This window comes from Salvelinus fontinalis, chromosome 20, assembly GCF_029448725.1.
Source record: "Salvelinus fontinalis isolate EN_2023a chromosome 20, ASM2944872v1, whole genome shotgun sequence".
NCBI lineage: Eukaryota > Metazoa > Chordata > Actinopteri > Salmoniformes > Salmonidae > Salvelinus > Salvelinus fontinalis.
This window is the reverse complement of record NC_074684.1, coordinates 14028866-14152721: the sequence shown is the minus strand read 5'-3', so window position 1 is coordinate 14152721 and position 123856 is coordinate 14028866. Positions and strand designations below refer to the sequence as shown.

Here is a 123856-nt window from a genome sequence, read left to right as displayed (position 1 = left end):
GAGAAGCCTGGTAAACTTAGTATGTTGGGGCCAACCCCAAGAGGAACCAGTTGGCTCAGGGGTGAAGTTTCCTCTAGGATCAGCTTCCCCGCCCCTCCCCAAATCCTAACCTTAACCATTAGTGTGGGAAATGCAAAACCGATCCCAGATCAGTGTCTGGGGGAGAGTTCACCCTAAACCGGGGATCATCAACTAGATTCAGGGGGACAATGTTTTTCGTGAGCGGATGGTCAGGGGGCTGGAACATAATTACAAATAATTTGTAGACAGTAAATTGACCGCAAGAAGCCAAAACATATATAATATTTGACGAAAACATAATTTCAAACCTTGCTTACATTTGTATATGATCACATACACCAGGCAGTGTCCATATTTCCTTTGACATCCATAAGGGCAAGTGAATAAGTGCAGGGAGACAATATATTATTGTAACGCAACCAAGTGTTCATCATAGAGAAGGGCTGAATGCATGTCTTATAGCATCTCAAAATGCCCCTATCTGTGTGGACCATAACATGTCGTTTAGACAGACCTATTTATCCAAGGTGACTTACAGACGTGAATAAGCATTTTTGTATGTCCCAAAAAAGACAAAAGTACAAAATAAAATCACCAGTTGGGGTACCTGCCCTACATCAACCACTCATTGGAGTGAAGTGAGGCAGTTTAGGATTCAGTTATATTTCTGAATACATTGCAGGAAGTTAAAATGTTATCCTTCTTATTCTTTAAATCCTGATTCAGATATATGTTCATGTTCCATGTGGATTTAAAATGATATGCAATAACCCCCAGATTTAGTTGGATTGACACAATTCTTCACATTGGATCAAAAACACCTGCTCCATGCTTTTACTATCTAGAAAATCCAACAATTTTGTATTTTTTTGTTGTATTTTTCACCCCTTTTTTTCTCCCCAATTTCGTGGTATCCAATTGGTAGTAGTTACAGTCTTGTCTCATCGCTGCAACTCCCGTACGGACTCGGGAGAGGCGAAGGTCGAGAGCCATGCGTCCTCCGAAACACAACCCAACCAAGCCGCACTGCTTCTTGACACAATGCCCATCCAACCCGGAAGCCAGCCGCACCAATGTGTCGGAGGAAACACCGTACACCTGGCTACCGTGTCAGCGTGCACTGCGCCCGGCCCGCCACAGGAGTCGCTAATGCGTGTGACAAGGATATCCCTGCCGGCCAAACCCTCCCTAACCCGGACGACGCTGGGCCAATGGTGCGCCGCACCAGATTCTGGGTCCTGGGCTCGGACCCAGAATCTCTAGTGGCACAGCTAGCACTGCGATGCAGTGCCATAGACCACTGCCCCGCTCGGGAGGCCCAAATCCAACAAATTCTTGCCTCTTAATGTTGGTGTGCCACAAAAAGATTTGAGCAATAGTTGTATCAGGCACTAAAATTAGAGACTACCATGACTACCTATATTCCAGAGCACAGATATTATCTTCTCCGCTGCCCAGGGTTCAAAAAGTGTTTGTTTACTTTCAAATGCTTTGAGCTTTGATTCAGCCTGCCTGAAGTGCCAGATGAGCAGGGTTGCACTCTTGGCACTATTTCAATGGTTTAATCACTCCAGCCAAGTTCAATCAAGCTCAGCTAACCTATTTGAAAGAAAGAAAATACTATTTCACTACTGTCTGTCAAATACCGAACACAATATACCAGATGGATACCCACTTTTATTACAAATGCTGATATGGTGTCGGACCAGAACCAGCTGCAAGCTACCAACCTATATCCCTCTTTAACGCTGACATCATGTTTGGTGACAAGGATTACCTAGCTTCTGATTTAGAATCTGGCAGAGCTTGGTTGACCTCGCGACCCCTATCTGGTACCTGGGGGTCTGCCATGCTTATCCCCTGCTGTGACGGCTCGTGGGCCCAAGTAAACCGTGCCTCACACGTTTCCTGTGTCCTAGTGATCACATTTAAAATAACAAAATGCTGGACAATGGGATGATTTTGCGGGACAGTGTAGTTTACATTTTTGGCAGAAGATCCCAACAATGATTGGAGAAGTGTTTAACATCACCAGTACCACATTCTTATGATATACTGTACATTGCCTTCAGAAAGTATTCACACCCCTTGACTTTTTACACATTTATTGCGTTATTGGCTGAATTTTAAGTGAATTAAATTGAGATTGTGTCACAGGCCTACACAAATTAGAAATTTGACTTTTTTTGTTATGCATTTTTACAAATTAATTCAAAATGAAAAGCTGAAATGTCTTGAGTCAATAAGTATTCAACCCCTTAATTATGGCAAGTGTAAATATGTTAATGAGTCAAGATTTGCTTAACAAGTCACATAAGTTGCATGGACTCGTTTGATATTAATAATAATAGCGTTTGATATGTGAATGACTACCACATCTCTCTACCCCACACATACAATTATCTGTAAGGTCCCTCAGTCAAGCAGTGAATTTCAAACACCGATTCAACAACAGAGACCAGAGAGGTTTTCGAATGCCTCGCAAAGAAGGTCACCTATTGGTAGATGGGTAAATAAAAAAGCAGACATTGAATATCCCTTTGAGCATGGTGAAGTTATTAATTACACTTTGGAGGGTGTATCAATACACCCAGTCACTACAACGATACAGGCGTCCTTCCTAACTCAGTTACCAGAGAGGAAGGAAACCGCTTAGGGATTTTGCCATGATGGCCAATTTTTTATTTATTTTTATTTGACCTTTATTTAACCAGGTAGGTCAGTTGAGAACAAGTTCTCATTTACAACTGCGACCTGGCCAAGATAAAGCAAAGTAGTGTGACAAAAAACAACAGCACAGAGTTACACATGGGATAAACAGTCAATATCACAATAGAAAAATCTATATACAGTGTGTGCAATGGTGACTTTAAAACGGTTGCAGAGATTAATGAGAACATTGTAGTTACTCCACAATACTAACCTAAATGACAGAGTGAAAAGAAAGAAGCTTGTACAGAATGAAAAATATTCCAAAACACGCATCCTGTTAGCAATAAGGCACTAAAATTTGGGAAAAAAATTAACTTTATGTCCAGACTACAAAGTGTTATGTTTGAGGCAAATCCAACACATCACGGACTAAAACTCTTCATATTTTCAAGCATGGTGGTGGCTGCATCATGTTATGGGTATGCTTGTCATCAGCAAGGACTAGGGAGTTTTTTAAATAAAAAGAAACGGAATAGAACGAAGCACCGTCACAATCTTAGAGGAAAACCTGGTTCAGTCTGCTTTCCAACAGACACTGGGAGCCAAATTCACATTTCAGCAGGACAATAACCTAAAACACAAAGCCAAATATACACTGGAGTTGCTTACCAATATGACATTGAATGTTCTTCAGTGGCCTAGTTACAGTTTTGACTTAAATTGGCTAAGAAATCTATGGCAAAACCTGAAAATGGCTGCCTAGCAATGATCAACAACCAACTTGACAGGGCTTAAAGATTTTTGGAAAGAATAATGTGCATCAATTGTACAATCCAGGTGTGCAAATCTCTTAGAGACTTACCCAGAAAGACTCTCAGGCTGTAATCGCTGCCAAAGGTGATTATAATAGGTATTGACTCAGGGGCGTGAATGCTTATGTAAATGAGAGACTTCTGCGTTTCATTTTCAATAAATTTGCTAATATTTCTAAAAACATGGTTTCACTTTGTCATTGTGGAGTATTGTGTGCAGATGGGTGAGAAAATAATATATTCAATCAATTATGAATTCAGGCTGTAACAACAAAATGTGAAATCAGTCAAGGGGTATAAATACACTGCTCAAAAAAATAAAGGGAACACTTAAACAACACAATGTAACTCCAAGTCAATCACACTTCTGTGAAATCAAACTGTCCACTTAGGAAGCAACACTGATTGACAATAAATTTCACATGCTGTTGTGCAAATGGAATAGACAACAGGTGGAAATTATAGGCAATTAGCAAGACACCCCCCAAAACAGGAGTGATTCTGCAGGTGGTGACCACAGACCACTTCTCAGTTCCTATGCTTCCTGGCTGATGTTTTGGTCACTTTTGAATGCTGGCGGTGCACTCACTCTAGTGGTAGCATGAGACGGAGTCTACAACCCACACAAGTGGTTCAGGTAGTGCAGTTCATCCAGGATGGCCCATCAATGCGAACTGTGGCAAAAAGGTTTGCTGTGTCTGTCAGCGTAGTGTCCAGAGCATGCAGGCGCTACCAGGAGACTGGCCAGTACATCAGGAGACGTGGAGGAGGCCGTAGGAGGGCAACAACCCAGCAGCAGGACCGCTACCTCCGCCTTTGTGCAAGGAGGTGCACTGCCAGCGCCCTGCAAAATGACCTCCAGCAGGCCACAAATGTGCATGTGTCTGCTCAAACGGTCAGAAAAAGACTCCATGAGGGTGGTATGAGGGCCCGACGTCCACAGGTGGGGGTTGTGCTTACAGCCCAACACCGTGCAGGACGTTTGGCATTTGCCAGAGAACACCAAGATTGGCAAATTCGCCACTGGCGCCCTGTGCTCTTCACAGATGAAAGCAGGTTCATACTGAGCACATGAGCACATGTGACAGACGTGACAGAGTCTGGAGATGCCGTGGAGAACGTTCTGCTGCCTGCAACATCCTCCAGCATGACCGGTTTGGCGATGGGTCAGTCATGGTGTGGGGTGGCATTTCTTTGTGGGGCCGCACAGCCCTCCATGTGCTCGCCAGAGGTAGCCTGACTGCCATTAGGTACCGAGATGAGATCCTCAGACCCCTTGTGAGACCATATGCTGACACATGCACATTTGTGGCCTGCTGGAGGTCATTTTGCAGGGCGCTGGCAGTGCACCTCCTTGCACAAAGGCGGAGGTAGCGGTCCTGCTGCTGGGTTGTTGCCCTCCTACGGCCTCTTCCACGTCTCCTGATGTACTGGCCAGTCTCCTGGTAGCGCCTGCATGCTCTGGACACTACGCTGACAGACACAGCAAACCTTTTTGCCACAGTTCGCATTGATGGGCCATCCTGGATGAACTGCACTACCTGAACCACTTGTGTGGGTTGTAGACTCCGTTTCATGCTACCACTAGAGTGAGAGCACCGCCAGCATTCAAAAGTGACCAAAACATCAGCCAGGAAGCATAGGAACTGAGAAGTGGTCTGTGGTCACCACCTGTAGAATCACTCCTGTTTTGGGGGGTGTCTTGCTAATTGCCTATAATTTCCACCTTTTTGTCTATTCCATTTGCACAACAGCATGTGAAATTTATTGTCAATCAGTGTTGCTTCCTAAGTGGACAGTTTGATTTCACAGAAGTGTGATTGACTTGGAGTTACATTGTGTTGTTTAAGTGTTCCCTTTATTTTTTTGAGCAGTGTACTTTCTGAAGGCAATGTATATTTTGTCATAAGCGCAACGTGATTGCAAAAGAGACAATTAAATTCAAATGAATGTGAAGTTTGAGTGAAATACAGGACAGATCAACTTAGTGGTGTTTTAATGTTGATAAAATGTGGGATGGTTTTGTTGGGGGACACAGGACAAAGGCCCAAAATGTGTGACTGTCCCGCACAAACCAGGACATGTGGTCACCCTAGTCCTATTATGGAGGAAGCGAGGGAAAGGAGGAGGGTGCATGGAAAAAAAGCATTCACTTATCATGGGATCCTGGGCCAAAGAGGTCTGTATGGTAGTAAAGTATAGGACCTGCAAACTCAGATGCTGCAACACTTCCCGCTAGGAAAAAACTGGTTGAATCAACATTGTTTCCATTTCATTTCAACCCCCAAAAAATCTTTGTGATGACATTGAGTCAACCTGAAAAACTGATTGGATTTGCAAAAAAGTAATCAATTTAATGGCATTTTGTGTTTTTTTCACCTAACCTTTAACCTAAATTCAATGAAACTGTGAAATGTTTTTTTGATTTCACATTGAATTCATGTTAGTTGAAAACTCAACCAAATGTAAATCAAAATGAATGTTGAACTGACGTCTGTGCCCAGTGGGTTCCCTTTACCATGCATTGGTCATTGGTTATTGGTTTTTGTGAAGTCTTTATCTATACATTTTTATGCAAGGTGATTTGTAGATTTGTTTCCACATAGTCCAACTGTAATGTAGTCAATTTCAAACACACCCATTATTTCAGCTCTGTTCTTCTCCATGCCTCAATGAACCATTTTTGAACTTCAGAGAGGATGTGAGGGTTCGCGACCGATTCAAAACAAAGTCAAGAGGAAGACAGGAGTAGTCGCCGCTTTTAGGTTGTCGCGGGATAGGATATCCTACGTGAGCAAATGTTTTTTTTCTGGTTTCAGGGAGGCAGCCAAAACATACCTAAGCAGTTTATTTCACTCTGTTCTCAGTCCTGGGGCTTTGGGCTCGAAGAGGTAATTTGCAGAATGTATATTCTTGCCCTCTGGAAACCCTTTTTGGCCAAAAATGTGGACCTTAGCAGTGTTAGGTTGAGAGAAACTGTGACCAAAATTATACATAGCACACATATGTTATTTGGTACCAGCCCACATACAGTATGTCATGACCACATATAATGTTGGATTTTCATTGATAGTTTTCATAATTTTCATTCACTTACTCATCAATGTAAAATATTATTTTCTCCCAAGCAATATTTGTCGGTATGTTCAGCCTATTATTTAATTCCATTATTTTACTTTTAGATTTGTGTGTATTGTTATGAATTGTTAGATATTACTGCACTGTTGGAGCTAGGAACACAAGAATTTCGCTACACCCGCATATTTAACATCTGCTAAATATGTGTATGCGACCAATAAAACTTGATTTGATTACTTGCCGAAAAATGTCTGTTGGTGGATCCGGTTGTGTGTTCCACATAATGGAAGAATCATGTACGTTCTATACATTACGTTTATATCTAGGGAAAAGGGAAAGGGGTATGACTGACCAGCAAACCCTTGTTGAATTAACTAATGAGTCAGTGTCAGGGTTATAAATTGGCTTGACATCCCTTTAGTCACTCCCTTCTATCCATGACATCTTACTAGATGAGCCCAAAAGTCAACCAAATCCACCTGCACCAGAAAGCCTATTCTCTCTTAGGGTAGGAGAATCTGACTGCTTTGCTCTATTCCGTTTCAGCCCCATGCGATGCTTAACAAACATTAAATCGTCTGCTATGTAGTGCTTTGGCAACCATATTTAAAAATGCCTAAGGGGCTCTTGAGCATTGTAAAATAGCGGGAAATAGCTGAATATTTTTGTTCAACTCAGTGGCCTTGTGGTTAGTGTTCGGCCTGACATTGGAAGGTTGGGAGTTCCAACACCAGTTGAGTTATACCAAAGACTAAAAATGGAACCTGATGCCTCTGCTCAGCACTCAGAAATAAGGAGATGGATTAGGGGTAAGGCCCTGCGACAGACTTGCGTCCTGTCCAGGGGATGTACTTGTATGCCTCATACTACAGAAACAGAATTGGAACACAGGCCTTATCTGAAAAGTCTGGTAAATGGGATATAAAGAACCTTGCTTTCACCTATCCAGTCACATGTAGAAGATAAATCACTGTAAGGGAGGAAGGAAGGGATGAATAATATCCAAAGTACTGGAACTGGCCTCAATCTTAGACCCCTTTAGAGCAAAGCATGGAACAGGCCCCATCCAGCAGTAACCACTAGTCCCTGCCCCCTATATAGGCACTTGGTGTAATCTGAAAGTAATTGAATTTATACATTGGTTTAAGAATATCAGTAGCATAACGTTGGTATTCCATTGGCATTGTTTTTACAACTGCTACACTGCTAATGCCTAAAATCGTTAAAAAATCGAATTAAAATCTCCATTAATTTATGACCGGATCTCAGGAATAGGTATTTATATCCTGTGACCAGCGGAAAACTATCCAACCAACTATGCAGTTGCAGGCATATTGCTACAGCAACAACGTACACCTCTGCATCCCAACATGACAATATGAGTGCATGATGGTAAGGCAAGGACATTACAGAAAGGCAATCCAGCACACTATAAGATTTGAGATGTAATTTATTTACAATTTATTTGCAACTGTGGATTACAATATACCACATTTAATCATGACTGTTCGCCACAGACTTTTAGCATCAGGGCCATATTCATAAAGCGGAGTGCTTTAGGATCAGGTCCCCCCTGTCCATGTAATCATATACATGGGTGGGTTGACAACGTCACCAACGTGTGCCTCACCAACAATTTCACAACCGCCCTCCCCCACCCTCTTTCCTCAATGATTAAAGATACAAGAGAGTCGAAGCAAGAGGTCATACATTCAGGCAGGGGTGCTCTCTCAACTCTCAAAGGAAGAAACCATGAAAAATGGATGAGGAGAGAAACCCACTTTACCCCCCCCAACCCTAACCCTGGGAGGGAGGTCTACAAACCCCCCACAGTGCCCAACACCCCTCCTCCTCCAGCCCCCACCCCAACCTCATAATCCTCTTCTTCACCACTGCCCCCCACCCACCTCCTCATCTACACACACTTCCACCAGTGAGCCAATGCTGCTGCTGGGGCTATCTGGGCACTTATTTGCATCCCTATCTGATGACATGATGCCGCTGGACTGGTGAGAGGAGAGGGTCGTGCCCGGCGGGTGGGGGGACGCCTTGTCTGGCACACACACAGCCTTTGTCAATCGTCTTCACGTACATACACACATGTGCATGCAAACACACACACTATCTCTCTCTCACACACACACACACTCCAGGCTCCCTTTGAGGTGCTCGATAAGGTGCTTGTGTGACTGAATGCAGACTGACGGTGGGGTGTTGAGAAACTTGTGCTATGACTCCTCTGTAGGAAGTGGTCACCTAAAAGGTGGTCGGGATTTCTCAAGCTGTGAGTGGATTGTTTGGCAAAGTGCCAGAACAAGCAATGGATGTCAGTGACGTTTGCCGAAGGAGGGTCTTTATTGCTTATTTCCTGTCAGACAAAAAATTAGAGGCCTTCGGTAAGTAACTCAATATCACGAAGTCACAAGTAACACACAGTATACTGCAAAAATTGAAGCACATTATCCACACTGGTAGCCTAATGCGCCGATATACGGAAGAGGGCGCTCTCAACTACATTAATTCAGCAAAGCCCACCGTCTGTGTGGGTCAATTTATGCTGTGATAAATCGATAAACTCGTTATTTTAGGCTATTTTAAAAACAGTAGGTAAAGCCCATGCTTAGAGTAAAGTTAAATCAATGTTGTGGGCTATTTGCCGAAAATTTTTATTCACACAGAAGACATTCATTCAACATTTGAAAAGGGAATTTAGATTCACAACAATTAGTCTAGTGCAAATAAATTGCATATTGCCCGTTGTAAATTGGCTGTGAGCGGCGGAATTAAGACGTAGTTCTACCCTGATAATACAATTGCAAACCTACAGCCAAAACCACGGTGGGCATATTATCCTGTATTTAGATATATTTCTCAAATGTTGTATTTAAATAACCTGTAACCTGATAGACATAGCCTATCACACACAATCGGTCTGTCTATGCGGCTTCTCAGTTCTCATTTACCCAAGCCATGTAATTCAAGGTTTTTGGAAATACTCCGCCCCCGGTGCCTTTGGTTGGCTCAGGGACGGCTCTTGCCAATTGCAAGCATTCGGATTTGTGAGTGGTTTGTTGAACTGCCAATCAAAAAGACTTCCTCAGGCGGGCTGTAGCTGGGAAACATATCAGTTGCTGTGGAGTGATTTGACGGAGGTTCTTGTGGCTGGACCATCACAACGCTGCGTCGGCTGCCTGCTACACACGCATGTAGGCTAATATTTCGGTGAATTTTGGAAATATACGGAGGAAAAAAGCACGCTGTGAATTTTGCATGTCAGGAGCGGAGAACTGTGTCGCCGGTCAACGGCTCTTTTCCGTTTTGGATCGCTTTTTCCCTATGATATACTAATTATTCGCAGGCATGTGGAATTGTACAAGGATTACGAATTGCCTCTCAATACTGTGCCTCCTATTGACGATATGGACGGAGGTAAGAGGGTTGTTGTCAAATATTACGCCAAATAAATGTTGATTTATAAACAATCGTTGTCAAAAGTTAGTGGGCGTGGGCCTATTTATTTGCCTATTCAGATATTAATCGATAATTAAATTACGCAGCCGTCAATTGAATCATGTGATCATGCATTGTAACCATGACGAGGTTGAAGTGTGAGGAATTGTTACTCTCCATTTTGCTGTCATGCACTTGTCATTTGGCTATATTTTAAATAGCCTAACGTTACATGTTCTAAGTTTCATTGCAGTTAATTGTTTCTAACGATATTAGCAAAGGATCCTCATGCATAGGCTACTACATAGATGCACTGCTAGCCAATGCATTTTCTTGGAAAGAAAGGCCTATTTTTGTAGGTTAATGACAGAACATGTTGTGCCAAAGGTAGGCTACATGAGTAAACACATTGTAAGATTATTGACCCAATTATCCCCCACCTATTAATTACTTGGTAAACAAGCTTATCAAACTCAGGGGATACTAACGTTATAAGGACACAACTGACGCATAAACCGACTAGCCAAAACGTGAAACGGAGCTTTACTTTAAACCTGACCCTAACTCGAACATAATTGTAATATATTCTGAAATTAAATATCGGTTTGGCCGTCAGGCGTGTCCTTACAGCCTTTCCAACAAATTCCCGGTGGTCGCGTGCACCACTATCGGTTTACGCACGCATATAGTAACCCGACCAAACACAGAATTTTCAGTAATTTTCTATTTTAATTTTATTTTTAGGTGTCCAAGTGCTCTGGCTATTTTGAGCTGCAACTGATTACTGTTCAGAATGTGAACGGTGAGTTGTCGGACGGGGAATGCTGCGACGGCACAAGGAACTCACAGGATCTGCGCTGTAGTCGGGACGAGTGTGATACTTACTTAAAAATTTGCTTAAAGGAGTACCAAACCGAGGTCCTAACCACTGGCTCTTGCACCTACGGAGTTGGATCTACACACGTTCTTGGTGGAAATATATTTTCTTTTAAGAACACGAAGAATAACCAAAACAAAATCAACGATGCTGGCAAGGTTCTTATCTCTTTTCAGTACGCATGGCCGGTAAGTGTACATCTTTCCTAATCAATCCACCACCATTTAATGTTTTAATAAGCCATAGTGTATTTTAGGATAATCCAATGTTTTATTGGATATTTGTCAGTGCCATACACAGTAGTATATGTCACTATCAGGCACTGGATAGGGTTCGTGTCGACGGGCTACATAATTTCCAAGGTAGCCTTTGCCACCGAAATACCATAGAGTTTATACGATTGTTATTCTAGACAAGAGTCATGATGCATTCGTGTGATTTGGGATGACTGCTGTAGCTCCCTGTTGCTTTCCTAGACCCGAATCCCCTTGGGTCCACGTCACAGCAGTAACCTCAATTGCAACGGCACTACACAAGGCTGGTGTCCCCTTCGATTATTATGTGGGTTCGTTATTCGGAGCGTCCGAGTGCACTAGTTTGTGACGAGCTCTTATTAAAACGAAATTACAGCTGCCTACAGGCAAGCGAGGCAGTGCATATAAGGTGACGTTCTTGATCCCGCTCTCTTTGCATAGAGCTCACGCAGCTTCCCCTGCTGTCTGAGTGGGTGGCAGGTGGCACCTTGGGCGCAATTGCGTGTGCCTCACCGTGTGTCTGTCTGTGTGCATACGGATTATGCAAGTGCATACTTATTTTCACCACTATGATAAGAAAACAGTTGTATTTGTAATGTAAAGGTGCATAGAGAATAGCAGTCTCAAATGAGCTTGTCTGCGGTTTCAGTAGGCCAATACCCCCCCGGCACATTTTATTAATTGGAAAATTAGGTTAATATTAGCATCCCTTACAAAACAAAACTTAATCTATTAAAAAGGGCAATTAACTCTCTCTGGCAATTCCCAGGCCTATCAGGATACTATATGTATTGCTCACTGTTTGCTGCAGACGAGAGCACAAGAAAAGGCGCGCCACTCGCTCACCATTAGGAAAATCATGTTCCATTTACTTATTTCCATATTTATCAGTCATGGAAATGAAAGGGCGGAGAACATGTTGGTTCACTATTTAAAAAGATGGAGAACAAGCTATAGGTTGAAACATATTTGAGTTTTGGTAGAGATGCAACCGAATAGTGCTAGCTAAAGCTACCTATTCCCCCCCCACCACAAACCTCACCACCACACGCAGATCTCAAATGTTTTTTTTTCTTATCCACTAACTTAATTCCCTCGTTTCCTTGATCATCCTGAGGGAGCTGAAAGGGATACATCTCAAGTCCCTATGCAACATGTATGCTTTACAACACAGGCAAAGAGACCTGTTCTAGTCCAGCTCCCCTGTCATTACCTTAAGTGCCCAGCAGCTGCTTCCGCGGACACCTCAATAGTCTCAAGTAGCTCTCTCTCGCTCCTCCCCTCCCTTGAAAACACAAGCTAGGTTCAACGAAACACTTGGAAGACGCCTCCTAGGTAGTTGCCCTCACAAGTATAGATTTGGACTGTCGGTGGTGTGGAAGCCACATTAGACTATTGATATGGGCCCAGTGCCCTACTATTCCAGTGGCAGATGTCACAGCTAGCTGGTCTATTCACTGCTGTGTGTTACAGGTTGCTCGCTGAAGCAACAAAGATAGTGTAGTGACTGTCAGCCGTGGCCAGATGTCCATTTGGAGCCTTGTTGCGGGCTGACGCACACACGGTCCATGATCTATGCCTGGCTTCTACTAGCCCATATAGCCTACCAGCAGTAGTTGATGAAGTTGCTCTTACTCACAGATCTTAGGTCAGCTTGGAGGGAGGGGTTCACTCTAGGGTGATGCACTGCATCAGCTATCAGATGGGGATACAATAGAACTAAGTTCTGTCACTTACTCAATTGATAAATGTTCTATCACCCCCTTTCTCTTTTTTCTCAATCTCTTCCCTTTTTACTTTATCAATTCCCCTATTCAATGAATTATCTTTCCCTCGATCTCTACTGTGAGAAAGGCTTCTGTTTGTCGATAGACTTCCCTGGGCCTGGCAGGGGAACAGTTGATCCAAGGCTAACCAGCAAGCACAGCCACACCTGATTGGGAGCTTGCCTGGGCCGTCGCCAGGCAACGGTTAGATAGGCCTTTAGTAAACAATGTGGCTCCCTCCCTCCCTCTCTCCTGCCCCCTATGGTGCTTTCAGTGGAGAAGGAGAGTTGTATATCCCAAATTTCACCCTATTCCCTATATAGTGCACTACCTTTGACCAGAGACACTTGTATGAGGCTCACCTGGGAAGCTAGGGTCCCAGCCACCATGTTGATTACACTACTGATTGTGCATTTAGCGAATTTAGAGAACAGATGGCTGCCTATTGGACTACAGTAAGGATGGAGTGTCTAGCTCATGTCCAAATGTGCTAAAATCATAATTTACGTTGGGTTGATGTGTAATAATGGTTGGTTTCAGAAGGGGTTGGAAAATGTCACTACTAGATCTGATTTACCTCTACGATGTGTGCAAGTCGCCTGAACCAAAATGCCCTATTTAACCAGGAAAAAGATCTAGGGTTTATAGGGCCGGCACAATCATGGAAAAAAAAAAAAATGTGTGGAACGAACATCTGACTGAAGACACGACGGCCGGCGTTCGTGTTGAGTCTGTTTCTGACGTAACATGGACTCTTCACCACATAAAACGTTGTACCTGTTGAAACAAGGAAGGTGTTGTAGAAAATCAGTCTTCCACAATTCAGCAGCACGTAGAAATAGAATGAATACAATGGGCTTGGAACCTCTAACCCTGGTAATTTGACTGGTAAACTTATGGGTACACTCGCAATGGCTGCCTGCAATTGTGATGCCATAATTTCCACGGTATGTACAATGTTGACATTATAATTAACTGATGTGGCTCATGCTATACACCGAGTCGATATTCACATAATGTATTCCCCTCGACCACACCCACAAATTGGGGACAACAAACATTCTTTCCCATTGACCCCTATTGTAAAAGAGCCAACTTCGTCGTACATTTTTAGTTATACAGAAATGACAAAACATGCCAAAAAAGCTGCTGTGTTTAGGGCTGATAGTCTGTTGGTCGACCGAGATTTGTTTAGACTAGCACTAGCACAAAAAAAAAGGACACCCGTCTGAGTGGACTAATCCATTGTGAAGGCCGTGGGGATGGGACAGTCATCACTCTTAAGACCTGCTCCTGAATTGTATATGGTTATTACATAAGAACAATGGTGCGACAGTAATAAAAATGATATTATGCAGTTTCTCCTGCATTGGATAGTGGTCACTGTCCACGGTTCTGAAACTCATCAGTGTGCTGTTGAAATTACTTTTCCTAGACCATGTTGCTATACTACAAAAGTATGTGGACACACCTTCAAATTAATGGGTTCGGCTATTTCAGCCACATCCATTGCTGACAGGTGTATACAATCGAGCACACAGCCATGCAATCTCCAGACAAACATTGGCAGTAGAATGGTCTGTACTGAAGAGCTCAGTGACTTTCAAAGTGGCACCGACATAGGATGCAACCTTTCCAACAAGTCACTTCGTCAAATGTCTGCCCTGTTGAGCTGTTCCCGTCAACTGTAAGCACTGTTATTGGGAAGTGGAAACGTCTAGGAGCAACAACGGCTCAGCCGAGAACTGATAGGCCACACAAGCTCACAGAACGGGACCGCTGAAGCGTGTAAAAATCGCCTGTCCTCGGCTGCAACACTCACTACCAAGTTCCAAACTGCCCCTGGAAGCAACGTCAGCACAATAACTGTTTGTCAGGAGCTTCACAAAATGGGTTTCCATGGCTAAGCAGCCGCACACAAGCCTAAGATCACCCTGCGCAATCCCAAGCGTTGGCTGGAGTGGTGGAAAGTTTGACGCCATTGGACTCCGGAGCAGTGGAAAGGCGTGCTCTGGAGTGATGAGTCACACTTCACCATCTGTCAGTCTGACGTATTCATCTGGATTTGGCGGATACCAGGAGAAGGGCTACCTGCCCCAATGCATAGTGCCAACTGAAGTTTGCTGGAGGAGGAATAATGGTCTGGGGCTGTTTTTCATGGTTCAGGCTAGGTCCCTTATTTCCAATAAAGTGAAATATTAACGCTACAGGATGCCATTGTAGATTCTGTGCTTCCAACTTTGTGACAACAGTTTGGGGAATGACTTTTCGTGTTTGAGGATGACAATGACCCCGTGGACAAAGCGAAGTCAATGCAGAAATGATTTGGTAGATCTGTGTGGAAGAACTTGACTGGCCTGCACAGAGCCCATCAACCCCATCAAACACCTTTGGAATGAATTGGAACGCTGACTGTGAGCCAGGCTTAATCGCCCAACATCAGTGCCCAACCTTACTAATGCAATTGAGGCTGATTGGAAGCAATGTTCCAACATCTAGTGGAACGCTTCCCCAGGAGTGGAGGCTGTTCTAGCATTAAAGGGGGATCATCTCCATATTAATGCCCATGATTTTGGAATGAGATGTTCGACGAGCAGGTGTCCACATCCTCTTGGCAATGACTTGTTTTAATTTATTTGTGTTTTTAATTTGGGTTGCACATTTTGAGGAATATTCAGAGGTGGGAATTAACGGGAACATATGGGAATTAGTAGTAATACCATTTCGATGTAGATGCTTTTGAATTGGATATATTTGTCATATGGAGACGAATATAAACCTTTTACTTTGTCATAAGTAGACATAATTGCAAATTATTTAATCCTTCCAATAGAAATAAAAAAAGCAATTAGTTATGAATTGAACTTTAATTGACTTTACTCTAAACATGGGATGATTTCACTGAACAACAAAATAAAGGGAATATTGAATGATCCATCGCATCTCCCAAAAACATATTCAACATACATCTGTAAAATGATAACCAAAGCTTTAGGTTCGAGACGATCTTCCTCTCATGCTTCTATGTCTTCTCCCTGGAGCTCCTTAATGTCTACCTCTTGAACATCAGACTGAGGCCTCATCTTCGCTGTCACTTTCCAACCTTGTTGCAGATGGTTTATTATTTGTCAGGCTCAAATTTGCCTGGCTGGCCACCAGTTTTTCAACCCGTGTGTGTGTTCCCAAACAAGGACCAGTTGTGATCTGAGGCGGCTGATGTTGGTGGTATTTGGAGGATGATGGAGGAAAGAGCTTCAGATCCACAAAGTCCCTTCCACCAGGTGGCTGCTGAGATATGTTGGCATGACTGCCATATTGCATCTCCATCCCAAAGCCCTTGCTTGGAAAGTGTACTTCTCTAGACTGCCAAGAATCTTGCCCCCATCCAGGGCAAGGTGGCGAGACACGGTAGTGATGACGCCATATGCCTTGTTGATCTCTGCACCAGCGAGGATGGTCCTGTCAGCATACTTGGGGTCCAACATGTATGCTGTGGCGTGTATGGGCTTCAGGCAGAGGTCCTCACACTTTTTGATGTATTTCAGAACTGCAGTTTCCTCTGCTTGGAGCAACAGTGAAGTGGGCAGGGCAGTTCAGATTTCTCCTCTTCTGAACATCAGACAGTTTGAGGGAGACAATGCCAATCTGTGCAATGGCTACTGCTATAGGTTTCAGGCTGCTTACCACTCTCCCAAAATACATCATCCAGGAGGATCCTCTTGATGGGACTGTCCATATCGGCAGACTGTGATATAGCCATTTCTTGGAGAGACTCCTTCCCCTCCAGGAGACTGTCAAGCATAATGACAACACCACCCCATAATGACAACGCTATTTGTAGCTGTATAGTCTGTTTGTACTTGTGATTGAAGAAAGCACTGTGCATGCAGAGGGTTGCAATTCTATTAAATGTGGGGATCGTTTAACCAAAATATGCCGTAAGTCCTACAATTGCTTTGTGTATCCCACAAAAAAAGGTTCACTGTTAGCTTATAACTTTAGCCAAAAATTCCCCAAATTCCCGGGCTTAACTTCCCATGGAAAGTTTCCGGAAATTTCCCAGAAGGTTTACGTCCCTTAGCAACCCTAGTTTTAATATATTATCTAAAAAATAAAAAATAAAGTTGGATATGCTCATACAGTTTTACCTTAGCGATTATTGGGTCTGACACTTTAACCAGCATATTGTTGTTGTATAACAATGCGGCAGAGGCAGCAACAGAATAAGGAGACGAGAAAAGAGCCCTTGCCTTAATTGTCTAAGAATAAGTGAGTAGATTGAAAACCAGTTTAATTAGGTCTATGATCAATAGCCGAACTGTTAAATGTGCCTGGCTTCATAAATCATCCATATACAGTATATCTACAGATCCTGCTTCTGTTGCTGGGTTGAATGTTTGTTTAATAGCAAACTGATTCCTTGAGCACCAAGCCTCAAGCAAACTCGTTGGATAAACAATTTCACAAATTCTGCTGTTAATCCTTTCTATGCTGTATTAAATGCTTTATGCTTTTTCTCATTAGAACAGCCTCTTTGGTATTATTTATAATTTAGTGTTTACACTGTTCCAAATTGTCAAATAATAACCTTTTTCTAGATCTCGTTATTCTTATGATCATCATTGTAATAAGTTAAGTCATTAGTAGGTTTAGTATAGCAGCCTTGTATAACCACCGTCAAGCTGTAGACCTAAGGGGACATCCTGTTTAGTCTTAATACCATAACTAATTTATGCCTATATTTCAATACTTTTATTTATGCTACTGTATCAATCATTCATTTCTTTGTCTTCACACAGCATACGATTCATTCATTATTTGAAATGCAATCAAGCGTTTTAGTTTTAAAATAAATCGACCCTTGAATAATTACCATAAACAATAAATGAAATGTTCCATTTTGGAAAATGCGTTCACAAATTAATGCGACTTAAGGTGATTTAATCATTTTAACAAAAAAAACAGAACAGACTCTCTGGTACGCATATTTAGTGTTTACATTGTTCCAAATGGTCAGAATTGTATATTGTAATCTAACAGCACTTGTTTGGCACACTTAATATGCATGCAGCCCTTTCTCCTTACCTTTTTAATTTTTCTTGATCTCCAGTATTTTCTGCAACTAGATCAATTTATTCCACACATCTGACTTCCTCTTTACCTCCTGAGCAACCAGTAGACATTCCCCATTTCGTCTTTCACATCCTCTGCATCCATTTTTGTTGTTACGGTGTTCAGAGTTTATAACCAATTTATTTGTTATGATATGCTATAGGTCAGGCCCTATTGGTCGTATGCATGCATGTGACGTGTCACACAAAGGGCAAAGTTTGAGAGAATACGGAATGTCTTCCTAAACAAATGAGTGATTTTGGTAACAACTTTTCAGACAAATGGCTGTAATATACGTTGCAGCTTCAGCAACAATGACAGTGCGATTAACACTGATGTTCTTTGGTGGTCTCTGCAACAGGGAGGAGAGCGAGACAATGGTTGCTAGTCACTTGCTTCCAGCAAGTCTGATCTTGGCCCGGCACAATCAAATCAATTGCGGTCGGACTCCTCTAGTCATTTGTGTCTTTAATTATTTAATCAAACAGTGCACTTAAAGCATCAGACAAGCTCAGTGCATATATTTGATGAAAACACATGTCTATATATGAAAAAATGTTTTTAAAAATAACGAACCTTTTGGTCGACCAAGATTTTTTCTTAGTCGCGGACAGCCCTAGTGTTGGTCAATGTACATGTAACGAGGTAAAAAAAAAATCCCGCCCTACGGTTCTCAATGCTCCTGATTTAGGGAAATGGAGCCTGTGAGAAGAGCCCTGTGGCTTCAGGCTATTCGGTGTGGGACACCAGATCCCCATATTTCCAAGTAGGCTAGACATAGATGTGTGTGTGGGGAAACCTTTCATCACTGGTAAGACGTTTAACTTGTTTAGTATAGTCTATTTGTAGCTGTATAGTCTGTTTGTTTACCAATATGCCTATCATACCGATTTTTATAACTAAAACGCTTTGGGGAGTGGGACTCAATCCATTTGCCATATTGTGCCATAAAATAAATATATTTTTAAGAATAGAGCACGCATGTGACAACTCAACAAGGTCAAATCCAATTCAACCTTATGAGGCGTATACTGTGTTTTTCTTCTCTATGCTTATGCTAGTCCCCAGATGTAATGTCAGTGGACGTCCAGACTCGGGGGCACGTTGTCGTGACGTTGCAGCAACGTTGTGCAGAGAGCTGTTGTTGATTTTGCCAGGAAGTTTGTCGACAGAAAGACCCGGAGAATCTATCTCTGGCTTTCTTTTTTCTCCTTTCCTCGACACAAACAAATCACTTTTTGTCTGCCAGCTCAAAGATTTTCACTCTTTCGACCCTGAGGCTGTGTGGGGCCTTTTGCAGCATCTTCCCTTGAAAGGGGAAGGAATAGACACACTTAAGAGGCTGCATTCTCCTCTCCCCGGCCATCAATGCACCCACCGGTCATGGGAGGAAGATATTTTTAGAAGTATGGCTGGGTGATATGACCAAAATTATCACAAATGGACAGTTTTACTTTTATTATAAGTTCTACATTTGCTTTGAGTAGTGCGTGACCCTAGGGTGGCAACACATGCATCCTAAGTGATTTCAATGGCTTTCTCCATTCTGATTTTGTTTTAGACGGTTCAATTTCAAACAAAAACATTTTGTTCAGCATTTCATTAGTTTCTGCGTTTCCACACTGCCATGTAGGGCTGTATGATATGGGCAGACAATCTAAGCCTTATTGTTCACCAAATGTTGCAATTGCGATTTGACTTGTGATTTAGAACAACACTTTGGAATCATGGAAATAGACTGATTATTCTAATTCTATAGTTAGAATATAATAGTCGGTGCTTTTTTGAAAGTGTTTGACATGACGACAAGTGAATGACAGGGTATGAATCAGTGTTGTTTCCTAGAACTTGAATCTTTGGCTACAAAGAATGTATTATATTAGCTACTTCATGTAGCTAACATTCATGCTTTGCGTATTCCTTTTTTGATTTAAAAGATACTATTGCACAAACATGCTGATTTAGGTCTATGCTATCACTGGTATTATCAGGCTGTATAGCTAATTACGTTTGCACTGACTCAGTACATTTATTAGCTAGCCTGCCAGCTAATTAGCATTAGCGGCTAACAAGATTTAGGCCCACTTGCTAAGAAAAGACAAACTAGCTGTTTGCAGATGTAAGAAACAAACTAATAGTGTAATTATACAATGCTAGTGGATTTAGCAAAGTGAAAACAGCATCGTTGTCATCAACATTGTTGCATTGACTGCGTATCACACAGCGTATCACATTTTAACAAACTAAACATTCTAAGACCGTTATATAGGATAAAGTAAAAACCGGATCAGTGCATCCCTAACTGTATAATACGGTATACCGCCCAGCCCTAAACCAAAGACACTCCGCCAATTAGCAAGGCCAAGTGCTCCAAAGGTGAACCATTTATGAAACGCCTTCCCAAGCTTCCCCCTGCTTTTTACACCATATCAGAGGTTCCCAAACTGGTTTCAACAGTTTTGTTTTTGTGAACCACCAGGTCAAGACCCCACAATATACCATTCATTAAACAAATCAGTGAGATTATTTGGGCATGCTAATTTTAGGGTACATTGACTTCTTCAATTGATCTTTGGTTAAATGTTATTGTTTTATTGTACATGACATTTTAGCTGATGCCGTTAACCAGAGTGACTTACGGGAGCAATTAGGGTCAAGTGCCTTGCTCAAGGTGCATTTCTGCAGATTTTTCAACTAGTCGGCTCAGAAATTCGTAGCTAGGTAAACACATCTAAAGCTTTGATTGCTGTCTCTGCTTGTCCATAAACTCTCTTTGGGCAAGATGGTGTGGGTCTCTCTCGTGCATATGTGTAGGTGTTTAGTCTGTGATTGCAGCAGGTAGCCTGTGTTTCTCTATTCAAACACAGGTCGCGTGGCCTCCTTTTTCTTCCTCGCTCTTAGAGTGCATCCAAATTGCACCCAATTTTCTTTTTTTTAATAGTGCACTACTTTTGACCAGAGCCCTTAAAGGGAATCTGTGGCTATTTGGGACGCAACTTGGTAAATTAGTTGCGTGCAGGTGCTGCGGTCCTCCTTACCTATGTAATTGAAATAATATTGGGCCTCAGCTCGAGGTGGCCTGGCTGCCGCATAAGCACACACTAGGCATGCAGCCTCTTGCACTAGCTCCAGGGTGAGTGTCCCCTATGTACAGATCTAGGACCAATCCTAACCTTTACCATTAATGGGGAAAATGCAAAACTGACCCAAGATCAGCGTCTGGGGGCAATTTCACCCTACTCTGCTGGGGCTCTGTCAGGAACTAGTGGCTAAACATGCTGATTTAGGCCTCGCGAGGCTGGTAAGGTAGGATGTATTTTGACCATGCTTGCTGCAAGTTTAGATAGCTGGCCACTAACCGAATGAGCAAATTAAGTTGTGGATGGATGAGCTTCTTCCCATTGGTCTGTTTTTGGTGCACACCTGACATTTTGCACGTTTGGATCTTTCTGAGTGTGAGCAAGGTAGGGCTGCTGCAGTACCTGGGAATGTGGGGCTGTGCAGAGATGTTAACAAAATAACTTGTAATGCCAGAATCCCACAATATACTTAATGTGCACGTCCATACTGCAGCGGCTGTAGCCTAGAGCAGGGATGGGCAACTTTGATGGGGGTGGGGGCCACAAAAACTAAACTCATCAGTGGCTCCATAGTGTATGTGTAGAAGGTGGAGAACACCAAAATGGGACTGTACTATCATAATTTCCAAAGCACGTTCTCTATCCCCTCCTCCCCGGCTTGTGGGATGGCTGCTTTATCTGGTGCGCCCCAGGTGCAGTATGGGAGATGTAGACCAGCTTGGCTGCTCCTCTGACGACAGGCAGGCCGAGATGTGCTATTGACCTGGCTATGAAGGGTGGTACTGTTTTAGCTTAGTTTTTAGAGCGTTGCACTTGCAACTTCAATATCGTGGGTTTGATTCCCGCTGGTGCCCACCCATACGGGAAATGTATGCTTGCACTGTCGCTTTGGAGAAGTCTGTTAAATGGCTTATTATATACTAAACAAAAATATAAACACGTAGTGTTGGTTTCATGAGCTAAAATAATAGATCCCATTTTCTATGTGCACAATAAGCAAATTTCTGTTTGTGCACAAATTAGTTTACATCCCTGTTAGTGAGCATTTCTCCTTTGCCAAGATAATCCATCCACCTGACAGGTGTGGCATATCAATAAGCTTATTAAACAGCATGAACAATACACAGGTGCACCTTGTGTAGCTGTAGCCAGAGATTTGAATGTTCCTTTCTCTACCATAAGCTGCCTCCAACGTCGTCCTCATCAGGGTCTTGACCTGACTGCAGTTTGGCTTCGTAACCGACTTCAGTGGGCAAATGCTGACCTTCGATGGCCTCTGGCATACTGGACAAGTGGGCTCTTCATGGATGAATCCCGATTTCAACTGTACTGGGCAGATGGCAGACAACGTGCATGGCGTTTGTGTGGGCGAGCGGTTTGCTGATGTCAACATTGAACAGAGTGCCCCATGGTGAGGTTATGGTATTGGCAGGCATAAACTATGGACAAGGAACACGATTGCATTTTATCAATGGCAATTTTAATGGACAGATACCGTGACGGGACCTTGTCGCCCATTGTCGTGCCATTCATCCACCCCCATTACCTCCTGTTTTAGCATGATAAAATACGGCCCCGTGTTGCAAGGATCTGAACACAATTCCTGGGAGCTGAAAATGTTCCAGTTTTTCATGGCGTGCATACTCACCAGATATGTCACCCATTGATGCTCTGGATTGACGTGCACGACAGCGTGTTCCAGCCAATATCCAGAGACTTCACACAGCCATTAAAGAGGAGTGGGACATCATTCCACAGGCCACAATCAACAGCCTGATCAACTCTATGCAAAGATGTTGCGATGCATGAGGCAGATGGTGGCCACACCAGATACTGACTGGCTTTCTGATCCATTTTATTACAATTTACTTAGTTCTTTATATGAACCTTAGCTCAAATCTTTGAAATTGTTGCATTTTAATATTTTTGTTCAGTGTATTAGGTTGGTTGGGAACAGCTGATGGTTAAGGTGGGCTGCATCACAACCCATGGCTAACCAGTGCACTCCATAATCAGACATTCTCCTCGTCTCGTTTTCCTCCGATGTCTGCAATCTAAATGATTTAGAAGGGTGGTAAAGCATCTAGTTAGGATTCAGTCTGTCATTCAGACGCATTGCTCTCTCTCCTAACCTGACTCATATCAGTGCAAATGAAGGGAATGAGTGGAGGAAGCCACTTTGGCCCGAGGCTGTTGAGATGCACCCGGTCTGAAACTGGTATTAGTCTATATCATTGTTCTGGTCTGTCAGGGGGTTAATCAATAGTCTCTAGTGGATTCCTCTCGTTGTTTCCTTAAAATGGGTAGGCCCTAAATTGTATGAATATCTTTACATTTTGGTATTAAATTATATAAAATAATCTACGTAAATCCTTGCTCATACTTTTTATTAATCTGGAACTTGGGAGTTCCCAATGACATGCATTTGACTGTTGCAGGGCTTTACAGTGCTACCATTTTACTCACATATGCGTCTGAATATTTTTCTGTCGACCTGGAATTTTCTCTTTAGGAATGCGCCTAGAAAAATGTAAGGATTCTAGCTTTATTACTCAAATATTTTTAATTGTGCTCCTAAATTTCTTTAAACGCCTACATTTTCCAAATTAGGTGTACACAAGCTAATTGTAAAAATAGGTCAGCATAGAGCCCTGGGTTGGTTTATGATGCCAAAATGATTTTCGGGGCAATAAAATAATGAACATTGTCTGTGGGCGCATGTCAGTGTATATTTGCGTGTGCACTTCCCCCCTTCAGTTAGGTGCTTACCCTTGAACCCTACACTGGTTTATTAGGACCCCAGAGGAGGTGTTTTTTGTATTGTTGGTGCATGGCTAATGACTTTGTTGGCATAGTAGCGGCATGCTCAATGGGCCGTGTGTTTACACACAGCGGAGTGTGTGCGTGCCGGCCAAGTTCTCAGCGTTAAGCGCCACATCTCTTGGCACACTGCTCCAGTAAATGGCCTTGTACAAGAAAAAAAAGTAGACAAGGATATATGGCCAGGCACTAGGGCTGCCATTTAGCCTCTATCTCGTGAGTCGTAGAACACTACAGATGGCTCTTTTTTTGTAATGTTCCAGAACGGGGTTAAGTATGAACAAAACAGCTCATAAATTGGTGGAAACGGGAAGGTAGGCTATTATCTGAACTTGTCCATGCTCGTTCTGTTGCGTCTTGCTCCAAGGTGCTCTAATAAACATGACCCAGCATTTCATTTGTCCTGCGGCTGAAATTAAAACCAGTTGGAATTTATCTTTTGGTGTGTGTTCGTGGGAGGTCTTGGGCCCTATAAAATCAGTTGTATTTTTTGCCCGATTCAGTTTTCACTCAATCTAAAAATGTTTTTAGAAAAACAACAAAATTGGATGTTCTATAAGTCCACAACAATGCTTAAACTACAACAGCGAGAGAGGCTGGTGCTCGTTTGCTGCAGCTACAGAAGAGCCATGTGTGCCGGAGCAAGCAGAAAGAGGGAGGGGGGGGGCGCAGTAGCTGACTAGGCTACAGCCAAGACTAGCTAACTTGTAGCTGCCATAGTTACTCATTTGCATATATATATAAAGTGTAACTATGGCAGCTATAAGTTAGCTAGTCGTGGCTGTAGCTGAGTCGGCTACTGCGTCTCTTCCCCTCTTTCAGCTTACTTCTGCAGCGAATGAACGACACCCTCTCTCCTTTGCCAGCTGCTCTCCCTGTTCTAGTTTAAGCATTGTATTTAAACCCCTTCAAATGTTTGGTTTTGGATATTTCAGCCACACACGTTGCTGACCGGTGTATAATATCAAGCACACAGCCATGCAATCTCCATAAACAAACACCTGCAGTTGACTGGCCCTACTGAAGAGCTCAGTGACTTTAAATGTGGCACTGTCATGGGATGCCACCTTTCCAACAAGTCAGTTCGTCAAATTCCTGCCTTGCTAGAGCTGCCCCGGTCAACTCTAAGTGCTGTTACTATGAAGTGTAAACGTCTAGGAGCAACAATGGCTCAGCCGCAAAGTGGTAGGCCACGCAACCTCATATTACGGGACTGCTGAAGTGCGTAGCGTGTACAAATTGTCAGTCCTCGGTTGCAACACTCACTACAGAGTTCCAAACTGCTTCTGGAAGCAATGTTTTCACAACTGTGTGTCAGGAGCGTAATGAAATGGGTTTCCATGACCAAGCATCCGCACACAAGCCTAAGATCCCCCTACACAATGTCAAGCATCGGCTGGAGTGGTGTAAAGCTCGCCGCCATTGGACGTTGGAGCAGTGGGAAGGTGTTATCTGGAGTGATGAATCACACTTCACTTCTGGCAGTCCGATGAACAAATCTTGGTTTGGCGGATGGCAGGAGAACACTACCTGCCCGACTGCGTAGTGCCAACTGTGAAGTTTGATGGAGGAATAATTGTCTGGGGCTGTTTTTCATGGTTCGGCCTAGGCCCCTTAGTTCCAGTGAACAATGACAATCTAGTCAATGTTGTGCTTCGTGGCAACAGTTTGGAGAAGGCCCTTTCCTTTTTCAACATGACAATGCCCCTGTGCACAAATCGTGGTCCATGCAGAAATGGTTTGTTGATCTGTGTGGAATAACTTGACTGGCCTGCACAGAGCCCTGATCTCAACTCCATCGAACACCTTTGGGAGGAATTGAAACGCCGACTTCGAGCCAGGCCTAATCGCCCAACATTAGTGCCGACCTCACTAATGGTCTTATAGCTGAATGGAAGCAGGTCCCGGCAATGTTCCAACATCTAGTGGAAAGCTTTCCCAAAAGGGTGTAGGCTATTATAGCAGCAAAGGGGGGGGACCAACTCCATATTAATGCCCATGATTTTGGAATGAGCTGTTCAACGGGCAGTTGTCAACTACACTACATACTTTTGGTCATGTAATCTCATATAACATTCAGATAAAACAACTGTTGGTTGCTCGTTGTAGTCTGCTCGTTCTAGTCTCCTAATTTCTCTAACTTTTTAATTCTGTAATTTTATTGCATTAGTAAACTACACATTTAGCTGCTTTGATTGGCCAACATGAACAACAAACTACACGTGAAGGCTACTGGTCTTTTTATGGGGGGCACGTCATAAACGACATTGAAAAGTTTTTTTTAAATTAATAATTTGTAATGTCATATCGTTGTACAGTATGTAACAATATCACATGGATATCTTCATTTAATATAGAAAAAGCGTGTTCAGTGAGTCATCCTGCCAGGCATAGGCATAGGCTACATTTAATTGAAATTTTTTGTGAAAGCCTTTCCATCTCTACCAGAGGATGGTTATTGTTAGCATCATTGCTAACGCTACACGAAGTGTAGACATGCAGTACAAGTCAAGTTTGGACACCTACTCATTCAAGGGTTTCTTTATTTTTACTATTTTCTACATTGTAGAATAATAGTGACGATATCAACTATGAAATTACATATGAAATCATGTAGTAATCAAAGTTTTATACCAATCAAAATATTTTAGATTCTTCAAAGTAGCCACCATTTTGCCTTGACAGCTTTGCACACTCTTGGCATTCTCTCAACCAGCTTCATGAGGTAGTCACCTGGAATGCATGTCAATGAACAGGTGTGCCTTAAGTTAATTTGTGGAATTTTCTTTATGCGGACAATGACCAACACACCTCCCAGGCTGTGTTAGGACTATTTGACCAAGAAGGAGAGGGAAGGAGTGCTGCATCAGATGACCTGACCTCAACACAATTGATGTGATTTAGGATGAGTTGGACTGTGGAGTGAAGGAAAAACATCAACAAGTGCTCAGCATATATGGGGACTCCTTCAAGACTGTTGGAAAAGCATTCCTGGTGAAGCTGGTTAAGAATGTCAAGCGTGTGCAAAGCTGTCTTCAAAGCAAAGGGTAGATACTTTGGAGAATCTCAAAATATATATTTTGATGTAACATGAATCCATGTGTTATTTCTTTCGTTTTTTTGGTCTTAACTATTGTAGAATAGTTCAAATAAAGAAACCCTTGAATGAGTAGGTGTGTCAACTTTTGGCTGGGACTGTGCGTGCGCGCGCACATAGGCAGGGGCATTCCTGTGCCGCTTCAGTTGCAGGAAAATACGATTCAATGCATTTTGTTCGTGTCCAATGATTAACTTAGGCAAATGAATAAATGTTCTAATAAGTTCAATAAAGTTGTTGAATTCAGTTTTAATGTCTGGATTCCGTTCCCGGGCGAGGTGTAAAGAGCATGTCAGCTTCTATGGACCTCAGTCCGCCTGCGCCTCCAAGGCCCACAATGCCCCACCACAAAGCCATTGTTTGCTTTGTCACAGTAAAATCTTAGCAAAAAATGCCAATTGTGGTGGAGGAAATGCGAGCCGCATCAAGACGACTTCTTAACAGAGGGGTCTTTGGTATTGTGCAAGAGGTGGGGTGCTGTCTCGGGGCTGGTGGGGGTTGTACAATAAAGACAGAAGCAGTGTTTCTGAAATGGTCCACGCAGATTTGTTGCAAGGAGTGTTGTCCGTTTTGGTGGGAGGGTTAGCCTACCCCCTGGGGAGATTGGTAGAGGGACAACATAGCTCATGTTGGGGGTGGGGGTTCCTGGGAAGAACCCCAGAGGTACAAAAGATCCTGTTGCGTTTAGGGTCATCCTGTCTGATTTTGGGGGGATGGACTTTCTGAAGACTAGTGAAAGGGAGCTAACGAAGCCTGACAGGCACCCTCTGCAGCATCAGTAAGGGGAAGACTGGGGGTGGGATGCAGGAGAGCAAATGTCACTGACGTTGCCTGTTCGCCTGAGAACAGGCCTCTGCATTTTATGACACCCCCGCCCTCTTCTCACCACCGCTCCCCTCCCTGTCATTACTCCGGCTTAAAATCTTCTCCTACAGGAGAGGGGCGCTTTGACCGTTGTCATTCTTTGCCTAGACCTGGTAGTTGACCTAATGTCTGTCTCTTGTGACGGTATTAACAGCTGAAGGTTTGCAAGAGTTTTGATGTCCCGTAACCCAAGTTCAGAGATGTGAAGGGAAGATGAGACTCCGCATTGGTCCCTGGTGGGTTTTGGAGACCTCAATGTTGCAAGGCTGGATGTTGGGCGTAGCTGTCCACCACCTGGTTGCTCCCACAGCAGGGACCTTTGTGCCCCCCCCCCCCCCCCCCCCCCCATGGGAGGAGAGGGCACTTGGGAAGCGAGTGATGGATCGAGCAGCAGACTTTGTCCCTCTGACGAGTAGGAGAAAAGGATAATGCCCCCCCCCCCCCCCCCCCCACACACACACGTGAATTTCGTTGGCAGTTTGGAACAAAGTCTAGACTCCAATGTCAGTTGTTTTCAGTCGCTAATGTTTTTGACCCAGTGGCTGGTACTGGCTCCTTCCTTAAACTCTTTGCACAGTGGCACCATTCAGTACAAACCGCACTCATTAGTACTATACATGCCATGAAGTCGCATACTGCCTATGGAAGTACATGGAGGGCCAGACTCCCTCTATCCTTGGGAGGACAGGTTAGGGCTCATAAATAGGCCATGAGGGAGTGCGCCTTGGGGCTTTCTGCTCCTAACTTCTCACTGATCAATTGCTTAATCAATATTTTTTCATATTTCAGATTCTTCAAAGTAGTCACCTTTTGCCTTGAATGCTTTGCACACTCTTGGTATTCTCAACCAGCTTCATGAGGTAGTCACCTGGAATGCATTTCAATGAACAAGTGTGCCTTAAGTTAATTTGTGGAATTTCTTTCCCTAATGCTTTTTGAGACAATCAGTTGTCAAGATATACAGAAGATGGCCCTATTTGTTTAAAAAACCAAGTCCATATGTTGACAAGAACCGCTCAAATAAGCAAAGAGAAATGAGAGTCCATTAATTTAAGACCTGAAGGTCAGTCAATCCGGAACGTTTCAAGGACTTTGAAATGTTTCTTGAAGTGCAGTCGCAAAAACCAAGCCCTATGATGAAACTGGCTTTCGTGAGGACCACCACAGGAAAGGAAGACCCAGAGTTACCTCTCCTGCAGTGGATAAGTTCATGAGTTACCAGACTCAGAAATTCGAGCCCATATAAAATGCTTTAGAATTCAAGTAAGACACATCAGCTGTTCAGAGGAGATTGCGTAAAATCAGGCCTTCATGGTCGAGTTGCTGCAAAGAAACGACTACTAAAGGACACCAATAAGTAGACTTGCTTGGGCCAAGAAACATGAGAAATGGACATTAGACCGATGGAAATCTGTACTTTTTGATCTGAGTCCAAATTTGAGATTTTTGGCTCCAACCACCGTGTCTTTGTGATGCAGAGTAGGTGAAAGGATCTCTGCATGTGTGGTTCCCACCGTGAAGCATGGAGGAAGTGTGATGGGGTGCTTTGCTGGTGACACTGTCAGTGATTTATTTAGAATTCAAGGTACACTTAACCAGCATGGCTACCAAAGCATTCTGCAGCGATAAGCCATCCCATCTGGTTTGGGCTCATTTGTTTTTCAACAGGACAGTGACCAACACTCCTACAGGCTGTGTTAGGACTATTTGATCAAGAAGGAGAGGGATGGAGTGCTGCCTCAGATGACCTGGCCTCCACAATCACCTGACCTCAACCCGCTTGGGATGAGTTGGAATGCGGAGTGTAGGAAAAGCAGCCAACCAGTGCTCTGCATATGTGGGTACTCCTTCAAGACTGTTGGAAAAGCAGTCTAGGTGAAGCTGGTTGAGAGAATGCTTAGTGACAGGTAAAGGGTGGGTACTTTGAAGAATCTCAAATATAAAATGTTTTGTAGAAATTAGTAAAAATAATTTAACCTTTGAATGAAGTGTCAACTTTTGACTGGTGGTTTTTACTGCAAGAATTTCTTTGATCATTTGACAGGGGTACAGGTGTTTTCCTTTTGTGGCTTTTCTAGCTTTAGCTGTGTGGTAGTCTCGTCCTGGGCCCAAGAAGACTACATTCTTTACCATATCTTCCACCAAACGACATCATTTAACCTTCTCAGAATCAGTAATTGGCCATGCAGTGTCCCTCATTTGGGCGTAGCTGAAAGCAGTTATCGTTTTGTGCATGCCCTCTTCCGCCCGAGGTTGCCTCCCTCGTTCGTTTGCCTCTCCCAGAAACCCATGGACTCAGCCCTGGTAAAACCGAAGCCAGGATTGACATCACAGATTAATGAAGATTACATGCACAGCTATTATTGGCCACCGGCTGAATGGATGACCTTGTGTCCCCTGGAGGGCAATAAATCATCAGAGGGGGGCTGTCACGCTAATTCTTCTAGGGGGTGGGTGGCAAGGCAAGGGTTGTGTGACGGGTGGGCGTCTGGTGTGAGGGGTGCTTTGCAGTCGATGGTTGGTGGAATCCGGGCTGATTCTAGAATCCTCAGTCCCTTGGAAAAACTCTTCACCTGGGGCTTAGCAGGGAGCTAAGGGATGTCCCCCAGCTGTTTTGGTGACTGTGCTTTACTGAAGGGGGGTTGTCATAGTAAGTCTGCATATTTTCCTGATGTTTCTCTTGGAAAGGACAAAGCAGGAAGTGGTCTCTCTCTCCCTCCATCTGTGAGGGCAGTGGTTGACAGACTTTAAAGAAACCAACCAAGCTCTCTTGCCCTTTCACACACCACTTTGTGGCTGCAGACGAGGCGTGTGACAGAGCTCTCGGAGCGCAGAGTGGCATGCACTGACAGGGTCATGGCAACCTTTTCAGGGGTGGCCATGGCGAGGGGATTTAGGTCAGCCTGAGCTGACACTGGGTCACAGAAAGGAGCTTGTCCTCCCTCGCTGTGTCCCAAATCAGCCTGAGATCAGGTGATCGATGCATCACAAAGCAGGGTAGAGCACGCTGAATTCCAAATCAACCCCTAGCCACTCCTGTACATCTGGATGTATGTATCAAGCTACTCAGAGTAGAAGTGAAGATTTTAGTATCAGATTTGCCTTTTAGATCATAATGAATAAGACTACATGGACAGTAGGGCTGCATGATATGGGCCTTTAAAAAAAAAAAAAAAAAAAAATAATAATAATAATAATAATTTTAACAAATTGCGATTTGACTTGTGATAGATCAAAACACTTGCGTGAACTGTTTGGAATCATAGAAAATTAATTATCTATACTAAGAAGCAAAGTGCAAAGCGGCATCGTTCTTGTTTGGAACAGTCCTGCATTTCACCTAACAGAGCAGGATGCAGACTTAGTGAATGTAACAGCGAGGAGGAGGAACTGCGCTGCTTGAGTGACAGGGGTGGGGCTTGGTGTGTGGGGAAACAGCTGCAAGAGGGGGGGGAAGAGATGATATGGAGTAAATTATAAAACGGATGTAACGTGGCTGTTCAAAGTATTGCATGCAATATGGATCTCTTGCAACATGGATATTGCACATGTCAATACTGTGATTTCGATGTGAATTAGATTAATTGTGCAGCCCTAACGGGGGAGATTATTCTTCATCGCCACTCCTAACTCTGAGACGCTTTATGAATATGGCCCCTGAAAGAAACAGGATAGTTGGAAGCAAGATGGCGGCATTACCATCATTCTTAACTATCCAATCGTCTGAACTCTGCAGATGTGCCTGCAAATGGTGGACATGCTAGGGGCCGCTTAAACCTTAGGCATTTTTCAGATCTGAAAGAATTGGGTAAGTTCTGTTTAGCATATGAGAAGCCAAGGTGTAGCTACTACCATATTGCTTATACCTCTCCCAATTATTTCAGATATAGAGTGCCTTCAGAAAATATTCACACCTTGACTTTTTCCAAATTTTGGTACAGCCTGAATTTTAAAATGTATTGTTAAGTATTCAACCCCTTTTTTATCAAGCCTAAATAAGTACAGGAGTAAAATGTGCTTAAATTGCATGGACCCCTTCTCTGTACCACACACAAGGTCCCCTCAGTCGAAGTGAATTTCAAACACTGAGTCTAACACAAAGATCAGGGAGGCTTTCCAGTGCTTCGCAAAGGAGCGCACCTATTGGATGATGGGTGAAAATAAAAAGCAGACACTCACCATGCTTAGAGATATTATCAATTATGCTTTGGATGGTGTATCAGTACACTCAGTCACTACAAAGAACAGATATCGTTCCTAACTCATACACCCAGAGGAAGGAAACTATTTAGGTATTTCACCATGAGGCTAATGTGGATTTTCAAATGGAGGTTAATGGCTGTGATGGGCTAACTCAACAATACTAGCCTAAATGAGAGTGAAAAGGAAGCCTATACAGAATAAAGAATATACCAAAACATGCATCCTGTTTGCAATAATCCACTAAAGTAATACTGCAAAAAATGTGTCAAATTTGTATTTTTGTCCTGAATACAAAGCGATATGTTTAAGGGAAAATCCAACACATCACAGCATTCCACTTTGCATATTGTCAAGCTTGGTGGTGGCTGCATCATGTTAGGTATGTGCTTGTTATCGGCAAGGACGAGGTAGTTATTATGGATAAAAGGAACTGGAGTAAAAGTAAGCACGGGGAAAACCTGGTTCAGACTGCTTTCCAACAGACACTGGGAGACATTCAGCAAGACCATTTCCTAAAACACAAGTCCAAATATACACGAGTTGCTTACCAAGACAACATGAATGTTACTGAGTGGCCTAGTTACAGTTTTGACTTAAATCATGTTGAAAATGGCTGTCTAGCAATGATCAACAACCAACTTGACAGAGCTTGTATAATTTTAAGAATGGACAAATATTGTACAATCCAGTTATGCAAAGCTCTTAGACTTACCCCAAAACACTCACTGCTGTAATCGCTGCCAAACATGTATTGACTTGGGGTTGAATATTTATCTAATCAAGATATTTTATTTTTCATAAATGTATGTATTTTTCTTCCACGTTGATAGTGTATTGTGTGGGTCATTGACAAAGGACAGGCAGTTAAATCAATTTTATTTCCATGTTGTAACATAAAATGTGTAAAAATTCTTGGTTTGAAATACATTTATGAAGGCACTGTACATCAAGTGCCTAATAGGGATGAAGGGTTGATTTTGAAATGTAAAAAATATATATTTGGCCTCCCGAGTGGCGCAGCCGTCTAAGGCACTGCATTGCAGTGTCACTACAGCCCTTGGGTTCTATCCCAGGCTGTGTCATTACCGGCTGTGACTGAGTCCCATAGGGAAGTGCACAATTGGCCCAGCATTGACTGGGTTAGGGTAGTGTTTGGCCAGGGGGGGACTTGGGTCATCGCGCTCTAGCGAGTCCTTGTGGCGGGCCGAACGCCTGCAGGCTGACTTCGTCATCAGTTGAACAGTGTTTCCTCCAACACATTGGTGCAGCTGGCTTCCGTGTTAAAAGAGCGGGTGTTAAAAGCGCAGTTTGGCGGTTCATGTTTTGACCTTCGCCTCTCCCAAGCCTGTTGGTGTTGCAGCGTTGAGACAAGATTGTAATCACAAAAGGGGGTAAAAAAAGTTTTATTTTTTAATTGTTGACTTTCGAGGTTTTGTCAGTCCCTTGAATACGCAACTTTTTGATTAGGTTTATTTGTGTAACCACGCCAGGTCTGGGCTGGCGTGGTTACACGTTGTCAGGCGGGTTGGACGTACTGCCAAATTCTCTAAAACGACATTGGTAGAGAAATTAACGTTTACATTTTCTGGCAACATCTCTGGTAGACATTCCTGTAGTCAGCGTGCCAATTGCACACTCCCTCAACTTGAGACTAATGGAGCATTGTTGTGACACAACTGCACATTTAAGTGGCCTTTTATTGTCCCCACCACAAGGTGCATCTGTGTAATAATCATGCTGTTCAATCAGCTTCTTGATATGTCACACCTGTCAGGTGGATGGATTATCTTGGCAAATGAGCTTTCCTCACTAACAGATGTTAACAACTTGGTGCACAACATTTGAGAGTTAAGTGTTTGTGCATAGAACATTTCTTTGATCTTTTATTTCAGATCATGAAACATGGGACCAACACATTACATGTTGCATTTTATATTTTTTCTTCTGTGCTTTATTCATGATTAAAATAATAATTATAAAGCTCCCTCAACCCTGCCACTAGATGCTGATCTTGGGTCAGTTATGCTTTTCCCCCGTTAATGGTTTAAAAAAGGGATTTAGTAGGGATGATACCAGAAGTAAATTAAGTTCTTTATGAAAACATGTTATCATCCAGAGTCACTATTTGTTTTCTGAACTTTCTCACACAATTGTACATTCAGCAGGTTTTTAGAGGATCAAAAAGTTAGATCTTCTTCGTGTTTTCATTTTTGCCATAGAAAAAAATATTGCGACACTGGTCTTGTCACAGCCCTAGGAATGGAGTGAATGTTGATCCACATCTGTATCCAGGGGAAACTTAACCCTGGAGCTGTTCTGATTAAGTCTCAAGGGACCTAAAGCACAATATTACGCCTAGGCCTACATAACCTCTTACCACTCAATCGCCACCGTTTCTCAACTCCCCAGCCCTTTAATTTAAGGCCACTTCCCTACAATCCTCTTCTCCCACCAGCCAACTCCGCCCCTCATCCCCTGGTGTGGGAACCTGCACCTGTGGCAGTCTTACCCCTCTTTGAATTCTGCCCCCCCTCCCCTGCACCATGCTGTTTAGTCTGCTCTCAGCCTGTAGCCCCCCCCCCCCCTGATTGACAAGGTGTGAGCCAATTAGACCTCCCTATTTAGCATAAGTCTGAGTGGTGGACTTCCTTGTTAACATAGTCCTAATGCTTTATTGGTCAAGGGGTGTAAGGCGTGTCTCGTTCTCCAAATCCCCCTATACGGTTTTAAATCCTGTAATCCTCTAAGAAAGGGTCTAGGTGGGTGGGTGTCGAGCATCCAAGGGCACTTGTGCATGAGAACTATGGTCCAAGGTTTTGTTGTGCGTGTGAACCTATATTCTTACTAACACACTTTAGAACAGCAGTCTCGTATTGTGGTTCCCAGACTTGTTTCTAGACGTGTTTAGGTGTCTTATGATCAGCAGCAAGCGGCTCCTATTGCCTGGGGTGCACGACATGGGGAGAACATCAAGTTCATCTCACTTATAATGGTGTGTGTGTAATGCACTTGCAAAGCACTTAACCCTAATGTGCTCCAGGGGCGCCGTACTACTATTGCTGACCCTGTAAAACAACACATTTCATTGCACCTATCCGGTGTGTGACCATTGTTTTTTATATTTTTATAAATAAAATGTGTATCCTTGTGTGCCCACAAGCATGTGGGTGGGGGTATTGGTGTTTGTAGGTATATTGAGCCCTCAAAGTGTGTGTGTGATGTTTCTGGAATGTGGAGCACCGGTGTCTCTTTGGGGGGAGGGGGGGTTGACACTGTTGGGGACCTGAGTCTTTGTTCCATCGCTCGTCCACACTCCTCCTTTATCCCCCCCCCCATCCATCCATTGCGGCAGCTGTCACTTAATCCACCTAATCACTGAGGGAGAGGGTGTGTTAAATGAGACTGACTGGCCCCCTCTTCTCTGACGCTCTCTCTCCTGATGCTAACATCACTCTTTATCATATACTCACACAAGAATAGACACCCTCTCGTGGTACCGCTCTGTTTCTCACATGCACACCAACACGTAATAGAAATACTTTCCTTTCTAGCGCTAACGACTGTCTCTCTCACACACCTGTCACAAATGCATGTGTAGACATGCGCGCGCACATTTTGTCACATGTAAAGGCTACACATGCTCACATTCCACACACACCCAGACAGATGTGTTGGTCACTTGCAGGGCAGCCCCCCCCCCCCCCCTCCCCACATGGATGCACACATCCTAAACAAACACCATTCAGGACCCTCACACATGGACACGCACTCAGACCGGAGCAGCCGGGGGGGGGGGTGATCCATGTCAAATAATCCATCTTTGGCGAGGCGCATCTGTTGTGCGTCTGTATCAGACAGGAGGGTGGCAGACAGGCAGGCAGCCATCCTAGGCATGCCCTAGCCAAGCTCCGTGTCCCCAGCCTCTGCCCAATCTCTACACACTCACACCCTCCCAGACAACGCACTTTAATCCCACAGCAGTGCACAGCCAGCCAGTAGGATCCCCAAGATCAGATCAACACACACCACAGTCCATTCTCTCCTTCTGTGCCTCTCCCCGTCATACCAACTTTACAATCTCCCTCACTAGACATATAGTGCATTTATCAGTGGCATAGCCACAGCGGTAGTCATATAGTGGAACCTGCCCTTGATGACTGACATGATAGTGGTTGTGTGAGTACTGCAAAGTGGCTATTTAGGTCAGCTGGTTGCCTAGCAGTGTGACCTGCTGGCCAGTTAGATTGTTACCCCAGCAGTGGTCATGTTATGACGTGTGTTTGCTGTCGCTTATTGTCAGCTGTTGAGACTGCTTGTGAAGTTTTGTTACATCACATTGGTAATGGTGGAGGGTAGTAGGACTAACGACGAGGGTTGAATGTAGTGGTGGCAAGTGTTATTGGCCCGGTCTAGACAGCGACAACCCCTATCCCCTAGAGGCACGTGTAGATTTGAAAGCATTGCATAGGTGTAAGCAATATGAAAATGTCCAATTTGCCTACCAGAGGGCAAAGTGGAGTTACAACAATTGGTTGTTATCCAATCTTTCTATTAAATGCCTAAAGGCAAAGTAGCCTGGATGAGTTGCTCCGTTTCATGTCATGATTTCATTCCCGGGGGGAAGGGATGGGTCTGAGTGACTCTGTTTCTGCTCCCCATCGCCTGACTGATAGTACAGTATCCTCAGTCACGGTATATCCTACACTCAGTGTATAAAACATTAGGAGAACCTGCTCTTTCCACAACAGACTGACCAGGTGAAAGCTAATGTCACTTGTTAAATCCACTTCAATCCGTGTAGATGAAGGGTAGGAGACGGTTTAAAGAATTAAGCCTTGAGACAATGGAGACATGGATTGTATGTGTGTCATGCAGAGACCTTTTGAATGGGTTTTAGTAGTAGGTGCCAGGTGCACCTGTTTGTCAAGAATGCAACGCTGCTGGGTTTTTCACGCTCAATAGTTTGCTGTGTTTTAAGAATGTCCACCACCCAAAGGACATCCAGCCAACTTGACACAACTGTGGGAAGCATTGGAGTCAATATGGGCCAACATTCCTGTGGAACGCTTTCTGGTCCATGCCCGAATTGAGGGTGTTCTGAGGGCAAAAAGGGGTGTAACTCAATATTAGGAAGGTGTTACTAATGTTTTGTACTTTCCGTGAATATCAACATGACAAGTGGATCTAATGCAGTACAGGAGGAGGAACAGAATCATGATAGGATTACTATTTTTCTTTCCAAAAAATGTTAGGAAAGATGGACGGGATCACCTGAATATACAGCGACCACTCACAAGGACTAGTTCTTGATATCTCAAGGGCCACAGTACAACTGGGTTGTATTCATTCGACATCAAATGGAATAAAACTGACAAACAGGGAGGGCGGGGGGTCTACCTGGACCTGCAAAACGTTTTAAACTTTTGAAACCTTTTCTGTTGTATGCCCCAATGAACACGACCTTGGTTCTTCCTTCCAATCAGTGTCCTTAATCCAAGGTTTCCCAAACTGTCCTAAGCCCCCCCCTGGGTGCATGCATCAAAGCTTGATGATGATTCGGTTATTTGAATAAGCTGTGGTGCTGGGGCAAAAACTAAACGTGCACCCAGGGGGGACCCCAGGACAGAGTTTGGGAAACCCTGCTTTAATCAATAAATGTACCTACCGGGGAGGAAAGTAAACCAGCGGGACTATGTACCTTGAGGTGTTGGATTTGACTAACCCTGATGTAGAAACTGACACGTTTCAACTAGGGCTGTCAAAGTTAACGCGTTAACTGTAATTCACTTTTGTATTTAACACTTTTTTTTTTTTTTTTTACTCATTTAATCGCATCAGAGTTTTTCACCCCAAAAGATATTTCCCTTCACGGACATTTAAGCTCGATAGACAATGCGCACTGTGCTCTTGTTCGGCAGCAGCAGTATAGCAAGCTCTTTTGCGGCGCTAAAACATTCACTATGCACAGCTTTGAGTAAGAATTATGGAACATTTTATAGAAAGTTAAACCCCATTGCCCTGGCTTTTTCTTTAGCTAACAGGAAACACTTAATTTGCTCGGAGTAGCTAGCTAGTTATGCTAAAATTAGCTAGTTAACCAAACAATGTTCAGAATGCAATGGCTGAATGCCTCTAGATTCAAGTCTTAATTTGCCACATTTATTTTAATCAGAACATGACATCCATTCAATTTTTAGGTCATTTTTTTGCTGTAGTTTTCAGGTCAAAGGATTTAAGCAAATTACTCCAATTTTAGTTCAATCAACTTATGACTAGTGGATAAGAAGTAGCCTAGCTGTATGACACTTTACATGAACTCAGACTTGGTTTATCTGTTTTTGTCTTAGAATAGTGTTTATTTAGATTTTGTACTTTTTCTGCCCTGTAATCAAAATAGTACCTTCAGAAAGTTTTCACACCCCTTGACTTTTCATTCAAATATAGTTTTTCTTTTTTGTCAACGGTATACACAAAATACTCTGTCAAAGTGGAAGAAAAATTCAAACATTTGTAACAAATTCATGGAAACTAGATTTGTAATGTTTTCAAAATTCTTCAAGCTCTATCAAATTGGTTGTTGATAATTGCTTAACAAGCATTTTCAGGTCTTTCAGATTTAAGTCAACTGTAGTTCGGTCACTAAGGAACATTCACTGTCTTCTTGGTAAGCAACTCCAGTGTAGATTTGGCCTTGTTTTAGGTTATTGTCCTGCTGAAAGGTAAATTGATCTCCTATTGTATGGTGGAAAGCAGACTGAACAAGGTTTTCCTCTAGGATTTTGCCTGTGCTTAGCTCCAATTTTTTTTCTCTTTTTTTATCCTGAAAAACTCCATTCCTTTATGATTACAAGCATACCCATAACATGATGCAGCCACCACTATGCTTGAAATATGGAGAGTGCTACTCCGTAATATGTTTGGGGCAGATCAATAACTTGTATTCAGGACATAGGGAATTACTTTGCCACATTTTTTGCAGCATTACTTTATTGTCTTGTTGCAAACAGCATGCATGTTGTGGGATATTTTTATTCTCTACAGGCTTTAGTTTTTTCAGTCTGTTAATGAGGTTAGTATTGTGGAGTAACTACAATGTTTTTGATCGATCCTTAGTTTTCTATCACAACCATTAAACACTAAATGAGTGTTTTATATGCACAGTAATAATTTCAATATTAAACTGATTATGGCAGCAGGCAGAGTATTCAATAGTCATGCAAACACCTTACTTTGCTTATCTTAATCGGGGTAAGGTCAAATTTGAAGTAAGCATAGGCCGATTTAAAACACCATTTAAAATATGCTAAGCAAAAATAACATTGTCGCTGCATTTATCAGTGCCATCAGGTAGGCTGATTTTAAGATGTGTCCATCTAAACAGGATTATTAAAGATCCTTCTTGCCAAGCATGCAAACTTTTTAATCAAACTAAATTAATCTGACTATCCACAGTAATCACATTGTGTAACCTTACTCACTGTTTTTAAAGTCACCATTGGCCTCATGGTGAAATCCTTGAGCAGTTTCCTTCCTCTCCTGCAACTGAGTTAAGACGCATGTGTCTTTGTAGTGACTGGGTGTATTGATACACCATCCAAAGTGTAATTAATAACGTCACCATGTTCAAAGGGATATTCAATACTCTGCTTCCCCCATCTACTAATAGGTGCCCTTTGTGAGGCATTGGAAAATTTCCCTGGTCTTTGTGGTTGCAGTCTTATTTGAAATTCGCTAAACCTTACAATTACAGAGATGAGCTAGTCATTAAAAAAAGTCATGTAAAACACTTATTGCACAGTGAGTTCATGCAACGTATTATGTGACTTGTTAAGCACGTTTTTACACCTGAACGTATTTAGGCTTGCCATAACAACAGGGTTGAATACTTATTGCCAAAATATTTCAGCTTTTCATTTTTTATTAATTTGTAAACTTTTCCAAAAACATAATTTCACTTTATGGGGTATTTTCTGAAGGTACTGTATATTATACCTATAACCCAATGTTTTACATCTTTAAACACAATTAGGGTCAAATTTTGAACAATTTCAAAAAATGTAATTACTCTTAGTCACATGGTTTTATGTAGTTAACTAACTCGATTTTATTTGTAATCATTTGACAGCCCTATTTTCAACACACACATTGAGCGTAGGCCATGTGGCTCCCATGGCTTTTTTTTTTCTAGACAAGGTGCTCCTGTGGCACATTCCTATTTCAGGGATAATGCTCTTTGGCAGAATGCACACATGTTAGAGCCCCGATGGTCATGAGTTCTGACTCTCCTCTCTCTCTCTAGCGGGCGTACTCCCTCATCGTGGAGGCATGGGACTGGGACAACTCCACCCGCAACAGTGAGTACAAGATTGCATACACCCACCCACTCACCCTTCCTTTCTTTGCCATTACCATGGTTACCGTCGTTGTTCAATTTTTGGAGACACTTTATTAACACGGCAGCGCTACTGTAACTGGAGGAATAGAGTTGGATCATTTGCTAACGGTGAACTGTATTAGCTGGCTAGCTAATCATCATGGCTAACCTCGACGAAAACACATGTAGTGCCATGGGCTCCACAGTAAAAAAATCTAGATTTATTCACTTTCAATTTGCGTAATAAATCCTACATTGAGTTATATACTTTCTTATGTATAATAATTGAAAAAAGCGTTCAAGGCTGAGTGCGTGCGCAACTACGTGTGTGTGTGCGCTTGCCCCACTTTTGCCACATGGGCACAAACCTTTTTTTGATAGGATTGGGGTCATATGCCACTCGGCACTACTTCCAAGTCCCTACCACAAATCATGTGGTTGTAGAACATTTTGGTGTCGGATACTCTGTCAACCGCCTCGCACAGTCTGGTCTGCTCCTACCCTGCATAACAATCTATTGGCCTATTGGTGGAAATGTCTTCTGAAAAACTTGTGTGGGTTTTAGCTCCGAGGGTCTGCCACTTGGCAGCTGTATCCTGTTTTCTCCCTGGGCCGTCCTCTGGGTGTGCTCCCATCTCCCCTTTTTGCTGCTTGAGGAAGTGTTGTGAGGAAGAGGCAGAACTGATGGAGGAATATAGTGTGTGAGCAGAGGTGATGGACACTAGTGGATGTCTGTGCGCATGGCCCTACGGCTGTCCTCCAGAATGTACTACTAACTGCAGACTACTGAATGCATTATGATTGGGTATCCTGGTTAATGCTGCAGGTACTGTAACTGCTGCACTTTCCACTGACTTTTTGTGTTTAGCCGGCGGCCACAGAGCTTGTATAAATCTGTCAAATGTATCATCCAATGGCTTTTCAGTGGCTCATGTTGACGGACAACGATGAGTACGGACGAGCATCCACACTTGTTTTTATTATGCAACTTGTTACTTTTGATGAACTAATGTCAATTTCATCTGTTTTTCATCAGTGTCTGTCTGGCCACGGCCTGGTGCGTCATTCACATTAACCATAAGCAATCCATTACGTTGCGCCGGATGTCAATCATTTCAATGGGGACTGTCCACAATGGAGAGGAATCTCAATGCCCCCTTGTAGTTGAAGGCTCTGTCCGTTTTGAGACGGATACTCTGCGTCTTCAGTCCGGCCAGAGTCCATTGAAGAACAGGAAGTTACCAAACCACAGATGAACATTTTTGGTTTTCCATGATAGCTAGCAACTTGTAAACAATTACCTGTTGCTGTAAGTGAGTATTGTTTTATGTTAAGAAAATAATACACATTGGCATTTAAGCCAATTTATATTTTCTGTTCCCTCCCCTTTTTTATTTATTGTGATGGTAGTGGCGTTTTGTTTGAGGATTATTAGGTGGAGGTTGCTAGCTACAGTAAATCATAGCTTTTAGCTTTCAGAAACAAGTTGAGGAAAAAGGAACTAAACAAAACATATTTTATCAACTGAAACTATGTTTCTCCTGTCTTAAATGAAAATGCCCTATTTAACAATCTCCCAAATTAAATGTGATCTCTGACAAACTCTCCTCCAGCTTGTCTTGCCTTGTGAAACAACGATATTGCATGACGTTGACGTACCGTGTAATGAAATGCATCACGATGCAAACGGGGCATTGGTCCTAGTTTACGTCTTGAAAATAAAATAGTGTGGCTGTAAGGCAGATAAGCTGACTGGGTGGCTAGCTACTGGCTAATTAGCTCTGCAGCTGCAGCGCCAACCCTTTAGCCCCATGCTGATGTCACCATGCTCTAATGGCTGCCAAACTGCAAAGTATGTGGCATCCACATTAACTCAGTCTGACAGAGCTACTGCTATGATTTGAATTATTTTATTATTATAGTTTCATGCATCTTATAAGAAACTTTGCTATAGCAAAATGTAATAATTGTATGTACAGTGCCTTCAAAGTATTCACACCCTTTGACTTTCTCCACATTTTTTTACAGCCTCAATTTAAAAATGATTTCATTTTTTTCACTTGCCTACACACCCCATAATGACAAAGCAAAAAAGTTTTTTAGAAATTTTTGCAAATGTATTAAAAAGAAAGGTCTGAATAGTGGTTTTCATCAAGGATCTCTCTGTACTTTACTCCATTCATTGCTGCCTCGATCCTGCCACTGAAAAACATCCCCACAGCATGATGCTGTCACCATGCTTCACCATAGGGATGGTGCCAGGTTTCTTCCAGATGTGACACTTGGCATTCAGGGCAAAGAATTCAATCTTGGTTTCATCAGACCAGAGAATAATGTTTCTCATGGTTTGACAGTCTTTAGGTGCCTTTTGGCAAACTCCAAGCTGGCTGTCGTGTCTTTTTACTAAGGAGTGGCATCTGTCTGGTCACTCGACCATGATTGGTGGAGTGCTGCAGAGATGGTTGTCCTTTTGGAAGGTACTCCCATCTCCACAGAGGAACTCTGAAGCTCTGTCAGTGACCAATGGATTCTTGCTCACCTCCCTGACCAAGACCCTTCTCCCCCAATTACAGTTTGGCCGTGCAGCCAGCTCCAGGAAGAGTCTTGGTGGCTCCAAACATCTTCCGTTTAAGAATGATGGAGGCCACTGTGTTCTTGGACCTTAAATGCTGCAGAAATTTTTTGGTACCCTTCCCCAGATCTGTGCCTCGACACAATCCTGTCTCGGAGCTCTACGGACAATTCCTTCAACCTCATTGCTTGTTTTTTGCTCTGACATGCACTGTCAACTGTGGGACCTTATATAGACAGGTGTGTGTGCCTTTCCAAATCATGTCCAATCAATTGAATTGACCACAGGTGGGACTCTAAGTTGTAGAAACCTCAAGGATGATCAATGGAAACCTGATCACAATTTCAAGTTTAATAGCAAAAGTTCTGAGTTATGTAAATAAGGTACTCTTTTTAAATGTGCGAAAATTTCTACAAACCAGTTTTTGCTTTGTCATTATGGTGGAGTTTTAATCAATTTTAGAATAAAGCTGTCACGTGGTCTGAACTTTCAGAATACACTAGATATCTAGCTACACAACATGGCCAAATCTATGTGGACACCCCCTTAAATTAGTGGACTCGGCTATTTCAGCCACATCCGTTGCCGATCGGTGTATAAAATTGAGCATACAGCCATGCAATCTCCATAGACAAACATTGGCAGTGGATGATCCCGTACTGACAGTAGAATGACTTTCAACGTGGCACCTTCATAAGATTTCACCTTTCCAGCAAGTCAGTTTGTCAAATTTCTGCCCTGCTAGAGCTGCCCCAGTCAGTAAGTGCTATTATTGTGAAGTGGAAACGTCTAGGAGCAATAACGGCTCAGCCGCAACGTGGTAGGCGCGAACGGGACCGCCGAGTGCATGTAGAAATCGTCAGTCCTCGGTTGCAACACTCACTACTGAGTTCCAAACTGCCTCTAAATAACGTCTACACAATAACTGTTCGTCAGGAGCTTCATGAAATGCTTTCCAAGGCCGAGCAGCTGCACACAAGCCTAAGATCGCAATGCCAAGTGTCGGCTGGAGTGGCGTAAAGCTCGCCGCCATTGGACTCTGTGTAAACGCGTTCTCTGGAGTGATGAATCACGCTTCACCATCTGGCAGTCTGACGGACGAATCTGTGTTTGACAGATGCCAAGAGATCGCTACCTGCCCCAATGCGTAGTGCCAAATATAAAGTTTGGAGTAGTAATTGGGTGAAGGGAATGGTCTCCAGTGAAGGGAAATTGTACCGCTACAGCATACAATGACATTCCAGAAGATTCTGTGATTCCAAGTTTGTGGAAGGTCCTTTACTGTTTTCAGTATGACAATGCCGCTGTGCACAAAGCGAGATCCATAAAAAAATGGTTAGTCAAGATCGGTGTGGAAGGACTTGACTGGTCTGCACAGAGCCCTGACCTCAACCTCATCGAACACCTTTGGGATAAATTAGTCCGCAGGCTTAATAGCCCAACATTGCCTGACCGCACTAATGCTCTTGAGGCTGAATGGAAGCAATTCCCCTCAGCAATGTTCCAACATCACTCAACACAATGCCACAGATGTCTCAAGTTGAGGGAGTGTGCAATTGGCATGCTGACTGCAGGAATGTCCACCAAAGCTGTTGCCAGGTAATTTAATCTTCATTTCACTACTAAAAGCTACCTCAATGTAATTTGGCAATATGGAGAATGAACACAATTGCATTTTATCAATGGCAATTTGAATGCACAGATGGTGACGAGATCTTGAGGCCCATTGTTGTGCCATCACCTCACGTTTCAGCATAATGCACGGCCCCATGTTGCAAGGCTCTGTACACAATTTCTGGAAGCTGAAAATGTCTGTTCTTCCATGGCCTTTTATACTCACCAGACATGTCACCTATTGAGCATATTTGGTATGCTCTAGATCGATGTGTAAGACTGCGTGTTCCAGGTCCCCTCCAATATCCAGTAACTTTGCACTCACATACACACTGCAGTGTAAAAACATTTGAGAAAACAAAACAAAATTTCTTGACTTTCAAGTAGTATGTATATATGTATGTGATGACCAGTGGCACAGGAAGATTTAGCACGTGTGTTGACTCACCAACATGATGTCCTCCAGTAGGGCCCCCGGGGACCTCAGGAAAGTGCCTGAAAGGCTGTTTGCGTTGTGTTTATCAAGCAGGATGTGCTGCGGACGGCTCAGTGTTTAGACACTGAGCAGCGCGGCCCGGGGGCCATTGTTCTCTGTCTGGAAGCACTGGGGGTTATTTCTGTTATTGTTGCTTAATTTGTCCGATGTTGTCAGAGGAAGGTGTGTGTGTGCGCTCATGAGATTGGGATATGTGTTGTAAAGGAACGCAAGGGAGGCGGGGAAGCCCGGAGCATTGGGGCAGAGGATATCACAGGCCCCCTATTTCCACAGCGTTTGTCGTTTCTGATCCCACTGTGAGTGCCTTCATTGTCGGAGTTGGCCGAGCAGAAATATTGAATAGTTATTGTGAGCGTAGCATGCTGCGGGCTAGCACCTATCCAACCAAACCATAAACAGCAATGCCCGTTTGGATGCAAAGAGCATAGTGGTATTAGCATACACCACTGAGGATAGCAAACGGTTGTTATGCTGTAGATTGAGTCGGGTACTTAAAATTCAGATGGTCATTTGCCGACTGGACCACCCATGTGAGCATCTCCCTCAACCCACAGATTTTAATCTACTCTTTGTGTTGGTTGTTTCTGTATAAACTATTGAGATAATAATTTGGACACTGCTGAATTGGATGTGGCAGGTCTTCCCAGGTTAATCGGCAAGTTACGTGTCGATTGTGAAAGTTGGCTTCCTTTCGGTCTCTTCATCACTGATCGACTCGTTGGAAGCAATAAAGTAGAATCCTATTTAACAACAGTAACAAGGAATCAATTTTAGTATTGATGCGCAGTCCTGGTGTATTCTTGCAACTGTCAATGACAATGCACTAGTTCAAGGGTCACAACTATATTAAGCCTTAGGCCAGGGGTGGGCTAACCTTTTCGTTCGAGGGCCATATTGGGGTTTTGAAATTCAATGGAGGGCCGCACATTTTTTGGGGGACCGATTTTAGTTTGTCAATCAATTTGCAGGCTAGAAAAAGAGTAGTTATTTGAAAATGTATAGGTCCATTAGAAATTCTATGTACTTTCTGTCTAGTTTTAATGTTGAGTTTTCCTTGTTTTCTTCTTTACTTTAACCTATCTATGGTATGTGGGACGGTAGCGTCCCAGCTCTTCAACAGCCAGTGAAACTGCAGGGCGCCAAATTCAAAAAAACAGAAATCCCATAAATAAAATTCCTCAAACATACATGTATTTTACACCATTTTAAAGATACACTTGTTGTAAATCCAGCCACAGTGTCCAATTTCAAAAAGCTTTAAGACGAAAGCAAACCAAACGATTGTTAGGTGAGTGCCTATTCACAGAATAACACAGCCATTTTTCCAGCCAAAGAGGATTCACAAAAAGCAGAAATATAGATAAAATGAATCACTAACCTTTGATCTTCATCAGATGACACTCATAGGACTTCATGTTACACAATACATGTATGTTCGGTGAAGTTCATATTTATATACAAAAATCTGAGTTTACATTAGTGCGTTACGTTCAGTAGTTCCAAAACATCCGGTGATTTTGCAGAGAGCCACATCAATTTACAGAAATACTCATTATAAATGTTGATGAAAATACAAGTGTTATGCATGGAATTTTAGATGCACTTCTTAATGCAACCGCTGTGTCAGATTTCAAAAAAGCTTCACGGAAAAAGCAAACCATGCAATTATCTGAGGTCGGCGCTCGGAGCCCAATCAAGACAAATATATCCGCCATATTGTGCAGTCAACAGAAGTCAGAAATAACATTATAAACATTCACTTACCTTTGATCTTCATCAGAATGCACTCCCATGAATCACAGTTCCACAATAAATGTTTGTTGTTCGATAATGTCCATTTATGTCCAAATTCCTCGTTGTTCGAGCGCTCGGTACACTTTCCAAACTCACGACGCGCGGGCAAGTCCAGCGGAAAGTACGGACGAAAAGTTAAAGTTATAGAGTCCATTAAAAACGTTTAAAAACGATGTTTTTAACATAATTCTTCAATAATGTTCCAACCGGAGAATTCCTTTATCTTCAGAAGTGCGCTGGAACAGAGCTCGCGCCCACATGAACGCGCATGTTCAGGTCATGGTAGTCCTTACTCAATCCCCTCTCATTCGGCCCCACTTCACAGTAAAAGCATCAGACAAGGTTCTAAAGACTGTTGACATCTAGTGGAAGCCTTAGGAAGTGCAATATTACCAATATCCCACTATCTTCAATAGGAGCTGAGTTGAAAAATCGAGGCCAACCTCATATTTCCCACTTCCTGTTTGGATTTTTTCTCAGGTTTTTGCCTGCCATACGAGTTATGTTATACTCACAGACATCATTCAAACAGTTTTAGAAACTTCAGTGTTTTCTATCCAAATCTACTAATAATATGCATATTCTAGCTTTTATGGCTGAGTAGCAGGCCGTTTACTCTGGACGTGAAAATACTGCCCCCTACCCCAAAGAAGTTAACCTCTCACGGGCATATTGAATGGGCTCATTCTGCCTGCTGGGCTAGTTTGCCACCCCTGCCTTGGGCCTGCTTGCCCATCTTCTCAGATGCCTCTGATTATAATGACTATAATAAAGTAAATCAGACTGCAAATTGACAATTTAACCTGATCTGCCAAACTTCTATTTTAATGAATGATAACATGTTATACTTTGATTACACTTACACCCTTGCAAATGCCATTCTCTGTTGACAATTCCATTGACCGTCAGGACCATTTTAAATGTTTTTCTTCATAACCTGAAACTTTCGTTTTAATCTTCCTTTTTTGGCAGATGACGAGGAGCTGCTGATTGAGCGGAGCATCCACACAGGCATGATCAACCCTGGCGACCACTGGCAGACCATCCAGCACGATGGGCCCGTGGCGCGCCTCGAGTATCGCATCCGGCTCAAGTGTGACGAGAACTACTACGGCAGCAAGTGCAACAAGCAGTGCCGGCCGCGTGACGACTACTTCGGCCACTACCGCTGCGAGCAGTCGGGCAACCGCGTGTGCCTGGAGGGCTGGATGGGTAAAGACTGCCAGACGGGTGAGTTGGCGATCTTGGCACGTTAGCATATGATTCCAATTCAGCGGGGGGGAGGGGACAAATTCCATTAGGTGGCAATGGTTTATTTGTACTGGGCATGCTAGCAAGCTCTGAGCTCTTTAGTCCGAGTGCTACAGGTATAAACGGTGGCCTTTATTAAAAGCCGCTCTATGGCCTCTGCTGCTTGATAAATGGAAATGGCCCGCTCCCCTGCTTTTATAGTCCATTGGTAATCCTTCTTGATCTGCTGAGTATATGTTTCTGATAGAATGTAGTCAGTTTAAAGCTGCTATATTGTAACATTTCAGCGATTTACATTCTATTCCAATTGTTTTTGTGTATGACTTTGCGTTAGTTTCTTTCCTGATCATACTCTTGAAAGAAGTCATTTCAGATGCTTAAACTACTGTTATATTGTTTTCAACCTTGGATGACCTTCTGTATTTGTATACACTGAAGATGGGCAGCTAGGCCACTCTGACCAGAATGTCCATCAGGGACCTTTAGGGAGGCAGGTGCCCTGATTTTCATTATTCACAACTCCAAATTCATAACGTACCAATGGCCTCTGTAGCCAAATTGTCAACATTTATAAGCCTATTTTATTTTCTACAACAGAGACAGCAAGCTAGTGCCAGTGAATGATGTATATATGCTAGTTAGCTATGCTTTTGAAACAAACTTGTTTTTTACTTGATTTGAGTTTGCTCTGCTGCTGATATGTCTCTTACTGGCAAGCAGTCAAATTGAGGGACAAAGAACAGCTAACTGTGTAACAGATCCAACTCAAAAGTAGCCTCCTACCAGTATTCAAGTGTCCCTGCCTGGCACCCACAGCCAGTGGCCACTGCATGAAGTCTGACGAGTGCACTCTTGGAGGTGGTCTTTTCTGAGATTCAAGAAATTGGAAATTTGATGTGCAATTCATAACATTTAAAATAAAGTATTTCAACAAATTCCAAAAATCCATTTAATCTGCGAAGGCACATTTTCATAGTAGGGCAAATGTTCGGCGCTCTCTGAAGCATGATGTCCTGCTGACTACATTCTACATTCATTTTATTTTCACCTCAAGGAATGAAATTCCTTTACTACTTTATCGTAGACATTATGTGGAGAAGAGATATTACTGAGATCACCTTTTTAAAGCTTGTTAGACTAGCCACCCTGTCTTCCCCCTCGTGCTGCAGCTGTCGTGAAAATAGCATGCACACACACTGGCACAGAGGCTGTCTCAGGACTGGGTGTTTATCATTCTGTAGTAGGCTACACCTGTCATTCAGCTGATCGACGCATCCTACTCTATGCTGTAGACCTATCAATAAGGTGGTAACCAACCATTCAGTGCTTCAGGTGTGTTCATTGTCAGTGACAACTGCAATTAATACTTTAATGTACATCTAATGAAAACATATTGAAACTCATATTTAAATGTAGCAATTCAACAACAAACGCTGTTTAGCCTGCGCATCTTTTACATCAAGCCATTGCTTTCCTCGTAGCTCAAGTAGTTTTACATTTTTCTAATGGTTGTATTTTTTGGGGCTCTTTTCACTATGCTCCTCTGTCCTGTGCAACCATTTTGCAATGCATCAGTGCAACAACGAACGTGATCACACCATCGCGTGTGCACTCTCTCCTTTCAAACACCCTTATTTTACATTCAGCAAGCTGGAATCTCTCCTCGATAGGCTAGTAGTAGTAATTATAATGCTACGAATTAAGTGTACAATAAGCGATTGTAGTCTAGTTTTTCCTAGGATTCCAAGAGGAGTAGCTGAGAGGCCAGGTGCGTAAATGCGCAGAGTGAACAGTGATGACGGTATAGCCCAGGTTAGAAGTGTATGCAACCCATCATGCATTAGCTAAATATTAGGCCTAACAGTACAGTGAATACACAATGAATTTACAGTGGAATATATATTTTCATAAGATTATGAAATGACAACCTAGGAAAGATAGTTTGCTCCCCATACTTCGCGCCAGTCCCCGCGGGCACGCAGCGCAAATCTCCCCAAATTAAGGTTTTTGATCATACCCAGGCTATAACACCACAATGCAATAATGCATTTTATTTATATATATTTTTTTCTTGTAAAGAATTCTAGGGTGTAAACTGCAGTGGATATGATATGCCATTTCAATAACTGCTAAAAGCCCTGCGTTTAATGTTTCATTGCAAAAGACTCTATCCTAGGCCTGATTTGGGCAACCATTTGGAGCTGTAATGGGTCTCTTCACAGTCTGCAAGGTCCAGAAAGCCACATCAGCAGGAGAGTAGATTTTGTCAAGATGTATCAACGTTAACAGATGAGAAAATGGCCTCCTGATACGCTGTTTGTCATGGATCATCATTCTCCGAAATTATCCTATATAAAAAGTGCTCTGAAAGGGATCCAAACGATACCTCATTATCGTTCTCCTCTTTCTGTAATTATCACTAGTGTGAACACTCCTGTTCACTTGAATTAGAATTAGTTTAAAAAAAAATACCATCCTTGGTGTGGACTGCCTTTTTAGAATGGGCTAGCTGCAGTGTAAGAGGTAGCGGGGTGTTGGTGGTAGTTTGGGGGAGATGGCGGGGCTCACTAAATCACCCCATTTGACCTTAGTAGTCAAGGGGTTAGAGGAGGGTGGAGAAGAGGTTTTCTTTGGGGGTTCAAGTTTTGCACTTTGAGTGAAAGCAAATAAACGAGCCCCCCTTACTCTTTCTTGCGCTTTCTCTTAATACTCTGTTCTCGTTCACCCTCTTGCTTGATCTCCCTCTTCCACCCTCTCTACTCCCTCTCTCTCACAGCGATCTGCAAGCAAGGCTGCAACCTGTTACATGGAGACTGCTCAGTCCCGGGGGAATGCAAGTAAGCTCCTTTAACATCTCCCTATCACAAATCATTTGAACTGAGCTAAGCAATACAAAGTAATATTTTTTTATGACCAAGGTTTTCTGCCTACGATGTAACTTAGAAATATGATATCAATATCTGTGGTTGAGCTGAACTATTAGAATGGAGTCCTGAGTGCATTGAGACATGGCCTGCGGCAAATTGTCTTCACATACAACAGGCTCATTCTGTTCAGCGCAACTCGGGGTAACTGTACTACTTAACTTGTAACTGTATATCAAACATAGTGATCATAAATGTTGACACTGAGTTTTATGATATTGAAAGGTGAAGTGCACATTTGGACTCGCGGGTGTTTGGCTTGCATGATATCAGTGGTATTTATTATAATCCTCAACGTCTCATCTTTCAACATAGATGGAGCCCTCATAATTTACAGTATTTCCCTCATCTGACAAAATATTTGCAAAAGTTTCCCAATTAGCGGTAGGGATCAGGACAACTTCTTCAGAACAACTGTCAGTTAAGACCCATACAGAGCTGTGATGCATAGACCGTGAGCTCTGACGTCATGTATAGCATGTTACTGTACAGCCACCGCGCTCTAATTTAGGCGCTTATCAGTATCCAAATCTGCCATTTTCAACCCGTATAAGGGTACGTGTGTAAAGAGCTACGGAATGGAGAGCCTGATGTGTTTGTTTCCCTGTGAAGGGAGGATATTACACAATATCCTGTCAATCACCTAAACTTCCCGCCTTCCCAATTCCCCCAACCAACCCTCCCGTCTTACCGGATGGACTGACTGGCTTCCCTGCCGTCATCAGGAAGGGAGCGCTGGTACGAGCCAGATTACAGCTAACCGGCCACTCAGAATGTGCCGGGGTTGAGTGAGCGGCGACCTCATTTCCTCGCTCCGTAACGAATCCAAATGAAAGGCCTCATCGTACTCGATTCAAAGTAATTTTTTGTTGAGGCACCTCAACGGGCTCCGACAGTACAGGCAAAAGAAAAGTGTCAGGGGAATACGAGGTCTGGAGCTGCAGCGGTTCACTGTGTTGGTGGGTACACATGCTGTTATATTGGTCGAAGCAATAGACTTTCTCCGACACATTGTTGAGCCCTTACAATGCTCCTCGACTACTCATGGTATTTTGCAACCTCTGTTCAGTGACAGACAAGTTTCATTTCAGAGCGACAAACATAGTCTGTTTGAAAATGCTATATCTGCCACACTTGCAGAGAAAAAAGTAGCACTGCAATGTTTTACAGTCAAATGTCACAAATTACTTTTATAAAGTTACGCAAATATTTTTGAATTTTTTTTTTTTTTACTATTTAAAAAAAGTGCGTGCGTGTATATCAGTGAAAAAAGAAACGACCCTGTCTTTCAAAGAGAATTCGTAGAAATCCAAATAACTTCACAGATCTTCATTGTAAAGGGTTTAAACACTGTTTCCCATGCTTGTTCAATGAACCATAAACAATGAATGAATAAACAATGAATGAACATGCACCTGTGGAACGGTCGTCAAGACACTAACCGCTTACAGACGGTAGGCAATTAAGGTCACAGTTAGAAGAACTTAGGACACTAAAGAGGCTTTTGTACTGACTCTGAAAAACACCAAAAGAAAGATTATCAGTGTCCCAGCTCATCTGCATGAACGTGCCGTAGGCCTGTAAGGCAGGTCCTCACCAGGCAACGTTGTTGCATATGGGCACAAACACACCGTCGCTGGACAGGACTGGCAAAAAGTGCTCTTCACTGACGAGTCGCGGTTTTGTCTCACCAGGGTTGATGGTCAGATTCGCATTTATCGTCGACGGAATGAGCGTTACACCGAGACCTTTACTCTGGAGGGGGATCGATGTGGAGGGTCTGTCATAGTCTGGGGCGGTGTGTCACAGCATCATCGGACTGAGCTTGTCATTGCAGACAATCTCAACGCTGTGCATTACAGGGAAGACGTCCTCCCTCATGTCGTACCCTTCCTGCAGGCTCATCCTGACATGACCCTCCAGCATGACAATGCCACCACGCACAGAACGAGCATTATGACTGATTTCCTGCAAGACAGGAATGTCAGTGTTCTGCCATGGCCCGTGAAGAGCCCGGATATCAATCCCATTGAGCACGTCTGGGACCTGTTGGATCTGAGGGTGAGGGCTAGGGCCATTCCCCCAGAAATGTCCGGGAACTTGCAGGTGCCTTGGTGGAAGAGTGAGGCAACATCTCACCACAAGAACTGGCAAATCTGGTGCAGTCCATGAGATGCACTACAGTTCTTAATGCAGCTGGTGGCCACACCAGATACTGACTTACTTTTGGTTTTGACCTCCCCCCCTCTGCCTTTTGTTCAGGGACACATTATTCCATTTCTCTTACATGTCTCTGGAACTTGTTCAGTTTGTCTCAGTTGTTGAATCTTATGTTCATACAAATATTTACACATGTTAAGTTTGCTGAAAATAGTTGATGGTGAGGACTTTCTTTTTTTGCGGGGAGATGTATATATATATCTCACACACAGTAATATAAGATCTGTATGTAAAATACACGTTTAGCTGGAATGTAATTTTCACAATGGATAAGTATATATGTTTTGTGACAACCCATTTTAATCAAATCTAATAGTCACATTTTACAGACACACAGGTACCCATAAGCATTCATTTCTGGAAAAAAATATAGTGAAAAAGTGAAATTGGTCTCTATAGGGTTTTGGAAATATACTATGTGATACTACTAGTAAACGCGTAACCTGGCAACCCCGTGAGCCGAGTGTACACTTAAGTTTAAATATACACGCAATCGCCCTTGGGCAGCCTCGTAGGCACACAGAGTTTGGAAAGAGATCTCCAGTGGGAGAAGGGGGGGCAGGGGCTATTTTGGATACCTCAAAGGAGTCATTAGAGGTGGATTTGGACTGGAGCCATATTTGATGTGTAGGCTGGAGACATTCACAGCTATAGTGAAGCTAAGCATAGTTTGTTTCTGTCTTGCTCTTTGGGGTCTAGTACTGTAAAGCGCATTTATAATGAGTGTAGAAATACATTTGAATTTGATTCTGGATTTAAAAAAAATAAATGGCTATATATTGCTGCATAAAGTGTCTTTTTAGGTTGTATAAATGGAGAATGGGCCTAAATGTCTAAACCCTTTGACATTGAAATACATAGCTTCAATCTTACTCTATTTATGCTCTTACCATGACAACAATGGAAGAAAGGAAACAGCTGACTGGCCTCCGATGCAAATTAACTGACTTCAACCGTGCAAAAGATCTAACGAACTAATGTTAGCCTGAGGAATTTTACCCCTGTTAGCGTCGCATTAGCCTTACATCAAGGGCACATCCTTCTTGGCAGGGGTGTCAAACATGTGGCCCGCAAGCCCATTCAATCTGTCCCACATTGAAATTACCATATTGAAACTGTAGAAATAATAATTCCTACAGTGTTAGTCTTTTCACTCTGTCTAGCTTGCTAACAGTTATCAACATGAAAGCTAAAGACAATTTTTGGCAAATTTTGACAGTGAGGAAATATAATACATTTTAAGTGCAGCCCTCTGGACCTTGGTGGAGACAATGCGGCCCGCGGGTCAAAATTAGTTTGGCAACTCTGCTCTAGCTGTTAGCATAAATATTCGCACAGCTGCAATTGGTAATGTTGTGCTAGTGTTTGAGCTACTGCTAACAGGACACTTCTCAAGCCTCCGATACAGTGGAGGAGCAGCATGCTAGGTATGCGGCTAGCAGAGTTATGGAGACCTTGCCTGTGAGAGGAGCAGCAGCTGGACGTGCCGGTGCTGCAGGAGAGCAAGGCTCAAAATACCCCCAGCCGCTCCAAAACTGACAAGACAGCTGGGCTCACTGACTGCTCCGTATCGGAAAACCACTGGCCTTGGAATAGCAGGGTGCTGCTGTGTGACATGATTGGTGCACACACACACACTGATGCTTTGACTCACCACCCACACCGCGTACCGCCACAACAGCCTAGGAACCTCCCCCCAACAGTATTGGCCCCTATGGAACTATGGAAGTATTCTTAACCTCTAGTGCCCTGGAATGCTCTGCTAAGATTAGTTGGCACAAGGCCTTGATGGATGAAGGGATGGGTGAAAAGAGGTTGGATTCATTTAGAATTACTTGCTCTTTCGCCGAATCCCAACTAAGCTCCTACCCCTTATGCACTTGTGTAGATTTGAAAGGGTTGTATAGCTCTAAGCGTTATGTCTACAATTCCACCTCGCCTATTAGAAGGAAAAGGTGAGCTTATTCATACAATGCTTTACACCTATTCAATCCTCTCAGATCCACACAAGTGCAGCCAAAGGGTTCACGGATTGGTTTGTGATTGACAAAAGCCTGACTTTTTCAGCGGAAAATTTACTGAAACATTGTCTACCTGGATTTGTCCCATGAGAAACGCTCATTCTGTTAAAACCATTTTCCATTCCGTGCCCTAATGAACATGATGCGTGTGTTGATGGCGCTTGCCCTTGATGTTCACAGGTGCAACTATGGCTGGCAGGGCCAATTCTGTGACGAGTGTGTCCCCTACCCAGGCTGTGTTCACGGGACCTGTGTCATACCCTGGCAATGTAGCTGTGAGCGCAACTGGGGAGGCCTGCTGTGTGACAAAGGTAAGGCATAGGCGCACATACACACCATGGCTTGAATTTTAAGCGAAATCAAGTCAAATACTGTACATTTTAAAAGGGACGTTTCCACCCAGGTAGATGCCAGTCTTTCCCAGTCATTTGTGATTGAGGTCTGACGACAATACCTGGTGCATGTAACAGAAAGGTGCGTGGAATACGGACTGAGCATGACCAGTTTGGATGCATGCGCATATTATACTGTGTGTGTGTGTATACACTACCGTTCAAAAGTTTGGGGTCACTTAGAAATGTCCTTGTTTTTGAAAGAAAAGCAAAATAAACTTGTCCATTTTAAAATAACATCAAATTGATCAGAAATACAGTGAATACATTGTTAATGTTGTAAATGACTAACATGACTGGAAACGGCTGCATTTGTTTTAAATGGAATATCCACGAAGGGGTACAGAGGCCCATTATGAGCAACCATCACTCTTGTGTTCCAATGGCACGTTGTTAGCCAATCCAAGTTTATAATTTTAAAAGGCAAATTGATCATTAGTAAACCCTTTTGCAATTATGTTAGCACAGCTGAAAACTGTTAAAGAAGCAATAAAACTGGCCTTTAGACTAGTTGAGTATCTGGAGCATCAGCATTTGTGCGTTCGATTACAGGCTCAAAATTGCCAGACAAGACCTTTTCTCTTGAATCTCGTCTTTCTGTTCTTGTTCTGAGAAATGAAGGCTATTCCATGCGAGAAATTGCAGTTCTAAGTGACCCCAAACTTTTGAACACGTGTGTATGTAAAGGGAACCAGAAGGGAAGTCAGAAGTTTACATACACTTAGGTTGGAGTCATTAACTTGTTTTTCAACCACTCCACACATTTCTTGTTAACAAACTGTAGTTTGGGAAGTCGGTTAGGACATCTACTTTGTGCATAAGTCATTTTCCCAACAATTATTTACAGACAGATTATTTCACTTATAATTCACTGTAACACAGTTCCAGTGGGTCATAAGTTTACATACACTAAGTTGACTGTGCCTTTAAACAGCTTGGGAAATTCCCAAAAATTATGTCATGGCTTTAGAAGATTCTGACTCAAATGATGTCAATTAGCCTATTGGAGGTGTACCTGTGGATGTCTTTCAAGGCCTACCTTCAAACTCAGTGCCTCTTTGCTTGACATCATGGGAAAATCAAAAGAAATTAGCCAAGACCTCAAAAGAATTGTAGACCTCCACAAGTCTGGTTCATCATTGGGAGTAATTTCCAAATGCCTGAAGGTACCACGTTCATCTGTACAAACAATAGTACGCAAGCATGAACACCACGGGACCACGCAGCCATGATACCGCTCAGGAAGGGGACGTGTTCTGTCTCCTAGAGATTAACGTACTTTGGTGCGAAATGTGCAAATCAATCCCAGGACAACAGCAAAGGACCTTGTGAATGCTGGAGGGACGGGTACAAAACGATCTATATCCACAGTAAAATGAGTCCTATGTCGACATAACCTGAAGGCCGCTCAGCAAGGAAGAAGCCACTGCTCAAACTGCCATAAAAAAGCCAGACCATGGTTTGTAACTGCACATGGGGACAAAGATTGTACTTTTTGGAGAAATGTATTCTGTTTTGATGAAACAAAAATAGAACTGTTTTGCCGTAATGACCATCGTTATGTTTGGAGGAAAAAGGGGGGACGCTTGCAAGCCGAAGAACACCATCCCAACCGTGAAGCACGGGGGTGGCAACATTGTGTTGTGGGGGTGCTTTGCTGCAGGAGGGACTGGTGCACTTTACAAAATAGATGGCATCATAAGGATGGAAAATTGTGTGGATATATTGAAGCAACATCTCAAGATTTCAGTCAGGACGTTAAAGCTTGGTCGCAAATGGGTCTTCCAAATGGACAATGACCCCAAGCATACTTTCAAAGTTGTGGCAAAATGGCTTAAGGACAACAAAGTCAAGGTATTGGAGTGGCCATCACAAAGCCCTGACCTTAATCCTATAGAAACATTTGTGGGCAGAATTGAAAAAGCATGTGCGAGCAAGGAGGCCTACAAACCTGACTCGGGTACACTAGCTCTTTTAGGAGGAATTCACCCACTTATTGTGGAAGGCTACCTGAAACATTTGACCTAAGTTAACTTCTTGCGACTACAGGGGGTGCTGTTTTCTCATTAGCATAATTGCATTACAGACTAAACGGCTTCCTACAAAATTCTTGATCGTACAATATGCATATTATTATTATTATTGGATAGAAAACAGTCTCTAGTTTCTATAGGCGTTGGAATTTTGTCTCTGAGTGGAACAGAACTCATTCTACAGCAATTTCCCTGACATGGAGTCAGATTTCACACATTTTGGCCCCTGATCTGGAGTCAGTTTTAAGGCCACTGTTATTGCTCAAAGGATACGGACACTGCTTACGTCTTCCCCTGGATGCCTTTACGTGATGACGATTTGAATGGTATCGATTGCCCAATCACAGCCACTATAAAACAATAACACGTGTAGGTAGGAACTCTTTCCCAGATGCGTCAGGCGCGCAGAGGACACCGAACGGCTCTTTTTCCAAGCATTAGTGTAGCCAGTTATATTTTTCCGGTCATGTTTCTACTCGTTATAGGAGTTAAAAACATAAGGTAGTTAATTTAAACCGTTTCATAGCAATTTATATCCGTTTAGTGCGATTTTGAGGCATTGCTTTGTTGTGCACTTTGACGCGCTGGGCACATTTCGGACTCCCGGTCGTACGTTAGTGGGCATTTCGACGGACAAGTGGACATCTTTCGACCAAAAGAAGATTAGACCCAAGAAACAATTCTTTGCCCAAGATTCTGATGGAAGAACAGCTCACAGTAAGAACAATTTATAAAGATAAATCGTGTTTCTGTCGATAAATGTTAAACGTTTTTGTCGCCATCTTGTTTGCTATAGCTTCGCTTGGCGCAAGCTGTATTGAAAAGTAAGGATAATTTAAAAAATGTAAATCAGCGATTGCATTAAGAACTAATTTGTCTTTCGATTCCTGTCAACCCTGTATTTTTTAGTCAAGTATATGATTAGCTATTGATTAAACTAGATCACTCAAAGATGGCGACCGACTTTACCAGGCTTGTTTTGCTACTATTTTCATTGTATAACCACGTTTTTTTATGGCTAAATATGCACATTTTTGAACAAACTGTATATGTATGTTGTAATATGATGTTACAGGAGTGTCATCTGAAGGATTCTGAGAAGGTTAGTGAAAAAATTAATATATTTTGGCGATGATATGATATCGCTCTCTTTGGCTAGAATCAGTGCTCGGGTAACGTTTGCGTATGTGGTATGCTAATATAACGATTTATTGTGTTTTCGCCGTAAAACACTTAGAAAATCTGAAATGTTGTCTGAATTCACAAGATCTGTGTCTGTCCATTGCTATGTGCTGTGTATTTTTAAGAAATGTTTTATGATGAGTAAATTGGTAATACACGTTGCTGTCTATAGTAATTCTAGGAGCTTTGGTGAGATTTGTGATGCTGGCTGCAATGGCAAACTATGATTTATACCTGAAATATGCACATTTTTCTAACAAAACCTATCCTATACCATAAATATGTTATCAGACTGGCATCTGAGGTTTTTTCTTACATTTACATTTAAGTCATTTAGCAGACGCTCTTATCCAGAGCGACTTACAAATTGGTGCATTCACCTTATGACATCCAGTGGAACAGCCACTTTACAATAGTGCATCTAAATCTTTTAAAGGGGGGGGGGGGCAGAAGGATTGCTTTATCCTATCCTAGGTATTCCTTGAAGAGGTGGGGTTTCAGGTGTCTCCGGAAGGTGGTGATTGACTCCGCTGTCCTGGCGTCGTGAGGGAGTTTGTTCCACCATTGGGGTGCCAGAGCAGCGAACAGTTTTGACTGGGCTGAGCGGGAACTGTACTTCCTCAGTGGTAGGGAGGCGAGCAGGCCAGAGGTGGATGAACGCAGTGCCCTTGTTTGGGTGTAGGGCCTGATCAGAGCCTGAAGGTACTGAGGTGCCGTTCCCCTCACAGCTCCGTAGGCAAGCACCATGGTCTTGTAGCGGATGCGAGCTTCAACTGGAAGCCAGTGGAGAGAGCGGAGGAGCGGGGTGACGTGAGAGAACTTGGGAAGGTTGAACACCAGACAGGCTGCGGCGTTCTGGATGAGTTGTAGGGGTTTAATGGCACAGGCAGGGAGCCCAGCCAACAGCGAGTTGCAGTAATCCAGACGGGAGATGACAAGTGCCTGGATTAGGACCTGCGCCGCTTCCTGTGTGAGGCAGGGGTTAGTGGCTATCAATATCTTAGTTTAGCCGAATTGGTGATAGCTACTGGTGTTGAGAGAAGGGGGGGGGGGGTGCTCGTTAGAGGTTAAACAATTTAAAAGGCAACGCTACCAAATAATAATTAAGTGTATGTAAACGTCTGACCCACTGGGAATGTGGTGAAAGAAATAAGAGCTGAAATAAATCACACTCGTATTATTCTGACATTTCCCATTCTTAAAATATAGTGGTGATCCTTTTACTTGGATTAAATGTCAGGAATTGTGAAACTGAGTTTAAATGTATTTGGCTAAGGTGTATGTTAACTTCCGACTTCAACTGTACATACATACATGCATTGCATTACCAAAAGTATTTGGCCACCTGCTCATTGAACATCTCATTCCACAATCATGAACGTTAATATTGAGTTGGAATCCCTCTTTGCTGCTATAACAGCCTCCATTCTTCTGGGAAGGATTTCCACTAGAAGTTGGAACATTGCTGCCATGACCAGAGCGCATGCCCACTAGTGCCAGAGACGCAAAACCATTGCACCGTAAAAAATAGCATTACTGCCTCTTACAACAAGCAGATTTGCTGCTATTGCGCCGTCAGCGTTGCTGTGGAGACAAACCAATCCCCTTAGTAACTGATCGTGTACCTGTTTTTGTTACTTTGTTCCCTATTCATAATGCACAAATTAAAGTAGAAAAGTGCCTGATTTTCCCAAATGCATCTTAAGGCTAAGTTCATTGTGAGAACCTTTGTAGGAGCAGTGTTTCCCAAAACCATTTACTAAAGTTGCAGTTGAAAAAGCTTGTTATTTATAGACTGTCTCAGACCACTCGTAGAACGGTTAAGTCCGTCGCTAAATGCGTTTTTCCCCTACCGCTTCATTTGATACCCCGAAAATCTCCACTAAACACAGAATCAAGATGTCTTTCTGTGACCCCCGATAACTTCACAATGAAGTTGACTACAAATATGAAGTTGCTGATGTCGTTGCAATTGTTACAAGCAAAGCATAAAAAGATGCATCAAATGAAAACTGAGATGACTGAATTAAGATGTTTAGGCTACATAGGTTGTTCATTCAATTGAAATGTATTTTGCTAATTGTAGGCTGTCTAATTCCTACCGCAATGTATTTCATGATATGTAACCACGTGCGCAATGTGCCAAATCTTGAGTTAATGCGTTATTATAGGTTAAGCATTCGGATAAACTGCCTCAATATTTGCAGCTCTCTAGGAGCTGATCCATCGTCAGTATTGTGGTATAATTATGTTACGGTAAGAATTCAATGTAGAAAGCTCATCTGAGAGCAGCCTTGCCTTTCTTTCGATCCTATCAGTATCGACACTGCCTTAACGACTCACTTAGCCAAAGTTCTGTCTGCGTTTTGGGGAACGCATGTTACATCTTCGGCCGTTGTGGGGAAAAATGCATTGTTTTAACAATTAGGAAGCCTAAGTTCCATCGCTATCGAGACACCGGGCCCAAAGTCTGACCTGTACAGCACTTTGAGATATCAGCTGATGTAAGAAGGACTATATAAATACATTTGATTTGACAATTATTTTTTTTGTTGCCTCATAGATAATGAATCTAAGATCAAGTTTGTCTCTTTACCCCTTGTAATACTTAAGCTTAGGAGTTGGCAAGGGGAAACTGATCCTAGAGGAAACCTCTAGCCAGAGCTGACAATCGGGCCCTGCTAATGAGTGATGGAGATTTTAAATGTTGTTTTTTTGTTAGCGTTATTGCTAACAGGGTACTGGGCACTTATTTGAGTTGATACTGATGGTTACAGCAGAGGAAATCCCTCTAGCTGTTAGCATAAACACCTAACACACAGTAGTATTTGTACATTTGTGTTCATCGCTCCACTTCACGCCGTTATTATACTTGGGTGTGGAGTCTTATTATAATTTTTTGCATGCATTCCTGGACTCTCAAATGGCAACATTCACAAGGGGGCAATGGCAGAGATTCTCAATATCTTCACATTTTGTGGTAAAGGCAAAGAAGAATGACTTTGAAAACATCACTACTGTAAGCTAATTTGAAAGAACCAACTGCATATTTACATAATAGCTACTTGTAATGAAAGGTGAGGTTTGTTTTACATTACCTTGTTTTGTGCCTGCCAGTAGGCTACTCTAAGACTACAATGTTTGAACAGTAGACTGCTTATATGATGCAAAGCCTATAGGCAGGACTACTTACTACAAGGAGCCACCCATTTTGTGATAAAATGACGTTCTCATACTGCATTACACTCCAAATCGCTGCGTTGTGTACAGTCTGTCGAGCTTCTTAGGGTGACGTTAGCATAGTGATAGTCACCGCTGATAGGATACTTGTGTCAAGACCTTATTGTAGTGGCCATAGGGACACCTGATCCTCCCTCTGCCCTTGTGTACTTTCTAGGATGAGAGGAGGCCCACAGGTCCCTAGTGGGGTCCAATCCCTCTTTATTTATTCACAAGGCCTTTAGGGGGTGGAAAACAGAACAGCCTCAGGGCTTGATACATCCTACACTTCCATAGTACTATGTTGGCTGACTTTGGGATGCGTCCCAAATGGCACCCCTTTTGCGCTATTTGGGACGCGCCCAGTGTGCTTACCAAATCTATATTCCCCTAGCCTCTAGACAAATATTTTTTTGTAGAACTGAACATTATTTAAAAATGCACTATATGGGAATACTTTAGCTCCGTCTTGCCTTCAGGATAGGCTTACACCTTTCCAGTCATTTCACATCTGCACACAGTGTCTGGTGGGGGCTCGCGCAACTGCAAGCATGTAGAGAACCAGAATTATAGGGTAAGAGAGATGGGGGTGCTTGATTTGGAATTCCTAATCTGTGTGTGTGTTTATGCCCAGATCTGAACTACTGTGGCAGACACCAGCCGTGCGTGAACGGCGGCACCTGCATGAACACGGAGCCGGATGAGTATCGCTGTGCCTGTCCCGACGGCTACTCTGGCAAGACCTGCGAGATAGGTGAGACACAGAATACAAGCTACTTCTCAAAAAGGCTTAAAGGCCCAGCTCTATTTCCTCCCCTAGATCCTAGCTCCGCGCTGGCTACTTCCATGTTTTTCACAAATACTTTGGAAGGGCTTAAAGGCCTGTTTCCATTTGACCCCCGCCCTCTTACCCTAGTTACCACTCCAGGTGGGCTTAAAGGCCCTGTTCCATTCTGACACCTTTAGGACTTTTCCCAGATGTTGACCTGCTCGTTTGTGTATTTGCACATGTGTGTGTTCTACAGCTGAGCACGCCTGTGTGTCCGACCCGTGTGCCAACAGCGGCACGTGCCACGAGGTCCCTTCTGGTTTCGAGTGCCACTGCCCTCCGGGATGGGAGGGGCCCACCTGCGCCAACGGTGAGAACACCACCCCTTTTTGTCTTACACATCTCCCTCCATATCTGTACCTTCTCCTCCGACTCTTTCCTTTGTGACGCTTGCGTTTCCCTCCGAGCTCGATACAAACAGTTATCCTTGGCCTCGTTCCAACAGCTCCTGTGGAAGTTGCCCCTAAACCACAGATCTAGGATCATATTTTATAGCGCCAATTCCTAGTCTTATCATGCATTTTGAAAGTATTGGAATAGGGCTTGTGACTTGTTTTCTATCTAGCTAGCCCATCCCACTCTTCTTCCTTTTAACCCCTTCCCTCTCCTTGGTGGCCATCCCTGCAGTAGTGTGTGTGCGCGCTCCTGTGGAGGGCCCCGGCATCATAGGGGCCAGCATTAGACACCCTTCGGGCAGAAGACGCACCCGGAGGGGTGATTTGCATAACCTGCCCTCCTTTTGAACCAGGCCGCGTTGGTGGCATGGTGTGGAGAATACGCTGCACCTTCCACACATACACAGTGTGCCCCCCCCCCCCCCTACCTGTCCCATCAAGGTGCTTTCCCTAGTCCCCCAAGGTGTGTAGCGATCTGGCCTAAAGTCTTGCACTGGTGATGGAGAGTAACTGTATGATTGCAGAAGTGCTGTATGTTTGTGTTTCTCCATACCCGTATCAGAAGTGCAAGGAGAGGGCTTTAATAGCAGCTAATCTGCCGGGGCCTGGATTATGCTAATCGTGTTATGCTACCATGACAGTCTTCCCCTCTCGCTCTCTTTTTCCTTCTCTCTCTGCTCTTTTGCCTTCTCTCTCTGCTCTTTTGCTTTCTCTATTGCTCTTGCTTTATTTGTCTTTTTTCTCTCTCGCATCGCTGACTCTACCTCTAACATCTCATTCATGTCTCTCGTGCTCTTTCTCTCTCAACTGCATCTCTTGGACTCCCCCTTCAACTATCTTATTGCTCTTTCACTCCCTACCTCTTTCTCAGTGACTGCGTAAGACTCTTAGAATGTGATGCTGCTATAACAGTTATTGATGCGTTCTCTGGCAACAAGCTCCTGAAATTAGGCTTTGTGGTCACTTTAAAATAATTAAATGCAGTTAGCCAACACCTCTGCACTAGTGAGCTCAGGTACGCTTTAACAAGATGCCGGAGGTGAATGGTAGCGAAGGGTAGCGTTTTGATATACAATCCATCTTTGAACGTTTACTGGAATCAGGACAGAATTAGCAGGACACCCAGTAATCCTCTAAACCTGGTTATTTTGAGGTAATTTCAGAAATTTTGCAACCTTTATTTTAAAGGGAAGGTGATTATCTAAAAATGTCATACATGCCTCTTAGCAGACAATCTCATCCAAAGCGACTAACAGGACATTGAGTGCCTGTTTTTTTGTATGTGATTGCTGCAGGAATTGAACCCACAACCTTGGCCTACAGGTTTTATTCATTGAGATAAAAATCAATTTTAAGAGACCTGGTCCAACAGCAGCAGGGGAACAAAGTTTCAGACAATAACTTGCATGCACTAACACAACATTGAACAAACCTATAGACACATACAGTACAACAGTTACATATTACGTCAAAACTAAAAAACAACTGACCTAAAGACAATTACTCTTCTATGATATTTACATTGGACAGGTGTTTTTAAACTCTACCAATGTGACCAATTTATCAACTTTTTAAAAATGTACATGTGAGAATTCTAGGACCATGGAGTTGAGTAACTAAAGCTATTTCTACCATGGCCTGTTCTAATTCTTGCTACTGTTAAAAGCAAATGAGAATAACACAAATTTTAATAATTATTCACTGAACCGATTAAAAAATAAGTTGAATTTTACCCAATATGGCCTTATAAATCAGTGTATACCAGTGTTTAAGACTGTAAGGTCAATGACAACCAGCTGACAGCGCTGTAGAAATCACAAGGATGTGTTAGATGTTTTTGATTGATAATGAACCTGAGGGCCGCATGATATACTGAATCAAGTGTGCTCAGGGTAGTTGGTGGTTGAGGCCTGCATATATATATCTCACTAAAGACTGCTGGTAATGTTTATCGTACCAGCGCCTTCCTGGCCTTCAGAGAAAAACAAGCCTTTTGCCGGTAATTAAAACCAATCTTCAGCTTGAGCTTCCTTATCAAGTTCTCCACATGAACAGTGAAACTCAGCTTGTCACCAACCCCCACACCCAAATATTTGTACCCTTTGGCTTGCTCTATAGTATGTCCATCCAATGTAACAATGACATGATTAGTAACATGCCTGGCATTAGAAAATACCATGCATTTTGTTTTACCTGAATTCAGAACCAGCTTCAAATCATACAGATTCTGTTAAATGGTGTTAAATGCTCGTTGGCCATTTTCAAATGCTAAAGATAAACTACTACCACTTGAATAAAGAACAGTGTCATCTGCATAAAAATGAACATCCACTGTTTCAATAAGATCCCCAATGTTATACAAAATGATCAACAGTGGGCCCAAAATAGAACCTTGCGGAACACCTGACGACAACTTTATGGATTTACAACCATCTGCCATTACACACTGTGTACAATTTGATTGCTTTATAAATTACCTATTTAGAGCATGACCAGTAATTCCACAACATTTTAACCTTTGTACCAACAAAGCATGGTCCACGGTGTCAAATGCCTTCGGCAAATCAATAAAGATGATGCATTCAATTCAACCATCCGAGCCACACCGGACCATTGTGTTTTATAGAAATTGTTTGTTACTGGATAACAAAGTAGAGGTTCTATTCAATTGAAATTGGTCACCACATTATTTCATATTAAACGCGATGTATTGTTGAACACTGACTTATTATAGTATGCCATATGTGTGGCAATGTTTGTGCTGTTTTATTTAATTTTGTGTTTTTGGTTTTACTCAGACATGGACGAATGTGCGTCCAGTCCTTGTGCCCAGGGCGGGACATGCATCGATCTGGAGAACGGCTTTGAGTGTGTGTGCCCCCCACAGTGGGGTGGGAAGACCTGCCAGATCGGTAAGACCCCCGGATCACACACCCCACCCAAATCAGACTGCATGAGTGTCTGTGGTGCATCCAGACATGTAACGATCAGAGCTGACTTTACAATGATTTTACAACAATCCATTAAAGTAGGGCTGACCCCATTTAGTCGACTGATACATTTTGGTCGATGGGCTGTCGATCGACCAAGATTTTTTTTTGTCAAGCAGTCTCGTATAGCATTTATTTTATTTAAAAAAATGTATGGCACACGAGAGACTTTTCTTGATTCACACGTGTCTCAGTGGACTAATCCATTGCGGAGGCCACGGGGATGGCTCACCAGTAGTACATTTACTGTTAATTCCCATAATCCCTAATGTACAATGTTTATTTGGTTAAGGTAATTTGTTAATGCATTCATGTATTATTATTCTAATTGCCATTGGACACATTGTTTGTTGCCCACACAACCTAGGCTACACTTGTGAGGAAGTGTTTTTCTTTCCATTTACAAGTTGTCAATTTATTGATTGTCTTTTGTCTGTAGCGCTCCTGTCAGAGTAAGGACACGCACCCAATTATGCATAGAAGTAGGCCTAGGCTACCTGGCCTGTGTGCAAATGTAGGTCTATAAATGTGCCCATTTGTGGATCTGATAGTATTTATGACTTGTTTTAACTTACCACCACTGAAGCTTTTCAAAGATGTTTTCTTCACCCCAAACAGCAAGTAAACTAAGTCTGTCTTTATGTCCATTGACAATGACAATAGTTCCTCAACGTAGCCTATTTGTAAAATCTTTCCTGCTCCCGGTGTGAAAAGGTGGAAAAAATGTATCCTCTAACATAAAATAGGGCTACCTGATTTAGTTCTTATCCCTTGTGCAAATAGCCTACAGTTGTCTCTGTCCAGAGCTCACTGGGAAACTCTGAGGGGCCACAATATTTTATACAATGTTGCAAGTTTGCTAGTGCACGCTTCAGGCCAGACCCAAGTTAGTAGTTAATACAATGTTTAAATTTCCTTGCAGACAGGCTATGCATAGCCAATGTGATTTATAGGATATTTATTTTTATCAGGGTATTTTCTACCTGCAGGCTTCAATGTTTTTATTTATTGGCTTTATGTAGGCAAATTTTACATAGTTGGCAATAGAAGGGACTTTTAGAATTTTGATTTACCACATAATGATTGAGATACAATGACTTTATTATAAATTAAATGAAACTGTTCCCTGAAAATGTCCATATGAAAATCATAAATTGGCACTCCAAACAGAAAAGGTTGACCACCCCAGTTGTAGCCTATTACCTACCGGCTACCTTCGCAGATTATGCTATTAAGCTCCTAAGGCCAGCAGCAGCTGAAGGAGAGTCGGGAACAGATTTTTTCCCCCTTCGGTTTAGGCGATCTTGATCTTTGGCTCCCTCTTGAGTCATTTGTGTGTCATAATTATTTAATCAGTGTGCCTAAAACATCAGACAAGCTCAGTAGCCTACATATAGTTGATTTTATTAAAACACATATGGTATGTCTATATATAGGGGAAAATACATTGTAAAAATGTTCGACCCCGGGCCTCCCGATTGGCACAGGGGTCTAAGGCACTGCACCACTGCTAGAGGTATCACTACAGATCCAGGTTCGATCCCAGGCTGCATCACAACCGGCAGTGATCGGGAGTCCCATAGGGTGGCGCGGAATTGTCCTGGCGTTGTCGGCTTAAGGGAGGGTTTGGCCGGGGGCGTTTACTTGGCTCATCACGCTTTAATGACTCCTTGTGGCTGGCCCGGCACCTGCAGGTTGACCGCTTGTCAGGTGAACAGTGTTTCCTCTGACACACGGGTGCGTCTGGCTTCCGAGTTAAGTGGGCGTGTGTTAAGAAGTGCGGTTTTGGGGGACTCCCGAGCAGCGATGAGACAAGATTGAATTTGGGTAGAAAAGGGGGTAAAATACAACTCTCTCATATATATATTAGAATCGATTGGTCAAAAAACATGACTCTAGGTCAACTTTTTTTTCTTCTGACATTAAAGGGATAGTTCATCCAAATTACAAATCTACATATTTGCTTTCTTGCCATGAAGGAAGTCTATCGACGACGAGAGACAGCAATCCGTTCTTTGGATTTGTGAATCTAGCTACTTCTGCTAATATTAGCTTTTTGGTGAACTATCCTTTTTAAGTACACCATTGATCAGTGGGAGAGTCCACTTGCATGACAATTACCAATAGTTTCTTCCATAGCCACAGGAAGTAGGGTGCCGAGGGTGCTGCTGCACCCCCTTTTCTTCACTGAAGTTGTGTACTGGGCCTTTGCTAGTCCTGTATTAATGGACCGATATAGCAGTCTGTAGCGCAGGTACTTAATGTTTTTCTCAAAAGTAGTGCACTGTGATTTACTGATTTCCCCCCCCCCCCCCCTTCCAGTCATATTACAGGAAGTAATGCCATGTCCATTCAGATTGCAACCATTGACATTGCAGGAATAAAATGTGTACATTCAATCACATTACAATGAGCAATTCTACCGCTAGCCGTATGATTGGTTTGTGTATCTGTTTTTGTGTGTACTTCCTTCCACCCCATTGAGTCTACATTACTCCTGTGGTCATTACACTGGGTCAAATTAAGATGGCTACTGTCTGCAACACGATGCGGGTGCCTTCAGAGCACAGTGATGTACACCGGCAACTGCTTGGCAACCGCTACAACCGGACCTCAATGACCACGAGTCATGAGTGCTATTGTCTGTGACCAGAGTCCCGCGTCACGTTTATCTTTGTTTATTTATCCACTCGTACCTGTTGAGAGGAAGCGTGGCGTGCCAGAAAGAGGATTATGACCTGGAAACAAGCTCGGGGGGGGGGGCGATCCGAAACCCAGCCTGTGGTCTCCCCTTACAGAGCTGGAACCGTAACCTGGTCTCCCCTTACTACCTGAGTGTTGGATGTTTGGGTTTCGAAGAGTGCAGGTGTGCGAGTGGACTGGCCATGCTCCCAGGGACAGCCCCCCTCCTGAATATTTAATGTGCTAATAAGCAGCAGGGCTTTCTTTTTTTGGAGGGGGTGGTTTAAAAAGAATAGTGTCTTAGGTGTCATCTGCTTTTTTCGAAGGGATAGGCCCAAACAAGTTATCTGGGTGGATGGATGGGAGTTGAGAGGACAGGTGAAGGAGATGAAAAGGGGAGGTTGTGGACTGCAACTCTTTGCCACTCATGAAGTGTGCGTAGAAGGAGGAGGGACTAGGGGTCGATTCAGGGATAGAGTGGAACTTCTTCTTGTTGGACTAAAATGGCTGACTGGATAATAAGTGTATTGCTCCCACCGGTAGTATAGGCTTATACATTTCCCTCCACTTGCCAAAAATGAAGGGGAGCTTTACCCAAACCTTTGAATTGTAAAGGGGTTTCGTACCATACTTTACTGTAGTTTGTTAATAGTGGGAGAGACTGACAAGACCCATTCGTGGACTCCTTTTGTGCTGATGTGTTGGTGGTGGGGCTTCAATGTGCCTTTTCACCTCTTTCTTCCCCCTCACTCATCTTTCTCTCACCTCTATCCCTCTTTCCTTCTTTCCTCCCTTTACCCGTTGACTCTGACTCCCTCCCATGTCCTACCTCCACAGATGCGAATGAGTGTGTGGGGAAACCGTGTGTAAACGCTTACTCTTGCAAAAACTTAATTGGCGGATATCACTGCGACTGCTTTCAAGGATGGTCCGGACAAAACTGTGACATCAGTCAGTATTCCTTTCCCCTTTATTGTCGTCACCGTCTCTCTCGCTCTCTCTCGTTATTTTCACTCTTGCTACTGATCCGTGTTTTTCTACCACTCCTCTCGGTCTCTCTAGGCTTTGGGCGATGTCACATTGGCACGTTCTAGCATTGTCACCTTCGGCCGAGGCTTTGTCACTTTCTAAAGAGGCCCACATCTCCGTAGCTGTCTCTGTAAAACTCACCAACTTTGCCTATGTGGTTTTTATTGCATGATGGGTATAGGTTTCTTGTCAACTGCATACAGTGCCTTCAGAAAGTATTCATAACCCTTGACTTATTCCACATTTTGTTAGTCAAAATGCATCAACTATATAAAAATACCCATCTATACTCAACCCTCAATGACAATTTGCAAACATAAATGTATTGACAATGGAAATGCATAAATATCTAATTTTACTTAAGTATTCACACCCCTGAGTCAATACTTTGTAGAAGCACATTTGGCAGCTATTTAAAGCTGTGAGTCTTTCTGGGTAAGTCTCCAAAAGGCGCTGATTGGTCAATCTGATGTCTGCAGTGGACGTACAGAATTTACTGCGATCCGGCCTGTGCAGAAGTCAGGGCATTTATACTTCTTGCGCGTTGCCGAGCTGTTGTGAAGGAAGTTGTCAAAGAAGTGAGTTTGCGCGGGAGCTCCAGTATAAACGCAATCATGTTAATGCTGAGCTTTAAGGAGCCCTCCGCATTGTTACATTTTTGGGCCGGCGCATGCCAATGCGGTACAGAGCTCAATTTGGCCTCTGCGTACCTCTGTATGCTCCGTAATTGCATCACACCAACCGTCCATCCATACCGTGCCTCCGACCCACATTTTCGGATCAAGCATAAATTGTCTTTAAGAGTTTGCCCACCTGGATTGTGCAACCTTTTCAGGTCTTGCCATAGATTTTCAAGGTAATTTAAGTCAAAATTGTCTAATTGGTAAGCAGCTCGTGTAGATTTGGCCTCGTGTTTTAGGTTATTTTCCTGCTGAAAAGTGAATTGATCTCTTCGTGTCTGGTGGAAAGCCAACTGAACCAGGTTTTCCTCTAGGATTTTGCCTGTTTAGCTACATTCAGTTTATTTTTTTATCCTGAAAAACTTTAAGGATTAGGTATGCTTCTAATCCTTAACGATTACAAGCATACCCATAACATGATGCAGCCACCACTATGCTTGAAAATATGAGTGGTACTCCGTAATGTGTTGTAATAGATGTGCCCCAAACAACGCTTTGTATTCATAACAAAAAGTGAATTGCTTTGCCACATTTTTTGCAGTATTACTTTAGTGCCTTGTTGCAAACAGGATGCATGTTTTGGAATATTTTTTTTTCTGTACAGGCTTTCTTCTCACTCTGTCAATTAGGTTATTGTGGAGTAACTACAATGTTGTTGATCTATCCTCAGTTTTCTCCTATCACAGCCGTTAAACTCTGCAACTGTTTTAAAGTCACCATTGGCCTCATGGTGAAATCACTGAGTGGTTTCCTTCCTCTCCGGTAACTGAGTTAAAAAGACACCTGTTTCTTTGTAGTGAGACTGGGTGCATTGATACACCATCCAAAGTGTAATTAATAACTTCACTATGCTCAAAGGGATATTCGATGTCGGCGTCTATTTTTTAAAATATTTGTTTTACCCATCTATCAATAGGTGCCCTTTGCGAGGCATTCGAAAACCTCCCTGGTCTTTGTGGTTGAATCTGTTTTGAAATTCACTGATGGAGGGACCTTACAGATAATTGTGTGTGGGGTATGGAGATAAGGGAGTCATTCAAATATGTCAAATAGCATTTCAGTGAGTCCATGCATCTTATTATGTGACTTGTTTTAAATGTTTACTTGTGAACTTTAGGTTTCCTATAACTTAATAAAGCAAAATGAAAAACATAATTCCATTATTGTGTGTGTGTAGGCCACAAAGAATCTAAATTGGCTGTAACAAAATGTGGGAAAAATGTAAAGGGGTGTGAAACTTTCTGAAGGCACTGTTTGCTTTGTTCATAAAGACGACTAACCGAGGACTAACTTTCTGAAGGCACTGTTTGCTTTGTTCATGAAGACGACTAACCAAGGACTATCTTTCTGAAGGCACTGTTTGTTCATGAAGACGACTAACCAAGGACTAACTTTCCGTCTTCAATTCATTAACAAAACACCTACATTACCTGCCTTGATTGCACATTAAAATGGTTGGTCTGTTTTTATGCAATAGTTATTAAAAACCCTTCTGTGTGTAACCATCTTTCTCTCACCTACCTCAGATTTCAAGGGCTGCCACGGCCAATGTCAGAATGGAGCGACGTGTAAGGTATGCTCCCTTCTCTGGGCCTTGTGACTCGATGCCACACAGAAAATAAATGAATAATGTAACATTATTTTTTTTCTGCTCAACCATTTCTGTAATTATTTCATGTAAAACGTTAAACTCTGAACTATATACAGTAACAGTCAAAGGATGGCACACAGCTACTCATTCAAGAGCTTTTCTTAATGTTTTCGATGTTCTAAATTGTAGAATAATAGTGAAGACATCAACTATGAAATAACACATATGGAATATGTACTAACCACATTTTTTTTTTAAATATATCAACATGTATTTTAGATTCTTCAAAGTAGCCACCCTTTGCCTTGACAGCTTTGTACTCTCTTGGCATTCTCAACCAGCTTCACCTGGAATGCTTTTCCAGTAGTCTTGAAGGAGTTCCCACATATGCTGAGTACTTGTTTGTTGCTTGTTCTTCACTCTGCTGTCCAACTCGTCCCAAACCATCTCAATTGGGTTGAGGTCGGGTGGTTGTGGAGGCCAGGTCATCTGATGCAGCACTCAATCACTCTGGAGGTGTGTTGGTTCATTATCCTGTTGAAAAACAAATGATTGTCCCACTAAGTGCAGACCAGATGGGATGGTGTATCGCTGCAGAATGCGTTGGTAGCCATGCTGGTTAAGGGTTCCTTGAATTCTAAAGAAATCACTAAGTGTCACCAGCAAATCACACCTGCTTCATGGTGGGAACCACACATGCAGCGATCATCCGTTCACCTACTCAGCGTCTCACAAAAACATGGCGGTTGGAACCAAAAGTCTCAAATTTTGACTCATCAGACCAAAGGACAGATTTCCACCGGTCTAATGTCCATTGCTCATCTTTCTTGGCCCAAGCAAGTCTCATGTTATTATTGGTGTCCTTTAGTAGTGGTTTCTTTGCAGCAATTTGACCATGAATGCCTGATTCACAGTCTCCTCTGAACAGTTGATGTATCTGTTACTTGAACTCTGCAGCCCAAATAAATTCTTCAATTTCTGAGGCTGGTAATTCTAATGAACTTATCCTCTGCAGCAGAGGTAACTCTGGGTCTTCCTTTCCTGTGACGGTCCTCAGTTTCATCATAATGCTTGGGTTCTGCGACTGCACTTGAAGAAACTTTAGACCTTCATGTCATGAAGTAAAGATGGACTGTTTCTCTTAGATTATTTGAGCTGTTCTTGCCATAATATGGACTTGGTCTTTAATCAAATAGGGCTATCTTCTGTATACTACCCCTACCTTGTCACAACACAATTGATTGGCTCAAACGCATTAAGGAAAGAAATTCCACAAATTCACTTTTAACAAGGCACACCTGTTCATTGAAATGCATTCCACGTGAAGCTGGTTGAGAGAAAGGGTGGCTACTTTGGAGAATCTCAAATATAAAATTATTTGGATTTGTTTAACCCTTTATTTTTTTATGTTACTACATGATTCCATATGCTTTTCATAGTTTTGATGTCTTCCCTATTCTACAATGTAGAAAATGGTCAAAATAAAAACCCTTGAATGAGTAGGCGTGTCCAAACTTTTGACTGGTACTCTATGACCAAGAGGTAGTATGTAAATGGAGGTTAAGAAGGCTCTTAGACTGAACCCTAGAGGACATGCTCACCTAGATATCCTGTTAACCATGGATCCATATCACATACTGTCAAGTACTTTCTCTTGCATTCTACTTCTCCTTTACCTGTTAGCAGGTCATACCCTGTCCTATAGGATTCTCATGTGTTTGATCTATGTCAGATATATCTCTTTTCCCACCATCTCCCTTCAGGAAGGGCCCAGGGGATACCTCTGTCAGTGCTTGTCAGGCTTTGTGGGCACTCATTGCGAGATCCAGCGGAACAGGTGTGCCAGTGGGCCCTGCCAGAACGGTGGGCGCTGCCACAACGTTTTGGACGGCTTTGTGTGCGAGTGCCCGACCAAGTTCTCCGGGGAACTGTGTGAGGTGAGTCTTGAGACCAATTTCCGCTGCTCTAAAGTGTTGGTCCTTTTGGTGACACACACAGCAAATTTATATCTGACCCTCCAATTAGAGATGTTTTATATTTTTTATATATATATATAGCGCACAGTCTTTTTACGGTGAGATTAAAAACAACGGTATATCCTGAATTCAGTCAAAACAAAACTCCCGCATAAGAGAATTGACATGCACACACACACAGAGACAGCGCTGTACTGTTTTGCTTTGACTGAACGGCAGACAGTACTGGTTGTGAGCCCAGTCCTGTACTTGGCGTAAAAGGCTATAAATACGAACCCTCTTGAATGAGGCAACTCGACTATGGCCCTGTGCCCACTCAGTCACTCCAGGGCATTGAGAAGCTACGATTATGCCTGTCCTGGAATTGTGGCTCTATTCTTACACGCCTATCACCAACGTGTGACATACGTATGATACTTACTACACTCATATGACACTCCTATTACATTTGTATTGCATTGATATGTCACAAATGCACTCCTGCTACACTAACACAACATGCGTATGGCTTCCCTATGCACTCCTGCTAAACTCAGACCGCATACATGATGACACTATAAACTCCTACACATGTTCAACATACTGTACATATGACAATCCTATTTAGTTTCTTACAGGTACGGGAATCCCTATGTGTGCAAGCGCTTGCGCACTTTTTGTTGTTAGCCTAGGTAATCATAGTGATTCTAGGCCTATGTAATTCTATGTCCTAGGATCCCTATATTATAACTTTTAACATATTTTAATGTGGCATAAACACAATCAGTCAATGTTTTCACCTACGTGTATTGTAATGACGTTTTGCGATCGTCATTAGGCCTATACTTCATGCATCCACTGGTGTCCGTGCGTCTCTGTATCGGCAGCTCATTTCCGCCAGATGTATGAGTTTATCGAACCACAACGCAATTTTGAGCATATACAACCTGGTTTCAAGACAATTCGCTCATTTCATGTGGCTGAAGTGGTAATGTTAAGTAATAGCCTACAGTTTTCTTGACATTTTGTTTTAATTATTGTGATAGGCTCATGTTATACCGGCTTACTTTCTCCCCTGCCTTCCTACTACACTCGTATGGCATACCCATGACAGGCCTAGGCACAGCTATGACACATCTATGCAATTGGCATGCCTGACACACTATCGCTTAGCACACCTATCCCACCCTTAACACCTATGTCCTTCTGCACACCAAGTTGATTTGGGATCGGGCGTTTGAGACGTGCATTACAGGTGGTTTTGGATGGGCTGTTTGAAAGACAGGGGGTTTAAGTGTTCTTCCTCTTCTGTGGAGGGGCTTAGATTTATGGGGCTTGTCCCAGCCTTTAGCCCTCAGACCCCTCAGTTTACATCCCACACATACTTTTCATGGCCACAGCACTGAGAAGCCTTTAAACAGAACAGAATAGAATAAATACATCTCTGCCCCATCAGATAGTCAAATAAACAAGTTGGGTGCGTGTGCAAGTTTCTGTGTCTGCGCAGGCTGAGTTTGTGTGTCCGCGTGTGTATTAATCTGTGTGAGAGCACCATGACCAGGAGAGAACCATGACCCAAGTGAATCAGCCCACCCCGTTGCACCACACTACTGACCGACTCAGTGCCTTAAATGGCAGTGAGTTGTACCCCATGGTTTACACTGCGGTTTTTGTTGTGAATTTTCCCCCTCTTGATGCCCTGAGAACACTAAGAAAATGTAGACACTGGAGCCGCTGCCATGTCACCGAGGACGATCTGGTTGTGTGTGGTTTTAATTAATTTAACTTTCATTCACACACAAACTACCTCCACACACAGATGTGTTGGTGATCTTCAGGTACCTCTGAGCTTATGCCAGGCTTCCACAGCTTACCCCTTTGTGTTTATCGATATACTTAAAGAACAACTTGTGTAAAGTGTTGCAAGGCCTCTCACACACTTTCTTTCTCTCCCACACACTCAAACTCACTTATACCATTTCTGTCCATACTGGGTGGCAAGGATTCTGGGTAGCAGGGTAGCCTAGTGGTTAGAGCGTTGGACTAGTAACCGAAAGGTTGCAAGTTCAAATCCCCGAGCTGACAAGGTACAAATCTGTCGTTCTGCCCCTGAACAGGCAGTTAACCCACTGTTCCTAGGCCGTCATTGAAAATAAGAATTTGTTTTTAACTGACTTGCCTAGTTAAATAAAGGTAAAATAAATAATAATTATCTGAAGTACATGCATAAAGTGGATAAAATAAATGAAACTAAGTACAAATGTAAAACTTGTTTGTACGTGTGAATGCGTGCATGCAGATGTGTTGTACTTGTTTGTGTACATGCTTGCATGTTTGAACGTTCTCCTTCCCTCCCCCGCAGGTCCCAGGTTGGTCTCCTTCAGACCCGTGTGAGCCCACCCCCTGTGAGAACGAGGCACCGTGCCACGCCCTAACGGGTGACTTTTACTGCGCCTGTCCCGATGGCTACGAGGGCAAGACCTGTGCCCACCTCAGGGACCACTGCAGGACCACCCCCTGCCAAGGTAGAGCCACACACAGTGACTGATTCTGGACTGGTTTTTGTTGTTTTGTTCCCTATACATAATGCCCGAATGGAAATTTAAAAGGCTGATTCCAAATCAGTTACTAAGATTGAACTTGCCAGAGCCCCAGAGTATTACGGAAGTTGCCCCTAGACTCAGGTCTTGGGTCAGTTTTTTTGCATTTCCCCCACTAATAGGTGAAGCTGATTTTTAGATCTGTACCTAGGGGAACTAGACACCGGATCAGGTAGATGCAGACACCTCATTCATCCCTCCTGTTTTTTTTCTCTCAGTAATTGACAGCTGCACCATTGTCGTGGCAACCAACGACTCCGCGGGCGGTGTTCGTCACATCTCGTCCAACGTGTGTGGCCCCCGGGGACGCTGCATCAGCCAGCCCCGCGGCAACTTCACCTGCTCCTGTGACTCCGGCTTCAGCGGCACCTATTGCCACGAAAGTACGTACCACTGTGTGTCTTTCTCTGTCGGTCCGCATGTCTACCAGCGGTCTGTTCTTGCTTGGGCAATTTTTTTATTCTTTATTTATTTCACCTTGATTTAACCAGGTAAGCTAGTTGAGAAGAAGTTCTCATTTACAACTGCGACCTGGCCAAGGTAAAGCAAAGCAGTGAGACACAAACAACAGTTACACATGGAATAAACAACAACACAATAGGGGGTGAAAAAGTCTATATACAGTGTGAGCATATGACGGGAGGAGGTAAGGCAATAAATAGGCCATATAGCGAAGTAATTACAATTTTGAAAATTTACACTTGTGTGATAGATGAACAGATAGTTATGTGCAAGTAGAAATATTGGTGAGCAGAAAAGTAAATAACTTTTATACTGTATAACAATACCTCGTTATACAGTATATAAAAGTGTTTGGTGCTTATAACTATATCCAGCACAGGGCTCCAGCTATGCACTTGGATTGCTAACTTACTAGCTAAGTGGTTAGATGTCAAGATCAAGCTTCTTGGCTAAAGCAGAGACATTCAATCCCCTCCCTGGATCAACATCCCTATTGGCTAAATTGTTTTGTGTGTCAAAAAGAAATAATTTATCCCCTTGTGTGCACTTCCGGTAATACCGTATTCCCCAGTATGGTACAGAAACGGTATGACGGTCTGAAAATCTAGATGCCACCCAAACTTAGACCAGGCTTCAGTCGCATTTACTGCCTCGAGTGTCTGTCTCCTGTCTTTGTCTGTATGTCTGCTCATGTGACCCGGGCTCCAGTGGCCAGGGTTGGGGTAAATTCCACAAATTAAATTCCAATTAGCTTTTCTTTCCCTGAGTAGTTCAATTGAGTAAATTCAATATTCTGCCATCAATTCAATTCCCTCTTGACCCATTCACTGAATGTCAATTCCTTTACTTCTTTCAACTCAAGCCAAACTCAACCCAACTACCTCAATGCATGGCAAGTTTGAAAGACTTGACCTTTACTCTTTTTGGGGTAATTTTCCTGGAAACCTTAAATGCACCCTGAATTACACTTTTCAGGAACTTTGGAAGTTTGTATAACATAAAATATATAAAATAATACCATGTTTTTCATATTAAAACATAATCATAAAGCTTTAAAACATAATCAATATTAAACCATCCTATGGCAAAGCTGCATAAAGATGTCAATTTTTTTATGCACATCTGTTATTAGGCAAAGCTATTGACTAAGTAAAAGCTGTTTTAATTTGAACAGCATGGGATAATGCTGTAAATGCAAAATACTTCCCCACTGGAGACCAGGTTTCAATTCCTGTCTGAACCTTTCATTCAATGACTCCCTCTTTATGCTCACCCAATCTGTTTATCTAAATTAAGCAAAAATACGAAAGGTAGAGTGGAATGCTACTCTATTATTAATATTATTTGTATTTTTTTTTTATTAAAGTATTATTAAAAGACATTGGTCACTAAACATTTGTGTGGAATTTACTTTTAGTCTGTGTAAATCTTAATACAGGGTATACATAAATCAAGGCAGTAACTTCACACATGTAGCTGCGGAGGGGGCGTTGTGTGCGTGTGTGAGATGGGAGCGAGCAGACGGAGGGGGAGAGAACGCCAAGGAAACTCGGCTACAGCCAAGACTAGCCAACTTGTAGTAGCCACAATGTTATTTATTACCACATATAACAGTGCATGTCTTAACTGGAGTAGCCTAGCTAAGCCAGCTATAGCTTGCTAGGCTAATTGAGGCCACATTCTGCGCTTCCCCCCCCAACCCCATTCCGATTAAAAACCTACCGGTTTGCTTGATGTGGCCTACTCCTTATTTTTCAAACTTTTTAATTCCATAATTGTACCCTGTCTTATATTGTTTTAGTGAACTCACTCCCCTTGCTACACGTTGAGCCTCTTTGCCGATTTTGATTGGCCAACATAAACAACAAGCTACACACCTGAAGGCTACTGGTTATCTACCTGTCTTATGGGGTCCACGTCATAAACTACATTTTAAAGGTTTGTTTTATCAAATTAATCATTTGAAATGTTATGGTATTTTTTTTTTTTTTTTTTTTTTTTTTTTTATAAATACTTCAGTGTTAAAATAGGCTTACAATTATAAAATGTATAGTATTATTAGTATTTGAATACTAACGTCTGTTTGGCTATTCAAATAACCGTGCACATCCCTAGTCAGTGGTTAAGCGTATTGCACCCGTTATTAAAATGTTTGTACTGATTTTTAATTTTCCATACCTTCCACATGAGGTGAATGGTGCACTTTCCCAATTCCTATAAATTCTCTCTCTGATTTGATTCCAATTGGAGTTAAACTGATCTCTATAAACTAGCACACTGTTTTATGCAAGCCTGCGTTGTATTAAGGCAGTGGTCTTCAACTTGTCCTTGCCTAGGTACCCCCTCCCAGGCAAACCGGTAACCCAGGGACACCCAACATACGTAATAAAACAGTTTACTTATCAGGTGAATGATAATGGAAAGGAGAAGTAATCAACATTTTAAAATGAATTGATTTGGTAGATTGTTTTTTTTGTTTTGTTTTTTTACCTCCCCACATAATTGGAAGAGGAAGTGTGTCAACTCTAACACAGCCTATTAGCTAGAAAAGTAACTCCGAACACTTTCGCTTAGAGCAGCTGTTTAGCTGGTTAAACAAATGTTAGCCATGTGTTGGCAACCATTTAGTTTAAGTCAAAGTTACTAGCAATAGATTGTAACACCAGATAATGTGATTTAACCCCCCCCAAAAAAATTGGTATCCATTATACTGGGAGTTACAGGTTAGGTACTGTTTGGTGTAGCATAGAGAATTTTCGACCAACCTTAACTTGGCGGTACGATCTTTGTCCTCCATTCGTGGAAACCGGAGTCTCAATTAGAGGTCGACCGATTATGATTTTTCAACGCTGATACCGATTTATTGGAGGACCAAAAAGGCCAATACCGATTAATCGGCCGATTTTATAATATAAAAAAAAATGTGTTTGTTATATACATATAGCTCTCAACTGTTTGAATAAAAATAGAGTTTAAGTTACCTGTGATGAATGTTGAAAACAAAAACTGTCATTTCTATACGCAGGAAATCCTATTTTAATAATGGGCATGGTAAGAATTGACGACCAAAGTGCGAGTCATAATTGCCATGACACCTTCTAGCAAAATCTGAAAAGCGGGTTCCTTCATTTATTCCATAGGATATTTTTAGATTCACTTCAAATAAGGTCTGTGTTTCGTGTAGGCTTACACCACCATGCCAATTTTATAACTTTGTAGGTATCCATAGGACAAGGTAACTCTGATCAATATTGGCTAAATATAAGCGAAGATAAAAAAAAATTAGTGGATTTATGAAAATATGTTGACAAACGTTACCTTATCCTAGTGAGATTTACACGGGTATCAAAACGTTGAGGCGGTTTAAGCCTGCACGAAACACAGACCTTATTTGAAGTAGATCAAGACATTCTCTATGGAAGACATGAACGGTAAAATAATAAAGAAACCCCTTTCAAGTTCAGCCGCAAGTTATTACAGGAATTATAACGCGTTGACTATTTCTCTCTAAACCATATACCTTTGACTAATCCGGAAACTATCAACTCGAAAACAAAACGTTTATTCCGTTCCGTATTTTATCTAACGGGTGGCATCCATGAGTCTAAATATTCCTGTTACATTGCAAAACCTTCAATGTTATGTATAATTACGTAAAATTCGGGCAAATTAGTTCGCAAAGAGCCAGGCGGCCCAAACTGTTGCATATACCCTGACTCTGTCATTTCTCTTGCGTTCATTGCACGCAATTTCACCTGGTTAATATTGCCTGCTAACCTGGATTTCTTTTAGCTAAATATGCAGGTTTAAAAATATATACTTGTGTATTGATTTTTATGGTTAAGTACACATTGGAGCAATGACAGTCATTGATTGTTTTTTATAAGATAAGTTTAATGCTAGCTAGCAATTTACCTTAGCGTACTACATTCGTGCACAGGCAGGCTCCTCGGAGTGCAATGTAATCAGTGTTAGAGCATTGGACTAGTTAACTGTAAGTTTGCAAGATTGGATCCCCCGAGCTGTCAAGGTTAAAAATCTGTCGTTCTGCCCCTGAACGAGGCAGAACGTTCCTAGGCCGTCATTGAAAATAAGAATGTGTTCTTAACTGACTTGCCTAGTTAAATAATGATTAAATAAAGGTGTAAAAAAAATAAAAAAATAAAAATCGGCAAATCGGCGCCCAAAAATACATATTTCCGATTGTTATGAACTTGAAATCGGCCCTGATTAATCGGTCGACCTCTAGTCTCAATGTCATTGTCCAGTTGCAGGGGGTCTGTTACGAATTCAGAGAAGTGTTATTAAAATGAATTGTTTTTTTGCTCCATGAAGTAGTCCAACAATGTGTGACCGCCACCATCTTGTGTAATTCAAGTCTTCTCTCAACATGTAGCTAGCCAGCAGCACTTGCCGCACTGGTAGCCTATTCGCTATGTCAGATACTTCAGTGAGTGTAATTTGCTCAATTAGGATCTAATTTTCTACTGTAGGTACAGTTCCTTCAAAATACCACTTGATTTTTTTTCATACCCCATAATGTCAAAGTGGAATTATGTTCTTTTGTTTATTTATGTTTACAAATAGTCTGTAGGTATTCGACCCTGTTATTGTGGCAAGCCTAAATACGTTCGGGAGTAAAAATGTGCTTAACAAGTCACATAATTTGCATTGACTGTTTTACAGGATTTTTTTAGATTAATACCTTATCTCTGAGCCGCATACACACAATTATCTGTAAGTCCCTTAGTCGAACAATCTATTTCAAACACTGATTCAAACACAAAGACCAGGGAGGTTTTCCAAAGCCTCGCAAAGAAGGGCACAGATTACATTTATTAAATATTTTTTTAAAGCAGACAATGATTATCCCTTTGAGCATGGTGAATTTATTAATTACACTTTGGATGGTGTATCAATGCACCCAGTCACTACAAAGATACAGGTGTCCTTCCTAACTCAGTTGCTGGAGAGGAAGGAAACCGTTCAGGGATTTCACCATGAGACCAATGGTGACTTTAAAACAGTTGCAGAATGTAATGGTTGCGATAGGAGAAACTGAGGATGGATCAACATTGTAGTTACTCCACAATACTAACATAATTGACAGTGAAAATAAGGAAGCTTGTACAGAATAAAAATATCCCAAAATGTGCATGCTGTTTGCAACAAGACACTAAAGTAATAATGCAAAATGTGGCAAAATAATTCACTTTTCATCCTGAATACAAAGTGTTACTGCGTACCACTCCATATTTTCAAGTATAGTGGTGGCTACATCATGTTATGGGTATGCTTGTAATCGTTAAGGACTGGAGCTAAGCACAGGCAAAGTCCTAGAGGAGAACCTGGTTGTTTCCACCAGACACTGGGAGATGAATTCACCTTACAGCAAGACAATAACCTAAAAACACAAGGCCAAATCTACCCTCGAGTGGCTTACCAGGAAGACGGTGAATGTTCCTGAGTGGATGAATTACAGTTTTGACTTAAATCGTCTTGAAAATCTATGGCAAGACCTGAAAATGGTTGTCTAGCAATGATCAACAACCAATTTGACAGATTGCTGTTTTTAATAGAATAATGGGCAAATGTTGCACAATCCAGGTGTGGAAAGCTCTTGGACCTACCCAGAAAGACTCACAGCTGTAATCGCTGCCAAAGGTGATTCTAACATGTATTGACTCAGGGGGTTGAATACGTATCTAATAAGATATATATTTTTTTTAACAAGTTTTTTTTATTTCACTTTGACAGAGTATTTTGTATAGATTGTTCACAAAAAACGACAATTAAATCCTTTTTTAATAGCACTTTGTAACACAATGTGGAAAAAGTCAAGGGGTGTGAATACTTTGACGGCACTATTTAAATCAAAAAGCGTTTATTCTGTTTTTAGCGATAGTCATAAACATTTATTCTAAATGCATTAACTCCATTAACTGGAATTTCAACAATTATAATATTCAAGTTTTTGATGTTTAAAAAAAACATTTTAAAAATATATATTTTAATTCCATTCCAAGCATGGTTTTCTTCAATTCTAATTCAGTCTAAATTTCAATTCCGATTTAAAAATTGAAGCAATTTCAAATTAAATTTGAATTGACTTCAACCCTTTTTCAGTGGCACCTACTGCCAAGAGTATATACATTTGAGACAGGAAGTCTTAACCAGGTGACAGCCTGAAAATTACGTTTTCTGGTTGACTACACTATCTAGCTTTTTCAAACAGAAATTTGCATCCTGTAGCACAAACTCCAAAAAGTTCTGGGACACTAAAGTCCATGGAGAATAAGCGCACCTCCTCCCAGCTGCCCACTGCACTGAGGCTAGGAAACACTGTCAACACCGATAAATCTGCAATAATTGAGAATTTCAATAAGCATTTTTCTACGGCTGGCCATGCTTTCCACGTGGCTACCCCTGCCCCAGTCAACAGCCCCCCCCCCCCCCCCCCCCCCCCCACAGCAACTTGCCCAAGCCTCCCCCATTTCTCCTTCACCCAAATCCAGATAGCTGATGTTCTGATTGAGCTGCCAAATCTGGAGCCTACAAATCAGTATAAATTTGGACCCTCTCTTTCTAAAATTATCCGCCAAAATTGCTGCAACCCCTATTACTAGCCTGTTCAACCACTTTCGTATCGTCTGAGATCCCCAAAGATTGGAAAGCTACCACAGTCATCCTCTTTTTCAAAGGGGGAGACACTAGACCCAAACTGTTAGACCTATCTATCCTACCCTGTCTTTCTAAGGTCTTCGAAAGCCAAGTTAACAAACAGATCACCAACCATTTAGAATCCCACCGTACCTTCTCCACTATGCAATCTGGTTTCCTAGCTTATCATGGGTGCACCTCAGCCACGCTCAGGGTCCTAAACGATATCATAACCGCCATCGATAAGAGACAGCACTGTGCAGCCGTATTCATCAACCTGGCCAAGGCTTTCGACTGTCAATCCCCACATTCTTATCGGCAGACTCAACAGCCTTGGATTCTCAAATGACTGCCTCGCCTGGTTCACCAACTACTTCTCAGAGTTCAGTGTGTCAAATCGGAGGGTCTGCTGTCCGGACCTCTGGCAGTTTCTATGGGGGTGCCACAGGGTTCAATCCTCGAGCCGACCATTCTCTGTATACATCAATGATGTCGCTCTAGCTGCTGGTGATTCTCTGATCCACTTCTACGCAGTCGACACCATTCTGTATACTTCTGGCCCTTCTTTGGACACTGTGTTAACTAACCTCCAGACAAGCTTCAATGCCATACAACTCTCCTTCCATGGCCTCCAACTGCTCTTAAATGCAAGTAAAACTAAATGCATGCTCTTCAACCGATCGCTGCCCGCCCAGCATCACTACTCTGGACGGTTCTGACTTAGAATATGTGGACAACTACAAATAACTAGGTGTCTGGATAGACTGTAAACTCTCCTTCCAGACTCACATTAAGCATCTCCAATCCAAAATTAAATCTAGAATCAGCTTCCTATTTCGGAACAAAGCATCCTTCACTCATGCTGCTAAACATAACCTCGTAAACCTGACTATCCTGCCGATCCTTGACTTCGGCGATGTCATTTACAAAATAGCCTCCAACACTCTTCTCAGCAAATTGGATGCAGTCTGTTTTGTCACCAAAGCTCCATATACTACCCATCACTGCAACCTGTATGCTTTCGTTGGCTGGCCCTTGCCACATATTTGTCGCCAATCCCACTAGCTCCGGGTCATCTAAGTCTTTGCTAGGTAAAGCCCCACCTTATCTCAGCTCACTGGTCACCATTGCAGCACCCACCCGTAGCATGCTCTCCAGCAGGTATATTTCACTGGTCACCCCCCAAATCCAATTCCTCCTTCGGCCCCCTTTCCTTCCAGTTCTCTGCTGCCTATGACTGGAACGAACTGCAAAAATCACTGAAGCTGGAGACCCATATCTCCCTCACTAGCTTTAAGCACCAGCTGTCAGAGCAGAACACTGCACCTGTACATAGCTCATATGTAAATAGCCCATCCAACTACCTCATCCCCATACTGTTATCTATTTTCTTTTCTCCTTTGCACCCCATTATCTCTACTTGTACACTCATCTTCTGCACGTCTATCACTCCAGTGTTTAATTGCTATATTGTAATTATTTCGCCACTATGGCCTATTTATTGCCTTAACTTCGTTATCCTACCTCATTTGCACACACACTATAGACTTTTTCTACTGTGTTTGTTTATTCCATGTGTGACTCTGTTTGTTGCACTGCTTTGCTTTATCTTGGCCAGGTCGCAGTTGTAAATGAGAACTTGTTCTCAACTAGCCTTCCTGGTTAAATATCTAACCACAAATTTGAAAAATTACAGCTATTCTTCTGGTCGGTAAAAAAGCTGTTAACGTCCTTATACATCTGGTATACAACCTGACCATGATGGCATAAAATTACAATGTCTTATATTAATGCAAGCAGTTTTTCCAGCTGGACACGGTCTCTCTGCATGTCTGACAGCCTGCCTAACTGGGTATCGCTTCCTGAGGATCTCATTCAGTGGTGGTGGCAACCACTCTAGTCTAGGGCTATGTCCTAATTATCTTTCCTTCTTACCAAGGTGTTTTTGTTCAATTCCCTTCACTGATTTGCAAGAGAACTAGTATAATAAATGTTAGAAAATCCCACTAGCCCATGCATCCACTAATCCAATGCTTTTAGGTTTGTGGGAAGTAGTGAATGAGTGCACACTTCAGGACAAAGCAATGTTATTGTTATTGTCTCCCTTGTAAAAGAGGTCTGCTGACCCAGTGGTTCCCAAACCGGGGTCTGAGGAACCCTAGGGGTTTGTGGCGGTACTGCAAGGGGTCCGCTGGCAGATTATTTTTTATGTAATTTTTTTTAAATATAAATATTGCAAGGATCTACATAACAGATTTGGCCAAGCGTTTTGTGAAATAAGTTGAGGGTGCAAACTTTGCAATGTAATATAGATGATCTACAATGTATACAATGTATGCTACAGGGCCTGGGAGGCTCACAGGGATCCACAGTACTCTCATCATTGATCCAGTTTTCAACTCAATACTTCTTGTATGCCCTAAAAATGTTATTTTCAGTGTAAATGCACTGCAATTTTAGCTTTAAAACTGCTAAATAGTCTCACCATGCTCTGAGGTCCCTGATGAATTTGCTATAAAGGGGTCCCAGGCCCAAATAGTTTGATAACCCCTGTTCTGACCTCAATGGGACTTCCTGGATAAATAAAGGCAAAAAAAATAGACTGCATATTTTCTATTTTAGACGTGAACGACTGTGTCAGTAGCCCGTGTCGGAACGGAGGCACCTGCATCGACGGGGTCAACTCCTTCCAGTGCTTCTGTCCTGATGGATGGGAGGGCCGGCTCTGCGACCTTAGTAAGTTGGCTCTCCTCTTTCTCCTCATACTTTTTGTATCCTTCTGCTCCAATTTTTTCTCTTCCTACCCTTTTCCCCCTGTCGTTTTTCTCCTACGCTATCTTCTCATCCTCCTCGTCTTTCTCCTCTTCGCCATACTACTCTTCCTCCCCTTTCTCAATCTTCCTTTACCTCCCATTCACTTCCTCCTCATACACAGCCATAAACATTTATTTTCCTTCCTTCCTCCTCAGATGTGAACGAGTGCAACCGTAACCCGTGTAAGAATGGTGGCTTCTGTGTGGATCTGGTCAACGACTTCTACTGCGAGTGTACCAACAACTGGAAGGGCAAGACCTGCCACTCCCGTAAGTGTGTGTGCAGGGCTCGACATTAACGCATTTCCGCTTGCCCAGGGAAAGTAAAAAAAATTCAGGCAAGCAGATTATAGATTTATGTTGTCCAAATGGACAAGAAAAAAAAATCTATATCAAACAATTAGGCTACTCTGAATGGAAGCGGATTCAAGTGTCATCCAGATTTTTTTTCTGAAGTATTTCCTAGCATCATATATAGGGTTGCAAAATTCTGGGAATCTTTCCAAAATCCACAGCTTTTCAAGAACTCCCGGTTGGAAGATTCAGGAGAGAGTATGTAGGAAATTTGGAATTTTGCCAAAATTACTGGAATTTTGCTACCCTAGTCACAACACAATTCTCAATCATCCTTTTGGCCCATGGTGTTAAACCTTTTTGAGCCTTACTTGAGCTTTCTGACGAGTAAAAAAATCTGTCCTACTTGTGGCAAAAAGTGGCAAAAAAAATGTCATGTCTGCGTGTGTGCTAATCAGATGTGTTGAATGAAATGAATTGTATAATTTATATTGGACAGACCGAGGTCTATTGGGTCTAAGCATCTTCGTTATGACATATAAAATGTGTCTGCACACAGGTGAGAGTCAGTGTGATGCCAACACCTGCAGTAACGGGGGCACCTGCTATGACCACGGGGATGCTTTCCGCTGTGCCTGTCCCCCTGGGAGGGGCGGCAGTACCTGTAACACAGGTGAGGGGGGGGTGCTTTTATGCATTATTTGAATAGCTCTCTGTTTGTATCCCTGTCTGTCTCGTCTCTATCTATTCAATGTATTCTGTCTGTATCATATCGTGTCTCACCACTTTATTATTATCATATATTTTTTTGTTGTCCCTTCCACTCCAGCCAAGAACAGCATGTGTGCGTCCAGCCCCTGCTCCAACGGAGGCACCTGTGTGGGAGGCGGCGACGCCTTCACCTGCATCTGCAAAGAGGGCTGGGAGGGGCCCACCTGCGCCCAAAGTAAGTCGCGGCTTAGATCCCACCGCTGCCACCAGTGTATCCCACCGCTGCCACCAGTGTATCCCACCGCTGCCACCAGTGTATCCCACCGCTGCCACCAGTGTATCCCACCGCTGCCACCAGTGTATCCCACCGCTGCCTCCAGTGTATCCCACCGCTGCCTCCAGTGTATCCCACCGCTGCCACCAGTGTCGCACGTAGAGGCTACGTCCCAATTATCTCTTTACTCCCAAAGTGTGGACGTCTTCACTTATTTGAAAGGAAATTACTGGTATAAGAAATATGGTGGAAACACCCTCTATCCCATGCATCCACCAATCCAATGCTTTTAGATTTGTTTGAAGTAGTGAACGAGTGTACACTTCAAGATAAACAAAACCCAGAGTTTTTCTCAGCGCCTCAATCTTACTTCTGCACATGTCCATGTAGATATATCTATTTCAAGGGCCCCCTCCTGACTCGAATGCACTTATGCAACTTAAAGATTTTGCCATTTTAGAGTCATATATATATATATGTATGTATGTGTGTGTGTGTGTGTGTGTGTGTGTGTGTATATATATATTTTTTTTAAGCATGATTTTCACTTTCTTATGGCTTTATCTTGTATTTTTCTCCACAGACACCAACGACTGTAACCCTCACCCCTGGTACGTGCATTTCCTCCTCTCCTCCCCCCTTGTAAAGACTGGTGTGGTGTCATGCCTTTTCTCTGTTTTGACCCTCCCCTTTGCTGTACAACAACCACCATGAATTGTCTCAACACCCCCAGCCCCCCAGCTCGTAAAATACAGGAAAGATGTTCCTTAATCCGAAACCCAGTGTTGGTTTTAAATGAACGGGTGGGGACAATGGAGGCTCTGGGGGCCTTAAATGAGTCCCCCCACCTCCCCCATAGAGGGACAACGGGGGAGCAACCTCGCCTCCACCTCCCCTTCTCTTCTCCTGCCCTCCCCTCCATTCTTCACTGCTGACCTAGGGAGCACAAGAGGGGGACGGAGGAGTGAAGGGGTTGGATTGAGGGTTGGGGGGGTAGATATTAGCATTTGAAAGGTGTGTATTGATGAGCAGAATTTAGCCTTTGTGACTTGGAACCCAACACACACACTCACACTCTCTTCTCTTTGCTGTTATGTGTGAAATGAGTCAAGATGGGTGTGCCCTGTTTTGGCCTATCTAACATCATGCTCACTGTTCTCTCACTTTCTCTTCCCTCTTTCTTTTCCCCCTCCCTCATTCTTTACAGCTACAACGGTGGTATCTGTGTGGACGGTGTCAACTGGTTTCGATGCGAGTGTGCCCCCGGGTTCGCCGGACCGGACTGTCGTATCAGTAAGTCACAATACGGTTATCCAAATCATCTTGGAGCGAACACGCTGCTTATGCTCATTGAAATGTCCAGTGTAGCAGGCCTTTGACTCTCACACACACCATGCATCAACTACCCGAGCTGTCGGACACCACAAACGTAACCATGACAACGACAGAAAGAACAGGGGCCATAGGAAAGGTGGGCGACACGTCCCTTTGACCTATAGGGGAGTAGAGGTCATCCTTCCTCTTTCCCTCCCTCAGCGCGCGCACACACACACGCACACATACATACTCTCTCACACACGCAAACTATCTTTCACTGTCTTTCAGGCACACACACACACGCACATAAACTGAGTAGATTAATTATTCAATGACCCTGAAATTCCTATCTCCTCTCTCGCCTTTGTCAGATGGCTAGCGGATGTCTTTCATTCAGTCTTTCTCACACTGGCTAGCGGTTGTCTTTCATTCAGTCTCTCACACTGGCTAGCGGTTGTCTTTCATTCAGTCTTTCTCACACTGGCTAGCGGTTGTCTTTCATTCAGTCTTTCTCACACTGGCTAGCGGTTGTCTTTCATTCAGTCTTTCTCACACTGGCTAGGCGAAAGATCAGATGCTCTTCTAACATTGTGGCATATTGGACATCCAAATAACCAAGAAACTGTTAGAATTTAGTCAGCGTTAAAGAGTGACTGCCCCTAAAGCATCTTCTCGTTTTGAAAACTGCCAATGTGGCATGAATATGAGTCAAACATTTATTATAGTGTCAAAATTAACTACAAAGTTTAAATAGGAACATTTTGGTCAAAGTCAGATTTACGAGATGATAGGAAAACATCTTATATCATGGAATGAAGGGTACTGTAACAGTTTTCCTTTGGTTGGTTTTATTTGAATCCTTCCCACAGCTGATAGGTCCCAAATGATCATCAATTCGATCTAATAGTAATGCCCATGGTTAATTTTGTTTGACATTCGATATCCCTATGGTGCTGGTTGGGGACCATCAGTTAATTACCCCACGTACATGGGACAATATTTTAAAGTCAATAGCTCCAAATTTCAATGACTGAAGCATTTAATGAGTAACAACATGTAAATATTGTCCCGTTTACATTGTGTAATTTATTGACTCTCCCTAACTAGCCTCAGATGGGCTTTCCAATATCAAACCAATTTTGCCATTGTTGATCTGCAGCCAGCTGAAGATAATTGGCGAAAGAAGTTGGCTAGCACTAGCTAGCCAATGCGACTTTAAGACTCAAGCCTTGGTTAAACTGTCAAGTTATCTAGAATAGTGAATGACTGTGTACTGTTTTGGCAGAGTGAATGTAGAAACGCATGCTACATCCAAACACACACAAGAGATCTCCACTTTAAAACCCCCCCAACACAACTTTCATTTGGCTTCAGTCATGGCCTTTGAATTTCTTAATGACCAAGCCAGAAAAATGACACTTATTGCTCGTCCAAATATTTATATATTCTTAATTCCTTTACTTTAAATGTGTGTATTGTTGTGAAATTATTAGGTATTACTGCAATGTTGGAGCTAGAAACACAAGCATTTCGCTACACCCGCAATAACATCTGCTAAACACATGTACAGTTGAAGTCAGATGTTTACATACACATTAGCCAAATACATTTAAACTCAGTTTTTCACAATTCCTGACATTAAATCCAAGTTAAAATTCCCTGTTTTAGGTCAGTTAGGATCACCACTTTATTTTAAGAATGTGAAATGTCATAATAGTAGTATTTTTGTTTCTTTCATCACATTCTCATTGGGTCAGAAGTTTATATACGCTCAATTAGTATTTGTTAGCATTGCCTTTTAAATTGTTTAACTTGCGTCAAATGTTTTGGGTAGCCTTCCACAATCTTCCCACAATAAGTTGGGTGAATTTTGGCCATTCCTCCTGACAGAGCTGGTGTAACTGAGTCAGGTTTGTAGGCCTCCTTGCTCGCACACACTTTTTCAGTTCTGACCAAACATTTTCTATAGGATTGAGGTCAAGGCTTTGTGATGGCCAGTCCAATACCTTGACTTTGTTGTCCTTAAGCCATTTTGCCACAACTTTGGAAGTATGCTTGGGGTATTTTTCCATTTGGAAGACCCATTTGTGACCAAGCTTTAAATTTGACTGATGGCTCGAGATGTTGCTTCAATACATCCACATAATTTTCCTCGCTAATGATGCCATCTATTTTGTGAAGTGCACCAGTCCCTCCTGCCGCAAAGCACCCCCACAACACGATGCAGCCACCCCCGTGCTTCACGGTTGGGATGGTGTTCTTCGGCTTGCAAGCCTCCCCCTTTTTCCTCCAAACATAACGATGGTCATTATGGCCAAACAGTTCTATTTTTGTTTCATCAGAACAGAGGACATTTCTCCAAAAAGTACCATCTTTGTCCCCATGAGCAGTTGCAATCCGTAGTCTGGCTTTTTTATGGCGGTTTTGGAGCAGTTGCTTCTTCCTTGCTGAGCGGCCTTTCAGGTTATGTTGATATAGAACTCGTTTTACTGTGGATTTAGATACCTTTGTACCTGTTTCCTCCAGCATTTTCACAAGGTCCTTTGCTGTTGTTCTGGGATTGATTTGCACTTTTCGCACCAAAGTACGTTCATCTCTAGGAGACAGAACGTGTCTCCTTCCTGAGCGGTATGGCTGCTTGCTACCATGGTGTTTATACTTGCATACTATTGTTTGTACAGATGAACGTGGTACCTTCAAGTATTTGGAAATTGCTCCCAAGGATGAACCAGACTTGTGGAGGTCTAAAATTTTGGAGGTCTTGGCTGATTTCTTTTGATTTTCACATTATACTTCTCACAGTTATAAGGTATGCCTTGAACTACATCCACAGGTACACCTCCAATTGACTCAAATGTCAATTAGCCAATCATAAGCTTCTAAAGCCATGACATCATTTTGGGGAATTTTCCAAGCGGTTTAAAGGCAGTCAATTTACTGTATGTAAACTTCTGACCCACTGGAATTGTGATACAGTGAAATAATCTGTCTGTAAACAATTGTTGGAAAAATGACTTGTCATGCACAAAGTAGATGTCTTGACCAACTTGCCAAAACTATAGGTTGTTAACCTCTACCGAGCACCTACCCCGGGTCCGGGAGCACCCCCCACCCCCCCCACACTGATTAGCATCGCTAGCATAGCGTCACAATTAAATAGTAGCATCTAAATATCATTAAATCACAAGTCCAAGACACCTAATGAAAGATACAGATCCTGTGAATGAAGCCACCATTTCAGATTTTTAAAATGTTTTACAGGGAAGACACAATATGTAAATCTATTAGCTAAACACGTTAGCAAAAATCACCATTTTTCTTGTCCACCATTTTCTGTCAACACCAGTAGCTATCACCAATTCGGCTAAACTAAGATATTGATAGCCACTAACCAAAAAAAAACCTCCTCAGATGACAGTCTGATAACATACTTATGGTATAGGATAGGTTTTGTTAGAAAAATGTGCATATTTCAGGTAGATGTCATAGGTTACAATTGCACCCACCGTCACAAATGGACTAGAATAACTACATAGAGCAACGTGTTTACCTACTTACTAATCATCAAACATTTCGTAAAAATACACAGCATACACTAATCGAAAGACACAGATCCTGTGAATACAGACAATATTTCAGATTTTCTAAGTGTCTTACAGCGAAAACACAATAAATCGTTATATTAGCATACCACATATGCAAACGTTACCAGAGCATTGATTCTAGCCAAAGAGAGCGATAACGTAAACATCGCCAAAATATATAAATTTTTTCACTAACCTTCTCAGAATTCTTCAGATGACACTCCTGTAACATCACATTACAACATACATATACAGTTTGATCGAAAATGTGCATATTTAGCGGCACAAATCGTGCTTACACAATGGAAATACTGTCCAACTTCTCAAGCAATCTGCCCGGCAGCATCATGATAATACAACTATTTTTATCAAACTATTCATAAACTTGACTAAAAAAATACAGGTTGGCCATGAAATGAAAGATGCATTAGTTATTAATGCAACCGCTAAGTTAGATTTTTAAAATTAACGTTACTAGACATACAGTGTGCGTTACAGACAGACTAGTGCCGCAATAACGGCGTCACTATTTACCGTTATTGAGTTTACATTTTTCCACATAAAAATGGAATAACATCATAAATAGCTCTTACTTTTCGACGAGCTTCCATCGGAATCTTGGCCAAGTGGTACTTTTGTCCAAAAGAATCGTTGCTTGGTTGTAAAACGTTGCATTCAACTTCTGATATAGCAGCTAACTATAGCTAACAATTGCTAACATTAGCTAACGTGTCCAAATCCTCATTACGCAATACTGAGGAAATTCCGAAAAATAGCAATATACTCGCATAATCTGATAACTCGGTTTCAAATAGCTTCGTTATGATGTTTCTAACACCTATATCAAATTAAATTACAGACTGATATATCTAAAGTTCATTACTAAGCGTTCGAAAATGGCATCCCGGGGTCTCTCTCTGCGTAAAGTTCAACGTCGAAAAGATGGCGTACCTCACTCCTTGGTGTTTTATAACCTCTGAGAGCTACGCAGGAAGCCCATTCCACTTCTCATTGGTTACTGACATCCAGGGGAAGGCGGGTGCAGTTCGTGTCGTTCCATAGGATATACACACCCCTTTAAACTGAACTGAGATCAGAGCTTCGCTCTCAGACCTTCGCAAAACCTGTCATGGATTTCGCTGTAGAAAGAGTTCTGTTCCACTCAGAGACATAATTCAAACGGCTATAGAAACTAGATAGTGTTTTCTATCCAATAATAACAATAATATGCATATTGTACGATCAAGAATTGAGTAGGAAGCCGTTTCATCTGTAGAGACAATTATGCTAATTTGAAACAGCACCCCCTATAGTCGCAAGAAGTTAACAAGAAATTTGTGGAGTGGTTGAAAAACTAGTTTTAATGACTCCAACCTAAGTGTATGTAAACTTACGACTTCAACTGTATGTGACAAATAAAATGATTTGATTTATTTCAGCCCCCTTTTAATCGTCCTTTAAAAGTGCCTTGTCTCAATGATACGTACCCACCTAAAATCTGCCGTCAAAACAATGTTAATTTTTGTTGGCACTAATCTCTTATGGACAGACCTATGTAAACAGAACTAACCTCAGCAAATAAAGAAACTTCCCTTTTTCAGAACCATGTCTTTCAAATGTAAATCATAAAAACCAAAACTTCACAGATCTTCATTGTAAAGAGTTTAAACACTGTTTGCCATGCTTGTTCAATGAACCATAAACAATTAGTGAACATGCACCTGTGGAACGGTCGTTAAGACACTAAAGGCTTACAGACGGTAGGCAATTAAGGCCACAGTTATGAAAACTTAGGACATTAAGAGAGGCCTTTCTACTGACTCTGAAAACACCAAAAGAAAGATGCCCAGGGTCCCTGCTCATCTGCGTGAATGTGCCTTGGGCATGCTGCAAGGACGCATGAGGACTGCAGATGTGGCCAGGGCAATAAATTGCAATGTCCGTACTATGAGATGCATAAGACAGCACTACAGGGAGACAGGACGGACAGCTGATCGTCCTCGCAGTGGCAGACCACGTGTAACACCTGCACAGGATCAGTACATCCGAACATCACACCTGCGGGACAGGTACAGGACGGCAACAGCTGCCCGAATTAACACCAGGAACGCACAATCCCTCCATCAGTGCTCAAACTGTCCGTAATAGGCTGAGAGAAGCTTGACTGAGGGCTTGTAGGCCTGTTGTAAGGCAGGTCCTCACCAGACATCACCGGCAACAACGTCGCCTATGGGCACAAACCCACCGTCGCTGGACCAGACAGGACTGGCAAAAAGTGCCCTTCACTGACGAGTCGCGGTTTTGTCTCACCAGGGGGGATGGTCGGATTTGCGTTAATCGTCGAAGGAATGAGCGTTACACCGAGGCCTGTACTCTGGAGGGGGATCGATTTGGAGGTGGAGAGTCCGTCATGGTCTGGGGCGGTGTGTCACAGCATCATCGGACTGAGCTTGTTGTCATTGCAGGCAATCTCAATGCTGTGCGTTACATGGAAGACATCCTCCTCCTTCATGTGGTACCCTTCCTGCAGGCTCACCCTGACATGACCCTCTAGCATGACAATCCCATACTGCTTGTTCTATGTGTGATTTCCTGCAAGACAGGAATGTCAGTGTTCTGCCATGGCCAGCGACGAGCCCTGATCTCAATCCCATTGAGCACGTCTGGGACCTGTTGGATCGGAGGTTGAGGGCGAGGGCCATTACCTGCAGAAATGTCCGGGAACTTGCAGGTGCCTTGGTGGAAGAGTGGGGTAACATCTCACCCCAATAACTGTCATATCTGGTGCAGTCCATGAGGAGGAGTTGCACTGCAGTACTTAAATGCAGCTGGTGGCCACACCAGATACTTACTGACTTTTGATTTTGACCCCCCCCCCCCCCTTGTTCAGGGACACATTATTCCATTTGTTAGGTACCTGTCTGTGGAACTTGTTCAGTTTGTCTGAATCTTATTTTTTTACAAATATTTCCACATGTTAAGTTTGAAAACAAACGCAGTTGACAGTGAGAGAACTCTTTTTTTGAGTTTACTACCATAGAATCTGTTGAATTGAATGCGAAAACTAGCAGCAGTAGTTCCAGTGTTTGTTTTTCGTCACAGGTTATTTGGACAAATTATGATTTTGTAGGTGTTAGTCTGATTCAAATTTCAGGAGGGTAAATTCGGCTCATAACTTGCAAAGAGTGTGGAGCTAATCGTTCCTGTTCTGGTCCTTGTTCTAGCATCTCTTAATCCCTTCTCTTAACACGAGGGTTAACCGAGTACTTCAAACCGACACGAAACGTTTGTACCTTAGTTGCACAAACTTTCTATCAATCTCACATAGTGTGTCCAGAGTCGAGTGGTTAACACTTCCGGCAAGCACATATATACATGCCTCCCCACCGGATACCATGGTTCAATCGGTCTCCATCCTTCCTCTCCCCATCCGTTTCATGCCTGTCTAAGAAAGCATAAAAACACTCCTGTAAAACCTCCCTAGTGGCACAGCAGTCTAAGGCAGTGCTTGAGGCGTCACTACAGACCCGGGTTTGATCCCAGGCTGTCACACCCGGCCGTGACCGGGAGTCCCATAGGGCGGCGCACAATTGGCACAGCTTCGTGAGGGTTTGGCCGGGGAGGCTTTACTTGGCTCATCGTGTTCAAGTTACTCCTTGTGGCAGGCCGGGTGCCTGCAGGCTGACTTCGGTCAGCAGTAGAACGTTGTTTCCTCCGACACATTGGTGCAGCTGGCTTCCGGGTTTAGCGGGCGAGTGTTAAGAAGCCCTGTTTTGCTGGTCATTTTTCGTGGTCAAATGACTATCTTCGCCTCTCCCGAGCCCGTTGGGGAGTTGCAGCGATGATACAAGATCGGATTTGGATCACAATTGCATATCACGGAATTGGGGAGGAAAAGGGGGGTTAAAAAACAAATCTATTATAATAATAATAATAATCTCCCTTCCTCATCTTCTCGTTCAGATATAGATGAGTGCCAGTCGTCTCCCTGTGCGTATGGCGCCACCTGCGTGGATGAGATCAACGGCTTCCGCTGCGTCTGCCCACTGGGGCGAACGGGCCCACAGTGCCAAGAGTGTGAGTCTCACTCCCCCCTCGTGACACACACACACGCGCGCACGAGGATGAGTGTCACTTTATTAGAGAATCAAGGCCTTCATGTCTTGTTATGGCAACATGCTCTTACTGTCTTCCTACAAACAATTGACCTTAGCCTCTGAGTTTTCAGTTGATTGACAGCAGTGTTACTGTGCGTGTGTGTGTGTGTGTGTGCGCGTTTGTAGTTATAGGTGTCGGGAAGAGCTGCCACTATGCCGGCCTGCAGTTCCTTCATGGCAGTCGCTGGGAAGAGGAGTGCAACAACTGCCACTGTGTCGATGGCAAAGTGGCGTGTACCAAGGTGAGTGTACTCTCGCACCTAATTCACACATGCACATCGCGCCCGCACACACACTCACTCCTAATAAATTAAACAAATTGGGAGTTCAATACCTGGAGCGTAAAACACTGAAACCGGGCCTCGTATTGGTCCACAGGCTTGTAGTTGACCCCTCCCTCTGACCTTTGACCCCCACAGGTCCTCTGCGGGCGGCGGCCGTGCCTTCTCCCAGGGTCGCCAAAGTCAACGGGTGAGGAATGTCCCCAGTCGGGCCCAGGTGGGCGCGAGTGCCAGGAGCACAGCTACCTCGCCTGCTTCTCGCCCCCCTGCCACCATTGGGGGGTGTGCTCGTCCTCCTCGGGCAGTGGTGAGCCCGCACACCACGACCACACCAAGTGCCAGCCCAACAGTGGGCACCTGGACAACAACTGTGCCCGCATCACACTCATCTTCAACCGGGCCAAAGTGCCAGTGGTGAGTGTCTTAACATCAAACATCGGTGTGTACAAAGATATCACATAGAATGGAAGTACCAGCTTTATAGGAAGCCCTGTGGTGCAAGTTGCTTTCCTCCTACATTCACAAATTGTGTATCTGTGTGTTATCTCCAGGGCACGACGGTGGAGAACATCTGTTCAGAGCTGAGGTACCTGCCTGCCACCCGATCCCTGGCCAAAGACCACGCCCTCCTTATGCTGTGTGACCTCTCCTACACCAATCAGGATGCTGTGGAAGTTGCCATAGTAAGTCCGCTCCTCTGGCTAGCCAATCGAAATCAATTCCTCATCTCTGGGACTTCCGTCATTAGGGACGAATCCTAACTGCAGGTTGTTGTGCTTTTCTGACATTCTGGTAAATCATGCATTGATGTCAAATAGAAGATTCATGCAAGGGCGCTACTTTGGTTTTAGAAGTGAGGGGGACGGCTTGGTCTGATGGTCCTCCCAATTTTTGGGGCATCTAATGCTCATTTCCTGAATTTCTACGTAATCTATTATGATGCGTGGCCCTTCTAGCCGTCTCTATTTAGAACAACAAAAAGTAAGCAAAAATGCCACAGTCATCAAGCTAGATGAGAGACCATTATTAAATATGAGAGATAGCAGAGAGAGCTTGCAAAGTTCTGTCATACTTTCCAGGTCTATGCCCAAACAGTTTGAGCTTCTAATTTTAAAAATCAATCTCAAGAAATGTCTCTCACTGTTGCCGCCTGTTATAGACCCCCCTCAGCTCCCAGCTGTGCCCTGGACACCATATGTGAATTGATTGCCCCCCATCTGTCTTCAGAGTTCGTACTGTTAGGTGACCTAAACTGGGATATGCTTATCACCCCAAGCTAGATGCCCTCAATCTCACACAAATTATCAAGAAACCTACCAGGTACAACCCTAAATCCGTAAACATGGGCACCCTAATAGCTATTAGCCTGACCAACTTGCCCTCCAAATACACCTCTGCTGTTTTCAATCAGGATCTCAGCGATCACTGCTTCATTGCCTGCGTCCGTAATGGGTCTGCGGTCAAACGACCACCCCTCATCACTGTCAAACGCTCCCTAAAACACTTCTGCGAGCAGGCCTTTCTAAACGACCTGGCCCGGGTATCCTGGAAGGATATTGACCACATCCCGCCAGTCGAGGATGCCTGGTCGTTATTTAAAAGTAATTTCCTCACCATCTGAAATAAGCATACCCCTTTCAAAAAATGTAGAACTAAGAACAGATATAGCCCTTGGTTCACTCCAGACCTGACTGCCATTGACCAGCACAAAAACATCTGACTGCGGACTGCAATAGCATTGAATAGTCCCCGCGATGTGCAACTGTTCAGGGAAGTCCGGAACCAATACACAGTCAGTCAGGAAAGCAAAGGCTAGCTTTTTCAAACAGAAATTTGCATCCTGTAGCTCTAACTCCAAAAAGTTTTGGGACACTGAAGTCCATGGAGAACAAGAGCACCTCCTCCAAGCTGCCCACTCCACTGAGGCTAGGTAACACGGTCACCACTGATAAATCCAAATCAAACATTTCAATAAGCATTTCTCTATGGCTGGCCATGCTTTCCTCCTGGCTACCACAACCCTGGCCAACAGCTCCGCGCCTCCCCAGCTTCTCCGTCACCCGAATCTAGATAGCAGATGTTCTGAAAGAGCTGCAAAACCTGGACCCGTACAAATCAGCTGGGCTAGAAAATCTGGACCCTCTCTTTCTAAAATTATCCGCCACCATTGTTGCAACGCCTATTACCAGTCTGTTCAACCTCTCTTTTGTATCGTCCCGAGATCCCTAAAGATTGGAAAGCTGCAGTGGTCATCTCCCTCTTCAAACGGGGAGTCACTCTAGACCCAAACTGTTATAGACCTATATCCATCTTGCCCTGCCTTTCTCTAAAGTCTTCGAAAGCCAAGTTAATAAACAGAGCACTGACCATTTCGAATCCCACCGTACCTTCTCCGCTATGCAATCCGGTTTCCGAGCTGGTCATGGGTGCACCTCAGCCACGCTCAAGCTACTAAACGATATCACCGCAATCGATAAAAGGCAGTACTGTGCAGCCGTCTTTATCGACCTGGCCAAGGCTTTTGACTCTATCAATCACCGTATTCTTATCGGCAGACTCAATAGCCTTGGTTTCTCATGACTGCCTCGCCTGGTTCACCAACTACTTTGCAGACAGAGTTCAGTGTGTCAACTTGGAGGGCCTGCTGTCCGGACCTCTGGCAGTCTCTATGGGGGTGCCACAGGGTTCAATTCTCGGGCCGACTCTTTTCTCTGTGTATATCAACGATGTTGCTCTTGCTGGGGGTAATTCTCTGATCCACCTCTACGCAAACGACACCATTCTGTATACATCTGGCCCTTCTTTCGACACTGTGCTATCTAACCTCCAAACGAGCTTCAATGCCATACAACACTCCTTCCGTGGCCTCCAACTGCTCTTAAATGCTAGTAAAACCAAATGCATGCTTTTCAACTGTTCGCTGCCCGCACCTGCCTGCCCGACTAGCATCACTATTCTGGACGGTTCTAACCTAGAATACGTGGACAACTGCAAATACCTAGGTGTCTGGCTAGACTGTAAACTCTCCTTCCAGACTCATATCAAACATCTCCAATACAAAATTAAATCTAGAATCGGCTTTCTATTTCGCAACAATGCCTCCTTCACTCACGCCGCAAAACTGACTATCCTACTGATCCTCGACTTCGGCGATGTCATCTACAAAATAGCTTCCAATACTGTACTCAAATTGGATGTGGTCTATCAGTGCCGTCCGTTTTGTTACCAAAGCTCCTTATACCACCCACCACTGCGACCTGTATGCTCTAGTCGGTTGGGCCTCGCTACATATTCGTCGCCAGACGCACTGGCTCCAGGTCGTCTATAAGTCTATGCTCGGTAAAGCTCCGCCTTATCTCAGCTCACTGGTCACGATAACAACACCCACCCGTAGCACGCGCTCCAGCAGATATATCTCACTGGTCATCCCTAAAGCCAACACCTCCTTTGGCCGCCTTCCAGTTCTCTGCTGCCAGGGACTGGAACGAATTGCAAAAATCGCTGAAGCAGGAGACTTACAATTTCCCTCACTAACTTTAAACATCAGCTATCTGAGCTGCTAACTGATCGCTGTACGTAGTCCATCTGTAAATAGCCCACCCAATCTACCTACCTCATCCCCCATATTGTTTTTATTTACTTTGCTGCTCTTTTGCACACCAGTATCACTACTTACACACCATCTGCTCATCTATCACTCCAGTGTTAATCTGCTAAATTGGAATTGCTTTGCTACTATGGCCTATTTATTGCCTTACCACCTCATGCCATTTGCACACACTGTATATAGACTTCCTTTTTTCTATTGTGTTATTGACTGTATGCTTGTTTATTCCATGTGTAACTCTGTTTCTGTCGCGCTGCTTTATTTTGGCCAGGTTGCAGTTGTAAATGAGAACTTATTCTCAACTAGCTTACCTGGTTAGATAAAGGTGAAATAATTTTTTTAAAATTAAATATTTGTCAGTGATAAAACTGAACTAGATCAATGATAATTCAATAATCAATAGTGTGTTAATCCTTTAACCAATTGCATCACAAGTGAACAGCTCTTACAAATAAAGTATAAGGACCTAACTTTTGATTGTCTTTATGACATCCTCTATATCAAATTTCAGCCAACCCGAGCCGCCTGCACGCCGACCCTCACCAGTCTAGTCAATAACTCGACTCTCTCTCCAACACAACTTCCTTCTCATCTTTTTTTGGGCTGTATCAAGGGAAGGGTTTGGAAATCATAAGTTTAATAAAAACACACATTCACCTACACAATAACACACAAACAGTATGTTCTCCATATAATTCATATCATAGGCCTTAATAATACTGTAAAGCTCTTTGTAATTGCACACACTATAGCTGGGTCACCCCGTCCTGCCCCTTGGGGTCCACGGCCCTGCAGCACCCCACCCAACTTAGCTTTAGGATATTAGTGAAACATTAATTATTGGTTTCAGGTGTGTTAGGCCAAGGCCAGAGAGACTACCATCAGTACAGCAGACCCCCAGAGCCAGGACTGAGCAGCACAGCAGCTAGGGATTGCCTAAATAGCTGTTTTCCCTGACATGGGCATGTTTTCAATACAGACTTCTTTTGTTGTACAGTATTCCATACAAAGCATCAGACCTTATGAAAGTTGCACAGTATACCCTTCATCTTGTAATCAATCAAATCTAGTGATAAATAACTTGACATTTCTGCCATCCATTGTGACTTTGTTGGAGGATAACCAACCTTACACTTAATGGCAAAGCATTTCTTAGCCGCTATGAATGCTAGGTAACAGTTTCTTCTGATAAGTCTCCAGTATCAACAATTCCAAGCATACAAAAACAGGGACATGCTGAGATAAAAGAACATAGTCTTTGCCAGAATTCCGCCAGCCATCAGAACACCATAATATATGCAAATATGTCCCCTTTATGTGTTTTACACCTCCAGCAGAATTACATTTCTGAGTGTATGATATTCAGGGCAACTGGCATATATAGTACGTTCTATGGATGGTCTTAAACTGCAGTAATTTATATCTGAGATTATATGAGCATGACTCGGCATTCTAACATCTGTATACATTCATCAATAGCGTCTCCCAGGTCTTCGTCACATTTTTGTATTACATATTTTGTGTCATGGAAATCAGCTTTAGAGGTTTGTCAGACTCCCTTAAAATAGTTTTAATCTTTGAAGCGTCTTGCTTGTCCAGTGTTTGCTGCACTGAGATGAGTGGAGTGTTGTGTACTGACTGTGCACCATGACACTGAAGCCTGTAGCCTTGTTTATGTAGAAAAAGCAGTGAATTAGCTAGGGAAACTGACAGATCAATAACGTTAGATTGCTATACTGACTAATTCAATCTCACATTACGCCAGAATATATTCTTCAATTGTTTGGCCGCTGGTTTCATAATTTGATTCAGGTCTAGTGTGATTGAGGCAAAAATAATAGCTAAAGTTACTGAGCTAGCTAACGGTACATCAAATTTACTTCGGTTGAAACAGGACAAAACAAAAGGCTATAAGACATTTCAATACACACAACAGCTGTTAGATACTGCTACCTGACAGATAGTTCAGCTCTAGCTAACCTCTAGCTGTCTGTGGTAGCTGCTAGTAGTTCATTCACTTCAGTCGAGAGGGGATGAAACAATTGCTAACATAACATGTCCGTTATACTACTAGCTCAGCACTGGGAATAAATAGTTTTTTTCTCTCTCTCAAACAGCAGTTACATTGCCAGCTAGATCAGTCAACTAAAAAGTAGCCAGTTTCTGCTCTGCTTGCTTTTACATCTTGAGAAAAAGCACAACAGACAGCAGCTGCCTCTGTTCATCTCTCCAGTGCTGGTCCTATACACCAGCCTTTCAGAAGCTTTGCCTTCATACAGCCTGTCCGCACACACTGTTATCAGTGTGATCCTAAATCCAGACAGCCTACCCGACCGCTCTGAGGCGTCCACATGGTGCAGCTTTTTGTATCACAGTGCAATGATAAAAAAATTCAATTTCAGAATGTGTGGGGGGGTCCATGTCCATCCCCAGTGAAAGGTAAGCCCCTGAATTAATGCGAGAAGCTGAGTTACTTAGGCAGATTCAATAATCTGCATAAAGTGACCACCTGTTGAGGAAAGTTGGCTACATTCAATGGAATAGATGTGATACACATTGACACCCTCCAACACTGAGATGGCTTATTAAGGGGTTTGGAACTAGCTAATTACAACTGTTCATCCGTTATGTCATTGGCGCTGTGCAGGCAGGCTGTTTGACAGTGGGTACAGGAAAAGCATTGCCAACATGTAAAGTTGGAGCCTCAACCCTTTGATACAAATCTTACCTATCTTTTCTGTTTTATGGTCGGTCATAAACTAACAAACGGAAATCAGATTTCCTTCCTTGCGGCTCAGATCTCCTTGATATTCCCAACCGGCGCACCACGTCCTTGAAGAAAGCTGCCTGGTCTCTAATCGGATTACCTTAAATACATTTGGGAATACCAGGTGGGGCGGAAGATTTTTCCCACACTGTTGGGGATGCAGGGAAATGGTTTGAATAGATCAATAAAAAACATTTTTTATTTAGTAGTGCTTGTCACAATGCTTCTCAGAAAGTTGTAAATTGTGTCTTTTGGAGTGATGCCACACAAATAAAGGTTAATTTCAATCGAGCCAACTCTGAAGAGCTAAGTACCATCACTTATATGTGAATTAAAATTTGGAGCATGTGTGTTGGTTGTAATTCTCCTAGAGAATCTGATGGGATCAAATCACAAGCCAATTACCACAGAACAGGGGGCCTTCCCAAAGCATACTTTTTTGTGCCCACGTGGCAAGAAAGCGCATGCGGTGTTGAATTTGATGAAATGCAGGCCATATAATAATTTGGTTTCCCCTCCATAAAATGTTTTAGTTAACTGTGCAACTCATCTGATTTGATGGAGACTTGGGCTGTGTCACACTTTACTCATTCAGTTTAGGTGAGACCTGGGGCTGTCACCTTTTTAAAATATTTTTCACTGGTGTGCATTTCTTAACACCAGTAGGCCTATAGGCAATCTTATGAGACTCTTTTCAACATTATTAGAAAGACCAAGGTCTTGGGTTGAAATGGGTTCCCTTTTATCATTATAGCTTATTACAAAATGGGAATTATTACCTATCAAACACTCAACTTGAATAAATCAATGTGGCCTACAGTCTTAGAAATAGCCAGGCTATTGTGATTTTGATTAAACAAAATTTGATATTTTAAGTAACTTTTTATATAATGACCATCTGAGCATAAAGGCTATGATTCTAATTTCCACATGGCTTTACCTAGCTCTCGTGTTCCTCATTTCAACAGTTAATGAATATCCTACTCCCATAATTCAAAAAAAAATATTACCCATTTTCACTTTCACCTCAAGACTCACAAATTCCCCTCACCTCAATGTTTTGAGATTCTGATATGAATTAACAGGTAGATGACCTCTTGCAAAGTAGTCACACATTGGAATCTTATTAGGCTACAACCTCTAGATTGGGTGTAACAGACTAAACTATACTGTGAAAAACCACCAACAGTGCCTTCGGAAAGTTTTCAGACCGCTTGACTTTTTAAAAATTTATGTTACAGCCTTATTCTAAAATGTATTTTTGTTATCCTCAAATCTACACACTACACCATAATGACAAAGCGTAAAAAAGGTTTTCAGATTTTTTGTATTTTTTTTTTTTAAATAACCAAACTTATTTACGTAAGTATTCAGACCCTTTACTATGAGACTTGAAATTGAGCTCAGATGCATCCTGTTTCCATTGATCATCCTTGAGATGTTTCTACAACTTGATTGGAGTCCACCTGTGGTAATTTCAATTGATTGGACATGATTTGGAATGGCACACCCCTGTCTATATAAGGTTCCACAGTTGACAGTGCATGTCAGAGCAAAAACCAAGCCATGAGATCAAAGGACCTGGCCGTAGACCTCCGAGACAGGATTGTGTTGAGGCACAGATCTGGAGTAGTGTACCAAAAAATCTCTGCAGCATTGAAGGTCCCCAAGACCAGTCGCCTCCATCATTCTTAAATTGAATAGGTTTCGAACCACCAAGATTCTTCCTAGTGCTGGCCGCCTGCCCAAACTGAGCAGTCGGAGGAGAAGTGCCATGGTCAGGGAGTTGACCAAGAACCCAATGGTCACTGACAGAGCTCCAGAGATCCTCTGTGGAGATGGGAGAACCTTCCAGAAGGACAACCATCTCTGCAGCACTCCACCAATCATGCCTTTATGGTAGAGTGGCCAGACGGAAGCCACTCCTTAGTAAAAGTCACATAACAGCCCTCTTGGAGTTTGCCAAAAGGCACCTAAAGACACTGACCATGAGCAACAAGTTTCTCTGGTCTGATGAAACCAAGATTGAACTCTTTTGCCTAAATGCCAAGCGTCACATCTGGAGGAAACCTGGTACCATCCCTACAGTGAAGCATGGAGGCAACATCGTGCTTTGGATGTTTTTCAGAGACTGGGAGACTAGTTAGGATCTGAATGTCCTTTAGAACCTGATCAAACATCTCTGGAGAAACCTGAAAATACCTGTACAGCAACGCTCCCCATCCAACCTGACAGAACTTGAGAGAATCTGCAGAGAAGAACGGGAGAAACTCCCCAAATACAGATGTGCCAAGCTTGTAGCGTCATACCCAAGAAGACTTGAGGCTGCCAAAGCTGCGTCAACAAAGTACTAAGGGTCTGAATACTTACTGTATGTAAATGTAATATTTCAGTTCTATAAATAATGTATTGCAAAAATGTCAACCTGCTTTTGCTTTGTCATTTTGTGCTATTGTGTGTAGATTGAGGGGAATAAATAAATGTATTCAATTTTAGAATAAGGCTGTAACGTAACAAAATGTGTAAAGTCAATGAGTATGAACTTTCCGACTGCTCTGTCCCTTTCCCATCAAACCCAGATGAAAGCTGCCTACTTCACCATGCCGTTAACTTTTTGCCACCTTTTATTTTGTATCTAAAAGGTGTTGCCAGTAACATCCTGTACTTATATTTATTTATAATTTTTGGGGGGTGAAATTCTGCCTTAGCATTATTGCCACGTTTTATACTAAGCCTGAAGCGGCATTTGGCATGCACTTTGCTCTTACGCTCTTGATGGTTGCTAGGCACCTCCCGTTTGTAGGTTGTTCCAATCCTCGTGGCAGTTCTAAACTTTACGAGGCATGTCACTTTGCCCATCACTTCTCATAGCCCACCACTATGCATGCACTGTTTTCTTAACCGAAACTAGATGGCTCCATAAAGAGTTACTGTGGGAATTAATATCACTGAGTGAAGAAAATATTTTAGTACAGTATGCTATTGGAATTAAAGGCATGTATAAAATTGTCTACTGACACATGTCATCAAATTGTTATGTTACAATCAATTTGAAACAAAACCTACTCCCGACCAAAATCCTGTGACTTGTCTGATAATCAATGTGATTTGTTTCACTGAATCTCCATCTGTAGGCTATAATTGGTCTCTGGCTGGGCAAGTCATCTATCACTGATCAGAAACATTTAGCATGCAATAATGTAGCCTGATATCAAGTGTAGGAGGCTGAGAAATCTAAACAGGAGATTCGCATGCTTTTGAAAGCACTCCCAATTGTAACACCCTACGCCTGCTCCCTAACAAAGAGGAGTGAGGGTTGGTCAGATCTGGTCATTTCTTTACATGATCGGAAAGAGCGGATTCTAAGGTTTCTAAAGCACATGCAGGCGCCTACAAGCTCTCAAAAAGGAGAGGGCTTGGTATCTGTTTGAGAATCACTTTTTTGTTGCATGGGCTCTGTTTAAAAATATCACTTAACGAACTTCTGAATTCATTTGCATGGCGCAGCCATGTAGCCTATAGGCATAGACCAGTAACATAACTAAACTCAATATTCTATTCTTTAAAATGTTTCTTAGAAGCTGCCTAATATGAAGTAAAAAAGGATTTCTTTGTGATGGTGTATATTCAGTAGATTTATTAAAATAGACGCCCACCCACATCGGCCCAGTGTGATGGTGTGATCACAGTGGCTGGTGATGAATCAATCAATACGTTGTTGGACAGGCAGAGATGCGCACATTCCAAAATACCATCCTAATATTAAGAGTCCTGCCACCCCCCCGGCCCCCTTTTTTCCACGTCGTCGGCGCCTCCATTCGAACTGGTCTGAATTGCTAGTTGGGTCATGGGCTGGGGGTATTTCCAATGAGTTGGGTCTGGGGTTGTTGTAACTGATTCTGATGGTTGTCTATTGTATTTAATTTGAGCTTAAAGGCCATGGAACAATTCTCTGATTGTATTGGGATAAAGTGGGCATTGTCTGGTAACAACTGTGCTGCCTGGGGCTGTATGCATGGCAATGTGTATTGGTGGGGTTACTGTTAAGGTGAGGGGTTTATTATTAATGAAATTGGGGGCATGTGTTTTGGGGGTTTGTGTAAGGGGTTCTTATGATCATTAACCACATTGCCGTTTTGGGGTGATTTTAATGTTCCTTGCGTTAAATGATTGGTTTCATTACCCATTACATGTGCACACACACACACAGCTCCGTAGACTTAACGACACACGCACAGACACAGGATGATGCCACTCAAGGAGTTTAATTCTGTAAATAAAATGGCACACACACTTCCTCTTTCCTTTTCTCACCCCTTCCCCCTTTACTGTTTTCCAGTCGTTCCAGCCGGATGAGCAGCTGGACCACAGTCTGATCCAAGAGGCGGCCAGCACCATTGTGGGCACGCTGTCTAAGCGTCACAACAGCACAGTCATGCTGGCTGTCATTGAGGTCAAAGTGGAAACGCAGGTCATGCCCCCCACAGTGGGTAAGTAAAATGCCTGAGGTTGACCCCCAGGGCTGTGGTGTTGTAGTCCTTCAATTCCTCATTTTGGGTCTGTCTTCCTAAATGCACTAAGTTTACCTGCTGAAGCCAATTGATTTTATAGCCGAGGTCATAAAACTTTTCTCTCTTTCTGTATTTCCCTCTTTCTCTCTGTGGCGTAGACTACCTTGTGCCCATTCTGTGTGTGGTCTTCTGCGTACTCTGGCTCTTCTGCATCATTGTGTGCGTGTGGTGGACACGCAAGCGGAGAAAAGAGCGCGAGAGGAGGGTGCGCGGCCCCGTCGATGAGAGCGTCAACAACCAGTGGGAGCCCCTGCGGCCCGTTGGAGGACGTCAACAACAACCGCAGCTCAAAGACAACAACGAGGCCCAACAGGAGCGCAAGAAGCTCATGGGCTCCCCCTACAGGATGTGTGATGGAGAAGAGGAAGAGGAAGAGGAGGAGGAGACAGAGGGAGAGATGGAGTTCGAGGAGGAGGATGTGGAAGCAGGCAAGGGGCCCATCTGTAAGTACTCTAAAACCGGGGTGCAGTCCAAAGGGGATGTGATCTGCACTTTGCGGAGTTTGCCCTTAAAGGCACCCATCCGGACCACCACCAAAGACAACCTCTGGAAAAATGTCAACGCCGCCCTGGCTGGCCAAGACGTCAAAGACCATTTTGTATGAACGAACAGGACTCTGAAACGGACTCACTCCACAGCCCCGACCGAAGAAAGATGGGGAGGATCCTATATATTGTACTATTAAAAGAGAGACGCTTTTCAGTTATTTTGCTGTCGTCTGTAATGATTTGTTTTGGGGGGGGGCGAATGATAACGCGATGAGGCAGTTTCTTTTTTTTTTATGTACAGATGAAGCATATTTGTATTACTTTTGAACGAGGAAAAGTGAGGCCTCGCCTTTGATTGAATTGTACTGTTAAAATGAGTGAAGAAAGCCCAAATGGAGGGGGGGAAATAACCAGTATAAAGACATTTTTTGTTGTTGATAGATTATGATTTTGTTTAATTGTGAGTGGGCCCTTTTGGTTGAGACTGGGGGGGGGGGGCTTTTCGGGGGACTCTGTTGACCGCTGCAACAGAGGTTACTGCGGCAACCCACCCATCTCTTTCTTAGCCCGGCGTGCTTGTCTGCAGCCGTCCCGCGCCAGCCTTACCAAGAGCACAGCCTCGAGGGGGAAAGAAACCCCTGTGCCTACTATGTGGCCTTCACATTTTTCGGTTTTCACATCACTTGGTTTTCTAGGCTGAAAGCTCTGTCTAAAGGATTGCAGTATTTGAGTTGGTCGCAAGTGCCTTTCTATGAGCCCTGTAATACTCCATACTACAGCCGAGGTTCCCGAGTCTCGCTGCCCAGTTTGACCCCTGTGATTACCACTCAAAGGGATAGGTGTGTATCCAGAGAGTCCGCCCTCATAGCAACACCATTTCAAAGGTATTCGATGAAAAAACTAGAAATCTGTACATAGGTGTATATAATAAAGGAGTCGCTGTGTATATTTGAATTTAGTAACTTAAAGACAATTCACTTTTTTTATTATTATTTTAATTTTTTTTACAATGCCATTCCTTTTATTTATGCCAGTTGACATAGGCAGGTTTTATAACAGTTCAAAGGAGAATATACAGCGTCCCACAGTCAAGAGCATTTGCGTTAAGGTGCCCCTTATAAAGGACTTATGACGGGTTGCAAGTAGTTCATTAACTCCTGTTATTTCCTTTAAACATATGTTATACATCCTCAATCCACATTTACAGGGTAGTGGTTGTAATGTATTGAATGGTGACTGTTGTTTTAGTGCTTGCCAGATAGTGAGCAAATGGGTGAAATCATAATATACCCAGATCTGCTCCTGATTATTACGGGTGCCACCAAATCATCCTGGGAAATGTAACTGTGATGACCAGGGTTCTAAATAATGTCTGATGGGAACCAGGGTCTGTGTGAAGGATTGATAACAGCCCTCTATTTGGCGAGCACTACCACAATGATTTATGAACGTTATTTGGGTATCTATTCAATACTGCCAGTTTGTAAACTAGTGTTAAAAACTCCCCAAGTTGTAAAGCCTTTATAGAGGGTTCCTTAATGTAAAGTTATATTTATCTAATCAACGGTCATCTTTTTGTTGGTTTGTTTATTAAGGAAAGTATCTCTTAAAAATTGCGTGGTGTATCGTGGCGTGTTTTGTTCGCCTCAGTAAAGCTCTCTCTCCCCTGTTTCACTCTGCTGTCAATGGAGTTTTCTGGAAAAATAGCGATGGACGTTCCTAACCTGTGGCAAGACTAGTTTGTCAAACCATGTGAAAAATACTGTATTGTTCGCATCCGCTTTTAGCCTGCTCTGGTTCAAGGCTTCAATGAAGGGAACACATTTTGCTTTTATAATGCAGTTGTGTTTTGAGGTACAAACTCAATCCAAAAGGATTTACCTCAGAAGTTGGCAAATTACAGATGTTTTCTTTTGTTTTTCTGTTCTCTTTTGCCCTTCAAATTCATGTTAACGTCTCAAACAGCCATGTTTCCTCAAATGGCACACAGCAAAATAAAGAATTTAAAACTCCTAATACCTGGTAAAGTAAATGTTGGGTATGCTTAATTATGGAAGGGGGTAGGGAATGTTTCTGTGACAGTCATTTTTTTTGTACAAAAGAAAAAAGGGTTGCTCTTGCAGAAGTTATTTGGATAATTTTGCCATTTGTTAAAAATTATTGGTTAATAAATTATTATTATTTTCGCTGTCCCGAGACCCCAGCAAAAATCATCTTTTCATTTATCTGACTTATTTTTCTGCATGTCCAGCCCTTATATTTAGCCTCAGAGGTTTTACCCAGAAGTCTGTAGGACAAACAATGTTTTAAAAGTCAATTGCGCCAGCATTGTGGTGGGACTCATTGGTTTAAAGCATTTTATACACTACTGATATGCAAGAGGGGAGAATGAATCAAAGAAGTTTTTGCGACCTGCGCTGAGCTGGCATTCACCTAAGTATGTCTTCCACAGCTGAATGTTAATCAAATTCTATCTTTTGTTAATAAATATGAGGATCAACATTAAGTGATTTCAGTTCCCCATTAGCTCCATAATTGGACAACTGGAATTCACCAGCTCTATACCATTCCAATACCTACATAAGTCAAACCATCTCATTTGTGGGCCTAACTGGGAAAATATGTCAAGGACAAAGGTAAGAAATGGAGTAATGTTTGCCCTTGCTTCAGCCAAGGGCTGAGGATGAGTCTAGATCGATACAATACTGCCCCACTCGATCTCTCCACCCTGCCTCCGACACACCAATGGCGCGTGGTCTCCAGTTCTCAGCCGATCGGGGCTCCACCAATGGGAGGCTGGCGTTTCCATCCCATCGTTCATGGGCTGTGAATTGGGGGGGGGGGGGGGGTAGTGCTTTTCCTATCTCCCGTGGGTGCCCTGTCTGCCCGAGGCTAATGGGACCATCCCTCGCTCTTGTGGAGGAAAGTCTGGATCGGCTTACACACCAGGAAGGAAGTGCCCGAGCCCCAGCCGCAGGAGGCTTTTCCGGCTAGCAACTGATGAAGGGCCAACGTTTATGTTGCTAAAGATGATGTATGTTGTAAGAAAAGATGAATGAGTATTACTGGTGATGATGACGATAGTTAAAAGATAATTGAGTGATGATGATGGGGTTCTTGAACGATTGAGGGGTGAGTGTGATGACTGGTAAAATGATTTTGGTTTCTAACTATGGTGATAATGAGATTGATGAAGAAAGGGGTGTGAAAGTGGTAAGGATAAATGATAGTAAAATGAAGGACAGGCGACGACGCTAGATGAAGGACGACGGTTATGATCATAAGTGATGATGAGCAATAGAATTGTTACACACAGGTGTAAGGGTCATATTGCCATTCAAGGTAGAATCAGCCTTTTGACGATGGCACGTTTGACATACTAGACACCTTGTATCATAAATAACTACTCAATCTTATTTGTAGAATAGTCACTCAGTCACAATTTACCCATGATACGTCATGTTTTCATGTTCTCGAACATGGCCATAGAGATGAGTGAAATGCATGTTCTTTGTGCGCTTCATGCTCCTACAACTTTGTACAGTAACAACGGGACCAAAACAGCAGAGATGTTTAGCCTTGCTTCAGCGCTCTTAGGGCTGGATTCAATCCATATTGCGAAAGTTCAGCGTTATTGTGCAATCAAAATGTAAACATTTACATTTACGTCATTTAGCAGACGCTCTTATCCAGAGCGACTTACAAATTGGGTTGTAAAGGTCATTTCCAATTGAGCTGACACTGTACAGCATTTACCGTGAATGCGGTCTCCGCTTACACAGGAACCTTGCCTTTAAATGTCAATCATGCTACAACGTGGATCTTCAGCGCTACAGATTGAATCAAGCTCTTAGTTGTTGCGCAAGTCGGCCCGATATTGTGGTTTACTTTGTGCATCGCTGAGTCTACCTTTTAAAACATCTCAAGTTTCAATCAATGTTGATGCTGTGTATCTGTCAATATGACGATTTTGTAGATCTTTATATGGGTTAACTTACTATGTTGAGTAAGGCTCAGTTCAGTGAGTGCTCACTGCTCCCTATTCTATCAGTGACTTGGGGAATGCAGTTACATCTGATCTCCAATCAGTTTGGTCATTATGATTTCCAGTAAAATGTGCTTTGAAACCAATTTCCCCGTCATGCACATCACTTGTCTTATTTGAGAGGGCGTAGTGTTGCAAACTCCCTCACTTTATTTGGCTAGTCCCACAGTGATGGTTTGGAGATGTTCAGTGATGTTCACCTACCTGTCTACATTTCAACCATCCATCCACTAAACTTAACTTAACCCTTGCCCTAAGCCTAACTTTAACCCTAAACTTAACCCTTACTCTAAAGCTAACACTTAGCAAACGGTTGCATATTAAAATAGTTGCAGTTGGTAGTTTGTTGACAGTGTTTATTTGGATAGTGATCTATAGTAACATTACAGAATACTGAATATATGTGTTATCCAATATCCATCTCTAAGTCACTTTGCATAAAACTGTCTGGGTTGTTATTTTACCTGAAATAATTTAGCAATGTTTATCTCCCAGGACAAATGATCTAGCAACAGCAAGCTAGCTAAATGTCAATGAATGTTTCATGTGTGTTTCAACCTGTCCCCAAATTAATATAATTGGTTCACAGTTGGTTTTGGTATTATTTTTGTTTAACCATTTGTTTAACTAGGCAAGTCAGTTAAGAACAAATTCTTATTTACAATGACCGCCAACACCGGCCAAAGCCGGACGACACTGGGCCAATTGTGCGCCGCCCTATGGGACTCCCAATCACGACCAGTTGTAATACAGCCTGGATTCGAACCGCTGCGTGTCATGAACATGTCTGGTGGGGATAGACAAAATCACCATGCGCACGCAGACGCATGTGTGGAGCCGATTTGGTCAGCATGTTAGTTCAACAATCGTACCGCATCAGAACCCAAAATATAAAATTGTTTTACTTCAATTTTTGTGAACAAAGTAAATGTAAACACACTAATACTGTAGCCCCAAAAACATGTTTAAAACTATGCTGATGTCATGGAGGGTAAGTTCTTGCATCCATAGTTCTGAATTTGAGTGGCTAAATTTATCCAGCCCCATCCCTCAGCTTTTCACCAAACAGTAAGCACCCTTTGTTTCTAATGCTGATTGCGGCTATACATTTCTAATGCTGATTGCGGCTATACATTTCTAATGCTGATTGCGGCTATACATTTCTAATGCTAATTGCGGCTATACATTTCTAATGCTGATTGCGGCTATACATTTCTAATGCTGATTGCGGCTATAAGCAACATCTTAGTCGTAAATTAATTCCCTATCTTAGAATATTGGAATCTTAGAACATCCCTGACCCACATGCAGGAGTATGAGATGTGTGATGTTGGTGCTCCTTGTCTCCATATCCCAGACTGCAGTTGAAAGCGGACACCGGATTCCTTCCAGGAGTGGCTCCCTGCAGTCAAGAGTGTCTTAGCAACATGCGTTTATGAACACACAGTTGGTCTGTCATACAGAGAAAACGTCAGGCACACACACTTTGGTCAGACATACACCAGGTACAATGTTTCTCCAAACCACAGATCTGAAATAATCTGTGCCTACCCCAAACTATTATTTAGCACGAGTCAAACTGATCTGACAATGGTTTCAGACCCTATGCACTCTAGCCACTCCTTTCTTCTCTTCACTGTCCTCAGATCAGTGCTTGGTGCAGACACTTACAATGACTGATCAAATCAAATTTTATTGGTCACATACACATGTTCAGAAGATGTTATTGCGGGGGTAGCGAAATGCTTGTGTTGCTAGCGCCAACAGTGTAGTAATATCTAACAATTTCACAACAATACACACAAATCTAGGTAAAGGAATGGAATCAAGAATATACACTGCTCAAAAAAATAAAGGGAACACTTAAACAACACAATGTAACTCCAAGTCAATCACACTTCTGTGAAATCAAACTGTCCACTTAGGAAGCAACACTGATTGACAATAAATTTCACATGCTGTTGTGCAAATGGAATAGACAAAAGGTGGAAATTATAGGCAATTAACAAGACACCCCCAAAAAAGGAGTGATTCTGCAGGTGGTGACCACAGACCACTTCTCAGTTCCTATGCTTCCTGGCTGATGTTTTGGTCACTTTTGAATGCTGGCGGTGCTCTCACTCTAGTGGTAGCATGAGACGGAGTCTATAGCCCACACAAGTGGCTCAGGTAGTGCAGTTCATCCAGGATGGCACATCAATACGAGCTGTGGCAAAAAGGTTTGCTGTGTCTGTCAGCGTAGTGTCCAGAGCATGGAGGCGCTACCAGGAGACAGGCCAGTACATCAGGAGACGTGGAGGAGGCCGTAGGAGGGCAACAACCCAGCAGCAGGACCGCTACCTCCGCCTTTGTGCAAGGAGGTGCACTGCCAGCGCCCTGCAAAATGACCTCCAGCAGGCCACAAATGTGCATGTGTCTACTCAAACGGTCAGAAACAGACTCCATGAGGGTGGTATGAGGGCCTGACGTCCACAGGTGGGGGTTGTGCTTACAGCCCAACACCGTGCAGGACGTTTGGCATTTGCCAGAGAACACCAAGATTGGCAAATTCGCCACTGGCGCCCTGTGCTCTTCACAGATGAAAGCAGGTTCACACTGAGCACATGAGCACATGTGACAGAGTCTGGAGACGCCGTGGAGAGCGTTCTGCTGCCTGCAACATCCTCCAGCATGACCGGTTTGGCGATGGGTCAGTCATGGTGTGGGGTGGCATTTCTTTGTGGGGCCGCACAGCCCTCCATGTGCTCGCCAGAGGTAGCCTGACTGCCAATAGGTACCGAGATGAGATCCTCAGACCCCTTGTGAGACCATATGCTGACACATGCACATTTGTGGCCTGCTGGAGGTCATTTTGCAGGGCGCTGGCAGTGCACCTCCTTGCACAAAGGCGGAGTTAGCGGTCCTGCTGCTGGGTTGTTGCCCTCCTACGGCCTCCTCCACGTCTTTGCTGGCCCAGATGCCGTCTGGGCCAGCAACCTAGCGAGGGTTAACACGTTTAAATGTTTTACTCACGTCGGCCACGGAGGAGGAGGGTAGCGTGCTGCGTCGTTGGCACTGTGTCATCCTCAAAGGTGTTTAGCTTGTCCGGCAGAAAGATGTTGGTGTCCGCGATGTGGCTGGTTTTCCTTTTGTAGTCCGTGACTGTCTCTAGATCCTGCCACATACTGAATTGCAACTCCTTTGTGTTCATTATCGGAAGTTGCTTTCATTTGAGTGTATCTAATATGTAAACATTTCAACTGTATTAATTAATAACTATTTTCAAGTCCACAAAAAATGAACACCCATCAAAATAAATTTGATTTATTCCATTTTTTTGTGATGTAACCGTCGAGACGATGCAATAAATCCCAGACTAAGCTTTAGCGTTCTTATAGATGAAACAGAAAAACAATGTATTCCATTGAGACCATTTCCGGTTTGTGTTTGACAGGTCATTACAAACATTTCCGCAGTTGTAACGTTAATGGGAAAAAACGACAGGCACAATCAAGAGTATGAAAGAGTCGCAGGAGTAATTTTGCACCCCTCAAACACAGGAAATAGATGGCTGAAAAAGGCAGATCCTTAGGTGGGCGGGGCATGTCTGTTGCTAGACACACTGCACAAGTGGTTTATACTTCAAGGTCATACATATACCTAAACTTGTGAAAGAAATTAATGCAAAATAGAAAGAAAAGGTACAAAATCCCCTAGAATAGATTGTTGTTTTATACACATTTATACCCTGATTGTGTGTCATTTTAACCAGCTGACTGTGGTGGCAGCTGGTTTGCAGGATGTGGGGCTAAGCCCTTGCCCCTTCCTCCCCCTCTCCACACACACACACACAACAGACACATACATACATACAAACATAACATATACCCACACACACAAACTCTCCTTACTGGGCTATAAACTGGCACGCTTGGGCATGCAGGCTGCAGCTGGCACCACGGGCTGGAGCAGGGCAGGGCACCCAGCCATGGCGCGCTGGCATGCTAAATTGGATGAGGGGCTTGACTGGTACAGGGCTTGGCTGGTACAGGAGCTTCCCCTAGGCACTGCGGCATAGCCTGGCCCCCACACTCTGCTGCCTGAGGTAGGCACCGACATGGCATGGAGGGTAAACACTGGAGCAACAAAGAGACATGGAAACAGTTTGATTTTCTGGGGAAACTGATTATTTTAAGGTTGTGTGTGTGCAGGCAGGCGTGCATGCATGCTTGTGTGGTGGGAAAACAAATTTGTGAATTGAACAAAATTATAAACGCAATATTCAACAATTTCAAAGATTTAACTGCGTTACAGTTCATATAAGGAAATCAGTCAATCGAAACAAATTCATTACAGGCAGGGGCAGTCGTGCAGCTATATGTAGACATCTGTGCCATTGTGTTGTTTTACAAAACTACACATTTTAGTGGCCCTTTATTGTCCCCAGCACAAGGTGCACCTGTGTAATGATCATGTGCCACAACTGTCAGGTAGATGGATTGTCTTGACAAAGGAGAAATGCTCACTAACAGGGATGTAAACAAATGTGTGCAAAAATTGAGAGAAATACACTTTTTGTGCTTTTGAAAAATGTCTGGGATCTTTTATTTCAGTTCATGAAACATGAAACCAACACTTTACATGTTGCATTTATCTTTTCTTTCAGTATATTATGAATGATTATATCCAATATAACATAGAAAAGGGAATTCCCTTAGGGTTGAATCTCCAACGTGCTACTATGAGGCTCACTGGAGTACATCAACCTTCTAAAATGCAAATCTCACTTGTTTCCTCTATATGTGGTCATGATTTGAGTGTGTTTCTCCAAATTGGTACAACTACAGTTGTGGCCAAAAGTTTTGAGAATTACATAAATATTAATTTTCCGTCTGCTTGCCTCAGTTTGTATAATAGCAATTTGCATATACTCCAGAATGTTATGAAGAGTGATCAGATGAATTGCATTTATTTGTAAAGTCCCTCTTTGCCATGCAAATGAACTGAATCCCCCAAAAAACATTTCCACTGCATTTCAGCCCTGCCACAAAAGGACCAGCTGATATCATGTCAGTGATTCTCTCGTTAACACAGGTGTGAGTGTTGACGAGGACAAGGCTGGAGATCATTCTGTCATGCTGATTGAGTTCGAATAACAGACTGGAAGATTCAAAAGGAGGGTGGTGATTGGAATCATTGTTCTTCCTCTGTCAACCATGGTTACCTGCAAGGAAACATGTGACGTCGTCATTGCTTTGCACAAAAAGGGCTTCACAGGCAAGGATATTGCTGCCAGTAAGATTGCACCTAAATCAACCATTTATCGGATCATCAAGAACTTCAAGGAGAGAGGTTCAATTGTTGTGAAGAAGGCTTCAGAGCGCCCAAGAAAGTCCAGCAAGCGCCAGGTCTCCTAAAGTTGATTCAGCTGCGGGATCGGGGCACCACCAGTACAGAGCTTGCTCAGGAATGGCAGCAGGCAGGTGTGAGTGCATCTGCATGCACAATGAGGCAAAGACTTTTGGAGGATGGCCTGGTGTCAAGAAGGGCAGCAAAGAAGCCACTTCTCTTCAGGAAAAACATCAGGGATTGGACTGCTGAGGACTTGGGGTAAAGTCATTTTCTCTGATGAACCCCCTTTCCAATTGTTTGGGGCATCCGGAAAAAAGCTTGTCCGGAGAAGACAAGGTGAGCGCTACCATCGGTCCTGTGTCATGCCAACAGTAAAGCATCCTGAGACCATTCATGTGTTGAGTTGCTTCTCAGCCAAGGGAGTGGGCTCACTCACAATTTTGCCTAAGAACACAGCAATGAATAAAGAATGGTACCAACACATCCTCCGAGAGCAACTTCTCCCTGTCACGTTCCTGACCTTATTTCCTTTGTTTTGTCTTTGTTTAGTTGGTCAGGACGTGAGCTGGGTGGGCATTCTATGTTATGTGTTTCTATGTTGGGTTCATGTTCAATTAGGCTGATATGGTTCTCAATCAGGGGCAGGTGTTTTACGTTTCCTCTGATTGAGAACCATATTAAGGTAGGCTGTTCTCACCGTTTCTTTGTGGGTGATTGTTCCTGTGTCAGTGTTTGTGCCACACGGGACTGTTTCGTTCGTTCGTTCGTTCGTGCGTTCTTGTTTTATGTTCTCAAGTACAGGTCTGTTCACGTCGTTTTGTTATTTTGTATTTTGTCAAGTGTTCTTCGTGTTCGTCTTTCTTTAAATAAATCATTATGTATTCAACCCACGCTGCATATTGGTCCGATCCTTGCTCATCCTCAGACGAGGAGGACGACGAGCGTTACACTCCCAACCATCCAGGAACAGTTTGGTGATGAACAATGCCTTTTCCAGCATGATGCAGCACCTTGCCATAAGGTAAAAGTGATAACTAAGTGGCTCGGGGAACAAAACATCGATATTTTGTGTCCATGGCCAGGAAACTCCCCAGACTTTAATCCCATTGAGAACTTGTGGTCAATCCTTAAGAGGCGGGTGGACAAACAATAACCCACAAATTCTGGCAAACTCCAAGCATTGATTATGCAAGAATGGGCTGCCATCAGTCAGGATGTGGCCCAGAAGTTAATTGACAGCATGCCAGGGCTGATCGCAGAGGTCTTGAAAAAGAAGGGTCAACACTGCAAATATTGACTCTTTGCATCAACTTCATGTAATTGTCAATAAAAGCCTTCGACTCTTATGAAATGCTTGTAATTATACTTCAGTGTTCCATAGTAACATCTGACAAAAATATCTAAAGACACTAAAGCAGCAAACTTTGTGGAAATTAATATTTGTGTCATTCTCAAAACCTTTGGCCACGACTGTAGGTACAATGACCATGTCAACACCAATAACTTTACATACTGTATCCAACATAATTTCAGCATGTAAAGTTATAACTGCAGTTTGTCAGCCATTTTGTATAGGCAAAAGAACACCGCTGTTAGTGACCACTAGAAGGGGCAGGCCAGAGATCACATATGTGGATCAGCTCAGGACGGACTCAGGACTGGAGGAGGAGTGTCTTCAGGGCCGGCTCTAACCTTTCAGGGGCCCTAAGCGAGATGGCCCTAGTTTTTTGGGGTCCCTCTTGGTCAGTGGTCCGCTAGCGGTCGCAGGGCTCTAAGTGACAATTATGTTGCTTATTGGCAGGGCCGGTAAACAGCACTGTAATCTCAAAGGAGGACAGGCATCTCTGGAGGATTCCCTTCTCATCCCGCTGACTCCAGATGACCAGATGATGATCCAATCAAGATTCCAGGCCAACATTGTGATTCATCAACCTGCAACTTAGAAATTCTAAAACATGCGTACCTCTATAAGAGGACCATGTGTAACTACAAACTATTCTTCTTTGTATCTGTAAGAGTGCAATTTCATTGAGCCCTGCTGTCTTGTTACATTTTGAATCAACTCAAGAGTGAACAAATCCTCCACCTCCAACTCAACACAAGCCTAAATTTCACATTCTCTCAACCAATCAAATCATGTCAATCAAGACATTGTAATATCATATTAATACTCTGTTCAAAGAGTGTCCCGCTGAAGTTCTGAATATGTTGCTGTAATATTACTGAAACGTTTCAACATTGATCAAACAGACAGACTACTCTCCATTTTCTACCAGCAACCACAAATTGCCTGCAGGGTATAACCCAAAATAACAAACTCACTGTCGTTTAAAAAATATTTATTTTCAAATTGATGGTTATGTTCGTTATGTTTCATGTACCCCCCTATCCCCCCTATCCATATCGACGGGACAGTAGTGGAGAGGGTAGTAAGTTTTAAGTTCCTCGGCGTACACATCACGGACAAACTGAATTGGTCCACCCACACAGACAGCGTTGTGAAGAAGGCGCAGCAGCGCCTCTTCAACCTCAGGAGGATGAAGAAATTCGGCTTGTCACCAAAAGCACTCACAAACTTCTACAGATGCACAATCGAGAGCATCCTGTCGGGCTGTATCACCGCCTGGTACGGCAATTGCTCCGCCCACAACCGTAAGGCTCTCCAGAGGGTAGTGAGGTCTGTACAATGCATCACTGGGGGGCAAGTTACCTGCCCTCCAGGACACCTACACCACCCGATGTCACAGGAAGGCCTTAAAGATCATCAAGGACAACAACCACCCGAGCCACTGCCTGTTCACCCCGCTATCATCCAGAAGGCGAGGTCAGTACAGCTGCATCAAAGCAGGGAGCGAGAGACTGAAAACAGCTTCTATCTCAAGGCCATCAGACTGTTAAACAGCCACCACTAACATCTAGTGGCTGCTGCCAACATACTGACTCAACTCCAGCTCACTTTAATAATGGAAATTGATAAAAAATGTATCACTAGCCACTTTAAACAATGCCACTTCATATAATGTATATGTATATACTGTACTCTATATCATCTACTGCATCTTGACATTTTTATGTAATACATGTATCACTAGCCACTTTAAACTATGCACTTTTATGTTTACATACCCTACATTACTCATCTCATATGTATATACTGTACTCGATACCATCTACTGCATCTTGCCTATGCCGTTCTGTACCATCACTCATTCATATATCTTTATGTACATATTCTTTATCCCTTTACACTTGTGTGTATAAGGTAGTAGTTGTGGAAATGATAGGTTAGATTACTCGTTGGTTATTACTGCATTGTCAGAACTATTGTCAGAACTAGAAGCACAAGCATTTCGCTACACTGCATTAACATCTGCTAACCATGTGTATGTGACAAATAAAATTGGATTTGATTTGTAGCTCTTGAGGCTTGATTCAAAACAAAAGGAGTGGAACAATCGAAGAGGGTTGAGCGGCATGCCGCAACAGGTAGCACCACCACCTTGGGTTATGGTGAAGTTTGGACCTGCAGCATAGGTAAAATCAACATACATACCATACATACCCACATTCCTGGCAGAATCCAAAGCCAAAACGTCTCAGTAAATTTCCACTTCTAACTTCATGTTGTTGTTGTTTTTACCACAGTTGAACGCTATGGCACAAATGATCCATTATAAGGAATTCTGTGCAATATTCTGACAGTGGATGTGTCATGCCTGGGTATAAAATGAAGTAAATGTGCGAACATGTGCCAATGAGAATGCAGTAGGCTTTAAGTGGCAATGTGCTTCGATTGAATTCCATCAGTCTTTAGACCTTAAGTCTTTCAAGGTTGACATGTTGACACCTGAATGATTCGAGAATTATCACTTTTCAGATCTAGAATGCACATTTCTCCACCATCTTATTGCCAGTGGACTGCACTTACCTGATGTGTGCCCAGGTCTCTGCATAAGGGAAACTTCACCCTGTAGCCTCCATAACTCTATAATGTAATTATTTGAGACACGAGTCAAGGCATCTTCATGACGTCAGAAATATTTTTGGCTCCTTTCTAATCATATAGTAATGCTTCACTCTGGATAAAAACAAATTCAACACATTGAAAAGTATTAAACTGTGTGGGTGTGTTTGGGCATGCAGGTTCTCCACTCCTGGCACTTTGATTGTGAGGACATGTCAGGCCAGGTGTTGCACAGTTGTTTTTCTGCGGCAAGTTCCTCTTTGCCCATTTTTGGTCGTGTGTGTGCGTGGGTGTTTCTGTGTGTGATAGCTACAGTGAGCTCCAAAACTATTGGGACAGTGGTTTTGGCTTTGTACTCCAGCACTTTGGATTTGAAATTATACAATGCCTATGAGCTTAAAGTGCAGACTGTTAGCTTTAATTTGAGGGTATTTTCATAATTTTCATTGACCCGTTTAGAAATTACAGCACTTTTTGTAGACAGCCCCCCCCGTCCCCGTCCCCACTTAGGGGATCAGAATTGACAACCTCTGCATCATCAAAACAGTTGCTTTGTGAGGTATTCAAGTTCACAGTTAGCCCTTGTTATGTAAATGCCAGCTGAAGTACCAGTGGCCTGGAATTAGCCCCAAGTCAGAGCATTTCTGCCAGAGCCATGTCCCAGTGACATGGTACTGGCTTGTGTAGATGGAAACAGAAAATTCTGAGCCTTCTGGGTAAAACACCGGGGTAAATCGTAGATGGAACCTCGACATTAGGGAAACAATTAAGCATTTTAACAGTGGTAAACTTGCCTGGTATTGGACGCAAGTGTATCTTGTCCCCAAGCACAGTGAGGAAGATGGTTCGGGAAGCAAAGAAAAATCCAACGGTTGAATAACTTGTCTCCAAATCTATAATAAGACGCCAACTCCATGCCAATAGGCTCTTTGGAAAGGTTATCAGAAAAACTTTATTGAGAGCAACCAACAAATAGGTGATTCCATGCCATGACAGCCTGAAAATATTTTTGGTACCTCAGATTGTTCTGGCAATTCTCACATAGAAACTTAATTGGGGGGAAGGATGTTTGACATGATTTTTACTCCTTATAGTGTGCTCTAACATATGGAGTATGTCACTCTTAACCGCTAAGCTAACTGCCGCCCATTAACTATTGCTTGCTCTAGTGGCTACCCTCAACAGCTCAAGGAACCTGGGCACCTGGAACATGCTAATACTGAAATCAACACTTGCTACAGTGGTCTGGAGGCCTGGAGTAACACACTAGTATCTGTGCCCCCCTCTCTGGCCAGGCAGAGCCCAGCCGTTGTGTCTAAAGGGCTGGGTGGGTCTGCCTTGGTGTCTAAAGACATAGTGAGGAGGACGTGGAGGGCCGCTTGGGCACTGGAGGATGCCACAAAGAAGCCGCTGGGTAGATCACCTGGTATGCGTGGCGATTTTGGGGGAAGGTAGGGGGAGGACAGGTTTCCCTGGTGCCACTATCCTCATCTGAGGATGAACCGGAGTGGTAGTGAGAGTCACCCTCCACAGCGCTGGTCACCTTTTTGTCACATCCTCATCACCAAAGAAACTGACCACTGTGAAATCATGGTTCCTCT

General features: G+C 42.9%; 1 protein-coding gene and 1 pseudogene across 2 annotated transcripts; one reads left to right on the top strand and one right to left on the bottom strand.

The window, feature by feature from the left end:
• The first annotated feature begins 9682 nt into the window (after window positions 1–9682).
• On the top strand, window positions 9683–111128 carry jag2b (jagged canonical Notch ligand 2b). Of its 2 annotated transcripts, XM_055872481.1 has the most exons (26): window positions 9683–9992; window positions 10758–11078; window positions 40386–40440; window positions 47909–48166; window positions 50964–51024; window positions 55533–55663; window positions 62813–62932; window positions 63204–63317; window positions 66201–66314; window positions 69912–70025; window positions 72310–72356; window positions 74138–74311; window positions 76692–76854; window positions 77148–77312; window positions 86674–86787; window positions 87021–87134; window positions 87718–87831; window positions 87988–88104; window positions 88727–88754; window positions 89351–89436; window positions 97008–97121; window positions 97328–97443; window positions 97621–97896; window positions 98034–98165; window positions 108196–108346; window positions 108526–111128. In XM_055872481.1, the coding sequence occupies exons 1-26, from the start codon at window positions 9924–9926 to the stop codon at window positions 109029–109031; spliced, it is 3774 nt and encodes a 1257-aa protein (XP_055728456.1). In that variant the 5' UTR covers window positions 9683–9923; the 3' UTR covers window positions 109032–111128. The 2 variants fall into 2 exon arrangements, with proteins under 2 accessions (XP_055728456.1, XP_055728457.1); XM_055872482.1 differs by lacking the exon at window positions 69912–70025.
• Window positions 111129–123521: 12393 nt separating this feature from the next.
• LOC129817104 (protein BTG3-like) overlaps window positions 123522–123856 on the bottom strand; it is a 627-nt pseudogene continuing 292 nt past the window's right edge.

Excerpts from the sequence above, each read along its gene's own strand:
- jag2b (XM_055872481.1), top strand. The coding sequence starts at position 9,924 with ATGTGGAATTGTACAAGGATTACGAATTGCCTCTCAATACTGTGCCTC. Across the intron at positions 9,993-10,757 it reads TATTGACGATATGGACGGAG|GTGTCCAAGTGCTCTGGCTA; the intron begins GTAAGAGGGTTG and ends TTTTATTTTTAG. Across the intron at positions 72,357-74,137 it reads AGAATGGAGCGACGTGTAAG|GAAGGGCCCAGGGGATACCT; the intron begins GTATGCTCCCTT and ends ATCTCCCTTCAG.